The sequence below is a fragment of the Mytilus galloprovincialis genome, chromosome 3, assembly GCF_965363235.1.
Source record: "Mytilus galloprovincialis chromosome 3, xbMytGall1.hap1.1, whole genome shotgun sequence".
NCBI lineage: Eukaryota > Metazoa > Mollusca > Bivalvia > Mytilida > Mytilidae > Mytilus > Mytilus galloprovincialis.
In genome coordinates, this window is record NC_134840.1 from 15847484 (window position 1) to 15991662 (window position 144179).

The following is a 144179-nucleotide window of genomic DNA, read 5'->3' on the forward strand; positions in this document are numbered from 1 at the left end:
TATGCTGGGAAATTGAACATTTATTCGTTCAACCAACACGACTGTCGTACAAGTGAGAGGTTTGGCGCTATAAAACCAGGTTCGATCCACCATTTTTTCATTTGAAAATGCCTGTATCAAGTCAGGAATATGACAGTTGTTGTCCATTCTTTTGATGTGTTTTGTCATTTCATTTAGCTATGTGATAAGAGACTTTCCGTTTGAATTTTCCCCGGAGTTCAGTATTTTTGTAATATTACCCTTTCCCAATCATGCCAATGTTAATATATAATCAATGATGACAAAATGAGGTCTACTCCAATATTTGCCATTTAAGAAGATATGGTCCCTGCCTTATTGGAAATAATGGCAGTTTAAGTCTGGACATGGAAACACAGAATGTGTTACACAAAATAAGCACGAATACGTTATAATAAGAATATTTTAATTGCACTCGTACTATCATCACTTTTTGACAGCACATTTCTAGATTGTCGTGATTTGAATTACTGTCAGTTTATTTTGAGGTTTGAGTTCCGCTATGTTTTGCTTTGTGGTTTGTGTTCTGTTGCTTATCTTGTTTCTTTTTTAATTCGTTTTTGTTTTGTTTTGTCACTTACAGTTATTGCTTGCCAGTATGTACCTTCTCTACTATTTCGTTGTTAATATTGTAACATATGCTATCCTTATTACAACTATAGGTCACAAAATTCTTTATAGTAATTTTGAAAATGCAGGATTTGATAAAACCGTCTGTTTAGTTTTATGTTCATGAAAGAGTTATCAAAGGTAACAGGATTAAAATTTAATACGCCAGACGGGTGTTTCGTCTGCACAAGACTCATCAGTGGCGCTCAGATCAAAATAGTTATACAGTCAAGCAAGAACTTAGTTGAAGAGCATTGAGGTTCCAAAATTCCAAAAGGTTGTGCTAAATACAGCTACGGCAATATATTCCTGGGATACGAAAATCCTTAGTTTTTCGAAAAATTCAAAGTTTTTAACAGGAAATTTATGAAAATGACCATATAGTTGATATTCATGTCAACACCGAAGTGCTGACTACTGGGCTATGTTGATATAGGACAAAGCATCAGTAGTTCTGATATATTTATATTATGGCATCACTAGTTTTATAACGTATTTTCACTAGGGCCATTTTATGTGAGAAGAACAAAAGCATGCAGTGGTGAAGTGCAGGAAGGAGATCAAGTTGTTATTGAGTTTGGGATATATGGAATTGCCCGTATACACAACGTACAAATAAGGCATCGTGAAAAATTTCTGGATTTTGAAGATGTAAAATATACTGTGACTGAAAAAAATGAATATTTTTGCCATACTTTCACAATTAGAATGAATGATGTAGTACTGGATGACATAGGAACGTACGAATGCATTGTTTCAACTTTGGCGACAAGATTAGGTTGCAAATACAAATTTACCGGAAAATATTATTTATCGTGTAAACAATGTAAGTACTAAAATATTTATGTGACGAATGGTAACATAATACGGAAGCGTATTAGCGCCACACAAATTTTGTTTTAACATTTCTGCCTATGTTTGTGTTATACGTATTACCAAAGAGGAAAGGAACGTAAAAAGAATAGCCAAAATCATCATTATTTCTTAATTTATCAAAAGGATAGCTCATTCGTTATGATGTACATCGTAAAACCTTTCTCTTTCCATAGTGTATAACATCAATGGTCTATAATTTCCTAGATAAAATGCTAACTATATTAATGTATGTACACTGTAGCATAACTGGCACTCAAGGCAAACATATATGAATACTACAAATCTTGAACAAACTTTACGAGGTTGAGATAACTATAAAAGGACAAAAGCCGACCCCCCCAAGAAAAAAAGAAAACCGGACAAGGAATTCATTCTTTACAAAACATATTGATCAGTTTGATATCTTTAAATTAAAAAAATAATGATATCTATATTTTGATGCAAGAACAACATTTAAAGAACATATATAAAGTATATCTTAACTTCATTAAATAGATCCTGGAGCAATGGTAGTGAGTGAGTATTGATTTGTTTAATCACATTAGAGCTAAGAATCAAGGTTTAAGACAAATCTAGGAACGCAATGTCAACAAAAGATGTTTAGAGGGGGATACATTTTATTCTGCTCCGCCGACAGTTGAAAAACTTATCCCAATAATCAAATATAATATATTTTTTACCAAAAAAAATACAATTCGGTGAACGTTTAAAAATCCTGCAGACGTTTTTTTCGATTCTGCAACTAATTATTAAGTTATTCAATCTGTCATCCCTGTAGCCTTCGATTGTGAACAATCGTAGATAACTACTGAATAACATGCCCCTGATTTGGATAAGCACATTAATAATGTGACTTGGTTAAATATATTTGTTAGCGATCACCACCGATCCATTGGGACAGAAATGTAACAGCACAACTTTAGAACAAAAAGTAAAGATCATTTGAAAATAGTTTGCATCATCAGATTTGCACGAAACACAAAATCAACTAACTAAAAAAAACCACACACATTTATGTCTGGTCACAGATACTGAACACTAATTTCAAAGCTAATTACAGCTTATAATTACATCATGTTTTCTTGTTCTCAATTATCAATCAGTAAAATTCAAACGGAATTAGTGTTATGATTTTATAAACAACCCTGTAAAAGTGTAACCTAGTGCAATGCAAAATACATAAAAAAGTGCATAGTAACAAAAGATTATAGGACCAATAGTTTCATATCTGTACAGCAATATATTTTGAGATTTGTTCTAATTTATCAAATATCACCAATAGTAGTTTAACTTGGACATCAAATAGGCTGCCATCCAGAATCAGATTTTTGAAATGATGAATGAGTTGACATTGATCGTATTTAAATTTAAGAACTACATAACCAACATCACCGTAAGAATACAAATGTTAAATTCCGTTTTTTTTAAGAATACAGTAACCTTTATATTTTGCTGATAGTTAGTAGAATTTTGGTAATAGTTCTCACTCAGTAAAGTTACAATTAAAAAGTATTTTGGTTACGTCAAGAAAATCCCTTCCTGATCATATGTGACACAGATATTTCAAAACGGTCACCCAAATCATAATAACGGCCGTAAGCTTTTCGAAAACTCAAACTCAAAGTCGTGCAATTATGAAAACAAAACTAAAATTATCTCAATTGTCATGACAGTTTGTTCTCAGACGACCATGCAGCTATTTGTCAATTTCTAGATTAAGACCAGATAAGTGGACAACTTATTTTCACTCTTCCTGAGAATCTTGTTTAGGAATTTGTCTCGGGGAACAATTCAACAAGAAGAAGAGCAGAGTTGGTGCTTATATAAATACATATTTTCTGTTGAAAAATCAATCATTCAATCATTCAAATGTGACAAGACCATAAAACTTTAATGCAAACATTATGATGTCAGAAAGAGGTATGGTGAAACATGTTGCAGACTCTGCAACAAAACATTGTTTGTACTTTGACCATCCAGAGCAGGGATTAGCGTTCTTCTATATTGTTAATGAAATTGAAAGAAATTAAGTAAAAATTTGGATTTCCTGTTTGTAAAGTGTCGTAGGAGTATATTTTGTGTTTAAAATATAATAGTCAATTATCAAGCAGTTTATTTGATATGCCTTAAAAACAAACACGATGACGATATGACATTTGTATTTAAAGTAAAAAATGGAACTGAGATGAACAATTGCAAACGTTTTCCTTTAAAGACTTCAGGTTTCTTTTGTCTTGCAGAAAGCATTAAAGAACAGATAAAAATTCACAGACAAGACGATTCATATTTTAGAACATCTTTAGTTGAAAATGCTTTAGAAATACTTGATTCATACAATACATTAATAATAGTTGGACTTGAAGGATCTGGAAAATCAAAGATGTGTCTTGAAATTGCAGCTTATTACCGAGATAAAGAATTTACAGTTTTGATAATTACAACAAGTGATACGCGAAACGCAGTTCATTTTATTCGCCCGGACAAAAACGATTTGTATTTCTTTGATGTCAATTTACAATCTGACCAAAATGACGACTTGTTGAAGATATGCAAAAACTTTTCCAAATATCCTAACTTAAAGTTCATAATTACGAAATCATCAGATTTTAAAAGGGGAAAGTTGTATGTAGATAAATTCGAAGACAAACATCATATCAGATTAGATGAATTGTGTCGAGAAGACAAAATTGGTATATCAAAAAAGCATATGATCCAAAACAGAGTAAACATTTGTGATAATTCCTATGAATCAAACTATGAGGATCCAAATGTGATACAAAATTCTGAAAAGCCTGTTCAAATGTACAAGAAAGTATTTGAAAAAATTATTGATACACATGCTTTTACTGGTTTCCCTTTAGCCTGTCAGAAATTTTTTAGCGATCGAACCCTGTTACACCTTGAACACCGTTATTTCAATACGCCTCCACGTTCTGTCATTCGTGAAATAAATACCCTACGTAACAAAAAGGAAGTCTTTGACAAGCTAAAATATGCAGTGTTGGTGTATATAATGATGAATGAACGTACAAGTGTGAAAGATATCCAACGAGATGACAAACTATTGACCACTGTTTGTGAAAATATAGATTTGTCCTCTTGCAAATCTTTCCAAATAAAAGACGCAATTGAACAATTAGAAGGAACATTTCTTAAACGGTCACGCAATATTTTTGAATTTAGTCATGAGATAATGGCAAAAGCTGTTTGGATGTCTTATATAGATATCGATGCACAGTTGTGTGTCTCAACTTGTAAATGGAGTTATATCGAGGATTATATTCGACCTCATACATGGCCTGTTCATGAATACGACGTATGTGTACCAGTAGACAATTCATTAATAATCACAAGGCTAGTAAAGGAACTTTCAGGTGGAAGTTCGTGGTCCGTTGGTCAATATCTTTTAAAATGTTATCAATCTTGCTTCCAGTTCATAAACGATTTTTGCCAGCATTATATGGAAAAAGAAAATGTTAAAATTGATGTGCTTTTGACACTTTGTAGCGCATTTTCAAAAGTTGGAACTAGTTTTGAAGTGTTCAAAACATGTTTAGTTGCCAAAAATAAGCTGTTTTCCTCTAATATAGATCAATTCGGTAACTGCTTATGGCATTATTGTGTGTTACAAGACTATGAGGGAATGATTTCTGATATACCAGACAATGACTTAGACAAGATTTTTAATATCGTGAATACGAAAGGTTATTCAGCTTGTCATTTTGAATTTTATCTCGGTAGATATGGGATGATAGAAAAACATATTGGTCATATTCCACGAACGTTTGAATATTACTCTCAGCTGAAAAAACTTTACCATATAGGCGAAAGAAATTCTGGAAGAATAATTAAAACGAAGCATCTTAAAGTTATTGGCCAGATGGATCTTCTATCAGACGTTTTGAAGGAGACGAAATTTGGTAGTAAACAAGACTTTTCGTCGATCAGGGAAAAGTTATTTAAAATAAAAAATGAAATTATGATAATGGTAAGAATAAAACAGCTTCCATCTAAAGTTGAGGACAAAGAAATAGAAAAGGTTTTGGAAACTTCATATGGATGTAAAATCATCAAACAGTATCGTGAGCGATATAGACAGAATAAAAAAATTACAAACCTTGAAACTGGTGATCGAATAGTCATTTGTAAGCCATTAAAATTTTCACTCCCAAGGCAAATATATATAGCTCAGTTCAAAGTGAACATATATCATGACGATCAAACCAGGAAGGAGTGATTTAAAAGTGAGGGAAGATTTAGACAAATAAGTGCGTTGGTATTATTTGAAAATTGTTTTGAATTTATAGATATTTTTTCTGCATCTTGGCACTAGGAGCCATATATGACATTTTATCTAACATATTACAAGCTGTCGTCGTTGCTTATTAATGTCGAATTCTTAACGTTTTCCATTAATCGTCTTTATAATCATGGACCTTTTAAATAGTATATAGTGTATGTTTGCATTATTTTAGTTCTTATAAAAGTTACCGCTATATTGATTGTGAAAATAGTTTACAAATTTTATTATAAATATTTTGTTTAGACTCAAATAAATGTGACTGCAAATATAGTTCCTTTCGTTGTGCATGAGAGTTCGAATATGTATCTGTATCCAAGAGACTGATATAATATTTAAACTCTTTCTATCTGTTTGTCCGTAATTTTTCGATTTTCTGGTCAACAGGGGAAAAGTGTGAATTTTTTCTACATTTGAAAATGCCTTTACCAAGTCAGAAATAGAACAGTTTTTGTCCATTCGTTTTTAATGTGTTTTGTCATTTGATTTTGCCATGTGATTATAGACTTTCCGATTAGATATTCGTGAGTTCAGTATTTTAGTTATTTTACTTTTTAGACAATAGTTTTAAGTTGACTGAATGCAGACATGTACATTAACTGATGCTCATTAGCTAGTAGATATGTACATTTGTTTTTTAAAATACCACTGGCATAAAGAGATCGTAATGGTGTTATGTAGATAAATTTACCGGTTTCAAAAAGCTAAATTGGCAGCACGTCATCCCTACAATGGCTTCCATTTGACGATTGTAAAAATGAACTGGCGTAATATGGAGATAATGTTGACGAAGTAGAATCCTGGCTGAAGATAAATAAATCTAATGAATATTCCTTTGTTAAAATAAATGATGATGGAAGCAATATTATTTGTTTACTTTTTATTAAACTATTAATATAAATATAAGTGCACATTTCACAAATGGGTAAATGTCACACCCCTTGTTTTGTTTTTAAGAGGTTAGTGTTGCTCTTTACTTTATTATAAGTTGTTCTAATTGTTATTTTTTTACTGTTTCTTTGTATTTGTTTATAAAAAATGCCCTATTATTTGTCATGAAAACTTTTCAATTGTGCAAATATTCTCATTCTTGCAAGTCTCAGGATTAGACAATTTACATGATCGTTAATATTGTACGAAGGTTGTAATGTCTTAGGGTAAAAGAGAGATAAAAGAGACCAGAGGGACAGTCAAGGGTGAGAGAGGGTCTACAAAACTTTTTAGAGCATAAACATATTATAATGCAGCCTCCCTGCTGTTAGAGTCGGCCACCAGATTACAGGTTAAAAAGAAAAGGGATTTATCAACTGGTATGATTTATTATTGTAAAATGTAAGGTCTAATTGGAATACCGTCGAACCATCACATTTTACAGCTTTATTTAACCTAGACACTAGAGGTCTATCTATTTTATATATGATTTAGAAATAAAGACAGAGCATATAACAGTTTTGATTATTTATTTGACAATTTAAAGGGCGGTGAGAATGGCTGTACAGGCTCTGTTACTGGTTTGGTTTGGTTCCCGGCATGGTTGGTCTATCTTATTCAATATATATATAACAATCCAGAGTCACCACTCTGTTAACTCCAACTAGTTTAAACACCACCGTTAGCGTATAGCTCATTCAGGCTTACAAAGGTGTCTCAATCAAAGAACACCTATAAAAGTATGTAGTCTCAAATCAACTTCTTACTATTGTCAACAAGACATCTATTTTATTAATACTTAAAATATTGGTACAATTTAAACCCTTTGCACCCAAATCACCGAGATTTGCTCCTAACTTGTCACCGAGATCTGCTCCCAACTTGTCACCTAGATTAGCTCTCAATGTCACCGAGGTTGTCTCTGTGCACGAGTCTGATCATAGGTACAGCACTACATGTGACTAAAAATCTGTCAATTTCTATTTGTTCCATATGTTATTTTCTGGATAACAGTTTATGGCAATAAAGATTAGTAACCAAGGAATCTGATAATACCAAAGATGGGAGATATACTTCTTCTACTTTTTTTTATTTGAACATTTTGTCCAAAAAAATGGTTAAATTTCGAACAGGAAACATTACATTCCACCATCGTAGATATATGCAAGGCTATGTATTAAATATGCTTAGTGAATAATGAACAGCGCTTTATGAAAATGAATAAAACTGATACATGAATGGCCATTTCTTGTACAACAGACATATTCTATCATTGAGTTAAGTCAGAAAATATCGTCAAAAAAACTAATCATGTTCATAACAGAGGTTTCCAAAAAAACGAGAGAGCTACAACTAAATAAAATTAATTGAATATTATCAAGCAAGCAGTTGAATTTAAGCACGTAGTCTTCAAAGAACAATGATCATGGACCAAATTGTCGATCAGGTTTTCGAGGTGTCCAGTTGTTATGAACTTAAAAATACGTTATAAATTCGTTGTTATCAATACAATGTGCTCCACCAAAATATGGAATGGAACATTCCAGTACACACAAGGTTATGACATAGTCATCATATCGATGTGACTACACACAGAGATGTGACCACCTAAACAACGTCGGTGTCCGTCCATAGAAGGCGTAAGTTATGAACGCTCGAAAAGATAGAGTAGCTAGTTTTAATGAATTTTCAATATTTTCGTGAACAGTATCAGTGTCAAATGAACTTTATATCAAAGTAAAGTAGCTATTAAATAAAAGTAATGTAATTGTCAGGGTTATAGTCTTTGCAGTTTGCAAAAATTCAGTTTTATATACCGTCTTGGCGGAAAGGGGCATTGTTTCCATAGTTTTGAACAAGACATATATTAATATTCAAACTTGAAATGAAACTTGTTCATTTTTTTAAGAGCCAGTCTGCCATAAAACCATGCAAAATCTCAAATTTCGTCCAAATTGGTAGTTATAACTGGGCAACATTATATATATTTCCAAAATCTTTGGGTATTTAGGAGTTAAGATAAAAAAATTTTTTTTGTAAATTCACACTATTTTTCATTTAACAGCCTTATTTGCATATTTGTGAATTATTAAAAAAAAAAATGCAAGAAAAATCACCATATTTAGGTACTTTTTAAAGGTCTGGATAATTGATATATCTCTTAAATATAGCATTATCTTGTTATATTTTGCAAAGAACATTATAAAAAAAAAAGAAAAAATGCATTTTGACATTTTTTTTACCTTTTGGCAGGTTGCCAGAGAGGTTCGTGCAACAGATGTATTAGATAACTTGCATGTAGTACATGTACTCAGTAGGTGTTTTCTCTCAAGATCATATTTATTTTTTTCAACTTTTAGGATTTTTTTAAAGGTGCATATCAGTTCTAAGACAAGTAAAAAAATTTAGCCTGGCAAATTTTGGGAAATTGGTAAAAAAATGCTCCCAAATATCTATAAAATGCACTAATTGTAATAGTTTTTGCCCCTTAATATTTTAACTAAAACTGATCAAAGTAGACTTATATTCCGGACAATAACTTTACTTTAAGTGTATAGATCTTTATGATTTTTTTCAGAGGGTTCAATACCACAAAAGGAAGGTTTGGATCGATTTTGGGGATGATGGTCCCAACCGTTTAGGAATTAAGGGCCAAGAAGGGGCCCAAAACAAGCATTTTATAGTTTAAGGATAATAATTTGTTTATAAGTATTTCAATTGCTCTGATATTGTATCATAATGTTTGAAACCACACGTAGAAGGTTTGGATTCATTTAAATGGGTCATGGGTTCAAAGTTAGGAATTAAGGGCCAAAAAGGGGCCAAAAAACAAGCATTTTTCTAGTTTCAAGACAATAACTTGTGTGTAATTGTATGGATCTCTCTCAAATTGTACCACAAAGCTCCATATAACAAAGAGGAGGCTGGGATTTAGTTTTGGAATAATTGTCCAAAATATGTAGGAATAAGGGGCCAAAAAAGGGCCAAAAAGAAGCATGTTTCTAGTTTCCAAAGAATAACTTGGGTTTAAGTATATGGATCTCTCTGTAATTGTACTACAAGGTTCTATACTTAAAAGGAAAGGATGGGATTGTGTTGTTTAAGGGTTATTCCTTAAAGGGGGTTTCAATAAATGGGGAGGGGATTTGTAAACAATTTTTTAAGGGATTTTTTTTTTTCAAAATTTTTCAAATTTCATATTTTAAAATTTTTCAAGAAGAAATCTTCAATTGCACAGTATTGTGCAATAGATTTGTTGATCTTTGACCACATTTAATTTGTAACAAAAACCTTTATTTTGTCAAAAATGCAATCACAATCCAAATTCAGACAGCATCAAGCTTGAATATTGTGACCAACTTTAATTTGCCCCAACTGTTCAGGGTCCAACCACTGCGGTTGTATAAAGATGCGCCCTGCGGAGCACCTGATTTTCACATACTTTCAATTGAGGACAGTCTTTTAAAAAGCTTGTTATATGAAACAGAGTTGTGAACATACTTATACTTCAACAAATCTTCCTCTTTGAAACTTTTGATTGGAATGCAACCAAGTATAGGGGCAATCACTCATTGAGTGTCTAGATTCGAAATAGGGCGTATGTAAAAAATGTAGCCATTTTTTTTCATCTACGAAAAAAGTTTATATGTGCATATATAATGTGCCATATAAAAGTTTTTGATTTACATCTCAGATTAAATAAAGATAAAAGAAAGACATTTGAGGTGACCCTACTTCTTCGAAAAATCGAAAGCTTTTCCAAAATTATCTTGAATGTTCCCTCTCCAAAGAACATCTCTTTCCTGTTTGTTGATACTTTGAGATTTTGATTTTAAGTCCCCTAACGGCTAACGTCTAAGTGGACTTAGGTTTGCACTGCGTTTGTCTGTCTGTCACACTGTCTATCTGTCATTTCGGCAAATCAAGACTTTTTGTGCTTGTAGATTTTGATTTGATATTTGGTTTATTGATTTATCATGACAAGTTACAGGTCGAATTCATTATTCACGCTTTAAGCTTTTCTCTTTGTTCAGTTGAAGCCCTTTCTCTAGAATTAAATTTTTGATGAAATACTTATTCATTAGAAGATTTCTGTTCAAACGAAAATAACTCATTTTTTTAAAGACAAAATGACATTTTGAATGTTTTTCCTTTTCTTTGGTATTTAGTGATTCAGTTTTGTTCCAGTCTGATATTTGTGTGCCGAGTTGCGGTCTTTGGACATAGGAAATTCACTTAGATAGTCAGAATTCAACAAGTTTGTTTTTGTTTTGCTTGAAGATTTTGTCTCGATATTTTTATGTAGTTTACACCATGACAAATTATAGATCAAGTTAAAATTTTGTTCCATTACAATGAATTTGTAACGGGTTGGGGACTATGTATTGTCATGTATTACTCACAGAATGCTTGTTTTTATCCAAAAAAATTATGATGCTGCAAAATTGTTTAATATTTAGTTAAAATAGATATTGATGACTTTATTACGTTAAATTTTTTCAGATCTATCAAACTTTTACTTTTTTTGCTAATACCTTCATCATGTTCATTCATGACTAAAAACTTGTATTTATACCATTTTGCACGTTTTTCTTTACGGTAGACCACCATAATATTACATGTATATCAACAGTAAAATTTTACCATTTTAATGACAATATAAAAAAGAAGATGTGGTATGATTGCCAATGAGACAACTGTCCACAAGAGACCAAAATGACACAGACATTAACAACTAAAGGTCACCGTACGGCCTTAAACAATGAGCAAAGCCCATACCGCATAGTCAGCTATAAAAGGCCCCTATAAGACAATGTAAAACAATTCAAATGAGAAAACTAAAGGCCTTATGTATATAAAAAATGAATGAAAAACAAATATGTTACACATAAACAAACGACTACCACTGAATTACAGGCTCCTGACTTGGGACAGGCACTTACATAAATAATGTAGCGGGGTTAAACATGTTAGCGGGGGATCCCAACCCTCCCCTAACCTAGGACAGTGGTATAACAGTAAAACATAAGAACGAATTATACAAATCAGTTGAAAAAGGCTTAACTCATCAGATAGACAAAAATACAAGTGGACGTGGTCGGGTAATTGTATGTCTGCTCAACAGTTTAACCATTTATCTGTGTATATTTGTTTTTAAACAACCGCAAAAAATGAAAAAATTTTGGTCGTATATTGGTATGACGTTGCCGTTGACATCGTCGTCGTCATCTAAAGATATTTGGTTTTCGCACTATAACTTTAGTATAAGTAAATAGAAATCTCTGAAATTTAAAGACAAGGTTTATGACCATAAAAGAAATGTTGGGATTGATTTTGGGAGTTTTGGTCCCAACAGTTTAGGAATTAGGGGCCAAAAAGGGTCCAAAATTAAACTGTTTCATTTCATCAAAAAATGAGTTATTGGGGTTCTTTGATATGCCAAATCTAATAGTGAATTTAGATTCTTAATTTTTTGTCCTGTTTTCAAATTGGTTTACATTAAGGTCCAGAGGACTTATTTTGATTTTAACAAAAATTCTTGGGGTTCTTTGATAATGCTGAATCTAAAAATGTACTAAGATTTTTTATTATGGGCCCAGTTTTCAAGTTGGTCCAAATCGGGGTCCAAAATTAAACTTTGTTTGATTTCAACAAAATTGAATAAATGGGGTTCTTCAATATGCTGAATCTAACCATGTATTTAGATTTTTAATATTTGTGCCCGGTTATCAAATTGGTCCACATTGAAGTCTAATGGGGTCTAAAATTGAACATTATTTGATTGCATCAAAAATTGAATTCTTGGGGTTCTATGATATGCTGAATCTAACCATGTATTTAGATTTTGGATATTGGACCACAATAGGTAAATGTCAAATTAAATTTTTTTAAGTTTTAAGTTTAAGTTCTTAGACCACACTCATTCTGTTGTGTCAACTATTTAATCACAATCCAAATTCAGAGCTATATCAAGCTTAAATGTTGTGTCCATACTTTGCCCCAATTGTTCAGGGTTCGACCTCTGCGGTCGTATAAAGCTGCACCCTGCGGAGTATCTGGTTATTACATGTGGTTATGAAATAAATTTTATTGCAATTTGAAATATTTGTGTTTGTCTCAGCTGGTAGTAATAGGCCATCTGTATTTTACATGTCTTATTCCCAAGCCTCAAATTGCTAGAGATTACATTCCAGGAGGAAACTTAACATTACTGTTATGTCCACTGTTCTCCCAGAATTGACATAGGGATAACGAACTGGTTCATGTCAGCGTCACAAAATTTCAGTTCCAGTTTTATCAGGAACTACTAGGAGTAGTCTCTTTATATTGGACATAAAGCTTTATCACAATATACAAAATATAGCACTTTTCTAGGTAAGAGGCACAATTCTGTGAAATTCACAAAACTATTAAATCTTCCTCTTTTCTGGAAATAGATAACATGGATGTACAAGGCTGCGCAGTTTGTACAATTTTGTCTGCATTTTCATACTATTTTAGAAAAGAAAATACCCCGATTTCATCTGAAGGAGACGTGCTTAGAATTTTTAGTACTTTTATGATAGTATTTTTGTCTAAATTGCAAGGGGTTGCATTCATGTTGAGTCTCTATCTCTTATATGTTAAACAGTTTTATGAATCATTATCAAATACAACATGTTTTAAAAATTTAAGACTGAACTCAATTGTGGCCACTTTGAATTTAGACAAAAAAGCGTCTAAAAACTAGACTATTATATAATGCTAAAATTGTGAAGAACTCATGATGATATTACCTGATGAGTGTGCATAGTATTGTAAATAAAACAGCCCATTTTAAGTTACTAAAGTAATTTACTCTTGAATAAGTTAAGATATTAAACATATGGTAAAAATGCTCAATTTAGGGGCAAAAAATGCAAAAAAGTGGTTTTCCCAGGTTTACTCCTTTAGTATATTTTATAATTTAAACTAAGTTAAACTTTGTTTATTCAATTAATATAACCAGTAAACATTAGTTCAGTCATTATTTTTCTTATATTTTGACTATTACATACTTTTAAAAAGTTTCTAATGAAACAGATCAAAAAATCAAAAAATAGGCAAAATGGCCATCATGCCTATCTTTAATTATTATTTTCTCGTAAGAAAGTATCATTTGCCGAGCACCATTTTCTTGCATTTTGTAGATAAATATATAAGCTTCCTGAAATATTACATTTTATTGAAAATAAAACATGATCTTACAAGATTCAAGCCTTTAAAAATATACAAATTTTGCTGAATCGGCACTTTTTCAAAACCATGCAATTTCAACCTGTTAGTAGGGGTATTGAGAAATCTCACAACTTTTTGAATTATCATAATTTCCTTTCATTTTAAGTTGTTAGTTAAGATGTTTGTTGTCATTAAGCTGTATTTTTTCTATAAAACAAAAAAAAATCAGGTCAAAATACCCTAAAATAGGCTTGAAATGGCCATTTTTCAGTACAGAAATAGACAATTATCGAATGTTCGGCATACACAAATAATGGCTGAATATTTTTTCAAAATATTTTGCACAAATAGTTATTACATATAAGGTATCTAAAATACAAAATATCAGTCTGATTGGAATATTTTGGATTTGGACCATTTTGCATGGTTTTATCACAGACTGGCTCTTAAGTCTCCATAACATTTTAATGTCAAACTTGTAAATCTGGGGTATACAATACACTGTAAATAGAGTGAATTATGTCGTTCATAACTCTTACACTAACATACAGTATTGGTGTTATGAACAAATGTTATAAATCTGTTTTTTTGATAAATGAAATGTATTACTGGTGCTCCTTTTAAAAATAATTGAAAACATTTGATGTGTGATTTTATTTTATCATGTCACACATTTAGAACTTTTGGCGTGAAGATTAATTTTTGATATCAGCATTGTTAATGATTTGAAGACACACATTTTTTGTGTATGTTGTTATGAACGATTATTATTTAATCATTTTCATATGATTTCGAGCAATTAATGATAAATTAGGTATATTTTCAAGATATTTCATGTTGTTTTTAAAAAGGAGTTGTTGAAATTGTTAGCAATTTGCGACTTTCATTTAAATTTGGGAAAAATATGTTTTGTTCATTACCATGATCACGACAGAAGCACAGTTTTGAAATATGCTATGAACGTAATAAAAATGTCTATAGTTATAGTTATATTAACTTTTTGTTTAGTCCTTAAGCTGTTATATGGTATTGTTTAATTCAATAACTTCACCTATGAAGCGATTTTAATAATTGTTTATTCACACAAGAAACATAATGATAGATTTGAGAGCCATATTTCTGTTCATAACGGTGTCCAAAAATTTTATGTATTTCATTTATTAACGTTCGCTAAAAAAAAATGACAAAGTGGATAATAGTGTGTTACAATTGTTCTTGTAAACAGTATACACACCAATTATTCTATTCAATTTGACCTCTTATCGGTATTTTGAAGCAAAAAAGGACACTGGTTATGAGCAACAAAAATTTTCTCCATTAAATAAAAGTAAGGTACAGATAAAATTGGATTTTCTACAGCTCTATAAATTTGGAAACAATTACTTTGGATATTGGGCTAAATACATAGCCCATAATATTGGTGATTGAATGACTTTTATTTTCCAGATATTCTGTTACATAATGTGACCCAGGATCAGATTCGTGCACCTCTTTACTTGTCACCTGGATTTGTACCAAATATGTCTCCAAGATTTGCTCCCAACCTGTCACCTAGATTTGCTCCCAAAGTCACCAATATTTACTCTCAGATTTCAAATTTGGCGTTTCATAACTTTCCGTTCCAAACCACAACAATCACTGCTTTCCGTAATTGATCATTTCAGTTTTATTAGACTGTCAGTCAATCACAGACTCTTTTACATATGTTTGACCAATAAGCAGCCATCTCTCTGTTTAGGGAAATTCACGAAATGACAATTCGAAATGTAAACACTGGACGTTTTATGTAAACAAAGATGTTTTCCAGCTTACAAGACATATTCATTCATCATGAAGGTTATTACACTTACCGGATAACAAATAACACATGAACAAGGTTAATATCTCAAATAAACAACATAATTAAAGGTACCGGCACGCCGGGAACAAATTTTGTCACCGCGAGTAAATTCAATTCATCACTTAAAACACAATAGAATTAAATCAATGTTAGTACAATTAGCATATTAAATAGACTCATTTGCAAAGCAGATCAGCTCACAAACATCTCCGTATTATTATGTGTACTAAATAACACAGCACATTCAAAAAGGGGGGATAGACGCGCACTACAAACCATCAAAGTCTGAAATGGCCTATATCTGTACTCGACTGTACTGATTTTTACTCGACCAGTCTGAATTGGTCTGACTTTTACCTGACATTACTCGACCCCAGTCTGAACCATACTTGACTGTACTGAATCGTACTTGACCCTTATCATTGCCGTTGAAAATAGTCTGAACTATTACTCGACCAGTCTGAAACAGTCTTAACCCATTCTCGACATGTTCTCGACCTATTTTTCCAGTCTAAACCATACTTAACCAAAGGTCTGAACAATACTCGACCAGTCTGAACCAGACCAAAAACCCTTTACTTTTTTAACTGTTAAAATAAATTTCTTTTTAACTGACATATAAAACAACAGCCAACAAAATTTATAAAAGATTTTAACCTTTTAAAAGAAATATATCTCTGATTATATTTAGAATAAAAAATTTATATTATATATAACTTATATAAAAAAAGGATAAAATTAAATAAATAAATAAAATTATTTTTCTGATTAGTGGTGAAATATAAAGTATAACCTCTGCTTGGGGCAAACTCATAAATAAGATCACACCTGGTCAGAGGTATTAAATTCTAATTAACATTGATTCAAAATTGCAACATCCTGTTTAAATTAAATAACAAGGCCTTTCGAATATACATGTATGTACTAGATAAGTAATACACGAATTTAAGAAAATAGGGCTTTCTTTTTACCTGTAAAACACACATGTACTGAGTTATTTAGAACATATTAAAATGCTTTATAAATGCCATGTTAATTTGACAAAAAAATACTTAAAATTAATTTTAAAAATGTTTTTTACTGTTACTTTGGAATACATTTCCTTTTTTAAAAAGGTTATCAAGGATTGCTATGGATATTCTATTATAATGATTATATTAAATTCTTGGTTTAATAAAGCAAAACAATTAAGCTCTCATTTTTCAAAAATTTATTAAGTTGTTTTATATACTATTTTATATATATATCTTCATAAAAAAACATTCACTGCATTATTACCTGAACTCAACTAACACCATAAATCTATACTAGGCTTAAGTTAATGGTGAAAATAGTCCGGTTACCATAAAATACTTCCCAAATATTCATAAAATTTTGAATACTATTGAAAATATTAGTCACAATTCATTTTTTTAGATTATTTGATCAGCTTGTTTTATTTATATAAATTTTAAAAGTTGATATATATTATTATGTAAGTGTTGATTAATATTGAGTTGAAGTTATATTATGATTGATTATTGTGAAATTTTAATTTCAATACATTTTTAATTTCAAGTTGTTGTTCAAATTTCATTTTTATTAAAAAAAATCCTAAATTGATAAAATTCAGTTGGTAGATGCAAAGAATATGTCTAGTTTGGTTAAGACTTTGTCGAGTATGGTTCAGACTAGGTCGAGTATGGTTCAGACTAGGTCGAGTACGGGTTAGACTAGGTCGAGTACGGTTCAGACTAGGTCGAGTACAGTTCAGACTCGTATAAAACGGTTAAGTACTGGTCAAGTACACATTCAGACTACAGTCGAGTATTATCAAGTAAATCTCAGACGAATTCAGACTGGTCGAGTAAAAATCAGTACAGTCGAGTACAGATATAGGCCATTTCAGACTTTTAATGGTTTGTAGTGACGGCATTACAATATTTTATACAATTCAAATAAACACAACAATTCTTGTATAATTCAAAAAGTTAAAAAATTACGCATGCGAGCTTCAATTATGGCGGCTCATATCTGCCCATACTTGTTATTTAAGTCGTCTTAATTAGCTAAATAAGCCAACTTGTCAGTTAAGTAAGTCTTCTTGTCAGATAATGAAATGCAACTTTTATGTGGAAAATAAAAACACCTTGTAGTGTTTTTGCCCATTTCATAACACGTAAAAATGGTCATGAAATGGGCAAAAACGCTCAAAGATGTTTTTATTTTCTACGGAACAGTTTCATTTTATTATCTGACAGGTATACTTCACTAAGTGACATGTAGACTAAATTTCCTAAATTTCACCGTGGGTATCACCATCCCAGTGGTAAGCACTTCTGTGTTGACTTGAGTTATCATTGGTATCTGCTGTTGTCTGCTGTATGGTCGGGTTGTTGTCTCTTTGGCACATTCCCCATTTCCATTCTCAATTTTATCATAAATATAAATTAACTGTTAACAAAACTTTGAATATTTGAAATACCTCAGGAATAGATTACCTTAGATGTATTTGGAAAAACTCTTAGGAATTTTCGGTCCTCAAAGCTCTTCAATTTCGTACTTTATTTGGCCTTTTTAAAAAACATTATTCGAACGTCACTGATGAGTCTTTTGTAGACGAAACGCGCGTCTGGCGTAAATATGAAATTCCAATCCTGGTATGTATGATGAGTTTATTTACAACCACTGGGTCAATGCCACTGCTGGTGGATATTTATTTCCCCGAGGGTATCGTCAGCCCAGTAGTCAAAAACGCTCAAAGATGTTTTTATTTTCTACGGAACAGTTTCATTTTATTATCTGACAGGTATACTTCACTAAGTATACTAAATTTCCTAAATTTCACCGTGGGTATCACCAGCCCAGTAGTCAGTACCTCTAATTTGACTTGAGTTATCATTGATATGTCTTTGTTAAAAATCAACTGTTAACAAAACCTTTTTTTGAAATACTAAGGCTTTTCTAACTTCGTTCTTTATCTGGCCTTTTTAACCATTTTTTAATTCGAGCGTTACTGATGAGTCTTTTGTAGACGAAACGCGCGTATGACGTAAATATGAAATTTCTGTCCTTGTATCTATGATGGATTTATTTAAGTGACAAATCGACTTATAATTATGACTACTTAACTAAGTCCCAAGTAGGTCAGATATATGCCACCTTTTAGAATCCACCATTTTCTAAGTAAGTGCCTGTACCAAGTCAGAAATATGACAGTTATTTAATATTCGTTTAATGTGTTTGAGCTTTTGATAATGCCATTGTAGGATTTTCCTATTTGAAATTTCCTCGAAGTTCACTATTTTTGTGATTTTACTTTTTAGGTATTTATAACAGAGACTGTATAGATATTCTACTAACAAAAATAGTAATGGGCTATATGAATAGGTGCATTTCTAAAATTTCAGCAGTTTAATAAAGATTAGAATTTTTTTTTTTATAATTTTGAAACAGGTAAAGAAATGATAATTGAACGTGCCGGCGTACATATACATCCCAAATAGTAGCACCTTGTGATTTTAACTAGTGCCAAAAGAAAAAAAAGAATTGCAACAGAGACAGCGTAGATATATAAAAAATATTACCAAAATGAATAGCAATTACATTTGGTCATTTTTATAAATTTCCTGTAAACAAAACTTTTGAATTTTTCGAAAAACTAAGGCATTTCCTATCCCAGGCATAAATTATCTTAGCCGTATTTGGCAGAATTTTTTGGAATTTTGAATCCTCAATGCTCTTCAACTTTGTACTTGTTTGGCTTTATAACTATTGTGATATGAGCGTCACTGATGAGTCTTATGTAGACGAAACGCGCGTCTGGCGTACTAAATTATAATCCTGGTACCTTTGATAACTATTTACACCACTGGGTCGATGCCACTGCTGGTCGACGTTTCGTCCCCGAGGGTATCCCTAGCCTGGTAGTCAACACTTCAGTGTTGACATGAATATCCATTATGTGGTCATTTTTATAAATTTCCTGTTAACAAAACTTTGATTTTTTCGAAAAACTAAGGAATTTCTTTTCCCAGACATAGATTACCTTAGCCGTATTTGGCACAATGTTTTGGAATTTTGAATCCTCAATGCTTTTCAACTTTGTACTTCATTGGCTTTATAAATATTTTGATATGAGCGTCACTGATGAGTCTTATGTAGACGAAACGCGCGTTTGGCGTACTAAATTATAATCCTGGTACCTTTGAAAACTATTTACACCACTGGGTCGATGCCACTGCTGGTGGACGTTTCGTCCCTGAGGGTATCAACAGCCCAGTAGTCAACACTTCAGTGTTGACATGAATATCAATAATGTGGTCATTTTTATAAATTTCCTGTTAACAAAACTTTGATTTTTTCGAAAAACTAAGGAATTTCTTATCCCAGGCATATATTACCTTAAGCCCCAGTCCCACTAGACCACGATCGCACCACGCTCACCGCGATCTAAAATAAATTTAGATCGTGGTGAGGTCGCGGTATGAGCGGCATGAAAATGTTAATTTTCGTTGCTTTCACGATGCTACTACGTCCTGATTACGCTTCTACAACGATCCCGCTACGATTAAACCACGTTCTCACCGCGCTTATTCTGCGACCTCACTACGCTTATAAAGATCGTTCTACGCTCTTCACGTTCTCACCACGACCATACCACGAGTTATCCGATTGCAACACGATCTTACTTCGATTATAGCACGTTCTTACCACTATTATACTACGTTCATACCGCGATCTTACTACGTTCTCAGCAATACCGTCAATATCGTGTTTCATATCAATTTAGTCCCATTCCTTCTATTTCTGATTAAAACGAAGATTTCTCGGAAACAATACAGGCATGCCACCAAAATCTACTAGAACACGTGGGCGTGGTGGTAGGGGTTGATGTAGAGGCAGAGGGAGCAAAGTATGAACGCCATACTAAACTCCAAATAGTACACAAGAAACTAAAATTAATAAACAGCTGCGCCATGAGCGCATGATACGCCCGACGTCTGGTGTGGAAGTTTTATGCAATAATCATAAATAGTTTCTGAGAAAGTTTTAAGCAATAACCATATACTGTTTTTGAGACACGGCGGGGACATGTGAAATCCAGAACCCTGTTTTTTTTTTTTACAAAAAACTAAATTTCACTAAAATAAAATTTTGAATCAAAACCAAAAAGTATACAGATCTTTAGATTAATATAACAAAGAAGTGTGTAAAGTTTTAAGCAATAATCAAAAATTATTTTTGAGATACGGCGCGACATGTAAAAAAAAAAACCTCCCCTGTTTAACAAAATACTCAATAACTCCAAAATAAAGTTTTGAATCATCACCAAAAAGTATACAGATCTTAAGATTAATATAACAAAGAAGTGTGTAAAGTTTTAAGCAATAATCATAAATGGTTTTTGAGATACGGCACAACATGTAAAAAAAACCCTCCCCCTTTTTTACAAAATACTCAATAACTCAAAAATGAAATTTTGAATCATCACCAAAAAGAATACAGATCTTCAGATTAATATAACAAAGACATGTGTAAAGTTTTAAGCAATAATCATAAATCGTTTTCGAGATATGGTGCGACATGTAAAAAAACCCTCCCCCTTTTTTACAAAATACTCAATAACTCAAAAATAAAATTTTGAATCATCACCAAAAAGTATACAGATATTAAGATTAATATAACTAAGAAGTATTTAAAGTTTTAAGCCATAATTAAGAATCGTTTTTGAGATACGGTGCGACATGTGAAAAAAAACACCCCCCTGTTTTAGTTACAAAGTGCCGTAACTCAAAAAGTTTTAATCTTATTTTCACCAAAAAGTATACAGATCATATGACCATCATAAGAAACAACTATGTTAAGTTTCATGAAATTTGGATAAGTCGTTCTCAAGTTACGGTGCGACATGTTTACGCCGGACAGACAGACGGACGGACACCGGACATTTGTATACCATAATACGTCACGTCAAAATTTTGACGGGCGTATAAAAATAGTACAAGACTAACAAAGGCCAGAGGCTCCTGACTTGGGACAGGCGCAAAAATAGTGGGGTTAAGCATGTTTGTGAGATCACAACCCTCCCCTATACCTCTAGCCAATGAAGAAAAGTAAACGCATAATAATACGCACATTAAAATTCAGTTAAAGAGAAGTCCGAGTCTGATGTTAGAAGATGTGACTAAAGAAAACAAACAAAATGACAATAATACTCCAGACCCTTTTATTTTCCACATAATTAATATTGCCAATAATTAACAAGTTCCGGGTCGAATCCGATACCGATACCAATAGTATATTCACCTGTTAGCTATTACCTTAGCTGTACGTTCCGCATTTGACAGGCGCACCACCAAACGGTGTATTTAGGATTTTGCTATATACACGGGTCATAATCAAAGGGCTGACACTACTAAATTCAATCATTGTCAAATTGTTCCCTATTGTAGTTTTATTCAGCAATCAGCAAGACTTTCTATGATAACTAATATAGGACAATGCTGTTGATTAAAAAATACTCCATTCCTGGATAGCCAGGACCTTTTGTTTTCCAAATAATTAATATTACCAATAATTGATAAGTTCCAGGTCGACGGGTTCAAACAGAAAGATTTGAAAGCAGAGAAAACTATGTATCTTATAATCGAGATGACTTTATCAGATGACAATACCAATTACTAAAACAAGGCTTAGGCATAGTTATATACTTTACCCAGTCACGGACCCGCGATATCACAGGTGAGTACTTGTATTATTTATAATTGGAAGTATTGTATTAAGTTTACATTAGTATATTCCAGACAATGCCTCCAAAAAGACAATCCTCGTATGGAGTGGCAGGTGCCATTAAGAAAATAAAAAAATGAAGACTGCTGCCCAGAGGAAGAAAACTTCAACCGCTATACCAAGTGGGCCTTCAATCCCCCCAAATAATGCAACAGTTATATCACCAGATGTCATGGAGGAGTTGACCAATAAGGTAACAGAAAGGATAGCTAGTCGTATGGAAAGAAGGATGGAGGAAATTTTTGACCAGATAGCTTAAAAAAATAATGGCAATTCAGATGTTCAGGCGGCTGAGGTCAAAAGTCATGTGGACAATCTGAACAGAAACATCCAAGATAATGGAGAGCAAAACAATGAGAGTAACTATGTAGTTGTCAGCCAAGATGTTCTGGCTATACAACCAAATGTTGATATACGAATTGTTGGGGGACAATCAGCCTTTGCTAGTTGCTCACTCAAACCAGGGGAAACTTCAGTACGCCCAGAGAGTTTGTAAGCGCGAACTCTAATCACCGATTTTCGAGTGTAGCGGTGTGACACCGCGAATCACGGATTATACTCCCAATTTCCTCCAAAGATTCTCTCCCAACACCGCGTGGCTGTTAATTGGTTTATTGCCCATCGGATGTACTGAAAATTAATGACGCGTGACAACATAATCGGATTAGCCAGATTTATTACCTTTCTACATTTAATCGATCTTGATTGCACCTGTGTGCTTTAAAATACGTTATTTAAATGTCCTTTCTTTGTCATGTTTGTCAGATAAAAGTGTGACATTTTCATTTAAAATAATATAATTATTCTGGTATGTATATGCCCATGTCATTGTCATATGAAATAAAACGTACAAACGTATAAAAATACGAATAAAACACTTATTTTGTATTTTCATTATAGTCCGATCAGGTCATAATTTTTTTTTCTCACAAAGACGATTTTACCACAATTAGAACCTTTTTTGACCTAACTCAGTGAGCAATTTCCGGTTAATTAATTGTTCAATATTATATAATTAATATCAACTGGCTTAAAACAAAATGCCAGTTTTTCCGATAATTTGTTCAATCTAAACCCAAGAGTTAATTTATCGGATCAACAAGTAAACTCTGTTACTTTCAATTTATTTTGAAATTTAAAATATTATGTTTCACTACCTCGGTAGATTATCGACTTGAAATATTTGAATTTAAAAAAGAAACTGTAAAGTGACAAATCGTTTTGTATGCAATGTGGCAGCCCTATATTCATAAATACTAAGAGACATTCCCCGCCCAGACACAACACAATAATCACAACTCATGTGTTGTGTATCTGTTATGACCTGTTATTGAACTTTCATTATTTAAAATAAAATTGGATTGGCGCAATCCGTATTTTACTGCTCGTTAAAAGTCCTCGGCGAAGTAAAAAAAAAGTATTTCAATAATTGTTACTATAGAATATTAAAATGAAATTATATCGTGTTTTACAAGAAAGAAATATGTAAAAAAAAATGTGGATAGGATTTTTACGATCGACACATTTTCACAAAGGATCTCTACCAACGCCCATCAGTAACTGAACGATATGCATCCTGTTTCCATCTACCATTAATGTATAGTGTTGACTATGGACGTATAAATAATGTTCAGGTTTATGTCCTTTGTTGACTGAGAAACGTAAAAATAAATGGCTGGTGTCCGTTTATTTAGAAAAGGATTATATTTCAGATTCCGGTTAATCAATTGTAAAAGGACCTTCTAGAGCCTCAATCTTAACGCACACAAATGTCAATCATTACAAAGCAAGTTTACAATATATAAAACAACAATATCTAAATACAAAATCCTCTTTAAAATATGAAGATCACATTTCTGACTATTTTGACATTACTAGAGGTGTGAAACAAGGGGACTCATTAAGTCCTACTTTGTTCAATATTTTTATAAATGATATCACTAAAGGTTTGGAAGATGACAACTCAAGTCCATTGCAGCTCATAAATAGTAAACTAGGCTCCCTCCTGTTTGCTGATGATCTGCTTTTACTATCAGAATCTAAGGAGGGTCTCCAAAATAGTCTAAATAAAGTTTCCATGTTTTGTGAAAACTGGCAGCTTTCTCTAAACATAAATAAAACAAAAAGTATGGTCTTTTCAACAACAAAGCAAAAGCCTGAAACATCTATACTTGTATATAAAAACAAAAAAATAGAGAATGTTATGGAATATCCTTACTTGGGTCTGCTAATTAAATCAAATGGTAATCTCAGTCATAGTACAGCTGAATTAACAAAAAAAGGCAAAAAAGGTTTTGTTTTCTATTAAAACATATACTAATTCTCTTGGCAGCCTTCCTATCAGAGTGTCAAATAACTTATTTGTTTGACACCTTAGTGAGACCTATATTAACTTATAATTCTGAGATAACATATTTGGACTCATATATATAACATATTTCAAAGCTAAAAAAAGAGCTTTGGTTTCTGGAAAAATTGTGGACCCATTTAATTTTATTGACAAGACTCCAATAGAAAACTTGCATCTTAGTTATTGCAAGTTTACACTTGGCACTAACAAGAGTGCCTCAAATTTTGGTACAAGGAACGAATTAGGAAGACTGCCTATTGAATGTCATATAAAAACCCAAACTATTATGTATTTAGCAAGGCTTTTCGCCTCAAATTTGAATCCCTTATTACATGAATCTTTTCAATTAACTAAAACTTTGGATTCTAGTGGCTCCTATTCATGGTTCACTTTTGCAAAAGATATTCTTTCTGAATCTAACATTGATATAGATAGACTAAAAACCTGTAATAATTTAAAACAATTAAAAAATATTAAAAGCTATATTAAACCCCAAATAAACTCATATTACAACAACCTGTTGATGGATAAGTTGAAATCTATTGATGATAAAAGTAAATTAAATTTTTATGAAGGACTTGAGCCAAATCTATTGATCAAACCTTACCTCTCTAACCCAAACTTTGAATTTAGAAAATTAATTACAAAACTTAGAATCAGTGACCATTCATTATTAATTGAAAAAGGAAGGCATTTTAAAATTCCTCGCGAAGAGAGACTTTGCAAAAAATGCAAAGTACTAGATGATGAGAAACATTTCTTAATAAATTGTTCTCATAATTCAAATATCAGATTAACATATTTTAATTGCATTAACAGAGAAAGTAATTCATTTGCTAATCTCACTGACAATGTTAAAGTTATATATATACTTAACCCATCAACACCAACACAAATGAATAAACTAGGATCCTTTATAAAAAAGTCAATGGAACTGAGGACAGGGGACCCTTTAATATTTACCTGAATTTGTGTATATATATTGAGTTACTTAGTTTATATATTGTCTTTATTTGTTTTTGTTGTTGTTTAATATGTCACAAACTGTATAGTTTATATGGCAATAAAACTTTGAATTGAAAAAATTGAATTGAAATATAAACCTTGAATGAATTTTCCCACGGTTATCCAGAAAGGTCACATGGGTTTACTGTTACGTGATACTAATTCCCGCCAAATAAAAATCTCGTGGACAAAATTGATGTCACTATTTTTAGCATTCAACATTGTGAGCGAAGTCAATCAAGTTCAACCACGCACTGTTGATCACTGAGATGCGTATCGTCTTCCCACGGCAATTAATTGATTTAAAAATATTCAAAGATCACTGTTCTAAATACAACACACAAGTTTACATTCATTGTGCGTAAATAAATATTATGCAACGACGAATTGATGCAGCTATAGAAGTATTCCTGTTGTAGCCGAAATGTATTATTGATCCTAAAGTAATGCTAACAAATCGTGAAGAGAAAATGCCGTAGACTTATTAAGCATAACGAATGATGAAAAGTATTTTCTTTTTTACTTGCATATACAAGTTTTAAGACACGTTTTTTTTAAAACTCACTGCTCACATTTTATATTCAGCGTTAGTTTCTGTTTATTTTCACGCAAGTATGTCTCTTTTCGTAAGTTATATAAATAACCGATAAAAAACCGAGGTCATAATCAAGTATATTTTTTTTTATATAAAACTTTAATGCAATTGCAAGAATTAACAACAACCTTTTGCTTTTTAAAACTTTTATTTGTTTCAAGCAATTATGTAATCGTAAAATGGAAATGGCGTGTAGACTTATTAGCAAAACAGAAAGTGAATAATATTTTCTTTTTTACTTGTATAAAAAACTTTGAGACGTGTAATTTTTCTTTAAACTGCCCTCATCTAGCGTTAGTCTCCGTTTATTGTTACACAATTTTACCTCTTTTAGTAAATTAAATATTTATTTACTGATAAAAAAACGGAAGTCAAAATAAATTATAGTTGTTTTTTAAAACTTGATTTAAATATTTAGTGTAATTGAAAGAATTAACAACAACGTTTTGCTTTTTATTTTAATCTTTCATTTGTTTCAAGCAATCAGATATTACCTGATAATCAATAGACAGGAAATACAATTGTTTAATTACATTAGAAATCTCGCATACCTCGACTGTCGCTTGCCGGCATAGATCAGAAGGATTAGGGCAATTAATTACCTGGTGTGACACTGCGTCACACCAGACTGGGAGAGATGTCGCTAATACAATAAACAAAAGGTAGCGGAGTTACGCGGAAGTCGGAGAGAATACTCCCAAATTTCTCCGAGAATTTTAGGAGTGATGTCGGAGTTTCCTGGTGTCACACCAGGAAAAAACTTGGTGTTTGGAGTTTGGGATGGCTTTCGCGAAAATCGTACTGACATAACCGATAACATAAAACAACAGATCTGGGCCGGACAGTATATTAACTTCAAATCCCTATTGGAAAATGATGAGACAAAATACAGATTACAAATAGTTCATGGGGCAGACAACCCCGAATTTTCCATTAGAGAAGAACGAAACAAGAAAACATTAACTCTAAACCTATGGCTATCAGCCTGGCATACATTTTCATCAATAATTTGCACTAAAACCCCTGAATTAGGGTCTGTAATTCCCCACCATATGGAAATTATCATGGAAATGTCACGAGATTGGGGGGGGGGGGGGGACTGGCAATTTTATGATATTGAATTTAGGAAATTAATAGAAAGAGGAGAAGCGCAATGGAGGAGTACACACCTAAAACTGTATTTAAGAGCAAAATTGAAAAGGAAAGGTTATAACTGGGAATTACAATTACAAAAGTGGAAATACTCGCGTGCCAAGTGGAGTATGTTTTTCTTTTCATAAGGGTTTAGAATGTAAGTTTGGCGGTAAATGCAAGTTTCAACATAGATGTTCAACTGCGGTTTCAACCACTCATTTTCAACTTGCAAAAAACCAGTTCAGCTCCCTTATAAGTTCACACAAATCAGTAATTAATAATTGGCCTGATCCAACTGATTCATTCATTATCAATAAGGTACTGAAATCAGTGCACAAGGGAAGAAATCAAGATATGAGACTTCCAATCACTAGTACAATTTTGAATCAATTAATAGATGCATTGAAACAGACCATATCTAATAGGAATGATCAACTTGTATTCAAAGCAATGTTCACCCTAGCATAACATGCTCTTTTAAGAATTGGTGAGATGACAGTCAACAACAAAATCTACAATTTTCTGACCTTCAGTCATGTTTATTTGTCTCACAACTGATCATGTAATGACATATTTTTAAAATGAATTACTGCCGTTTATTTTTTTTATGTTTTGTACAGGGCATGTTTGTCACAGCTCATTATATATCTCATAAAGAATAACAGTTCATATTATATGGAAACAGTGGACAAATGGGAAAGGTGAATTATGACGCTCATTAAAGCTGATACAAGGACAACCTAACACCAGGAATTCATGCGTTTATCATTGAGATGACCAAATATTACTCTGAGAAAGTTGACAGAAGCCATCTTGCCAGGACTGTTATCTTAAAATTTCCCATTTGCATTCAGTTATATGAGACAATTAAATTATAAGAATATATTTGGAAATACAGTTATTTGTGAAACAATTTCTGTAAATTGTTCTCTTTATTATATGTTGGTTTGTATTAAGGAGATACACTGTTCGTGTTGTTAGATCACACTGTCTGTACATTGTGTCTTTTTATTATTTTTTAACTTGTGTCAAGAAGATGCATAAATAAGACACAGTTGTCTGTTAATTGTGTATTTTAGTATATTTTTGTTTTGTATCGAGTTGATACGTTGATAGGACACAATGTCTGTAAATTGTGTCTTTTAAGGATAATTTAGTTGAAATCAAGTAGATACAGTGATAGAACACAATGTCTGTAAATTGTGTCTTTTTAGTATATTTAGTTTGTATCAAGTAGATATATTGATAGGACACAGTGTCCGTAAATTGTGTCTTTCTAGGATAATTTAGTTGTATCAAGTAGATAAATGGATAGGACACAGTGTCTGTAAATTGTGTCTTTTTAGTATACATTGATAGGACACAATATCTGTAAATTGTGTCTTTTTAGGATAATTAAGGTGGTATCAAGTAGATACATTGATAGGAAAAAACAACATTGCAACAATACTTGTTAACAAGAAACTTGTTAAAAATAGGTATCACAATTTTCCGATAATAAGGTAAAGTTAAACTGATTGAATTATGAAAAAGACAAAAATTGAACTAATAGTCAATAAAGAAAAATATTGTTCACAGAATGTTATTTAATAAAATTATCTCACTTCCTTTGCGACAACTGCCATTGACGATTACCAAATAAATTGATCATAAGATGCAACAAAATTGATCTTTATATGAATTTATTACCAAACAGAAAACCATAAACTTGCGGCAAAGATGTTATACTACAAACACGAGGTGCAAAATTAATGCACCATATCCGGATTTCGACAATTGATGTCTCTTCAGTTATGTTAGGGATCCGTTATATGGCCTTCCAAATACCGTTCCGATGATCGAAACGGTATTTGGAAGGCCATATAATTTACCTCAATTTAGGATAGACTCTGGAAGTTTAAAGAGTAGACTTATATTAAATATTTAATATATATAAACCGGAGGGAAAATATAATACAAGCCCAAACGAAAAACTATAAACAAGTCAAAATTGAAAACAAAATTCAAGCCTATGATTGCATTGGAAAATACGGCATATTTTATACGTGTGCCTGGAAAACAAATTTCGTGGTAGAGGGGTCTAAATACAACACACACAACATATTCCAAAAGACCAAAAATATATAAAATTTATTTCAAAACAGCAATTTACGCACGTTTTCATATTGGAGATATTTTAATGACATCTGGGGAATATGGGAACATGGTTTAAATGAATAAAAAAAAAAAAGGTCCAATAATTTACATCTTCAAATTAAAACAGAAATGCGTTACTCAACTGAAAAAATCGAATTCCTTGATGTATTTGAACACATAGAAAAGAGATAACTTCAAACAGATCCTAAAACAACATCAACAGATAAACACCAGTACCTACATGTTTCGTCAAGTCATCCAAATACTGTTAAAAAATGTGATCGGTATTCGTGTCATTTGCTAAAGAGAAGAAAATTACAAAATAAGAAGAAAAGAAATTAAAACGCACCTGAAAAAACGTGGATAAAATAATTCGTCAACTGAAGTTCAATAAAAATTAAAAAAAATCGAAATTTTAAACCGAGACGATCTATTACAGTACAAACCAAAGAAAGAAAAAGACAGAGTATCCTTGTTAATTACTTTTTCCAAAGCGCTTACAAACATACATTCAATTATAAGAAAAAAATCTTAAAATTCTCTATCAATCTAAAAGACTTAAGAAAATATTCCCTGATCCGCCTATCGTAGCATTTAAACGCGATAACAACATAAAAGACATCTTAAAACACAAGAAGCACAAATTACTATTTTATAAAGAAAATGATGGTTGTGGAACATGCGGTAAACATTGTGCATTATGCTCACACATAAATGAAACCAAGGTATTTTGTGACAACACTGGGAAAGCATATACAATTCAGGGACAGCTATATATATATATAAACAAGTCTCAATAGGAAACCACGTCCAAACCTATGGTTGCGTTGGAGAAAAACTGCAATTTTTAAACGTGTGCATATAAAACAAATTTCTTGGTAGGTGTCTAAATACAGCACAAACAACATTTTCAAAAAGAAACAAAAAAAGTGAAAAGAAAATTTTCCAAAAACATCAAATTGTTCAAAAATGTTCTTCATAGTATATTTCTTTTTCTATTTGTGTACAACGTGGACAAACTTTCAACTTTTCAATGTACGGATAAGTAATTATGAACCAGTGACGACTCTTCAATAGATTTTATCCATTGCATCATCAGCAGTGATAGTGATACAAGGCTGACAATACAATCTGTATATATAAACTAGCATTACATGGGCTGGTACAAGTAAAGCTTTTGATACTGCTTAAATTAAGGCATTACTATACAAACTTGAAAAATATGGTATAAACGGAGATTTGCTGTGTTGGTTAAAAATCTACCTATGTAGACGATCTAAGGAAGTTGTCTTAAAAGATTCACTTTCAAAATTTGGAATAGAAACGCCGGTTTGCTTCAGGGTTCGGTATTAGGACCGTTATTGTTTTTGATATATATTAATGATAAAGCTGGTGTTTTTGTTTGGATTTGAGAGGCTTTTTGCTGATGACACTTCAATAGGTCATACTGCTCCTAATGAATCCATTTTTAAATATTTATTCAGCACAGATCTGGTTTTTATTTTAGTGCTAGGTCAAAAGATGACTTGTGAAGTTGAACCCCCCAAAAAACCAGATATAATCATGATACTCAGTATGAAAACTGTACAAAGTCATTTTTCTTTTGATTTTAATGGCGTTAAATTAGAGCCAGTTCAAACGCATACACATCTTGGTGTCATATTTAGTAGTAATTGTAAATCGAGTAAGCATGTTAATAACCTGATAGAAAAAAACTTCGAAGCAGTTTAATGTTTTACGATAACTATAATTTAAACTTAACAGGGAATATTTGGGGAAATAATATATGACTTTTCTTCAGCCAATTTTTGAGTATTCATCTGAAGTATGGGATAACTGTGGACAAGTTAATTCTGATCGTTTCGAAAATATCCAAATAGAGGCTGCTCGAATAGTTACAGGATTAACAAGTTACGCTGGGGAAAATTAAGCGTCAGAGGGTGAGGTTAAAAAAATATCAATATTTTATAAGATTATTAATAACCAAGCGCCATATTATTTACACGATTTGGTTGCGGATTTGGTATCAGTTATTAGTAACTATAATTTGGGTAACAGTTAAAATATTACTTTCCCCGTTAATCGTTTATCTGCTTATTAACAGTCTTATTATCCGACATCTATTGCATTGTGGAATTCTGTAGACTTAAAAGTATAAGACATATTTCTACATTTTCCTTTTTAAATTAAATTTGCATAAACTATACTATAGAAATAATAAATTTTGATATATAGTTCTTTAGTAGATCATTTGTATTCTGTTTTACAACAAGGCTGCGTAAAAGATGTAGCACACTGCATGCTGACTTGTTCAAAGCAAACATGTCAAAAGTTTGTCCCTAACATTTTATTAACTGTGTATTTGCATTCAGGTATCGCTGATCAAATTTATTCGTTCATAGTGTGTTAATTTACGTTTTTTGATTGAGTGAAGCCTTCCAATTAATATTTTATCGTGTGGTTTTCTATATTGTGATGTTATGCTATTGTTTAAGATAAAGGGAGAAGGTTTGGTACCATTAAAACGTTTAATCCTGCTGCAAATGTTTGCACCTGTCCTAAATTTGGAATCTGATGTACAGTAGTTGTCGTTTGTTTATGTAATTTATACGTGTTTCTCGTTTTTTTATATAGATTAGACCGTTTGTTTTCCCGTTTGAATGGTTTTATAATAGTAATTTTTTGGCCCTTTATAGCTTTTTGTTCGGTATGAGCTAAGGCTCCGTGTTGAAGGCCGTACATTGACCTATAATGGTTTACTTTTATACATTGTTATTTGGATGGAGAGTTGTCTCATTGGCACTCACACCACATCTTCCTATATCTATTGATACAAAATGCATATTGTTTATGTGGTTTTATCAATGAAAATTTGGAACACTATTTACTATATTGTATTCATTTTTCAACTCAGAGATAGAAATCTGATGAAAAACGAAATTTATGTTTTAATGTCAATATTACTATTGACTTATTATTATTTGGTGATGATGCTTTAATACTGAAGAAAATGATAATATTTGTTTATCTGTCCAAAAGTATATAAAAAATACCAAACGTTTTTCTCTGCATTGACAACCTTAATTCTATTTACAACACATGTGATTAAAGATATATCCATATTCATGTAATGGCAATAATCGAATGATCTTGATGAATAACTACTGTTATGTTATGTTATCAATAACAATTCAATGGATTTTAACGAAAGAGTACAAGACAAGTTTCAAATCTATACTTACCATTGCGTAGCTGACGTCCTTTTGTTAAACTTCCATAACATATAAAGATCCCACACATTATTATTAGAAACACATAGACACATATTAAAGTTATATCTACACAAACAAGGATTTGCGCATAGGTAATTCCACTAGCAATTCGGTGTGTTTGTGTTTTATTTATTCTGTAAAAAGATGCACTTGATTAAAATCCATTGGTTCGCTTCAACAAGCTTCCTTTTGTTTTCATATCTTTATTCCTAAATTATTTGTTAGTATGAACATTAATATTTGATGTGTTCATCAATTAATGTGTATATTTTGTTGTTTTGGAGAAGACGTTACTAAGTTGTAAAACTAGTGTCTTAACCATTTGTCATTTTGAACAATAAAATATGTTGAAGGATTATGTACCCTTGTGTTGATTCAAAGCTAAACATATGAAAATTGTATAGAAAATCCACAGCCTTTATCGTTGTACTCTCATATTTAGCAATTTGATGACTGATAGATATGGGATTATTGCATGTAGTGCTAGCATTCATTTGTTTTACTTAAAACCAGTTTATTAAGGTAGTTATTGGTTAAGGCTTATAACCCATTCTGTAGCCATTTTTGTACGAACTTTTCAAACTTCAATTGTGTCAAAACTACAGATATAATGAATAATAGAGATAGGCCATTTTATACATATACCAAAGGGAAACTTGATGCCAGGCATGATTATTTACTGTTTCATTGCATTTAATAGAAAAGGAGAACTTTTTGGCAAATAAACAAAGATTTTTATAGAAAATCTACTGCCTTTAATACAGAGATGTTTATTATAAAATTTGAAACAAAGATTACTCACATGCTTTTGTATGATGTGAAAGTGTTTATTTTTTTACAAAAAGTTGTAACCAACCTGTAAATACCAAAATACCTCGTGCTGAGTCACCTAAAGTTACCAATAACGTTTAAAATTTTACAGGAAATAGTAACTTGTTTGCAATGTGGATTTTTCAATCAGGATTATATGGATTTAACATTTCAAACAGCGTGTGTTCTAGCATTTAAAGGTTTCCTGAGATGCAATGAGTTTACATGTAGAACTATGTTTGATCCAGATTCAAATTTATGCGTTTCTGACATAAATTTCGTTTCAGAATGCGAAGTAACTGTTAATTTAAAAGCTACAAAGACAGATATATTCCGACAAGGTATTATAATTTCCTTGTTCAAGATAGAGGGCGTCGTTTGTCCGTATAAATTGCTATCCCAGCTAATGAGTGTAAGATTAAACCTAAACGCAAAGCAGAATGATTAGTTTTTCGTTGAAGAAACCGGAAAACCACTTTCCCGGAACTATTTTATAAGCAAGCTGAAAACAATACTCATAGCATTAGGATATAGTGACAAGGATTACAGCGGACATTCTTTTCGATCAGTTGCGGCGACAAGTGCTAGTTCTCAAGGTATTGAGGACAGCATGATACTAACACTGGGACGTTGGAAATCAGATTGTTTTAAACGTTACATTAGAACTTCTAAATTGGATATTAAATCCGCGCTGGAAAAGATTAAATGACAAGATACAATGCAGAAAACGTTTTTTACAATCGGTTATAACTTTGTAACTTGTCCTCCATCCTAGCCTTGTGTCTTTTCTTCTCACGTTGATCTCAATATTGTATTGAAGGAATTTTATATTGACATTAATTTTTCTCTAGATCAACTTTAAGTTTAACAAGACACAAGGCTTCATCAGGCACAACATCTTCAATTTTTTGGGGTTACTCAATATGCAACGTGGGCAGGCAACATAACGTTACATATTTCGTTTTAGGCTATGATATTTTATTTTGGCCAAATATAATATCGTTTCCCCAAAACATTTCTGAGTAGTTAGGGTGCCTACGTGCCTTAACGAGGAATAGTCTCATCTTGATTGCTCAACAGCTCTATTTCACGTCGGTCTATGCCCACAAAGATTTACTCTTATGCGGTACCACGTGGAAAATCAAGTAAGGCTATACCGCTCGGGAACGGCTTGCTAAAGAACTCTGTGACAAGTAGACTGGTAGTCGTACACACACGTGTATGCAAATACCCCTATGGTGACGCATTTCTGTCAAAGATATGTGGCTAGCTCAGGCACAGTATTTTAGCGGCAAATTCTCCTTAATTATCTGAGAACATACTATCATTTTATGTACATACTGTGTGTTTTGTGTCAACTGCAGGTAGCATGTAATTTGTTTTGTTCTTGATTTACAATATGACAGAACTGAGTGAATTACATGATACTAGAGAAAAAATATCCTCAAGCATTCACACAGTGTGCCGCGCACACTGCTCGGATAGTTAAGTATAATGTTGGCGTCAGTTAGTTTACATTCATCGCTTTTTATTCACTGACGCCAAGGTAGTTTTCTGTAACATAACGTGTTGCCCTTAAGCCCAAATATTTGTATAATAAAAATAATTATTTTATTATGTTTTATATTTTTTCAGTACTCAAACAAATCAGACTGGACGTTTACAGGCTTTATATCAACAATAACTACTTTAGTAATTATGGTATATTGTCTGTGATCGTTCTTATAGACGGTCATTAAAAGCTATCAATTATCTCGGTCAAGGTTAATTTATATTCATTTGTACATCTCTAATCATTGTTCACGCCTGTAATTCTTTTATCAAAGGTCTATTAAGGTCAACGCGTTGAGGTTTTATTAGTTAATTGGCTTTGGTCTGCTGTGTCGGTATTAACTTTGGATCATACGCTTGATGTGTATTTATTATGTTTGAAACATGTTGTATAAACTAAATCTTTGTGTACCAACATATCATTGTAATGGTAAAAATAAATTGAATTAAATAAAAAATGTTGCATTTTGTTGTGTGTACCTATTTATTCCTGAAATTTTAGAAATATTTCAAAATGTATGATTTGGAAGCAAGCTTCACACAGTTTACATCAATCATATTGTTTTTTATAAGTACCTGTATCCCTGTGATGAGAGTTGTAACTGGGAACTTTATCAATGGAAATCTAAAACTGAATAGATTTTTCAGTCCAAAATTTCTTTAAAAAAACCTTTACAAATAGAGTTCTGTTTTAAAAAATGGAAAATGGCCCTAGCCTGCAGTTCAGTGGTACACAATTAAGATTTCCAAAAATATTGTAGTTGTTGTTAAATGACTGAATTCAGTTGAATTTTAGATAATTAACTATCAACTTTAATCGAATGTTTAGATTTAGAAGATGCAGATCTCTTCCATTCGTTCAAATTGAATCCTAAACTAAGGAAAGGAAATGATATTAAACAGCAATTGATTTCGATATCGTCAACCTTTCTACATGTTCTAGCGGTTCTTTTTAAAAAGATACCCTCCCCCCCAAAAAAAAAATTAAAATAAATAAAAATTGAATAAAAACAAGGGCCGTCTTTCCCCTCAGAGCTATTCAGCTCTTTGATTAAAAAAGTAAATAATGTGATTAAATTGATTATCTCAATAAAAAGAACTTGCATTCTGATTTGATACTATGAAATTATATCTGATATCAGAATAATAAAAATCTCATTGTTGTCCATTCTTCAAAAAATTTCTGAACATACTGTAGTTAAGTCAGTTTTGTTTTTGACCACTATAACATGGGGTGACCAATATCTATGTTATACATTGTAGTAGTCTCAGGTTATTGTTTTTGAAGTTCAATGGACAATGCATTTTGAGCAGGTAAATATGAATTTGGATTAAATTTGAAGTTGATTCAGTATATTTTATGACATAATACCACTATTTTATTTCATCTAAGCATTTTCAAACTTTATATACTGGTCAGCTTAGCTTATAATTCAATCAATAATTTAATTGAAAGAACTCAACAATTGGTTGCAGGACTTATGAATTCAAATATAAGAAGAAGAAAAAAAAAATAAAGCAAAACTTGAAATAATACATATAATAGGAATTATGAGAACTACATGACATCAGAGTGCAATACTGCTTTTGTTCAGTTATCCTTGTGTTGATTTTTATGTTTTGAATCCCTTTCTGGTTCTTTGGATGTTTAGATTTTTTCTCTTGGTTAAGGCAAGCAACAGAACTTGTACATCTTATATAGTTTCTTATCTCAGGGGGAATCCAGAAAATTTTAAACATGGGTGGTGGTATTCTCAACCAAGGATAAAAAGGAGGGTTCCAACTATATGATCCAATTCAAATGCATTAATCTTCCATAAAAAGAGGAGGTTCCAATCACCAGACCCCCTGGGATCCGCCACTGTATTTTAATGCAGGTATAATAACAAAAATTGTACATGTACTTCTGTCCACTGCAAATTGATTTTATTTTCATTCAATGGCAATGTTCAAAATTTTGAAGACTATATATCTTTTTTCAATACTTTTGTTTTAATGAAATGAAAAGTTCAATAATGATTCTATGAAAACACAAGTTCTGCTGACAAATGACTGATAAACCCCTCTTGTGTTCTTCTATCTACCAAAAGAGTGTTTGAGAATATACAATAAGTCCAAGTTTCAGAGAAAAGTCAGTTAAATATATAATTTTCTTCTTTTGACGTGTTCAATAACCTGAAATTACTTGAAAAAAATGTCATCTTCAACCTTTCCATGACTATTTAAATGTTACAACAGTAGAGGAACATGTAATATTGAAAAGTTATTCAAGAAATCGTCGAAATATATCTGCAATCAATAATTTTACTCGAATTTACTGTTGTGAACTTGCAATATCATACGATGCGCGTACCGAGTTATCTTTCTTTGATCTCCGCTTTGCAACGAATAAGCTGACACAATTGCGTATCCGGGGTTTTTGTGATCTCATAGAGTAATATAAGAACCAAACAATCGTTTTACTTCATATTTTATACCCCTCAACACGTTACCAAACCTATTTAAGGAATTATTAAGGATTTTCCGTGGACCTACGCAAATTTTCAGAAAAAAAGTTTCACTTCACTCGTGAATTTATAACATTTTAACAACACTTTTTAATAATAATTATATAAAACAAGGAAGCTAATTCAATCTTGAATTGAATACTTTGGTTTTTATTAAAGTACGAGTACAAATAAGGCAATACGAGTCCAAAAACCACGAGGTATGCACGTTTACCAAAATATCGTAAACTCTGACCTTTTATCAGGTGACTAATGTCTTGACCTTAGAAGCCATTAAATCGTTTGCCGTCCAACTGATTACGGAAAATATACAATCTATTGTCCGATATTGTTTATAGTTAAATCGTTGTGCTTAACCTTGTTCAAAATATTTCACGTTAAAGTTGTGACTATCGGATGATTAAAGAATACCACATATATTGATGATGAGAGCTGATCTCAGCTAAGTATTTCCATTGGTGAGTTTTGGAAATATTTCCATTGCTTTATAATATATAAAAGAATCATAAATTATTCTAAAATATCAAAGATTTTTTCCGATCAGTAAACAGTACAGGGTCAATGTTCACTACGTATGTTGTGCAGGTAAAGATTGATTATTTATTACATTTAAACACACACATGAAACTTAAAATTTCGCAGTTGTTGACATTTCATATAAGTTATTCTACGTGATATGTTTAATAATACTGGAGAAAAAAAGAACATGTACAATATAAACATGGTTATTATATATTTTCATAAACATCATTAAAAAATCTACTTGTTTGTTTTTATCAAGAAGTTTCTTACTTTCAAAGTTTTGTTTAAATTCTAACTAAACTATTCTATAGATATCAACTTTAGGTTAATATAAAGTAATTATTTGCCTTGGCGACTATTTTAAAACTTACCCTTCTCATTCATTTACCCTAGTTTTAAGGAGGAATTTGTCTTTTGACTTACAGAGTATCATACCTGGGTGTTGTTCAGTGCCAAAAAAAAAAACCACAACATATGGTGCCGCAGCTTTTCTTACTTAAAACTTTGGTTCTTAACAACTACCGTCTGTCTTGCACCTAATGTTTGTGTCAAAAATTGGGACGTACACAGATAGTTTAAGAAAATTATTACTGATTCAATAAAAGTATTTAAATGCAAACATAATGTTGCATAAATACATACCTTTCTTCCATCATTTCTTTAAATATCATACATGTTTCTAAAAAAATAATATATTTACCTCTTGGCTTTTTGTTGGATGTAAAAAAACAAGGTGGCGCACATACCTGTATATACGTCCTTCTAACCATTATGTTGTTTATACTCTGATGCATATGTAGATTTCGGAATAGAGAACATTAATACAGTTAGAAACAGATTGGTGTTTTATCATATATTTTGTAGCCAATTATTAGATTTTTGAAGGTAAGTATCTGTGTCCCCTTTTTTTATTTTATCAAGGAGTACTTTGACCTTTTTCCAAAGAGATTAAAAGTATATGCATGTGATGAAAAAATGTTCATAGTTTTCTAATTGACTGCAAATATTGCACTGGTCATCGCTTTTCAGTGTCCAGATATACAATAGTTGTTTACAAGGAAGGACATAGTGAAGTAACTTCCATCTGAATATTTTTAATTTTTTAACGTGAAGCTATAAAATATAAAGTTAAGCATTCCATATAAATCGCTTGACGAATCCAATTTAAAGTGTGTCTTCAATTTTAGGAAACCAATTTGTGTTTTTTCGTCTAAATTACATAAAGTAATGCGTTTATATATTTTGTTAATGAAAGAATTTCAATGCAGATCAATTTTGTACTATTTTGTGTTTTTAAATATAGTTTGTTTTATCTGTTTTAACTTGAATATAGCACGATTTATCTGATTTTATTTCCATTTGCCACTTTTGTTTGGTATTGCATTTTTTACCTTAGATGGTTCTGATATCCAGTTAGATTTAATGGTTAATTTATCTAATATTATCTTTTGTGAAATATTTCCTGCTTTGTCAATTATATCATTAATAAATAATATCACATTTGTTATCAAATGTAAACATATTGAGCATTTGTTTTGAAATTTTATATGTTTATTACCCCAAATGAATTGTTGTTTTATATTATTAACAAAAGTTGTACTGTTATTTTTGTTTGAGATATTTTTTATTGTAAACCAACTTTTAACTATTTCTCAGTAGAAAAGAGGGAGTGATGTACTAAGGTTTTGGATTGCTTTTATGCTTCCTGGATTCATGTTGAGTTAAGAACTCCAAATGTACTAAAAAAAAGGGGAATAACTTTCCAGTTTGCAAAGTGTTCTGTTGTAATGGACCCAGAAAAATTGTATTGCTGATAGAAAATTGTCAATATCAATCATGTTTTGAAAGGATTTCTTCCAAGTAATTTTTACATAAAGTGATCCGTTTAAACTTTCTTTTTTATTACCCCAAATGAAGTTGTAAATCAGTTTTTTAAATTCATTCAAAAATTCTTTAGATAAAGTTGTAACTGATGCCAAGAAAGTTAAATTTGGTAGTGTTATAGATTTAATTTTTGTTTTAACGATAACAAATATTTTATTCAATCATTTCCTGATATATAAATACGTAAGTAGCCCAGGTCGCATACTTAGGAACCCCTGTAGCCTCACTTGACCAGGGGGGGATCAAATGAGTTTATACATACAATAGTTGAACATACATAATACGGTCGTATATCCGGTTCACTGTACAAACATATGTGTTAATTTAAACTTGAAAAACTATATATTTAATCGAGAAAAATAAGTTATAGTTTGATTGGAAATTATTGATGTGATTAAACAAAAATTTAAATTATTCTGTAATATACATAAGGATTATAAAAAGGATAAAGCACATGTGGTGAATACTATTGTATTACGAAGCATCATATATGTGGTAATTTACTAATATACATAATATGTATAGACATAAATTCAAATACTGATTACAATAAAGCTATTGGTTTTCCTTCTGTAAACATAGCATTTTGTTCACTACTTTATTCCTTAGATACAATAAGATTAATATAAATGAAATCGATTACACCTTTCGTTTAGATTATTATAAAAAAGTATAGATCCCTATATTTTTTTCGATAAAGAGTTTAATTATCGATCTGCATATACACTTTATATCCGAGCGTAGCAAGAGTAGTTTTAATTCGTTTTTCATGTGCAGTTTAGACGTGTTTTGTCGAGTTTGTATTTAGTACGTATTTTCAAAATAACCCATACAAGATAAAGTAGTATGGCATTAACAACAGTATAATTCGATATATATGTACAAAGTCCTAATAAGATATCTCTTTCAAAGAGTAGCTCGTTATTTTATAAGGTTACACAGTTGTTAATTTCTAACAACCGTTTACATGGTTTAACATTGTTCAATTGATAAAATAAATGCTCTAGAGTTTCAATATTAATGTTTTCATCACATAAGTGACATTTTCCATTTGACATATGCATTATTTGCAGTCGTTTTTTGTATATATAATCCTGTGTATAAATTTCCATTGAAATTCTGTAACTTTTCTATAAATATCAATTTTACTTAGATTTTTGTCAAATTGTTTCCTAATTCATACACTCGCTATACAAATTTTTCTCATTTTGTTTGACACTTAAGGGTCTTAGTTATGTTAATTTTTAATTGAAGATATTTTAATGTCAAATCTATGATTGTATTGATTTCATTATATGGATTTAGAAATTCAAGGTTTTCAGAGATTTTGATTTTGTGGCTTTTTAAAGCAGTTAGATCATCGTTATTTCTAAAAATCTGCATGAATGTGTGTGGTATGGAACTTGGAATCGTGAATATTCTGAAATACAATTACGTTTATCTATCAATATTCGATATATCTCTTTGCACGATTTAAACTCTTTGTTATTATCGTCCCATATATTACCAATAGTTTTTATCTGACTTTTTGAAAACCATGGTACTCGATATCTTATTTGGGCACCTTTTTTCAATACGTGAGGATTCTTGAAAAATGGGGAGATAGTATTCTGAAGTTACCAAACCCGTTTTCAAAGTGTAACATTTCATTTAATGTTTTAGTTGGCAGAACTACACTTTTTTGTGGTTGAGTGAAATCAGCTGCTAAATTAGGATTATAACACAATATTAACTGCTGAATCCCTATTTAGAACACTTTACCTATTATATCAGTTTGTTTGGTTCATACATTGCTGTAAATATAATGGAATATTAGGCTCCTGTCATACATGAGAAGTATAGTTAGCTATAATACCGGGTTTACTCCACTATTTTCTACAAAGGGAAATGCCCATACCAATTCAAGAACACTACAAACTAGTAAAAGTCTGAAATGTTTATATTTGTACTCGACTGTACTGATTTTTACTGGACCAGACTGAATTGGTCTGAATTTTACTTGATATTACTCGACTCTGTACTAACCATTCTCGACTGTAGTGCTTTGTACGCTATTAAAAAAGTCTGAACTATCAATCGACCTGCTTCCGAAACAGTTCTTACCCATTCTCGACCTGTACCCAACCAGTTCTTGATCTATATTTTTAGTATGAACCATACTCGACCAAAGGTCTGAACAATTCTCGACCCAAGGTCTGAACAATACTCGACCAGTCTGAACCATACATGACCAAATAACCTCTACTGTTGTATTCAGCCATGCTAGATCTATGAGTTCACTCTGTATTTTGAGATGGTGCAGAATGCTATGTTGAAGATATATCTTGACACTAACTAAGTATTTTTATGACTTGCAGAAACTTTCTACACAATTTTAAGCATCAACCGAACAACCATTTTATTTTTAGATATACACTCGCATATAGTTCCTTTGTGAATCAAAATTTATGTAATGATTTACTATTTATTTATGAATTAATTAGAAAAAAATATTTGTACATCAATTGCATCAACTGATAAGAATTTTGAAAGAAGGGTATTAGTATCTTATTCTTCCGTAAATTATTGTTAAACGAAATTTAGGTCAACATGTTATTAATCATTATATCTAAGTTATACTCCTTCATTTTTTTGAAATTGTAATACTTCAATTATTTCCATAGGCAAGTAAGGGTCAGTATGATTATCAACTTTCATGATTTTCATATAATTACACTCAAAGGTGAAAGTATTATTTGGAAACAACCAAGTCTTACTTCGCCACAGTTGATATATCTTGACATGATACATAAACAGATAGACACAATTTATTACAAACCTAAATAAAAACACTCATGTGAACCTCAATAATAAACCTAAAAATGTATTGTTTATTTGTATCTACACTACATTAGAATTTTCTTTTAATTTTGTTCGCTAGCTGAATAATTAATCAGATGTTGGTTAAAAAAAGAAAAAAACATCGAAAAAACATGTATACAAATACTAGCAAATATTTTTTCACTTGTAAATAAGTATCACTATCACATGATATAAGTCAATAACCAACTTCTAATAATTTTATCAGAAATTGGGTTGAAAGAATAACAAAATTGCATAACTCCTACCTGAACATATTCTGATTTGTTTGTTCTTCATTTGCATTGTATATTACTATATAATATTGACAGTTATTGGAAATATCCAAGCATTAGGTATTTGTACATTTGGATTTAAATACAGGAAATGTTTTTTTTTTCTTCGTGAAGAATGATCACAAATTAAGATAAAAATAGGTTTTTTCTTCAATTTTTGTTGATGAGAAAGAACATTCCCAATGACACTTTCTTGAAATTATTAAGCCAGTAACTATAAATGGCCTATACAAAATATATATAGATATAGGAAGATATGGTGTGAGTGCCAATGAGACAACTCTCCATCCAAATAACAATTTATAAAAGTAAATCATTATAGGCCAATGTGCGACCTTCAACACGGAGCCTTGGCTCACACCGAACAAAAAGCTATTGAGGGCCCCAAAATTACAAGTGTAAAACCATTCAAACGGGAAAACCAACGGTCTTATCTTTACAAAAAACGAGAAACCAGAAACTCGTTTAAATTACACAAACAAACGACAACTACTGTACATCAGATTCCTGACTTGGGACAGGTGCAAACATTTGCAGCGGGATTAAACGTTGTAATGGTACCAAACCTTCTCCCTTTATCTGAAACAATAGCATAACATCACAACATAGAAAAACACACGATAAAATATCAATTGGAAGGCTTAACTCAATCAAAAAACGTAAATTAACACACTATGAACGAATAAATTTGATCAGCGATACCTGAATACAAATGCACATTTGACTTGTTAGAAGATTTCCTATTCCATTCTTGTTAAAACCATTTGATTGCAAATATTTATATAAGAAAAATAATCTGACAGAGTCTCAAATGTCTATCAATATATCTGACAATATTAGCATTAATATTACGAGCTTCCCTCCCTTTGAAAATTAACATAGAAATTTTTAAATTAAATAATGAAAAGAGAAAAAAATATTGAGAGAAGTATGGTCAGAAAAGATATGACTAGCTATAAATATGGCTGGATCACAACATCAACGATGCATTGATTTAATTTTGACTGTTGGAATAACATTCTTTTATCTGTTATGACAAAAGCCCCAATTGAATAAAGATATATGTGAAACAGATGTTTACAGCCTTACGTGATTCTCAAATTTATCCAATCGAGATAGTTAAATTATCTAGTATTAAGGTAGCTGGGGTCTAGATTAAAATCAATAGAATTTGTAAATAATTGTGAAAATGTAGTTTCTGTCATACTTTTTTTCGAAAATATATTGATAAGTATGGGTCAATGTGCTTATTTTTGCGCTACAGACTGTGCAAAATTGTCAAATTCTGTATAGATAATGCATGGAAACTCCAATTTTGTGTGATAAAACGAAAACTACACCATAGAAATTTGAAATAAGATATAAGAAGATAGCTCTAATAATAAGCTTTCACATAAGTAAAAAAAAAAATTGGGTCACGGAACTCATTTTCTTGCTTTAAAATAAATTCGGTTAATTCCTTACACATTCTATTGTATAAGTAACTGTATCTAAATTGTATCCCCTTTAGTTGTCTATCCTTATGTTGCAAAGTTTAAAAAAAAAGGAATCAAACATAAATTTTCTTTTTTTTTGTAAAATGCATCCGTTAATATGATAAAACCGGTCATTTTTTGTATTATCATGAAAAGTCTTATATATGTATCACATTTGACTCTAGAAATTTGCACATTTTATTGAAGATCTAGACCGAGTATATTCTGGGTTTCAAAATCCAAGATAGAGGAAGACACCTGAGCTTACTTAAAATTTAAATCTTAATAAAAGACTTTCTCTTCCTGAAAATCAAACCAATACTGTGGATAATAAAACCTTTACAAAGCTACATTTTTATATATATTTTTTTATTTTTAAACAAAATTTTCCATAATTCCCTAAAAACAATAGATAGATTTTATGAAAACATACAATAGTTATATAACTGTCTTTTTCATGAGGTATCAAATGTCAATTGAATCGCTGAAATTGTATAACATTGTATCAGAAATATATCTATTCTTATAATTTACAAAATATATATATAACTGAAAAGGAATAAAAATAAAATAAAAATATGAGCCAAATTGTTGTTCTTCTGATTGATTAGGGGTAAACTTTAAAGTTATACATGCTGCTTCGGGCACACTCATTGAAAAGATATATCACTCACAGTCAGAGATTGATAAATTTTAAATAATATTCTTCAAAATTACAATATTCGGTAAATACTTTTTTTTAGGCTTTTTGGATTTAACTAGATAAGTAATACACCTCTAATACACACCTACACTAAGGTTATTAAACTATAGTAATGTGTTTCTTGAATGCAATGTCTCTAACTTTGACAAACAATTTTAAATTTAATTTAGTTACTGCAACTTTGGAATACACTTCCTTTTTTAAAAGATTATCAAGGATTACTATTAAAGTTTAATATCACAATTATATTGAATTATTGGTTTGACAAAACAAAGGTTAATTAAGTTGCTTTATATACTATTTTAAATATATTTTGACAAAAAAATGTTCACTCCATTATTAAATAATCTCGACATATACCATAACTTTAAACTAGGCTTAAATTAGTGTTAAAAATTGTCCAGTAACCATAATTATATATCTGAAACATTCATAATTTTTGACGTACATAAACAATGTGAACATGATATTATGTAATTACAAAATCATTTAACGAAAATTTATTTTTTATTTTTTTCATGATATTGTTTTTATCCAAGCAGAAATTTATTCCTTTGATCACTTTGTTTAATTTTTACTTTAGAGGTGATATACATGGTATATATTCATTGTTTTCGATTTAGACTCTTGTTTATATTTTTTTGCATTTGGGCTTGTATTATATTTTACCTCGGGTTTATTTGATCCGTTCATCCTATTACGACTCTTTAAAGTTTAAGAGTCTATCCTAGATTGCGGTAAGTTATATGGTCTATTAAATACAGTTTCGACCCCTAACATCACTGAAGAGACATTAATCGTCAAAATCCGGATATGGTGTACAAATTTTTGCACCACTTCTCTGGTATACCCTCTTCTCAACAAGTTTATTGTTTTCTGTTTGGTATCAAATTTATAATTAAGATCTATGCTACATCTTGTGATCAATTATTTGGCAATCGTCAATGGGAGCCAGCAGGGTTTAAGAACATCAGTTGTTTGACCTGTAAGTCAAATGCGTTTTGTTAAAATATACTTTTCACTTTTTTGGTCTTTTGGAAACCGTTGTTTGTGCTGTATTTAGCAATGCTCAAGTGTTTTTTTTGGTGCTATTTATAAGCAATTTGAATTAACATTCCACTAGTTCAGAGTCTATCTGATATAAAACAGCAATAAACACAAGAGAATTGGTGATAAAACAAAATTTTATCCATATTTTAAGATTTTCAAAATTTCAGTCAAATTATCTAACCTGAAATATTTCCCACAAAAAGCGTCAACCATGAATATTTTTAAAAATAAATAGTTTTTGGCTTATTTTTTATTTCCAAATTTACTTAACTGGTTTAATTAAAATACAAATATACTTTTAAATAAGATGTGTAGCATATAAAAATACAATTTTGCAAAAAATATAAAATATACAAAAATTTGTAAAGCAAATTATCTCCCTTTTGTATTTTTTTTCTTTTCTAAATGAACGATTAATAGCATGGCAAATCATCAAAAATTAAATAGAAATGAACATAGTTTTATTATGGGATGAATACACTGCTATAAAACTTCAAAATTATAACATATCTACTGTCATTTTTGCAAAAAAGACTTGGCTCTGGATACTTTTTTTTCTGTATTAAACTGTTTTTCGTTTTAAACCTCACTCACTACTCTTGTATAAAATCTCACTGACTGCTCTTGTATAAACCTCACTGCTCTTCTAAAAATCTAACTTCTCTTCTAAAACCCTCACTGCTCTTCTAAACCTGCAAAAACATATATATATATATATATATTAATTAAACTTAATTAATTGGATTTAAAAATTTATACCAATAATAATCATATTCAATGTTAACATGTTCTTTGATATTGTCTATAAACATTTTCTCACAAATTAAAATGACAGAGACAAAGCTTCAACCACAATAGTTTTAAGGTATGATTTGTGAGTACAAAGTTAAAATATATTAAAAATTAAAATTTACATGCTACTATTTTTTTAACAACCAAAAGTATTGTACTTCCTTTATATATATATATCAAAATATTTTTCCAAAAAAATCTTGAGAAGAATGTCCTTGTTCATTGTTGTTATCAGTATATCTTTACATGTCTGCTTACTATCATATTACTGTAAGTAGATTCTGTACATTCAACAGAATCAACAAAAAGCAACAAAAACAAAAGCAGCAATAAAACAAAAGCAGCAATAAAGTGAAAATGGATGTCGCATTAGGGACGACATCAAGAAATCAATGTAGGATAAAAAACTTATTAGTTTATCATCCTACATTGAACTTTTGATGTTGTCCCTTAAACTCTGAAACATAGATGAACTAAAAATAGCAATAACATACAAGTCTTACAAAGGCCAGAGGCTCCAGACTTGGAACAAAAGAACAACCAAAGAACAATCTAACATTTGAACAAAGCCAACATGAGACTGATTAAACCTTGTGAAGGTGACATGGCCAACATCTGGAGGTCGCCAGCTGCATAATCTTCGTGAAGTTTAAAAACATACACTGCTGAATCACCTTCATACTTAACATTGTACCATTCAACAAACCCAGGAACAACAGACAATACTTTTCCTTTATACCATATATTGTTTGCAAATTTATGCTCAATCCATTTTCCTACTAAAAGTGGTTTATTTACAGTCATTCTTTCGTTTGTACATGTACTTGTTTTTGATTCCGAAATTAAAGTGTTTAAATTTGCTTCCAATTGAGCAACAGTAAACTTCTTTTTATCGGCGGAAAATGCAAACAAGCATTTGTCACTGGGAACCTGTTTTAGAACATTTTTTCTAAAATTTAGTTGTGCCTTTACAGCTGTTATTTTTTCAGTATTTTTCGAAATTTCCATTAAGTGTTGACTAACTTGTTCATGACTTTGCCATTATCCAAAGTACATGATGTCATTTGTCATATTTTGTTTTTTCTGTAGCTGTTTTATCTTTTTGAGTCTAATCTCCTCTTCTTTCTTCCTTAACTTTATTAATCTTTCTGATTCAATTTGTTGTAATCTTTGTTTAAATTGATGTCGTATTTTTCTACCTTCTTTTCTACTGTCCTCGATCAACTGGTTTCTTTCCGATACAGGAAGGTTATTAAGCCATTCATCTGTTTTATTATGCGAAAAAAGAAGATAAGCTTCATTGCAAAGTGTTGTAGCATTTGGTCTGTACTTCATGAGGAAATCAAGTTGTCCGAAGAAAAACTCCGGTAACTTGTTGTGTTTGAGACAACTACTTGTCTGTTCTCTGGTTAGCTGAGTAGGTGTTGAAAACTTCCCACCTGGTAGATGGTCACCTGCTTGCCGCTTTAATAAAATAATCATTACACCAAACAGAGATTGAAGTATTTGAACAGTGAGTTCATCAGAATCATCTGGTTTAAGAAGTTCATTTAAAATTTCATCATTATCATTGATTTGATCAGGAAATGGCTTCAAATTTCCTGATAAAATTATAGAACTGTCTTCTTTGCCTATCTCCAAAAAATCCAACAATACAGACAAAAGTTCATTTAAATTAAAAACATGACTACTATACTCAATTTTTCTCCACAATGGTCCACATACAAGTTTGGATATTAACCCCAAAGCTCTTGAACCAGCAATATATAATGGTTCCTTAATATCTGCTAAAACAGATGACAAAAGTCTATTTGTACATCCATGAATAGATTCGAGAAATGTTTTAATATTGTTCCTATGGTGATAGGTGGTGTGCCCAAGTTGGAAAAACACATTAAACCTGTTGTGTTTATACCTTATAAAATTTACCTTGTCACCGATTGATTTCATATAAGTTTTAAAACCCCCATGTACCCCATTTCTCTCATCGACACCTTTAGCAAATGATTTGCTGCATGTTCGAATGAGCCTTATTGTTCCACATTCGGCATTTTTAACCTCTGAGTCATCACTGTCTGCCTCAAGTGTCTCTGCACCTAACGATTTATTGAAAAGTTTTTCAAATTTTCCTAACGCTACTGAGCATACATCCGCAAAATTAACCAACAGATGCAGAGAACAGAAAAAATTGTTCATTTTTGAGCATACATCCCTTTCATCAGCACTCAACTCATCCCAGTTCTGTACAAAATCTGGTAAAATATCAATCCTAAAACTTTCAAGCAATGTATGAAACTTTTTCTCGGTAGCTGCCCGATCGGACATTGTATTTCTTATATTAGATAGAAGTCTATAGCCTACATTTCTTTCCTTATCATTATTTTCTTTTTCCTCGCACAAGTCAGTTATGTCTTGCAAAATAGTTTTTAATGTATCTAAAACCGTTTCTGCACTCTTAGATGACATTTCACGCAAGCCTAGTAAATAGCTATTTTGGTTTTCGTCAGTTGCAGCAAATACTTCAAAACATCGTCCATATTTGGAGGTTTCATCTGAATACAATGTTAGGTTATTTTTTTTTGATAAAGATTCTGTCTGTTTTAAGGCCAAAGAAAGTCTTTGGTCATTCATCCTATCAATTGTTTGTCTACTAGGAAGCCTTTTTGGAACTTTTCCACACATCTTGCACACTTCTTTAACTACATCTGAAACATGTCTAGCTGAGATGTTAAGATCAAGCAATTTCATAATACATTTAGTTAGTTCGGGCTTAAAAGTTTGTTTTTCTTCGTTCCAGGTTTCAATCACCATCTCATCATCATCATGCAAAAGTGCAGTCAAATAGTCATTGTCCACTTTTAAATCATTGTTTTCACTAACAGTATCATCTAATGTATTCTTTGCTTCTTCAATTGTCTCTATACTATCGTTTAATACGTCTAACATGTCACTATTTTCATTTTTAAGTTCTAAACATTCTAATTCCTTATTTTTCAAATTACTTTTCATTTCATTGCACATTTCAACATACTGTGTTTTCAAAGACTTAAGTTTTTCAACTGAGGCCCTTAAGCTGTTACATTCTTTAAGGAGACTGTCTTTAACAACAGATAGCTTTGAACATTCATTCTTAAATTTCTTATTGTTTTCCGATTTATTCAAAGCACGCTCAAGTTTTCGTTTCAATAACAAGCGCTCCTTTTTAACATTCAAATATTTTTCTTTCACTATTTCCGCTTTATTGTTTTCATTTTCAAGAAATTCATTTTCTTCCTTTAGTTCCTTAATAACTGACATTTGTGATACTTGTACAATTCTCTTGAATTTTGCACTCTGAGTATTATTTGACAAACTCTGAACAGGTATGTAAAATTGTTCATTATTGAATGTTTTAAGTCCCTTTCCTCCTTTTTTTTTTTGCATGCTAGAATTTTATACATTTTTGATCGCAAAGTAGCTAAATTAATCATGTTCAATTCGATTTTGCACATTTTTGATAATATTTTAGCCACTCGACATTCCGGTTGAATTGTATTTACACTATGTACAGTTTTAGAAAATATAAAAAGTTCAATCACTAATCCATTATTAATCAGTGATTGATGTATATTTGGGACAAGTTCTTCATTTCCATCTTCTAATGTTTTAGAATTTATATACAAAAGGTCAGCAAATGGTCCTAATGATGCCATATTTTTAAAACTAAATATATATATACGTATATATATATTTAAATTAAAAATATTACCGTTTAATGTTTATTCATTTTTTTCTTGAAAGTTGCTATTTGCTCACTGAGCACTTTCATATCTGTTTTCATTTTATCGTGCCACATTTGCTGCTTTTTGAAGTCTTTGTTTTTTTGTTCCAAATCTTTGTTTTTTTGTTCCAAATCTTTGTTTTTTTGTTCCAAATCTTTGTTATTTTGTTCAAACTCTTTGAGATTTTCTTCCAAATTTTTGTTTATTTTCACTATATCTTTATTTCTTACCACTAAGTCCTTGTTTTCTGATCTTAAGTTGATGTTTTCTATCCTTAGTTCCTCATTCTTTTGCATATATCTAAGGGCAAATGGATCTTTTATCTGGAAAAAAAATAAAAAATTTGACTTGCAAACTAATAATTGGTTTGTTGGTATGATTATTTATATAATATTTTATTTTGAGTAAATGGGCCAGCCATGTTTGAAAGCTGATCAACAAGACCGGTGTCACATGTTGAGCAGGATCTGTTTACCCTTTCCGAGTACCCGAGATTGCACCAAGTTCTAGGTGGGGTTTTTGTTGTTCAGTCTTGTGTTTTGTGTACTATTATTTGTTGTTTGTTGTCTTGTATTTTTTATGCCAGGAGTTGTGAAACATCATTCCAAGTGAGGACCATGGCGTTGTCAGTTTTTCTTTCTTTAAATGAATATAAACTCAAACTTCTCAAAATAACACGAAGACATGTCATGTTTAACATAATTGTAGTGTACTTTACTCTAGTCTTTTAAATGTTTGTATAAAAATTAAAAACAGACTCTAAACATACTATTTTAACTTCAGGTTTTTCTCTCTTAACTATAATTGTTTTGAATTTTTTCTCAGGAGTGTTGAAAACTAAGTCTAACTCCTCATCAGATGAACTTGGACACTGAAAAAAAATATATAAATACATGAATCTCATTGACATAACAAAAGCAGAAACATAAATTTAATATATGCTAAATGTATTAAATTAACTGAAAGTGCTAGCATACATGTAGAATCAGTAATAAAATACTCCAAATCTGGGTATTCCCCTAACATGTTTAACCCCGCCACATTATTTATGTATGTGCCTGTCCCAAGTCAGGAGCCTGTAATTCAGTGGTTGTCGTTTGTTAATGTGTCACATATTTGTTTTTCGTTCATTTTTTTACATAAATAAGGCTGTTAGTTTTCTCGTTTGAATTGTTTTACATTGTCTTATCGGGCGTATTATAGCTGACTATGCGGTATGGGCTTTGCTCATTGTTGAAGGCCGTACGGTGACCTATAGTTGTTAATGTCTGTGTCATTTTGGTCTTTTGTGGATAGTTGTCTCATTGGCAATCATACCACATCTTCTTTTTTATACATCCTTAAACGTACATTATTGTAGATTTGATTTTGTTTAGATGATAACAATCAATATACTGCTGCACTAGTTCAGTATGGTGGTCTATTATATAATAGTTATAAAATGCATGTAACACATTTATCCCTTGAAAAATACTGCTGGCGCTGCAAGTTAGTGTGTCAATTAAATGAAAGCTACAATGTATGATATAAATTGTAAACATGTATTTTAACATGACAAAATTGACTTATTTAAAAAAAAATATTTTGCAATGTTCTAACAGTATATATTATAAGTACCTCCACTCGCTTTCTTTTAAGATCTTTTGACATTGGATTGAATGTAATGATACCATAAATTCTGATAATGATAAACAAACTGTGTAAAATGTATAGAATATATTATGTTATTGCACCACGGGTAAATATCACATTTTGATTGGTTTATAGCTGTCATGTGGTGACCCCTTATGGATGTGTAGGGGTTAGTAAATAGGGGGTTCATGACGTCAAGTTTACTGCTTATGGTAGAGTCATCTATTAATGATGCTACTGATGTACAATTGTTTGGCCTATGTGATATGGAGATATGAATAGTGAACCGGCTATGGACGATTGGACTGTGTAATATATAAAGTTAACTTCGTTTACATGGTGATGGATTAGTCCGCATGCTGTATATATGTTACTTTTATTAATATATAATACTTAAGTATACTGATTTTATGAGTGCCCCGTGTGTAAGGGTTAGGGTGCAAATAAGACGTACGCTATAGAAGCGAAGCTCCTGCTAGAGGAGGAAGATAAAGACTAGGTAACAGGTGTTGCTTTCTTTCATTGTTTATTTTTCCACAAAACACAGCAGGGAAGGAACAGTGTGCAATAAATTCATTATAGGGTTAACTACTGACCCCCCTAAGGAGGTGAATAAAATTCCTATTCTTATTATTATTAACTATTGTTGTCATTTTTTATAAGAATTTAGATTTCTCTTCCGTCCACTCAGACAGTCTTTTTCATTTAAAACATTGTAATTTACAGTCAAAACTTTAAATTTTATACTTTGACTATGAGTTAATGATGATTTATTGATGACCAGTTAACTTTGCAAAAAGTGTGAGTAGACTGTACAATTTGTCTAGCATTACTAGCATTCGATGTCCATGATTGGTCTAATTTTGTCCCCCCTTTTTTATGTACCTTACAACCAACTCGACTATTGGACCTAGAGCACTTATTTGAAATCATGAGATGACTGAACAACTATTCATCTTCAATATTCATTACGATCTACAAACTTTTTGGACACTGTTAAATTGCTGTTGTGAAAAGTTTGCTGTATTTTCTGTGAATAGGAAAACCGGAAGTGAAGAAAACATGAGCAGATAACTGTAGTTTGCATTTTTACCTTAGTCATTGAGGAACATCATATCAAAGATTATCTCTATTTTTAAGCTAAGAACGGAAAATGTATGTATGTGCAATAGAATATATCAACTCAGTATGAAATATGCTTCAAAATGAACAGAAATATAAAGGGGGACTATAGTTATTAAATAATATCCTTCATTTTTATTGCTTCATTGTTAACATGCCGCCTTACCATAGAAATTGTATGGGAAAATACCTTTGGTATTTATAGATCATTACCTCATTCTTCAAACAAAGTCATCTGAGTGTTTGAAACAAACGTGAGGTATGAGTACACAAGCGTCCTTTTGAAGCTGTGAACTGGGTACGTGTTTGGAATGTGGTAAATATTGAGCAGTGAGTTATTTCCCCTTTGCATTGAGCATTGCTACTGTATTATTTACATATTTATTCTATAAAATATAACCAATTCAGAATGGTCGAGTAAAAATCTGTCCATGCGAGTACAGATATAGGCCATTTCAGACTTTAACTGGTTTGTAGTGGAATATGACAGTTGTTTACCATCCGTGTGATGTGTTTGAGCTTTTGATTTTCACATTTGATTAAGGACTTTCCAATTTGAATTTTCGTTAGAGTTAGTTTACATTTCTGACCTCTGAATTATATAAAGGAGTTATATATATCATATGAATAAAACATATCAATTAAATTGAAATCAATCTCACAAAATAAATGCCCATCCGCAATGTCGATGAGGGTTTGAGTAATATCTCTACAGATTTGATACAAAAAATAAAAAACAACTACATACTAGATCCCTAAAAAACAAACTGTGGACTTCAAAAGTCACAACTAATCATTTTGCATATACACAGTCTTGCAATCATATCTTGAACGTGTTTATTAGTAAAAAACCCCAACTCTCCATGCTGTTAACGTCAAGAAAAAATCTAATCGACGAAATCCTCTAAATTAGCATATGATGTTATGAAATATAAATAATTAATGAAATATAATAGAATAGCTTTGTTGTTGTATTGTAGATCTTACACTTTGGAAAAATGGGATTATTTTTGCCACATGTAAGTGTATAAAAACATTCTAGTTCAATTTTTTCAATCTATTTCTTTTTCTTTTTTTTTTTTTTTTTTTTTTTTTTTTTTTTTTTTTAAAGTTTACAGATTATAGGCTTCCTCTGCAGTTCAGAAATATAAAATGGTTGAATGAATATTGACGACACCGTTGACATTTTCGACATTATAAGTTTTATTGCACAAGACGTGAATTTTGAATAAGAATGATCTCTTTTTATTAATTTGATTTTTTTTTAGTATCGATCTTTTTCACCTGTAATCGCACAAAGATAAAAATTGACAGTAACTGCTGAAAATATGAGAATAACACAGCGATGATGTTGACGATGGAGTACCATCCAATCACATTTTAACATGTTTGGTATGTTTATGAATTTGCATTTATTTAAGATAAATGAAGTCATGACATTTACCTTATACTATTTTGCAGTCATTTGTGCTTTTCGTGCTCGTTCAAGTGCACATATCTGTTGAGTTATTCTTGGATAGCTGTCCAGCCAAACCGATGTGGAACTTAAGAGGGAAGAATCTTTGTGGTGAAAAAGATAAATACATGTGTCTGTATGATAGAAATAAACGCAAATTTAGAGAACTTTGTAAAGATAAACCCGAATTCCATAGATCAGGTATGAGTACAACAATAACTACGATTGCAAATAAAAGCAATATCGAATGTGATTTTTCAATTGATATTGTTACAGCAGTCACATGTCTATCAAATTTCATGGCGTTTAGAACAGTCTTCAGTTGTTCACAATTTTTGTTGTTTCAGTTGCAACAGTTGCTGTGTTCAAAATGCCCGTTTTTGTTTTTGTGAAGTATAATCGAGTTGTTATAGTTCGTTTTTGTGTGTGTTGCATTGGCGTTTGTTTTATGCTGCACTTCAGTGTTTTTGTTGTCTTGTTGTGTTCCTCTTTTAGTTGATGTGTTTTCCTTGGTTGTAGTTTGTAACCCGTATTTGTTTTCTCTCAATCGATTTATGACTTTAGAACAGCAGTATACTTATGTTGCCTTTTATTTATCTATATTATTTGATTGTATATTTGTAATTTTAACAGAAGCCAGTATGTCAATTGTCAAAATCATTTCACATCTGTACACGTTTGTAATCGTAATAGTGAATTCTTGTTAAGTTTAATACAATATCCTCCGGGAATTTAGTTGGAAAAAAAGTGTGACAAAATGATAAAAACAACTAGGTTTGCAAGAAATTGCGGGTTTCACCCCGTCCTTGGAGTTAATTTTAATGCTGAAAAGCATCACATATGAATATTTTGTAAAAAATATTGTTTACAAAGTTCATGATTCGACGGCGGACACATTAAAACATTATACAAATGAAAAGCTCATCTCAGTTTGACATTTAATTATGTTGTATAAGATATACAAAATGTGGTGAACTATACAAATATAGTTACAAAAACTGTCTGTAAACACCGTTCTCACGGGCGTAGAATAAATCGCAATCAAAGACAATTTCGTACCAGCAATACAAATATTTAGAATCCAATTTCTATTTATGAAAATCACGCAAACATCATCTTTTATCTTACCTCCTATACATTTCTATGAATATGATTGGTTAAAAGCAACCGCGTTGAAACCATGTATATTCCATATTAGGGTAGTAGGGAGGCGGGGCTTATTTCAATACACGATTAGTAGTGGTGTTACGTCCCTTTATAAAACAACACGGTTTTGTGTGTAAAGATTCAAATATCAGTGACAATACCCTTACGTCATGAAATTTGCAGTAATTCCAAATACATGTCTGGCCCGTGTTCCATGTCTTAAAAGGAGACCTTATCATCGTTCGTGACCGAGATTTGAAATCGTTCAACAGTGAGGACCTAATTATCGTCCCCTTCAATTATAAACTTGAATGAGTGTCGTGCAATCATGCAAGACTCCCTCCGCTCAAAATTAATAAAACGTGATAAAACCTGACAAGAAATCCTTAGATTTTTTGTTTGATTAAGTAATGAACATAGTTGATATGCGTTAACAACATTTTAAAGAATATTTTACTCCTTACAAAATTGACAACCCTATTTCTCATATCAAACATAAGCTTAAAGAACTCGACAAAGAATTACTACCTTTGGTACAATCAAAAGCTTGGGAATAAATCGTTTAAAGAAGGCCTTTGAAAATAGTGGAGTTAATTACTTTTGGTCAAAAACGTGCTTGGAGTATTTGATCAATTGCATGCTTAAAATGGTGATTTCGAATCTGTCAAAGTCTACTGGTAGGGTGCCCAATCAACAAATTTTATCGATTTGCCTTGACGGAATAACACTCGGCTTCATGTTATATCACTGGAAAGGGGAGAACAAACCTCATCGAAATATCGTTGTCGTCGTTGTCTGCCGTGGTCACGTTTTATTTAAATCAGGGTCAAAGGTCAAAGCAAAAATTTCAGAAAAATGCACAGTCACTTTTAGATAGCTGGTTTCTTCTACATATATGCGTTTGGAGCAAAATGAAAACAAATAATTTATAGAAATATATCTTTTGTATCTACATTTAAAACTTATTTTATATTTTTATCCCCAAAAATGACTGTAGATTGACTTTTTTGCATATAGGGTGCAAATTTGAAATTTTCAAAGAGCTGTTAAATAACAGTGAATTTGACCTATTTCAAATTCTAAATTTGAAATTTTTGTATTTAATTCATTGCAGGTAACATCAAAAGATGTTTTTTTAGATCTTAACTTTAATAATTTGTCAAAAACAAAATGTGTTTCACGACTTTTGATAGTCAGGTCTTCGTCAATTTCTAGGTAAATACCAAACTTCTGTTATTGGTTGTGAAAGAGTATATATAAATGATTTGTTTTGAAATTTGTGTAAAATTAACGTCAAACTTGTTTGATTATGAAGCTCTGTGTATAGCTTTGCTTTACAGAAGTAAAAATTAATGCAAACAGAGACAAAGGGGGGTTAAAGTTATAAAAACAAAACGTCTATTAGAAGTAGGTAAAACACCCCATCCTACATATACAGATGACTAAATGAGCATCAATTGGCTTACAAGTATTCCAAAAATAAAATAAGGGAGAGGGTTATGTATAGCACAGATGTACTTAACAAACAATTGTAAACAAAAAAGGCTTGAGAAACCAAAGGGACATTATAAAATAAAGACAAGCTGACATCACCATTGCAAAAACACGAAAAAAAGAACAAATGCAAATAGAAAATTATGATTGAAGCTGATATTACCTACTACGTTGAATGGATCCTGTAGTTTAAGCTCACCAACCACGGCAAGGTCAGAAACCAGTTTTTTTTTTACATATCTTTCCCCATTAGATAGATTATTATTATATTTCCAACGATTTCAAAATCTGGAGTGCAGCTCTTATTACATATTGTTTAAAAGTAAATTTACAAGGATGAAGTTTGACAAGGGAGAAATTATAAATTGTAAAATTGACAATGGAAATGGGGAATGTACCAAAGAGACCACAACCCGACCATAGAACAGACTATTTTAGCCAATATTACACTCAATTTGTTTAGGTCACAATTATCTATTTTGATTTTTGACTTGAGATCATTCAGCGTAACAACAAGATCTCGAGCTGCGTCCATAGATTCATCGATGTCACAATAAGAACAAAACTTTACGACAAAAGAGATGATTTCAGCTTTCCAATTGTGAACTTTCCATTTCTAAGTAGCAACATTCCAGCAGCACCTGCATACGGGGTATATATCTCCCAATTGATACGATATTCCCGTGCTTGCATTTCCTATCATGATTTTCTTGATAGAGGTTTGCTGCTCACAAGGAAGCTATTAAACCAAGAGTTCCAAATGGTGAAGTTGAAATCATCCCTTCGTAAATTTTACGGACGCCATCACGAGTTGGTTGACCGTTATGGAATAACCGTTTCACAAATGATATCGGATATGTTCCTTACGTCGTAACTACAATCCCCTTCCCTTTCATGAATATGACCTACCGAATTAGACTATTTACCGGATTTGTAATCACTTAAGCAACACGACGGGTGCCACATGTGGAGCAGGATCTGCTTTCCCTTCCGGAGCACCTGAGATCACCCCTAGTTTTTGGTGGGGTTCGTGTTGTTTATTCTTTAGTTTTCTATGTTGTGTCATGTGTACTATTGTTTTTCTGTTTGTCTTTTTTATTTTTAGCCATGGCGTTGTCAGTTTGTTTTAGATTTATGAGTTTGACTGTCCCTTTGGTATCTTTCGTCCCTCTTTTTTTGACAAATCGGAAAAATCATCGGGGTTTTCCTTTAAGACTAAAAAAACAGCGCTTACCGATCCTAAACAGGGATGACGTTGTATCGCATCATGTAAAAAGATGTGCCACTGGTAGAATGTTACAGATGGCAAACCCGAGACTTTTATATATTTCGTGGACAGGCATATAGCTTCGAAAATCTTTTGTGCAAGTTATAGTGCCTGTTTGAAAACACAGCTCATGCGTATGCTGCATGGACGGGAAGTAATGAACGCATAAGATCAGAACATCTGTATCTTGTGACTTTATTATTATCCTACCCTATATGCCTTTTACACCGAACTCTTTATCTACATGAATAGCATGTAAAATCATGCGGGTATCTACTTCATCGGGCGTACAAAATGATTCTCAAAACCTGAATACTCCTTCTGAGCAGGATTGGGTCATTGGAAGTGCTAGTTAGATAAATGACGCTTGAAATATACTAAAATATACATGATCTTTCCGTGTTCCAAGACCCTCGATAAAGCTTTTGTTTGTGCTTATTTCTCGCATATCAATAAGCAATTCAGTTATTAAGAAACCTGACATATAACACACGTATTTCATTCCTACTTTTTTGAGGGCTTGATGGGCATAGTTTAACAGGACTGTGTGCCGTATTCCGGGTCTTAAACGTGACCGAAGGATTTGATTTGTATATTACAATTATAACAAAAAATCAATTCAAAAAATAACTCGACTATTCAAAACATACATATCGACCATACAACAAGTAAAAAGAGAAATGAAGTAAGTGACAATTGTTCTAGTTAATGACCTGATAGTGTAAGCTACAAAACGATTAACGACACGAGAAAAGGCGTGTTTGAATCAAGGCACTAAATTTGTGTTTTAGATTGTTATTTTCTTCTCAACTATTATCATTACACGAAATATATTTGACACACATATGAACCATGTCTTATGAGTATAAATCTTGTGAAAGTTACACGCAATAAATTTTCTTTCGTTCAAAATGTGACAAATTAATTTCAGCTAAAAAATAGTCTTACTAAAATCATGAAATACTTGCACTTAAATTATATAAATCTAGTCAGCTTTTGGTATATGATAAATTTAATTTTTAAGCTAGATGATCATTTGAACAAATAACACAAAAAGCAATTATTTTATTTTACGTATTGACGATGGCCTGTATGAGTAGGTATGTTTGGGTACCCTTAGAAAGCACAAAATTTTGAAAACGTGACCACGGTGGCTTACGACGACATTCATTATTGGAAAATATAATGATTTTCCAATAGTTTGTATATAAATATAGTCGTGTGTTATCCGTTAACTTAAACTCGTTAACTAGGCGTCTTTTTCGATACCGGACACCCTACTATACCCTATATACGACTTTTCCTCATGATCGTTTTAAGATAAATTCTCACACTTAATACAATGGATATTTTTAAAGTCAGAATGCTAATATACATATTCAAACTCTTTTGAGTATTTTTTTGTGTGCATCAAACAAAGGACTATATCAATTTGATCTGCTGTGATACGATAACTGCCTTTGAAGTTTTTCTCGATAACATTTTTGTTCGCTATGGTGTTTGCATATATCGTCGAGGAACTGTCTGTGGCCTATCATCATCTGATACAAAATGACACTTTTAGATATTTGAAAGATATATTAGCTCTCAAGAATGACGACATCAGTATACATACTTAAGTGATTGATCCGGCTCAACTGACTTCAAATACATCTAGCACTAACAATATGAAGACTGCCCTTTCTTAGGTCTTGATATCTATATCTTTAACGGGATCCTAAAAACCAAAACTTATGATAAAAGAGATGATTTTTCATTGCCTATTGTTAATTACTTCATTTTAGATGGTGATGTTTCCTTGTCACAATCCAATGATCTTTATATATCTCAACTTGTTCGATTCACTCGTGTATCATGTGTGTGTAACAATGTAGTTTTAACGAAAGAATTATATGTATTACTGTAAATGATGACACCAGGGGTTTCGACATTACAAACAAGTCAATACATTTACTTATTTGTTTTATCGACACAAGGACATAATTCGTAAATATAATTAAGCATGTAAATATCTTGTACGTTCAAGTATTTCACATCCAATCTTTTATGGTGAAATCACTTACAAGGCACAAAAAGGTCGGTATTCAACTCAGAAGCTAATCAATCGTTTAAACAGACTTATTCAGAAGAGATATAGTTACGATACTGTTGTCAGGTAATCAAATATGGCATATTTAGGTATTAATATTGCTTTACTCATAGGGTCTTAGCATCGGAAATAAACACTATTATTCTAAGTCCAGTTTTGGCATGATACAGGCTATGTTTTTCATGTATATTGCATGATGGTATGATTATAAACCCCTAACGGGAGGACTTGTGCTTGAATTTCATAAGATAAAGACATAATCTTTATATCGGTTTTGAGCTGTTATGTCAATAACTGCAAGTAATCCTTTGTTATTCTTTGTCTTGATGTCAATTTGCTTTTATTTGTTACCCATTATTACATCGGACTAGAACTTCTTTCATACTGAGCGTATTGATGTGTGTTTGTTTTTCTACATTTACCAAAAATACAGAGGGAGTGATGAGATCTTAATTAACATGTTTAACCCATTCGCAATGTTTCGCCTGTCCCATGTAAGGAGCCTCTGCCTTTTGTTACTTGTATGATTTTTAATTTAATTCAATTTTTATGTTTTTGAGTTTAGTATGACGTCCATTTTTACTGAAAAAGTACACGCTGAAATGAAGACCCTTCGGTGACCTTCGACTGTTTTGCTGTATGGTCAGATTGTTGTCTCTTTGACACATTCCCAATTTCCATTCTCAATTCTATAAAGATTCTTGTTATTCTCAAATTCTATACAGATTTATCGAATCATCTCATTCCAAAAAAAATAAGCAAAACCAGACCAAAAGTGCGGAAGAATAGAAATAAAAATAAAGGAACCTACAATAATCATTTCGATATGTCGTTGGAGGTGTCATGATTAGAAATGAAATTGGAAGCAATAGCCGATATCACCCCTAAGTCTGTTTTCTTTATAAGATCTGCAAAGGATTGAGCAACAGGTACAGCATATAATGTGACCGTGACTGAGAAAATGTGTCCAGATGAGATTTATAATCCCCTTCCCTTTCATGAATGTGACCTACCGAATTAGACTATTTACCGGATTTGTAATCACATAAGCAACACGACGGGTGCAACATGTGGAGCAGGATCTGCTTCCCCTTCCGGAGCACCTGAGATCACCCCTAGTTTTTGGTGGGGTTCGTGTTGTTTATTCTTTAGTTTTCTATGTTGTGTCATGTGTACTATTGTTTTTCTGTTTGTCTTTTTCATTTTTAGCCATGGCGTTGTCAGTTTGTTTTAGATTTATGAGTTTGACTGTCCCTTTGGTATCTTTCGTCCCTCTTTTATACATATTTTCAATATTTGCATTTTTTCAATGCTACTAATGTGCTTACCATGAATACAAAATGTTATGCTGATATCGTAACTGGTTTCGAAAATACAGCACATTCTAATAATGAATGCATTTGGGTACATAAATAAAAAAAAAAAAAAAAAAAAAAACCAACAAAAAAATCTGACTCTTTATTTTCCTTGGCACTTTGAATGTACTAAATGAGTCCAACCTCAAAATTGCCATGCTAAGTAAATATGTGGTTTCTATGGAAACAAAAAAAATATATGATTTTTCAGTTTTATAGCTTTTGTCTTATATTTCACAAAAGTCATACTGTTTTGTGTGTTGTTTCTATGGCATTGTACTATTTCATATCATTACCCCACATCTGTTATTAAATAAATGAAAATGTTGTGTGTTGCCTTCCCAAGGCTAGAGCTAGTAGTGCAGTGGTTGACGTTGGTACATGTTTGTTATATTTTATTTTTGTAAAATGTTTTTCTTCAAATGATGTCTTTAGTTTTCTCGATTGAATTGATTGATATTTTTTATATTGGGTCCTTTTAGCCAACTATGCAGTATGGAGTTCTGTTATTGTTGAGGACTGTACAATTGACAATGCTTAAAAATCCACAGCATTTGTACTTGCTGAAATCCGCAACATTTGACCTTTGATGGGTAGTTGGCAATCATACCACAGCTCTTATCGTTATATTGTTGACGATATTCATAATTTTGATATTGTTATTAAATGAGAAAAGAAGACAACAATCTATTTGTGTGTATTTTTATTAAGTAGATTCTGCTTCCTTGATGGGCATTTGTGTTTATTGGTATCCACATCACTGGTCAAGTCAACCTCACTTTTGCCAATTGTTGGCTTTCGACAAATGACATCTTTATAAGCCTCGCTATAACAATATTCCCTGATTTGTTCATACAAATACCACTGTCTGGCTGCATCTAATCCTTATGATGTTAAAGTGTTTGGCATAGTAAATTTGAAATTCTAGTGTTCTTTGTGATTAAATTGATGGTTATAGGTAAAGAGTCACATGACTCTTTAAAAACAACATATCCTGGTTTGGTTGAATCAACTATGAAGTGGTGATAAGTGCTAAAATATTTAAGTGTTTTAAAATACTGCTGAAGGTATTTCTTCCAATAATAAAATATGACCGGTTTCTTCATATCATTAACTAACTGGGAAATATTATGACCATTCCTGCTGGATTTGTTCATACTTTCTGCAATCTGCAAGATATAACAACATTTTTGCTATTACACAATCAACATGTAGTGTGCATGTAGTTTGATTTAAATGTATTTAGAAGAGACAATAAATACAAAATGGGTGTGACATGACTTTTTTTCCTGCAATGGATATACTAGAAATGTTGACATGCATACATGTACCTATACTATTAAACGAGAAGACCTCATTTTGTCTCTTTTTTCCACAACCATTAATCATGATGCCTCTGTGTCCTATAGGTACAATGCATAGTCGCATTTGTCATTCATTCATATGAATATTCAGATTGAGTTATTTTGGGAGAAAAACGAGATAAAAGGTGTTCGGCTAAAGTGTCTGTCATAGGGCAAAATTTTCAGTCAGGTAATACTTCAGGTTTGTGTTTTCTGTATACCTTGAACATAAATATACTTCGAATAAAGTGTATTTTCTATCTGATATAATAATTGTTTGGATCATTATGTAAAAAAACAATGAATAATAATTGCAACTTACCCATCAATGCAATTTCAAATTTAATATGATAAGAGTTTAGAGGTGATTCATGTTTTTTGTTCATTTAAATAGAACTATAAATGTATTGTTAATGCTCTAAAGTGATGTTACGTTTTTTGTATAAAATCACGACATCAGTATCATATATTCGACCTTGATAAATGTAAATTACATGTGTTTATTGACAAACTTAATAATTGTTTTGGTCACAATTTAGAACGTTAGCAGGGGACATATTTTCACATTTAATTTGAAATATGAATTCGGTGTTTTATTAATAGAAGGTGCATCTTTGTTAAAAAATTCTCAGATTAAGAATGGTCATGGTATAACAGAATCAGACGTATTTTCAATTCATGCTCTGTATCAGCATTGTATTACCCTTCCAAATCAAAATAAAAAAATCCAAACAAAACAAAAATAAACCAAAAATAAACCAAAAATCGTCTTTATCTTTAAACGGAATGCGCAAATCATCAAAAAGAAAACAACAACGATACAATGTATATATCAAAAAGGGACCTTACTGCTATTATTTTGTGGTTACATGTAGTAGCGACTTTTATGTTACTCATTTGTTCGTTTCACAGAAATGTGTGTTCTTGTGTTTGTCATGTTTGTTTGTGCTGTATTTCTGTCATGTAACGTTGTCATTTTAGCGATGTTTTTTTAATATTGCTATATACGCAGTTTATTTAGCTAACCATTAATCCTGATTCAACCCACCATGTTTTTCTTTGAATATCCTGTCGTTTGCACTTTTTTGTTGCACTACAGTGTTTCTGTTGTTCCTTTATTTTTTCTCTTATAGTTGATGTGTTTCCCTCGGTTTTAGATTGTCATCCGAATTTGTTTTCTCTCAATCGATTTATGATTTTTGAACAGTAGTATACTACTGTTGCCTTTATCTAACAATAAATATTCCTTTACACCTTGAGTAAAAATATACAACTATGTAAAAATGCTTCCCTTCTCAGTGACTATGAAGACAATTTTAATCAAATGTAAAAGGTGTTCTGCTGTATTCACTGCATGCGCTGCTTATCCATGTCATCCTAGATAACTCTGAAAATACAATACCCAACATATTTGAAACAGTTACCTTAATGTTTTCATTTGGAACGTAGCATAATATATTTATTATTAATTCAAAAATCATAAATCAAATACCTTATGCTTTAATAAAAAAAACCCATGTTTCTTGGATAATGTACACCAAGCATGTTAACGACCGCCATAGGAGAGCGAAGAGTGCGAGACTAAACCCACTTTGATAGTTGTTTCACCTTGAATCGTACCACATCTCTTTGTGTACATACTTGAATCATTAAATTTAAAGACTGAGATAGTTCATTCTTTTTTGTTAGGGACAATGCATTTACAGAGCATGAATTGCAAATAAGTGTGATTTATTTTTACCCATTACCAGTCTGAATATGAGAAGGTTATTTAGGCTAACTGTTTCATTTAACAAAGATGTAATTTAACAGAACACGGGATTTCTATTTTAAGTTAAATGTGAAAATATGTCAGCTATGCTAATGTTCTAAATTCTGATTGAAATATTATTAAATGCGTCATTTCATACAACACATCTGCAAACTATTTACCAAGGACGAATATATTATACTGATCATGCTGATGGTGTGATTATATACAAAAACATACATGTAATATCACTTTACAACATTAACAATACAATATATTTATAGTTTCTCTAAATTGACATAAATCATCATCAACCTTAAAATGTCAAATCATTAACTTTTATAAGCTTAGCAAAATATAAAACTGCAAATCGTCTTTAGGTAGCTTAGATGTCTTCGTCCATTTTAAATTTTAAAATAAAAGATACCAATCGGTCCAAATCTTATAAAGTAATTGATATTAAATGCTTTTTATTCTTATTAAGAACATAAAAAATATTCCTTTTTTTCGACTTTGTCAGTATTAGGAGAAAACTCAGATAAAGTAACTTTCATTATATAATGTGTTGTGTGATATTAATTATTTTATTATATAGCGAGAAAACGAGTCCGGTGACCCCATTTTGTTTATTTTTTTTTTAAACTGAAAGCATGTTAAAAGAGATATATTTTCATAGTTTATCAAACTTATATGGTGTAGTTTTCTTTTTATCAACAAAAGTAGGTTTTCCAAGTATATTGTATACAAAATCAAAGTAATTTTGCACAACCTATATCTTAATAAAAAAAACGGTGATCCATACTATTTAATAACTCGTTTGTATGTATGTTGGCATTTGTTTTTGTAGAAGTTCAGTGTTTCTGTTGTTCCGTTGTTACTCTTATAATTGATGTATTCCCATCAGTATTTGGTTTGTTATCCGGATTTGTTTCAGTTAAATCGATTTATGACCATTGAACAGCGGTATACTACTGTTGCCTTTATACAATACATTTTGACACAAATTATTTTAAAGGTCTACGGAATTTAATTAATACCCCCGTGTTATCTTAATGTTGTAAGTTTCCGAATTTTAAATAGTTATAGAGACATTATGTTCTTATTACATGTATGTTACATTTGTAAGTGTTTTGATTTGGGTTGGTTGCATATATTATCCTTTGAGAAAAGAGAGGTATACGATCTGTTGTTCAATATGCAAGACAGTTTAATTGAGTTTTCCTCTTCTTTGAAAGCGTTTTATGATATATTATTATCTATTAGCTATTTCCTTATGGAATTCCTTTTTTTCCTTTTTTCTTTTGTTCTTTTTTCTTTACTTCCATATTAGTATGTGACAATATATCTTACTGGTTAATTGCTTAACTCGCAGACACGTTGTTTGAATTATGAAGAAGAAGGAAAGACCCGAGGCAGAGATAGGTCTTGAAGATACATGTAACTAGTTAACACTTAACATAACATACACTGACTCCGTCATCATCGCTTAGATTTTCACTTTGGGAACTTTCTATTTGGGCAAAATACAATTCGTTGACAATATGTAGCTCTTCAATAAACTCATCGTCTTGATTGTCTGTTATTTCCGATGGAATACTTGAGCAAAACGATACAAATCTATCTTGACTCATGACGATGACATTTCACTTCCACTTTCGATTTCGGAAAGGGAAGTAATTATTTGGGATAATGCTAAAATACGGAATCAGGTTAAAAATTGATATTGCGGTTTTAATTTAAGTAGATAATATTATAACGATAATCGCACAGGTGGTAAGCATCTATCACGATATAATAAGTAAAGCTACATTGTTTTTAGTCAGCAATAAATTAATTCGCAGGTGCTCGTCGACGTTAACTTTGCAACGTCATAGCCAAAATTACGTTTTACCGAATCTGGGCCCATGTCGTCACATATAAGCTCTCTCCATATTACATGTACAAGGTATACATAAAATATTAAACTGTATTTTAAATAATAGAGTATAGGGGAACATGCATGTTGCTTATGAGCATACACAACGAAATAATATGTTTACAGTGTTAATTGCTAAATTCAAAGTATATTTAAGTATATAGGCAACTAATCATCATTTATTCAATTACTTTGAAACATGTAAGTATCTGTATAAGTCATTAGAAATATATATATTGGCAGATAAACTAAGCTTGCAGTTTCTAAGGTACGATGAAACAATACATAAATGACGAAAAATTTACTTCCGGTTCCAAAATGGCGACAAAACCGTTGTCTTCATACAAAATCAAAGCGAGCATCTGCATATAGACTACTCGAAACCCTTAGCGTAATACCAGATCCAAAAAATTTCCGTCTAGCACCAGCACACTGCCTTATCTCGGTCCAGCCTTTAAATTAATAATTTAGCAAACATCAAATACAATGTATACTCTTAATACTTATCGGTACAAGATTTTATGTAAGGCAATATGACATCATTTGCATTATCATCACATATGTTTGCACGTGGTGGCCTGGAATAAACTATTTCTGGCCCACCAACGCATTTATTTAGCGTCAGAATTTGAATTAGTTGATGTTGCAAGTTTATCAATTTGAAGAGATCTATTAACACTGTTTAAAGTGACATCCTTAGACAAAACAGAGGAGTAATTTGGTTTTCGTGGATAAAGAAATCTTCTCTGTCAAACTGTCTACTTCGACAATAAATGAAAAGTCTAGAAAAGAGATTGCAATCACTTTTCATGGTCTTTAGCTTCGTGTTTTGACAAAGACATTTACAGTTTCATTATACGGCTATAATAGGAAATAGTTCTTTTTTATCTGGCTATAAAAAGCAGATTCTCCGTCGTTTTGCATTTGCTTCAAAAGATCTCAGTATTGTTCGGACCCAATATCTTTGAGTTTATAAACATATCTCACCTGCCTCCGAGTCAACAATTTTCTTTAAAGATTCAACAAATCTGACGACTGTTCTAGAAAAAGAAAAAAATGGATTTCCAAACTCGTTCATCACTTAATAAGCCTTTGATACTTTTCACAGAAATCCTTTTGTGTTTCGTAGAGTCTTAATGATGTCGTTCATCTGTTTTTAAATGACTCAAACCACTAGATCTTTCAAAACATCTACCAGTCTACTGATTTCCTTCCATCTATCGTCTCAAAAGGATCTTCGGTGGCACCAATATCGCCCTTCACAGTTGCATTATTCTGTTTTTGTGCCCGATCAATTGTGATATAAGACTACAAATTGCTGGTCTTACGTACTGTGCATTTACCATTTGCAGATTCCATTGCCATCTTGTGAGTGATGTTCGTGAAGGGAAGCCATATCTCGGAGATGGATCAGAGACCCTCGAGCATAATTAATACGATCTGAACCAAAAAAATACGATATCATGCTTGATATGTACTGATTTTGAGGTACGATATCTCACTCATTAAATGCGTGTACGACCGACAGCACAAGAAATTCATAATTGAACGTCAAAAATTAAACTATGGGCGAGATGACTTTCTTTCCTTACACCAGTCTATCAAATAATCTAACGAGACAGAGTCATGAGCTATATTTTCTGCGTTTAGACATTAATGATTCGCGCATGTCTAGTCCTAGGTACATTTGAATATACAAGAAAATCATATGACGTTTTTTTCTAAAACAAGCCATCTGAATGAACTATCCACCAAACATAACAATAAACATATCTTCTCCGTACAAATCTGGCCATTCCCAATTAATTTGCTTAGCCAATACCAAAAGTGGATGATCTACAGCTATAATTGCACGTTGCTTGGATTTTGAAAATTAACCACTTTTTCACATTATCCATCAAATGCTTGATCAATTCAACTGAATGGACGTGTTTATAATCCTGGTACCTTGGATAACTATTTCAAACAGTGGCATCATAGTAGTTGCACTTACTTGAATAGAAGGTCATAGATTTTTAGAGGAATTAAATGACGACCAAGATATGTTTACAAAATTCAAATCCTCGTCTGTTAGATTAACTACGATTTACATCATTGTTATCTGGTGCAAATCCTTCTGTATGTCTATAAATAGATTGCCCATGCTCAAAATTTATGAACGCATTTGTTTCATAGCCTTAAAAACCAATTCATAATATCATTAAAAATCCAAAAGCACGAATGAATAGTAAATATTTCAAATGTTAATGTGTGAATTTTTTACATTTTTGGGCATGCGCAAACCCTGAAGAGTCAAATTCTTATTTCTATTTTATACGCAAGCGTAATTTTAGTTAAAGATAGCATGTTCTATTGTCATTGTCAATTTGATGATAAAATAGAGCTGATCTTCGTGTATGATTAAGTTCATTCAACATAGAATTTGATAGTATTCCTGAAAATGTTAGGACCCTCAGATACAACTGTTTTTCAGTTTAAGTAAATCAGCTATCAAAATTTTTGAATCTTGACACATTTCACCTCTTATTCCTCAAATATAAAACTGCATTTACATGTGTCACATATTTTTGCCCTCTTATACTCTATAGAGTCCTAATCTTGAATTGAGAGAAGAATATTTTACTTCAAAATTTCGTTCCCTTATTAAGAAAGATACACAAAAGCACAACAAAAGAAAGCAAAGTCCACTATTTCTTCGAAATTAAAATTTGATAAAGCAAAAAAACATGTTCTATTGTTATCATAAATGTGTAGTTTCAGTTTCAACCATGGTTCTCTATTTAGACTTCACTTTCCCCAAAATTTGGGGACGTAAGTATAGAAGACACCTTTTGTTTTCTACACCTGACTGAATAAAGGTTGAAAACATAGAGTTTAATGATACAGTTTTTTCTTATTGTATAAAACTATAAAGGTTTTTTCTGACGAGAGAGCCTGTACAACTAAATGGTTAGTTTCTGTAATGTGTAATATTTTGTTGTTGTCTATTGTTATCATAAATGTGTAGTTTCAGTTTCAACCATGGTTCTCTATTTAGACTTCACTTTCCCCAAAATTTGGGGACGTAAGTATAGAAGACACCTTTTGTTTTCTACAGCTGACTGAATAAAGGTTGAAAACATAGAGTTGAATGATACAGTTTTTTCTTATTGTATAAAACTATAAAGGATTTTTCTGACGAGAGAGCCTGTACAACTAAATGGTTAGTTTCTGTAATGTGTAATATTTTGTTGTTGTCTTTGTTCTTCTACTTGTAAATGATGCACTAGTGGTTGAATATTCCCTTGGTATCTTCTGACTTTTTATATGAATATAAGCAGTCGTAAAAGTTCAATTGCATAAAAAAACATTTAAGGCCTAGTTCAAAAGACGAAAAAAGTTTTATGATCCGTTATGTTTCCCTTCATTTGCGACTCTGTATTATTGACCTCCTTGTTTTCTTTTGTAATTTTTTCTATTTTGTCTCTTTGAAGATTCAATCATGGAAATGTATAAAAGATCAAAAGATTAAATGAATACAAATAGGTGTATATCTGCTGTTAAGCAACGATGCATACATCCTGATCAGGATCTTCTAAGTTCTTGCATATTACATGTGATTTTAAAACGCTTCAATGAAAAAGGCTATTGGTAAGAGTTATCATTTCTTATGTGTTCTGTTGCCCCTTAAGTTTCGTATACATTACTGAAAATGTGTAAATATTGTTTAGAATAATACGAGAAATAAAATAAACAAAATTATTCAAAGGAAATAATGTATGTTTTATGCTTTTTTTTAGGGTATATTTTTGTTATAAGTGGAAATTTACAATATTTTGATGGAAGACCCTGTAAAAGCAACAAATACCAACCACATATATGGTGGACAAACGGCAGCAGTGGTTGTCAGTATCTCAAGTCAATATGTAATGGAGAGGGTCAGGTACCTTATGACAATGGAAATATAACAAGTGATAGAAAATGTCGCTGTGACTATACTCATTACTACACATTTCTCAATAGTACAAGGCATAGATGTTACTGTGATCCTGAGGAAGAAGACTGTTCATGTTACAGGAAAAAATGTGATGTAGACGAAGTTCTTACACCAGGTATATTGTTCTACATGCAATCATAATCATGACATTTTGGTTTCAAATTTTTTGAATTAGCTGAAAAATACTTTTTGAACTTTTACTCTTTTTGTAATCTTTACTTTTTTTATAAAATATAAAAAGTCATGTTAAATATTCATAACCAATCGAAACAAGTATAAAGGTTTTTTCTGACGAGAGAGCCGTGGTGTAGTGGTAAGTGCATCGGACTACTTTTTAACCATAAAGTCAAAAGTTTGCCATTGCCATAATATTTGACATTGACATTAAATAAAAAATTAAAAAAAATAATTAAAAAAATAGATATAAAAATATAGCTATAACGTCTAAATAAAAATGTGATAAAGTTAAAACAACAAAATATCGACTATAAAATTGAGAATGGAAATGGGGAATGTGCCAAAGAGACAACAATCCGACCATAGAGCAGACAACAGCAGAAGGTCACCGACAGGTTTTCAATGCAACGAGAAATTCTCGCACCCGGAGGCGTCCTTCAGCTGGCCCCTAAACAAATATATACTAGTTCAGTGATAATGAACGCCATACTCAACTCCAAATTGTACACAAGAAACTAAAAGTTGAAATAATACAAGATTAACAAAGGCCAGAGGCTCTTGACTTGGGACAGGCGCAAAAATGTGGCGGGGTTAAACATGTTTATGAGATCTCAACCCTCCCCTTATACCTCTAGCCAATGCAGAAAAGTAAACGCATAACAATAAGCACATTAAAATTCAGTTCAAGAGAAGTCCGAGTCTGATGTCAGAAGATGTAACCAAAGAAAATAAACAAAATGACAATAATACATAAATAACATCAGACTACTAGCAGTTAACTGACATGCCAGCCCCAGACTTAAATTAAACTGATATAAAAATTATGTCTTCATCATATGAATAGCAGGCACAATCTTCCCCGTGAGGGGTTTAGTATCATACCATCATAACATATAATTTCAGTTCTCAGCCAAAGTATCAATTACAAGAATTTATTTAATATGTTACTCTTGGTGGGTTGTTGTTTAATGTACGTTTACATTTATCAAACACCAGTTATATTTTGGTATGATAGGTTAATGTGACCATAAATTAAAAAGTTGTAATTGATAATAAATTTAACAAAGATGCAAACATACATTTTTATTATTTCATATTTGATAAGTTATTTTAATTTTTAAGAAAGCACTGCATTTGGTCCCACTTTTCCTTTACAGTACATTCTTTGCCTCCTCCTCAGAAAGAATTTGAAAACAAGACTTACATTAATGATCATGTTTACTGACATGAAATGCCAAGAATCTGTTTGTAACTCTTCTGATAACAAATTGAAATAATTTCAAATTACTATGAAATGTAAAGTCTTGTAGTTAATCATCTATCTTTAAAAGTTTACAATTTTTGTCTCAAATGGCCAATGAAGAATTCTTCTCACAATAATATTGTCTTCACTATATATCTAATATGATTTTGTAGTTACTTGACTATAAAGCCATGTTTGTAAAAATTGTATGTATGAAATTTCTGATATATGAATTTACTTAACGTTTCATAGAACTGATCACTGAATTTGTTTTTGTGCATACATTCAAGGCTCAGGTATTGTCTTGTTAACAAAAGACCGTTATAATAATAAAAGTATAGCCTTTACAGGCTAAATTATCGGTTTGGCATTTTTCTCTGTTTTTTGTCACTGGGGTCTCCAATTTGAAAAGTATTCTGTTGTGTGTCTGAATTTGGAATATGTAGTACATTTTCTTATAGAATAGAACACAATATTGTTAGCTTTATTGAGGTATTTTGTATCTCTAACTTGTATTTTTTCATGCCAAGGTCCCAATAAACCACCTTTGAGTGTTACAGTGTGAGTTAAGGTTTATGACAATACAAAAACATTTGAGTTTAAATGATGAGTAAAAATAGGCACTGTTTAACAATTTAAATTACAAATGAGCATATATTATGTATTTACATTGCATACAGGGCTTTTTAGTAAATTATGCATATTGTAAACTGTGAATTTATGATGAGTCATCATAGTAACGGTCAAAGACTTCTTAATATTCATTAATATTAATAAAATTATATATTTGAGTTAATTTCATTGTAAATCTGAAGATAAAACGATTTTTGAGAAATTCTGCATGATCCCTTTTCTTATTTAAAACAATGCAATTTGTATGACATTGACCTCACATTTATTTTTATGAACTCAGAATCTAAATTGCACATACCTTAGGTCTTACCGTTCATGTGATACATTGACATATCACTTAAGTCAAATTTAAAAGGGGAAACAACTGTCATATAGTGTACGAATGGATTAGGTTAAATATGACAAATCATCTTTAGGAGGGGCCTCGGTGGCCGAGTGGTCTAAGTAGTTACTACTGTAATCTTTTGCCGGTCAACACTGAGGTTGTGAGTTCGAACCCCGCTCGAGCGGGTGCACTCGACTCCAATCTTAATTGACTAGGACTGCCAGTTTTCCTATCGAAGGTCAGTGGTTTTCACCGGGCACTCCGGCTTCCTCCACCAATAAAAACTAGCCGCCACGAAATAGCCTATATGCGGTGCTTAAAAGTGGCGTTAAAACACCAAAAATCAAATCATCTTTAGGACATAACGAGCAACTTAATACAATACATTTGTCGCTTTTTATTGCTACGGAGGAGAGATCTGAACAATGAAAAATCGAAATTTAGAATATGACCTTGACCTTTGACCTTGAACTCAAATTTTATTTTATGAATCCAGGACCTCTAATACACATTCATTAGGTCTGTTTTACTTTCCATTCATGGGCTACATTAACATATCACTTATGTCAAATTGAAAAATGGAAATAAATGTCATGTGGAATCTACAAATTGATTCGGTTACAATTTAACAAATCATCCTGAGGATATAACGAGCAATTTAGTAAAATAAATGTGTCGCTTTCTTTCACGGTTACAGAGGAGATATCACCACAAAGAAAACAATGTTTGGGGAGTTAATAACATTAACGGTACCAATTTTCCTGCACCAGATGCGCATTTCGACAATACATGCCTCTTCAGTGATGCTCGTGGCCAAAATATTTGAAATCCAAAGCTTATATAAAAGATGAAGAGCTATTATCCAAAAGGTCCAAAAGGTATAGCCACTCTTACAATAAAAAGTCTTTGACTAAACATGGTCAGTCTCAAAAGCGCAATAACTGCTCGATATTATATATGCAAAAAATCAGAGCAACATCCTGACAAACCACAAAACAAGTTTTGAAAGAAGAAAAAAATTAATTAATCAGAACAATAACAATAGGCCTTTCCACAAAATAGTGGGAAGACCTAACAAACAGATTTTAGTATATATACAAGACATTCAACAATTTTTAAAACTGATATTTTGTTTAGGATTTTTTTTTAGATATGGTTTTAAATGGCTACTTTCTTTCGTCCATGTTTTTTTACTTCTTGAAATTGCATCCTAAAATACATATAGTCTGAAAATATTAGAAAAAAAAACTCTCTTTACAAAGTTTAGAGATAAATGATTGTAAAATATACCGGGTCATTACCACCCATGCGAGGAATCCAAGAACTGCTCTGAGAATGTTTAAGAACTGTTCTAGGACATAGTTCTTGAAAAAGTTCGTAAACTGTTCGTGAACATTAAAGGGCTTAGAACTAATTGGAGAACTGTTTTTAATTTAAATTTCAAGAATTATTTCGAACTAATTCAAGAACTATTTTGAAATAATTCAAGAACTTTTTTGAACTAATTTAAATATTATTTTGAATTAATTCAAGACCTTTCTGATACTAGTTCAAGAGCTCTTCAAAATTGTTCTAGAACTTGCTATAAATTATTTTCCTGTCTTGGTCAGCAAGGTGTTCTACCATGTTTAAATTTGAATGATAAAGGAACATGTATGTTAACTTTTCTTCTTTTCTTTGTCTATTTTTTGGTATCAGGATATCAACTTTAGATCCTGAAATATGATAGTTCTGCATGAAACCGTGCAAAGGTATCCTGGCAGATCTTTTAATCAATTGCAGATCCCCCCTGCAAGATCAATAAATAGTCCTTAGTATAATGATGTAAGACAGATCCTTCTTGATTCCATTTACTCCAGTGTTGATAATGTTGACATAAATATTGAATTACTACTTTTTGAAACAGATTATTTTCATATGATATGAATATTGCTATTTTTTTAAATCCGTACAGAAATATATCAGTGACACTCAACGTTTTGTTTGAAACTTACTTAATTTTTGTTTCATCTAGTTTTATTTTTTATTGTTTTCTACACTCAAACATTAATTCATTTATATCACTAAGCTTAGTGTCTCTTTCAAGCAATAAATATATTTCTAATGACTTATAAAGGATATTTGCATGTTTCAAGGTACTTTAAATAACTGATGTTTAATTGCATATATATTTAAATATACTTTGCATTTAGTAAGTAACACTGTTAACATATATTTGCTCGTGTGTGCTCACAAGTAGCATGCATGTTCCACTATATTGCATTATTTTAAATACAGTTGTTGTAATTGAATTATACCTTGTACATGTAATATGGAGAGAGCTTTTATAGGATGTGCCTGTTGCTCAATCCATTTCATATCTTAATGAATAAAATATTTTTAAAATCAAAAATCAAATCAATAAATAGTCCACAAATAATCAATAGTTTCAGATATTTTGTAAAAAATAACAGATGAGGATGATGTAAAACAACTTCACTATCTTTAAGGGTTTTACAATTCTGTCAGCCCTTTTGTTTAAAATTTTAGGAAATTACACATTTATCATAATGTGCAAGTGCATTAGTAAAAGTTATGATTATCTAAAATAATTAGTAAAATTCTTTATTTTGCATGTTCAAAACATGTAGTTTGTACCATAAATTTAACATTCTTATTTCATATTGTACTCAATATTTTTTTTCTCTTATATTCCATCATAGATTATATTTTAGAAGTACACTTATTTAAAAAGCTAAAACAGTGGAAACACTCAAAAAGTATTTTCACACGAATGCGAAAAAAAACCCGATTATTTACGACCGGAGGCTGGGGCAATAGACTTTAATTAACAGTTTGATAGACACACAAGCTGTGAATTGAAACCAGGTGTTCTCCGCCGAATAGCTGGTCAAAATCGCATGGAATAATGACACATATCGATATAAGTTTGGGGTCAACAAGGGAATTGACGGTGACAGAATTGTCGAAAGATTTAAATTCTTAAAAGGAGATGAACGGAAGAGAGCTTAAAAATCGATGTGACATCGCCGGATTAATCCCATGTACGTTTTAATAAGCATGCTGTCAGACATAAGCAGATAAGACCACCACTCCCTGCTGTTTATTTGCTAAAATGAAAGCTCTTTGGTATTATTCGTCAACAAACTCTCACTTGATTTAAAAAGGTTTAAAAAAATTTCTTATATAACTTTCTGATATTAAATATGTATTAGCAGACTACAGAATTCTTTGCCTAGATACGGTACTTCAAATCCTACATTTGTTTTTATAAGCGCGTATTTACATTTGCTGAAGTAACTTTCGTTTTTAATTTTCTAAAAAAATCAGATTGATACAATAACAGACGGATATAAGTTAACCTGCATTCTGTAAAAAATACCAAATCATTTACCTTCAATGTCGGATATTGATGAATATTAGCAGTACTAGTGAGTTTACACTTAAGAAAATATTGTTGTACATCAAAACGTGACTAACACTCCAGCAGAAATGTTCTTATTGTCAATCAAACCATTATGGTTTGGGTTCATGCTTTTCCCTCTGATGTTTTTTCGTTACAATGATTTGTATTTTCCTAATTGATTTCAGAGTCTTGAACAACAATAAACCACTGTCACCCTTGTAAATGTTTTTTTCCAGTTACTTGTTAAATTCTTAGCATCAAGAATCTTTAAGCGCACTTGTTCGTTATAATTCCACACAACGTCTAGCTTTTGGATAGCCATATATCGAAGCTGTCATATTTTTTTTATCTTCCTGCAAATTGTTATGACTTAAAAATATTTCGTAAAATAAGCCATTACTTTGTTGAGGCCTAAAGTATAAGTTATGAAAAATAACTGTAGTTTATAAGCAACATGGGCTTGACTTGACCAAATCGCATTTTAAAGGTAGAGAGGACTAATTAGTGAACACATATCGTTGTGTATTACATTAACATCAGTATTTTTTTTATCAACTAAAGGTAGATTTAAAAATTTTGATTATCATCTACAACGGAAAATTCAGGGAAAAAAAACCAAAAATGAAATTCAACGATTGAACAATTCGAGAACCTGTTATGTATGAACTTACATTTTATTATGGACTTAAGGTAGCACAATACAAAGATTTTTTCACTCCCAATCAGACAAATTTAAACTGATGTAATTCATTTCATTCTTCTTTATATTTTATAAATGAAGTACCAAAAGAAAGAAGAAAGATTAATCTTTCAAATTGTGATAATTTCATTATGACATAATTATTACATAACTAATTATTATGTAATTAGTTACTATATTGTGATGTCCACACTTGCATAAATTTAGCGTCTTTGTTCTTCATAGCATCCCAAAATATTTTATAGATTCTAGTACAACACATCTTGACCTCCCAAACTGTGTCTCAGATTTCTAAAAACATCAATAGAACAAATGTCATACCCAATTGAATTTAGTGGTCTCTTATGAATTGATGTTGCAAACTTCATTGAAGATTTATGAGAGGATGAAATACAATAGGAAAAATCTGAGACACAGTTTTGGAGGTCAAACTGTGTTGTGCAAGAATCTATAAAATATATGTGGATGCTATGAATAAAAAAGAAGCTAAATTCATTCAAGTATGGACATCACAATATGGCAACTAATTGAAGTGATCACAGTTTGAAAGCTTAATCCTTCTTCTTTCTTTTGGTACCTCATTTATAAAATTTAAAGAAAGATGAGTGGAATTACATCAGTTTAAAGGTGTCTGATTAGGGATGAAAAATCTTTGTATTGTGCTACCTTAACTTTGAAGAAATTTATTGAAGAATCAGGCTTCTTATTTTCAATTTTTAATTAGAAGTTAAATTGACTTGTTGGCATATTTTGTAGTGCATTTTTGTTATTCACTTTTTGTTGGTTTGTTTTGTGTTATTTCGTCTCTCTATTTATTTATATGCACTATATTAGATAATTGTTTAGTATTACCAAAATAAATCACTTCTGTTCTCGTACTTTGAACTACAAAAATATTTCGTTAAAATATTTACGTACTTCTAACAACAAAATTAATACATTTGAATTTAATTGTTGTCATAGATGAAATCTATTCGTTCAGTATATATGTTCAATTATTTTTTGTTAATATTTCCTTTTGATCGAGTTCAGCCATTTCAATTGATATTTTTTTTTTAAATGTTTTCAATGTTTTACTACTGTTTCAGGTTAGGGTGAAGATTTGCGCCTGTTTAAACGTTTAACCACGCGACATTCTATATATGACTGTCCCAAGTCAGAAGCCTTAAACTCAGTGTCAAATATTTGTTATATTTGCTGTTGATCGTATGTCTTGTTTGTTTGTTTATAGTTTTGTTCTGTTTTTGAACTGTTGCACAACTGATAATGGATTAGAAAGAGGATTGGGCACCATCTAAAATGTTTCATCTCACTGCATTTGTGTACACCTGTCCTAAGTCAAGAACCTGTTGTTCAGTGGTTGTCGTTTGTTTATGTGTTACATATCTATTTTTCGTTCATTTTATGTACATAAATAAGGCCGTTAGTTTTCTCGTTTGAATTGTTTTACATTGTCATTTCGGGGCGTTTTATAGCTGACTATGCGGTATGGGCTTTGTTCATTGTTGAAGATCGTACGGTGCGCTATAGTTGGTAATTTGTGTGTCATTTTGGTCTCTTGTGGAGAGTTGTCTCATTTGCAATCATATCACATCTTCTTTTTTTTTAATATATTTTATAGATTTTAACCGTGGGGTTTCCTGAATTGTTTTATACTTCTCATTTTGGGGTCCTTCATTGCTTGCTGTGCGGTGTGAGCCAAACCACCGTGTTGACGGCTGTATTTCTTCCTATAATGATTTACTTTTTAAAAGTTGTGACTTGAATGGAATGTTGGTTAATTGGCACTCATACAAAAAGTCCCTAATCACATGGCAAAATCAAATACCAAAACACATAAAAAAGAATGGCAACAACTGTCATTTTCCCTACTTGGTACAGGCATTTTCAAATGTAAAAAATGGTGGTGGTAGAAAATGGTCGATAAAACCTGGTTTAATAGCGATAACCCTCTCACTTTGTACGATAGTCGCATCAAATTCCGTTATATTTACAACTGATTGTCTCTTAAAATCGGTTGACACTAATAACAGTTCGACTTTATTCAGGACACTTCTACAATAATGAGTTTGACTGTCCCTCTGGTATCTTTCGTCCCTCTTCTACAAAGTGTTATATACAACAGTTTCTTATTCAAACAAAAGTCGAAAAAAAAACGGATTCCAAATTCATTTGATGAAACTCATTTTAGCCTGTTTTTGATAACAAAGCTTAATTTTGTAGATATTCTCACTGGAACTTTTATAAATTCATTATAAGTAGTAATAATCTTTTTCATCAGAGACCAGATGATATTTAGAATTTATTTTTATTCGTTGTGTTGTAAATTTTTATCAATTCTTTTAAGTTATTTCTGTAAAATAGGATTTTTGCATTGCACTTGTATTCAACGTGTTTATTTTAACTGCACAGGTTGATTATACCCAATTGATGAAATTGAGTTAAATAACTGAATGATAAACATATGAGAAATGCTTTAATGATGTATGAACAACATAATACGAAAAATACATTCTTTTTGTTTTGTTTTTTTATTTGAAGAAACTAGTGGTCAAAATTGAACACTTATCTGACAATTTAGAATATCATTTTCATGTCGCTTAGTTTCATTTGTTACCTATTCCGTCATCGAACTGAGTTTTACTGTGGGTATTGCTTTGTGTTTCTTTATTTTTCTATTACTAGAGGTATAGGGGGAGAGTTGAGATCTCATAAAACATGTTAAACCCCGCCGCATTTTTGCACTTGGAATCACTTGCTTTTAGTCTTGTATGTTTTTTTTAATTATAGTTCAATTATATGTTTAAGAGTTAAGTGTGACGGCCATTGTCACTGAACTAGAACACAATCAAATTCAGGGGCCAGGTGAGGATCCCCTTACGGGTGCGGGATTTTCTCGCTTAGTTGAAGACCCATTGGTGGTCTTCAGAAGTTATATTCTGTTTAGTCGGGTTGAAGTCTCTTTGACAATATATTCACCATTTTCATCCTCAATTTTATATCAGATGAATCAAAATAGTTTTCAATTCATTGGATGTGTTTGAGCTTTTGATTTTGCCATTTAATAAAAGACTATTCGATTTGAATTTCCATCAGAGTTCTTATGTTTGTTATTTTACTGTTTAATGTGACATCCATTGTGAAAAATACTCGTGTTAAATTTCCGGTTTTGTTTTATTTCAGATTATGACTGCGTTGGCACTCATGAATGGACTGGCCAGTTTGTTTGCCCTGAATATAAACCATCAAAGTAAGAATTTATGATTCCCTATTTTAAATTTTAATTTGGATGAATTAACGTAAAATTCGGATATAACAGCTCTAACTTTTAGTTGAAAATATTCCAGTTCGCGATATTTCTAAGCTATGAAATGACAGAAGATTGATCGAAATGACGAAAATATAGAACCTGTACCTGTAAAAACAAGCCTTAAATTCCACCCCTGAGAGTAAAAATTGCTGATTCAGCAAATTTTGGCTGATGTGTAGGTAATAATGTAAAAATTTACCTAGAAAGCAGAACTTCATTATTTTTATGTAACTTGCAAAATATTTTTAATTATAAATGCTCGCTTTAACTTTTCGCAGTGTCTGACACATGTGCAACCACTGAAATTTGAGACGCGACATTCTTCGGTTGCATGTACATCCTATTATTTTCACCGAAATAAATAAATTGCATAATTTCTTATTTTTTGCAAGACAAGTACAGCTATACTAGTTTTCTTGAGGTTTAATTTGTAGTTCTAATGTAAAATGACACCAGAAGGAGCTTTTGGGGAACCAGTTAGTGGTTAAGGGGTTCTTACTTAGTCATTTATCTCTCACTGGTCTGAAAAAGAGATAGAAATAGGGGTTTCTGTACATTAACTAGACATTATTTTTGACAAAGAATGTATTTATGATGCTATATCAGTAGATTAAATGGTTTATTCATTTTCCATGCAAATACCATTAGTTGTTAATATTTTCTGAGAGTGAAAAGCACAATAAAGGCAAATTGATTATGTAAGGGGACATAATTTAACTTAATGCATACATGAGAAATAGACAAACAGTCAACTTAGAGATGTATTCTAGTACATGTATTGTCAAACAGATTTTGGAATAATAGTTAACTGCAATCTAAAGACTCTTGTTGTATTGCCCTCATAATCTGGAAATGTTTAAAGTAATATAAGGCATGCTGTAAAATGTGGAATGGACTTTAATATCAGTTTTCATGATTTGGTGCTTAAACTGTTTCTTTTAGTCAGATTGACCATAAACATAGTTGGCAATCCAATAATTCCTCCTGAATCACCATGTTTGATTGCTGTGTTGATTTGAAACATAATATATTTGGGTTTTGTTCACTCCTTAAGTAAAAATGGTAAAATGAAAAAAAAGTGAAAATCTGCCAGATGGGGTAGGGATGTAATGTTTCATTTTTTTTTGGTAAGAAATGAGTGCAGACTAGTTTTCTTTATTGTAATATGTTCCAAAGTAAGAAGTCTATGAATCATAGGTGTCATGACTGGTTTCAAGTTTGTTATGTCTTGGTTAAGGTGGCACGGTAGTATTTGCATTCCAGAATTTAAGTTGCTCTTTTGTGTACCCTACTCAGGTAAATGTATCTAAACAGTGTGATTGGACAAAAAATACAGTATCAACTGAACATACTTTCCCAAACTGAGGGATGAATCAGGTGTAGAAAAATATGAAATAATTTTACATACAGATTTAAATGAATTTTTGAGAATTTTTGAGAATTTTGTATTCACTGCACCATAAAATACCTAAAAGTACTAGTGGCCTTAGGTTTTTAAAAATAGCAAAAAAAGTAAACGGTCATGATACATATTCAAATTCATTTCTGAATAGTAAAATGAAAGTACTTCAGTTAACTGCGAACGTAGAATTTTTTGCAGTGTTAGAAAGTGGTGAAAATTCTAAAAAGGCTATCATTATCCCTTATGGGCCAGGAAATACTACCGTGCCACCTTAAGCATCGCATATGCATGTGAGTTATGTTAATTATGATAAGATACTTGCATGGTTTTGTAATAAAACTGATAAAAAAATGCGGTCATGTTTATTTTCAATTAATGTAGAAAATCAGGGTAAATAATCACTGGTTAATCATAATTCTGTCAAATAACAGATTACTTAAAATACTGGACTCTTTATAAATGTAACTGAAATTTCCGTTAATTTCATACCTTTTTGAAATTGATATATATGTCGTAACTTTACATGTATCATAATAAATCTCTAGAGTTATATCGAAAATAATGTTTATGAAATCGTCTTGTCTGATTTTCAAAAGGCTAAACCATTACCTTCCAAAAATGCCAATTGTGCATCAGAAAATGACTCCCAAATATACATTTTCCTTTAACATATAACAATAGTATCTCGGCAAAACATGTTAAGTCACGACAGCGTATAACATTCGGAGCGGTGGCGGACCACTTACAAACAGGGAAAAGGAAGGATTTCTATTGTTAGGCCTTTAGGGTTATCTCCCCAAACCTTTTTTCCCCGAAAGATAACGACCAAATTGCTCGTTATATCATCAGGTTGTTGCGAATAGTTCAATATTAGTTTGAAGTACGTCCAAATGCAAAGGTATACGCTTGGTGAACTCTTCAACTCCAGGAAATTTGTATGCAGCATAAACATTTTCATCCAGCTCAAGCGTTTTTCTAGCGTGTACCTGTACGCTACACGCACGTAATACACACACTAAAAGCGCGTTTAAACGCTACAAGTCAGTTTGAAACGCGTTGTGAGCACGTTGTTTGCGATTCAAGATCATTCGACTTTAACTAAAAACGTATGCAGGAATTTTGATAACAAATACCCCATAATGAAACGTCCCAGACACGTCGAAAGCACGGATTATCCGAGATACGACCAGGCTGCGTCTCATTTACGTTCAAAAGACTTTTTTTTCCCTTCGTAGCGTGCATTCCATCTACGTTACACAAACACCAGGAATATGCCAATATACGTTTCTTGAACGCCCGATTAACATTAAGCAAGGTACGTTTCTCGGTTCGCCCAAAACACGCTGAACGCTCTTTGTGCACACGATACAGATATGATTGACAGTTTGAATGCATCTGTGGTGACTTAAGTATACTAATAGATATATATAACTTACCCAAGAGTGTCGCTGAGTACTCTTAGGCTGAGAGTTACACGGATCTGTGTACAACACCGAATTCCAGGCTCCTACGATCATGGAACATGTCTGTCAGTTTGGCATTCTATATTAACTCTGAGGGAAATCCCCACCATTCGGAACTCTCTTGACTAATGGTGTTTGATTGTATGTAACCGGTGTACTCCACATAATGGCACATGTCTCTCCCTTGTATTTGATAGGATTCCGTTACCGTTCAAGTTTTCAGAATTAAGAGTTGTCTAAAGTTCTTCTGAAAATCCAAGACAGATATTATCAAACATTTAAAATCTTAGGTTAACTAAAGCCGTTAAAACATGAAAACACAAACATATATATATACAGGTACGCACACGTGACAAATGTTTTTATCCCACACATATAAAGAACACATAAAAGTTAAAGGAATATCTACTAAACAAAGCTTTATGCAGTTTTAAAATCACATGAATCCATGAACTACCACTTTATGTTATACAACTTCAGAGCGTTTGAAGTTGTAAAACAGGCCACCTCCATGAGAGATACATTAAATAAGTTGGACAATTTTCGAGCTATGTCATAAGTCATAGATGGACATCCTGTTCTTCCTCCTTTGTTACTTAGGTAAGGAGCATTTGTCTCAATGATAATATCGTTGATATCCATGTAATACGGAGTTCACACATTGCCGAGTATTGCTCTCGTTTGAGATCAGACAGCGATACGACACGAAAAATGAAAAAGTCGGATTACTATCCTCAATTATCTGGAATGTCCTATCATTGTCTGAACGCAATCGTTTGATTTCGTTACAGACTCCTACGGGTCGGGAAGGGTCCGAATAGTTCGGCAAAGCACCCCGATAGTTAGGTGCGTCCCGTAACAATCGGGGAAACTCAGCCGATTTTGTCTAGTCGGATTACAATTGTGCATATGTCGTGACAGATTCTGCTGTATTGGATCAAAATCCTAACAATGTTCTGTGTATTCTGGACGGTGTCCTGTGGAACGGGAATGATCTGGAAAAATTTTTCATTGCTGTTTTTCTGCCGATTGAGTTCAGATTGCATCCAGATCTTGTCGATTGCGAACCGTTTTCTGCCGAAATCGTTCCGGAACAGTCCCGTTATTAATACGAAATTCGTCAATGATACCCACGTCAGAGTCCCGACATTTACTGAATACAATACGACTGAGACCGGACAAAATCGTTTGCAATGCGATAGAGCGGACCGTGATATGATTACGTTCCGACAGTACCTGATCATCCCGAGTATGCTGACAGTTTTCGAACGGATAAATTCCGTGAGCGTCGGTTCACTGTCTGGTCATTGTCTGATCTCTGTCGGATTACATTCGGTAGAATCGGGACGCAGTTGTGACAGACTCGGTCGAAATTTTACCAGGCGAAGGTATACAAATTGGATAAGAAGCGGATTGAGAACAGGATTATCGGGATAAATTCGCTTGGAAACGGTTGAATATCGACGCTTCCTGAACAATATCTGATTGTTGTCGTGATTAAATAATTTGGTTAACAAATTTTTATGAAAGTTTAAATTTCCATCCACGATTTACAGGATCTTGATCAGACTTTTGACAAATTTTAATCGGGAATGGTCCTGTCAAGGACGGTAGTAAAAATTGTGAATGTGTGACCCCAGCTTTACATACTGTCGATCATATATCAGGATAATTCTCTTCCATCAACAAAAAAGGGGAAATCCCAAATTTACAATTCGGAAAGTAACTTTTCCATTTCCAATACATACCGATGTTACCCCCGTATGTATATGATGGTCCTTTTCCAATACTTTCCTCATAACTCCTAAGCATTTGTCGTCTGTACTATCTTCTCCAGACAATCCCCTACAGTGGATTACTACTGGCAGCTTTTTTACCTTAGCCAACTGTAGCTAGCTATCCAAAACCTCCATTTGCCTGCTAATATCCCGCTCTAATGCTTGTTCAGCGTCTGACCCACATTCCCCAATTGCGCATACCTTCTTCGCTTTGACCAAAACTTTCAGGTCCGACAACCAGCTTTCAATTTGTCGTTTTGTTTCCCTCGATACCATCCTTGGGTGTATACCAAAAGTGAACTGCAATCTGTTATCTTTTCTCAGCTGATGTCGGTTTTTGCTTGATGGCCAATTACGCGGAAAGAAATAGTTGGAAATCAGGAACTGAATTTCCACGTGTCTGTCTGTTTCATCCCATGTTAATGACGGTAGACCAGAATGTCTGGTCTCTTTTAAATATAAATCCAGATGAAAATCTACAAGTGAGACTAAATGTTTTGTTCTTTGAGTAGGATACAATTGTAGTTCTTTTTCGAAAGTGATTAAATTTTCTCCCGATTCTGTATGGGATATCAGAAGTGCAAGGATTTTCCAGTGAAGTAATGAATGGGGATCTGTAGGTGGGTAGACTGAATGTAAAAGATGCGACAGCTTGTATATGTTTACCTCATTAAATAGCTTTAATAATGGCATATCTGACCAATGGTGTACCCCGCCGGAACAAATAGAAAAGTCTGGATGCTTTTGAACAAATTTGATTAAACCTTCAAATTTAACTGGTTTACGTTTAGCAATGTCATCCAATAAACCGTTCATTAGGTATATATTTTCCCATGCTGTACAGTATCAAATGTATGTGGTTCCTCCTGGCTGTTGTGTATGTTTACCATATGAACCTGTACCAACTTTCTTGTGCCAACTGTAGTTAACAGGTCCATCATGCTGTGAGTGGCGAGGTATACCAAGGGAGATGGGAACAAATAACATGTCTCCTAACATTAGTAAATCTGCCTGGGCAAACTGGACAAAACTGCACTTACTCTTACGTTTGGAAATGCCTCTAATTGTCGACCGAGGTTCCGGAATTTCATCCTCTATTGGTTCATAGTCTGGTTCAAAATCGTCCATCATCTATAATAGACTATATATAAAGATAAATATGATTATATATTATATATTGAATCTATACGTAAACATAAAAACGCAAACAAACACACACACATACACAAAAAGACTACTCAAAAAATGAAATCAAACCGTGTACAAGACCAGACAAACATCTAGTACAGATAGGACGCACAAAAACAATACAAATGAACATGACGAATTATACATGACGGATACGTATACTGCAATATTTATTGAACAACACAGTATAATTACAAAACAGAAAACATTACTATATACATTTATTCAAATAAAACAATATCTTGTCTGTACATTATGCAACATAGTCGCACAAATAAGCGGGCTTCTTAACTTTCCGCTTTGTTCTTGACCCTTCTGTTGAATATTTTTGTATATTAACATCCCGTTCGCCGTTTTCAAAATCGTAGATAACTGTATCATCTATCTCCGGAATAATATCAATATCATTCAAATGTTAATGACGATTCTGTGGCCATCTTCCGACATATTTTGGAGATAAAGCGATTGTTTTAATCGAGAAGCGTCATTCGCTGCAGTGTCATCCGAGGAACATCCGATGTGTCAACTGACGCGTCACGGTACTTGGGAAATTCCGATGTGATAAGACTCGTTTCATCAAATAATGGCTCCAGATTCATATCTGTCTCTCTATCTTCAGGGGTTGTTGTATCTGTTTCTTGAACCTTTTTACATAGGTCAGAACTTTTCCGTTGTAGCCACACCGGAAGTTCACCGTCCGTACATATTTTTAATCGATTATAGTGTACGATCCAGTCTTTCTTTCTGTCGCTTATTTGAAACAAAACAGGATTTATCACTTTAGTGACTATATAGGGTCCTTTCCATGGAGATTTCAGTTTTTTGGACTGTCCGATTTAAGTAACTGAATCACGTTTGTAAACAGCGTCCCCTAGTTTACAGACAAAAGTCCAAAAGATAAATCAATAGGTGAATTAACCTCTCTACCAAACATTAAAAAGTTTGCCCAAAAACCTGTCTGTCTGCTCGGTGTTGCTCTGATTCCCTCTGCAAGCAGTTGCAAATATGTGTCCCATCTATTCTGCTGTTTCTTAATAAAGCATCTGATAGCGTGTAAAATGATGCTATTGTTCCGTTCGATTTGTCCGTTAGAGGAAGGTTGGTATGGTGTTGTCCTGGTCTTTTTTATTTGTAGTAGATCACATAGTTTTCTGATCATAACGCCATCCATACGTTTTCTTGGTCAGTATGTAATTCCAACGGACAAACAAACTTAGAGATAAATCCATCAACCAGGGCTTTCGCAACAGTATCTGCAGTTTGATTTGGCAAGGGATAACACTCAATCCACTTGGTAAATGGATCAATTACCATTAACATATACCTGTTTTTTTGTTCTGTCAGTGGTAAAGGACCAAGTATCTCCATGTGTACTCTTTCTAATGGTATTCTAGAGTGATATTAGCTTTACCCTAGAATGTTCTCTTGCTCTCTTGTTTTTGTTGCATATTCCACAGGATTTTACATACATCTTGGAATCAGCCGACATTCCATGCCAAAGAGCGTACTATTTCAGCTTCATGAATGTTTTAGTCAGTCCCATATGACCTGACAACGGCAAATTATGGCACTACTCTAATACCTGCCTTCTCATATTTTTTGGAACCATCAACAGCATCCTTGGTTTAACAGGGTCTTCCCATTCATAATAAAGCACCTCGTTTACCATTCTCAATTGGATGCGGCAGGTTCAAAAGTGTCTAACTAATGGACTGCTTAATTGTAGTTCTAAGATGGTTGGTTGGTGATTTCTTTCAAACCATTCAATGAGGCATTTTAAATCTTTATCCCTATTCTGTTCCTCACTGATTTTCTTTGAAGTATGACCCTCTATCCAACTACATCCTCCATCTTCGGGCGATATACGTCGAACTGCTATAGTCTGCGCATTGTCAACTTCTTCTTCGAACAGTTTCCATTGATTCCTGGCCCTTGTGCAAAAATCACATCCGCCGCAAGGAAGCTGGTTCAATTCAATGATGGGTTGATATTCAGGACAGGCTTGTCAAATAAAAGGTTCTTTCAGTCTTACAACCTCATGGAGGGGTAGTGCTATACTTGAATATTTAGGTATGTGATCCCGATGATAATTCATAAAACCTAAATAGGACTCTACATGTTTTTATTCTTTGGAATGGGCCAATTTCTAACGACTTCGACATTTTCTGGATTGACTTTTACCCCTTTAGCACTGACAATCTTTCCCAAGAATTTAATCTCTTGCTGAAATAAATTACACATTTTTGGCTTCAACTTCAAGTTATATTTCCTGAATCTGTCCAATACCTGTTTAAAGTTTTCCAAATGAACTAAAACATCATCAAGATAAGCCAAACACTCTTTCCATGCCAGTCCTTGCAAGACGAGCTGTATCACTCTACTAAAAGTAGGTGGGCTATTAAACCGACCAAAGGCTAATTTTACATGTTCAAACTGACCATACTTTGTAATAAAGGCTGTCTTGTGTCTATCCCTTTCGTCAACCTGCAACTGCCAATACCATGCGGCCATGTCCAGCAATGACATATATACATTTCCACCAAGTGTATCTGAGCAGGATTCGATGTTCGGAATCGGAAATGCGACTTTTATAGTTATTTTATTTAAAGAACGATAATCAACACAGTACCGCAAGCTGCCATCCTTCTTCCTTACTAATACCGGAGTAGCTGCCCACTCAGAGTTTGATACCTGTATAACATTCTTCTCCAACATATGTTTAAGATGCTATTCTTCCTCTTTTTCAAAGTGGAGTGGCGTTTTACAAAGCTTTTGCCTAATTGGTTTTGCATCTCTTGTATCTATTCTGTGCTTCACATCTCCATTAAACAAACCTATATCAAAGTCATCTTTGGAAAAGAAAACACATCTTAATATTCTAACAACCAATTTCTAACTCTAACCGCTTCACATTCGTTAAGTTTTCGTATGGGCCGTTTGTACAGGTCAGTTAAATGGTCTGGCAGTTGTTTGCTTCTTGTGTGTGTTGTATTTACCTTTCTGATCTTTGCTGAATATTTTTCACATCTTTCTTAACCAAATAACATCTGTACTTCAATTCCTGATCCAAATAACTGTTTTTTCTTTAAAGTTGCCTCTTTGTCTGTTGAATTCCTAACTAAGAGAAATATGTCTGCCTCTGGTTTACACAAGGACTTTGGTGATAAAACTTTTCCAAGATTTGGTAATGGCTGTATCACAATATCGCCTTCTGGTTTGGTATCAAGTTTCACTTGGACGAATTGTGAACTGTATGGTGGCAAGACAGTCGTTTCCACTACTACTGCTCTATACACTTTAACGTCCCCTATTTCAGTACTTGACATCTCTGTCGCCGATATTATTTCTTTATTCAATGTTATTGTATATTGTCCATGGTCAACAATATCTCTGTTAGTTTCTAAGAAATCCAAACCAAAAATTAGCTCATCTTCTATATCTGCTACTAGCATGTTACATTCTATCTTTGATCTACCTATTTGTAGAGCGACCTTTTCAGCAACTTCTACTTGAATTGTTCCTGCTGTACTGATACCTTTAAAAACAACAGTATCCGACAGCTTTGGCTTGGTTTGTAGTTTTCTAAATAGCTCTGTATTAAGTATTGACACTTGAGCATCACTATCAATTACTCCATGACTCTTTTGTTTTTCTTCTGATTATTTTTTTTTCTTCTGCCGTCTGAGATGCTTTTTTGTCTTAAAACATATCGAATGGATTTTTTGGCCAATGATGTTGTACAGTAATGGGGGTTTCGAAACTCACCCTGTGTGACCGAACACTTATTCTTATAGGAGTTATCTCCTGCGTCCCCTTTTTCTTGTTATCGCTATATCTCTAAAATCGTGAAAGATTTTAGCAAACTATTTTCACCAAATTGTTCGTCTACTCTTGAGAATGATTTGGTTTATTTTGACTTTAGTGATCGGAAGACATCTTATGGGAGTTATTTCCCTTTGAAAATTTAACATAGGCGATTTGTTGGATCAATTCATACGTTATAAGTCGTAGAGGCCTACAGTCTTTTGATATGAAGTCATTGGTCCATTTGAAGGAAATTGAGGTCAAGGTCATGTTCTAAATTTTGAATTTTGCTTGTTATCGTTATACCACAGAAACTAAGACTATTTCAGTCAAAGTGTTTTGGTTAACCCTTATAAGAGTTTTCTCCCCTTATGTATTTCAAATAAGTATTTCTCCACAACCATATAAGTGATTGACCTCCGGTCTTCCGTTTTGTGTTCAATGACCTATGACCTTGAAATTGAGATCAAGGTCAAAGGTCAAGGTCATGTTATAAATTTTGAATTTTGCTTGTTATCGTTATTCAAAAGAAACTGTTACAGTAAATGATATGATTTATTTGCCAAATTGCTGTTTACAAAAAGGCGCAACTTCAATCTATTTCAGTCGAAGTGTTTTGGTTAACCCTTATAGGAGTGTTCTCCCCTTATGTATTTGAAATCAGTATTTCTCCACAATCATACAAATTATTGACCTGGGGTCTTTTGATTTGAAATCCCTGACCTATGACCTTGAAATTGAGGTGAAGGTCAAAGGTCAATTTGACATTCTAGATTTTGACCTTTGCTAAAAATAATTTCAAGTCTTCTGCATATACCTTAGTTAGTCTTAATTTTTATATCAATTTGAAGAACCAAATAACATCAACAAGGAGTGACATTTTCTAACATCGTTTTTTAAATTTCATTCTTATTATCGAGGTGGAAAGACCTTCAATTGTTCTCTGAAGAATTGGTTTTTAATTTTATTTGTTATCGTTTTTTTTTGTGTGTATCATTGACGTATAAGACAACCTGAATCTTCTTTATTCAAATTTAAAACATAAGAGATGGCAATTATGACACAAAATAACTAAATTAAACTTACAGCAGAAGAAAGATAATGAACATCGCTTTTATAGTCTTCTAAATATCGAAGACGCGTGGTCTTTTTAAAAATGATGTAAATTTATAAAGGAAACAACAAACAAAATAGTTCGAATATTGATATTGGAAAAAGTAACGGTGTATAAATCATAACAATTATTTTATTTCAATGAAAATCAAACTGTTGAATTTTTTCCGCTGCGAGAAAATTTTTAATTTTGGTCGCATTTTGAAAATCAATAAATCTTGTATTCTTGTTGGAAGCTGCACTGTGTAGTTTATACCCGTTTTTTCAATGCCACACAAATCCAACACAGACAAAAAAAATGGTAGGTTCAAGAAATAATAATGCAAACTATACTTTATTGTAGTTTTAACATGGGTAGGCATTATATTCGGGATTATTTTTGCCCGAACGATATCGAAAAACTATTATAAAAAGTGTCCTAGTTCAGTGAAAATGTACGTCATACTTATTTCCTAAACAAATAAATAAACAAACATTAATTAACATACAACACTACCAAAGGCCAGAGACTCCTTACTTGTATGATTTTGTAAACAAATGCATCTTTTTAAAACAGTCGAAAACAAAATTGTCTGTCCAATGGAAAAGTCGAAGCCCAAAAAAGATGAACAGTGCATTATAGAAACATAGAAGCTGGTTGTAATTCAATTTTCATTCTTATCATAGATATAACTGCATGTTAAAATAAGAATATGAAGTGTGATAGGCAATCAGACACATTCTTTCCAGGGACCAACAGGCGTTATCAAGCTATAGGTCCCCGTATGGCCTTCGACCATTAGCAAAATACACACTTTATAGAATGAAAGCTCCAAGAGGTCTTGGGATGAAAAAAAATAAACATAAAAGATGAGCGAGAAAAAAAAATAGGGATACCGCATGGAAATTGGAAAATGGTCCGCAACATTAATTTAGTCAACTCACTTAGTTGAAATTAAAGACCTGGCGAATTTTAGCCTTTTGCAATGGATGTGATGTATGTTTAAAAAAAATCATGGTTTGTTTGGACATTTTTATAAATCATGTCTTGTTTTTAAATTATTTGCAAGTAAGTTTTAAGTCATGAACAAATAATCACTCACAGAAAGACGTCAAATCCATCAACAAAAGAAAAAAATTAATAGACGACCGACAACGCACAGAATCTCATGTATGTGTTCCGGACCATATGAGTATTTGGACCATACGCATATATCATGACCATAAGGGTATACTAATATGGTCCAACCATACACGTATGGTCCAAATACTCATAAGGTCCGGAACATATTTTATTTGCGATCACAAATGCACGAAGACGTCCATTTCTATGTAAATTGGGTCGATTTTTTTATATAGATAAGATGAATGCGTTTCTGTTGCCAAGTGTTTTTCACAAGTATAGTAGCAGTATAGCAGAACGGTTTAAGTTTCCTATATACACCAAATGATACATTTTGCCAATACAATAACGTAAATGCATGCAAATTTCACAAGGTTTAATCCAAATAGCTTTCTTACTATCCAATAACTTTCAAGTACGAAAAAGACAGGGCAGAAGTATATTTTGTCTTTATGTTTCGTATTTGCACAACTTTTGAAAGTGGATTATGCATTCGTTCTAAAATAAAATTAGAACAGATAAAAGTTAAAAGATTACATAACTCGATAATCGCAATTGTTAAATCCGAAAAAGATAATCAATCAATACATGCATTCAGTAAGTCATTCTTTTTTCTGAAAGAACATGGCTTTGCGATATCTTATTATGAAAATTGATTGTCGAAACATAACAAAAACACAAGTAAAGGACGTTTAATTAATCAATATAAATCAAAACACAAATTCCTGACTAGTATTTCGAATTATTTTATATAGGCGTTGAGAACCTTTGGTGACCCCACGGTTTAAATGTTTATATTAAGGACGTCGTGAGCAATGGGCGTTAATGGACCTAATCTGTCCCAGTCAATGGGATATTAAAGTGCGCCAATCAATGTCCATAGCCACACTGTTATGAATTCGATACTATCTTTAATTATTGTTCTGGTCTCTTCTAACCCTTCGTCTGTCTTTTTCAGTGGTCCAAATTGACAATGGATGGGTTATTCTCTCGATCAGCAAATTTCACATTTCTTATGCAAAGGTCTAATTTTGCTGGAATTTCTTCTTTTTCGTCATCAAATGTGACCCTTTTCATCTCGACTCTTTTAGCTCCAAGAATAATTCTTTGGTTTGTTATGGCACTTTTCACATACTGCATTGACTCATCTAATGCAGTTGGAGTCTTGTCCATTGCTGTGAGGGCTGCCTTTATGTCTATACAACCTTTCAGGAATGTATCTATGGCTGCAATTTCTACAAATGCCTCTGGTGTATCAGGATACCCATCTATTGCCATTTCTTGTGTTCTTTCTGTGTATTCCTCAAGTGTCCTGTTTCAAGTCCTGCAACTGTCACCTTACGTTCATTCAACTTGTTGCAGCGTTTATCATAATCTTACTGTACTCCTTTGGCTTTCACGCTGTAGAATTCAGTGCCTTATCCCTCAAACATTCTATCAATTTATCAAGCTTGTGTTGTGGTGTCCATTTGTATCTGTTGGCAATGTGACTAAACTGTAGAGAATAAGGTCGCCAATCTGTTTTTCCATCATAAGTTGCCAACTTTGGAGCAGATGGACCTTCAACTCTCTTTTCACTCATGTCCTGTAAATTACCTTTTCGAGTATATCCGGGCTTGACTTCAATGTAGTTATTAATGGTTTCCTGTCCTCTTGTTAACTGTAAATTCCGGACGGAAATAGCTTCTCAATCCTCTCAGTGATAAGTCTCATTTCATCTGCTTGTTTCATTTTGTTGTCTCTAATCCTGATTTCTTTACGTATCTCATTTTCTCTTTTCTCAAAGTCTACTGACAGTGCGTCTGTATTTTCTTTATGGTCATGTTCCATTTGCTTAATGCATTTCTGAAACTTTGCATTTTGTTCAGTAAATCTTTTTTTAAACTCATCTTGCATAATTTGCATTTGGTGTTGCATACCTTGTAGTGCTACCTGCTTTTCTTGCATTCGTTGTTTCATTATGGCATTCTCCTCTAATTCACGAACTCTTTGCTTTGGATCTATGTCTTTTTTGGTATGTTCCAGTGGTTCCACAACAATTGCTCCTTCATCAACCAAAGGGTCCCATATGGTGTTAGGAATACCTTCAAGTAATTTCAAATCTTCTATGGTAAGTTGTCCTCTCTGCTCTCTAGAAGCTGTAATGATCCCAGCTCTCTTTGGGCCAATACTTTTAATACTTTTGAGTTCTTCAACTGTAGCAGTGTTGATATTTACTGGCTGTGACATTTTGTAGTATTCTGTTGTGCAGACACCAAAATATATATACGCAAAAATTCACGATCCAAAAAAAAAATGGGATTTCTCAAAATCTCAAAATCAAAAAGTATGCGAGTGAAAATAATGTCACGTAATGATCAAAATAAGTCAACGAGCAAAAATGGTATACGCTATTTGAAAATGCTGAAGTACGTACTACGAATCGAAATGTGGCGTATTATTCAAAATAATATCACGACAAAATAATTTCACAAATGTGTGGGAAAAAAAAACAAAACAAAAAAAGGGGTCAAGGAAATAGAATATGTCAATACGCAAACATAAGAACATCTGATGTACCCTAACAGGGAATACATAAAGGTAAAGGATATAAGTACTATATCAAAACGGAAACATCAGAACATTTGATGTATCTTAGCAAACTATAGTAACTGGGGAAAAAGGGGGGGGGTGGTCTCAATGTCTCTGGACTACTGAAAAAAAATGTATTAAATATAATGTATGAGTTCTACACACAGTACAAAGTGAATAATACTTCTTACTTTTATCATATATCTCTTTATGTAAAAGAGAAAACAATTTCTTCCCTTTCCAAAATTTGACAAATTTGCCGCCAGATAATGTAAACAAACAGTGAGCTCGTCAAACAACTTCTGAAACCAATTGTGGTGACTTAAGTATACTAATAGATATATATAACTTACCCAAGAGAGTCGCTGAGTACTCTTAGGCTGAGAGTTACACAGATCTGTGTACAGCACCGAATTCCAGGCTCCTACGATCAGAGAACACGTCTGTCAGTTTGGCCGTCTATATTGACTCTAAGGGAAACCCCGACCATTCGGAACTCTCTTGACTAATGGTGTGTGATTGTATATAACCGGCGTACTCCACAGATCCAACATTACTGGCGTTTTTGGAGCGTATATGCATTTTTACAACGCCCGGCGTACGTCGAAGCTATACGCTGATGTGTGACACCGGTTAAGCACATCTTATGGCATTTAATGTCTCCTTATGACATTCTAGTTTGTCATATTTTATACATGGGGAAAATCTCGGTTTTTTTTTAAATTGGAAAACCATTTTTTATCAATAAAGATTAGACAGTACTTCCCAAATAAAGGTACAACTCATGTAACGTAGTGGACATTTTGAGTTTCGTAGTTGACAAAATAGTTTCGTAGTGGACACAAAGTTTCGTAGTTGACATCAACCCTGTTCTATGTTGATAAAAATATATTGAAAATTAACGAATCTAACCCTCGTGTTTTGTTTTCCACGAATATAATTGAAAAAAGAGTAAAACACGTCTGTCAGTTTGGCCGTCTATATTGACTCTAAGGGAAATCCCAACCATTCGGAACTCTCTTGACTTATGGTGTTTGATTGTATATAACCGGCGTACTCCACAGATCCAACATTACTGGCGTATTGGGAGCGTATATGCATTTTTACAACGCCCGGCGTACGTCGAAGCTATACGCTGATGTGTGACACCGGTTAAGCACATCTTATGGCATTTAATGTCTCCTTATGACATTCTAGTTTGTCATATTTTATACATGGGGAAAATCTCATTTTTTTTTAAATTGGAAAACCATTTTTTATCAATAAAGATTAGACAGTACTTCCCAAATAAAGGTACAACTCATGTAACGTAGTGGACATTTTGAGTTTCGTAGTTGACAAAATAGTTTCGTAGTGGACACAAAGTTTCGTTGTTGACATCAACCCTGTTCTATGTTGATAAAAATATATTGAAAATTAACGAATCTAACCCTCGTGTTTTGTTTTCCACGAATATAATTGAAAAAAGAGTAAAACACGTCTGTCAGTTTGGCCGTCTATATTGACTCTAAGGGAAATCCCAACCATTTGGAACTCTCTTGACTAATGGTGTTTGATTGTATATAACCGGCGTACTCCACAGATCCAACATTACTGGCGTATTGGGAGCGTATATGATTTTTTACAACGCCCGGCGTACGTCGAAGCTATACGCTGATGAGTGACGCACGTTACGCACATCTTATGGCATTTTAATGTCTCTTGATGACATTCTAGTTTGTAATATTTTATACATGGGGAAGATTTCATTAAAAAAAATAATATTGGAAAACCATTTTTTATCGATAAAGATTAGACAGTACTTCTCAAATAAAGGTACACCTCATGTAACGTAGTGGACATTTCGAGTTTCGTAGTTGACAAAAATAGTTTCGTAGTTACAAAAATAGTTTCGTAGTGGACACAAAGTTTCGTTGTTGACATCAACCCTATTCTATGTTGATAAAAATATATTGAAAATTAATGAAACTTATCCTCGTTTTTTGTTCTCCACGAAAATATTGAAAAAAAAGAGTAAAACACGACTGTATGGTAGTGGTTGTGTCAACTACGAAACGTTTTTCTCCCATACATGTTTCATAGTTGACTGTTATGTAGTGGACATAATCAAATGTTTTATTTTTTTTCTACAATTCATTTATTACAATAGTAACAAAAATGATTCTTTTCATCAAAGCACATGATTAAGCTGTACTCTGAGATTTTTTCATAATTATAAAATCAGATACTGAAGGATTTTTGACCCATTTCGTAGTGGACATAAGAAAAAATATGGTATCACTCTGGTCCATTTGATGTGCTCAATACTTTTCCAACAATATGACTGCCGTTATAAAAGCATCACTTCTATTGTAAGACCCCTATGTTTATATATCTTGCAACATTGATTATTTTAAACTCTTTATTAGCAAAACTTAATGACTTTGTTTCGTTTTGGACATTTTGTCAGGAATGTCAGGGACACACCTTCTAAAATAAAAAATCCTATGTCAAAAACTGTTTATTAAAATATGTTGGCTCTCAACATACTGTTAAATAATTAAAAAAACTTGGTAAAATAACATTTATTTCTACCTTTTTTTACAATATTTTAAATAAAATTGAGAATGGAAATGGGGAATGTGCCAAAGAGACAACAACCCGACCATAGAAAAAAAAAACCAACAGCAGTAGGTCACCAACAGGTCTTCAATGTAGCGAGAAATTCCCGCACCCGGAGGCGTCCTTCAACTTAAAGTATGAATGTTGAAACAGAGGTCTTGGGACATGACATTTTGATTATTTTGAACCAGTCAGGAATCAATATCTTATTAATCCGTATTAAAATAGTATGCCTCTTTGCTTCAAATGTTAAATCTAATTTAATGTACTGACTGCACAAATAATTACTTGTAAAGATCAAACGCATTTTTTAAAAAGTGACTCGGACAATAAATCACGTTTTTTTGTAAAAACGCCCATGAGAGTTATTTCCATTTTATGTATTCGACCAAGTGAAATTTAAAGTAACTCATCAACCATAAGTGACAGAGACCTAAGGTATTTTGCTTTGAGTTCCAGTGTCAAAATCATGTTTTGTTTAACCCCGCCGCATTTTTGCGCCTGTCCCAAGTCAGGAGCCTCTGGCCTTTGTTAGTCTTGTATTTTTTAAAATTTTAGTTTCTTGTGTATAATTTGGAGTTTGGTATGGCGTTCATTATTACTGAACTAGTATATATGTTTATGTAGGGGTCAGCTGAGGGACGCCTCCGGGTGTGGGAATTTCTCGGTGCATTGAAAACCTATTGGTGACCTTCTGTTGTTGTCTGTTCTATGGTCGGGTTGTTGTCTCTTTGACACATTCACGATTTCCATTCTCAATTTTATTTAATTTGTTGCCATTCTTGTTCATGCTTTTCTAAGAAACTGTTATTTAACGGCAAATGTGTTTCTTCTCATATCCAACTATAGCAGTCATCACGTGACTTTGACGACGTCACACATCACCCGTATTAAGCCCAAGTAAAATGTATAGAAATGCACAGGGGCTTTCAAGAATCGATAAAATAAAGTTCTTTAAGTTCATGATACAAAAATTGTGTGGGAATATATAGTAATTCCTCATATATTTAGAAATATATTTATGCCATTTGAAAAATTTTAAATTTTGGTCTTCTCCCTTCCAAATGCTTTTGAAAATTTGTCTTGTTGCCTTGATAAGTTCACACTGTTAATCATCCAACTCCGATAAATATTGGATTTTCTGTCGTGTTAAACCTAAAATTGCGATTTAAACAAAACAGATCGAATAATTGTGCGAATATATGCTTATTACTATATTCATAAATATTTGAAATATCGTATATGCAATAGTTTAATTTTTTATTATGTCCCTTCCAAATTGATTTGAAAATCAGTCATTTTCATAAATCTGGTATTATTTTTCAAGATGGCGACCTCATTGACATCGTGGGACGACTTGGTAAAAATATATTTTGTTAGATTGTTACATTGAAAATCAAATAACTGTTGGATGCTCGCGTCTTCATTCATTGTCTTACCTTAAAGCAGCATAGAATCAAACATTGGTTCCTTTTGATTAAGCTGTTACATGCTGTTTATTTTATATAATTTTGAGAGAAAAAAATGGCGACCAAATAATTTTCAAACGTGGACGATGTTCGACACTTATTTTGTACATGCACTTAATCCAATTTTATTTCACTGTTTACATTGCAATTAAATATGACATGTTATAGTCACTATAATGATAGCCAAGGGCATAGCTAGATCATTAAGTCATAACATCAACGTGATCAAAGATCGAAAATAAAAAAAACATGACACCTAATCACGATGTAAGTTCTGACAATACCTATATAATAAATAATAATAATACCAATGTAGATTAGTGTTCTCGATGAAATTCATAACGGTATTGTTTTATATTTATAAAAGAAGACCTCGAATGGATATTAAATAACCGAGGTGAAATAAATGTATTGTTTAATTTTCTTTAAATCATTCGTCGGGTAACCAGTAAATTTTACATAATCCTAATTAAACCAGTAACATGCAGAGTTATCGAACGTAATTATGACTGGTATAGTTGCATATGTGAACTGTAGGTTTCAATCTGTCCTAACATGAAATTTTTCTTAGAAGCAGTTCATTCAAATTAACTACGAGTTTTCTCTTCATTGAATGTAAAAAAATAAATGTATGGTACTGTAGAGTATTACATAATAGAGATTTAAGTTCTTTTGATATGAGATCCTTAATTAATGACCGTTAGTTTAAAAAAAAATATGAAATGGGTGCAGACAAAAAGTAAATTGACGAAGGTTCAGAGAAATGAAAATAATCCACAAGTCAGGAAAAGGAGAAATCGGTTAAGAAATACATTGTATATATAATGTAACAGGAGAGGTCAAAATCTAGAATGACAATTTAGTGTGGTTCGTTTGATCTCAGTTCTCTATTGGTTAAAATCCGATTTTGACGTTAAGTTTTCTTGCTTTCCTCTGAATTTCCTATTGTGACGGCATGTAAAAAGGCGACCATGTCTGATGGCGTCACATAGAAAGAACACATGTTTTTGCAGATCATTCGAAAGGAAGGAATAAGTTTGCCTGCAAATTGTTTAAAGTCATTGAAGAAACAGATTCCACCACCAAAGCTCGTGCAATACGATATTTATCCACTCTCGACAGTTTTTGAAATATTCAACACAGTCGGCGAGCCTCGGATTCTAAATTTGAACATAAACTGTCTCGAGCGGTATCAAACTCGATGCAGCGGGATATCCTATATCTATATATGTATATATACATATAGATGTTATTCGTCTAATCATCAACCCAACAATGTGAGACCTGTAAATCTGCTTTCGCAAATATATTTTTCCCTCGCCGGTATTCAAACTCATGCTACGTAGAGATCGTGACACCAAATCGCCTGCACATGCGCTTTAATACCAAAAAGAAAACAATAAACTTGTGGCAAAGATGGTAAACCACAAAAATGAGGTGCTAAAATTTGTACACCATTTTCGGATTTCGACAATTAATGTCTCTTCAGTTATGTTAGGGATCAAAAGTATTTGGAACGCTATTTAATATGCATCAATTTAGGATAGACTCTTGAAGTTAAAGAGTTGAACTAGGATGAACAGATTTTATAAACCGGAGGGAAAATATATTATAAGCCCAAACGAAATAAATACAAACAAGTATAAATTGAAAACAACGTTTAAACCGATAATTGTGTTGGATAAATACCGCAATGTCTATACGTGTGCATGTAAAACAAATTTCGTAGAAGATAGGTATAAATACAGCACAAACAACATTTTCCAAAAGACCGAAAAAAGTGAAAAAGAATATTTCAACAAAACGCATTTGATTAGCGGGTCGAACAAATGATGTTTTTAAACCTTGATGACTGCAATTGATGATTGCCAAATAAATTGATCATAAGATATAACAAAGTGGCTCTTTATATTGATTTAATACCAAACAGAAAGCAAAACCTTGCGGCAAAGATTGTAAACCACAAAAATGAGGTGCAAAAGTTTGTACACCACATTCGAATGTCGACAATTAATGTCCCATCCGCGATAATAGGGATCGAAAAGTATCTAGAAGGCCATTTAATTTAACTGAATTTAGGATAGACTCTTCAATTTTAAAGAGTCGAAATAGGATGAAAATAAACTCATCATAGATCGGATTATATAAACCGGTGCGAAAATATAATACAAGCTCCAAAAAATATAAAATATAAACAAGTCTTAATTGAAAACAACGTTCAAACCTGTATTTGCTTGAAGCTTGGTTTACACTGCCGATCAGACCAACTCGATCAATCTCGATCAAGAAACATTAAGCGATCGGGAGACTGGTCTTTCTCAATCGAAAATAATGTTTTGGTGGTCTACCTTGGTCGTCATCGATCTGACTTTCTACCCGAGAGTTTTTGACATGTCAAAAACATTCGAGTAAGGATCGAGAATCCAGTCACTCGAGAAGAGATCGACAATTCGTCGAGTAGCGATCGAATTGATCGGGAAAAGATCGTGTAGAGATCGAGTTTGATCGGAATACAAATAGTTTACCGATCAGTAACGATCATTTCGATCTTTGCTCGACTAATATCCGATCATTTCCCGATCAAAGACAAGTCTGTACTTTTGCAAGAAGGTGTAAAATTTTAAAAAAGAGAACACAGATACCAAAAGAACAATCAAACCCAAAGGTCAAACTGACACAGCCATAGCGAAAAACAAAACCCGACGAGAAGACAAACAGAAGTCTACATAACACAGCATAAACAAAACTAAAAACGTAGCAAAACGAAACCCAATAAAGCCTGAGATGATCTCAGGTGTTTCGGAAGGGAAGTAGATTTTGCATTTTTTTCCCAGAGGATTTTCCAAATATGAAAGTAATTGTGCTTTTACATTCATTATTAGACAGCTGATGATTAGTTTAGCCTTTAAAGTTAGTTTTTAAGAACATCAATATTATATTTTAGATGTTTAATGGGCTATTTTTGTTTGACTGTCCGTATTTTCCATATGTCCAGAAATTCTGTAGTATAAAAATAAGAAGATGTGGTATCATTGCCAATGAGACAACTCTCCATAGGACACCAAATGACACAGAAAACAACAACTTTAAGTCACCGTTCGATCGAATGTTAACAAACATTTTTTTCATACGCTTTTTGAGACAATTTATTGAAAAAAAAATGAGACGAAACACAAATGATCTTTATATGAATTCATGATAGATAGATGTAAATAATTTAATTTTGGATGTAACGTGTCTTCTGATTGGCTGACGTTATTTTGTTATCAGCTCATAGACATAATTTAGTCTTGTGACCGTGACGTCATCAAAATTTTTCATGGTTTTCTACGGTTTAAAATGGAATTAAGAATTAAATTATAAGAAATGACTGTAATATTTTTTTCTGTCTATTCGAAATAACATAAAAAAATGTGGAACACACTGTTAAATAACCCGCTACGCGCGTTATTCAGTCTGCACCAAATTGTTTATGTTATTTTTTCAAAGACAGAAAAAATATTACAGTCATACCTTCAATAGTTTCAGAAAAGGTATCCTCAATGGGATTTAAATTCTATTTTTGGCCAAATTTTGGGAAAATATGTGACATCTTTACCCCCATTTTGGAATATTATCATTAAAAATGGCAGGTTGTTGCCATGGATACACCAAAAAGAGAAATCTTAAATCATTCAACTACATGGTACAAGATCTATGAAAAATACTGATTACATACATATGCACATATATGACACAGTAAGCTTAATTTGTAAGAAATCAAAGAAAAGGGGATGGCAATATTCATGTATATTGCTATCTAACATCAGTACTAATCCTTTGACAAATCTCATTTTGAAGAAAAGAGCATTAAAACTTCCATAACAAATCAGCGTCCTACTTTATATACTTTCAGAAAGTTTTTATAACCATTGGGGTCCTCTTTGTTCAGCTCCTGCAAGTCTCTCATACTTTTGATTTTGCTATTTCAGTAGAGACTTTGCGTTTTAAATTTTCTTAGGAGTTCAGTATTTTTGTGATTACTATTTATACTACCCACACAGTGGTTGCCTTGTCAGCCACTGCATCATCTAGATTTTTCGGCAACCTTTGCTGTCTAACCCTTTTTGTTTGTTTTCTATGCTCTCTTCAAGCTCCGTCACAGCTATAACCTGTCTATCCGAGCTCTAACCACCTTGCAACACAATCCAACTGCTTTAATTCCATGTAGATATTTTAAATATATAATTTTACTCAGACCTTCTGTGAACTACTGAATCTAACCAAATATACCGGGAACGTGTCCATTGAACACAGATAATGGCCCAGCTTGCATATAACGTTATAAAGAGTCTTTACACAAGAACGGCAAAAGTGACACCAACCAAATTCGCATTTGACTTGTGTTTTAAGTTATTGCGTTTCATAAAATTTGGTTGAGACAAAGTAAAATTAGAGAACGGAAACTAAGTGTTGGGACGTACATATGCGCACTTACGGACAAACAAGGGTAACACTTCATGCCTCCTCCCTTGCAGCGGGTGAAATAAAAAAAAATCAGATGTTTTTATTCTGAGATTGTACATACCCGACCAATACCTGACTATCACTACGACCCCTATACGATCAAGTCGATCTGGTCTGGCCGAGATCAGACTAAGATCGAGTATAGTTGATTTGGTCTAGCTAGTCGAGTAAAGATCGTGTAGAGATCGTGAATTGGTCGGAATTACTGAATATGTATTCAATTAGTGGTCGGGTTTGAGTCGTGAATGGTCGGGTTAAGGTCGTGTACAGTCGGATAGCAATCGGGTAGAAGTAATAAACAGGCCCGATCAAGAATTGTTCTCACTTGGTCGTGGAAACTTGGACAATCGGGATCATCGAGTTGATCTGATCGGCAGTGTAAACCTAGCTTTAGATAAAAACCGCATTTTTTAGATGTGTGCATGTAAAAAAAAATTCTTTGTAGAGGGGTCTAAAAAAAAGCACAGACAACATTTTCCGGAAGACCAAAAAAAGTGTAAAAGTATATTTCAATAAAACCATTTGACTAACAAGTCGAACAACTGATGTTATTAAACCCTGCTAACTGCCATTAACGATTGCCAAATAAATTGATTACAAGATGTCACACAGTGGATCTTTATATTGATTTAATACCAACATGAAAGCAAAAATGTGTAAACCATATCCGGTTTTCAACAGTTAATGACTCTTCAGTGATGTTAGGGATCGAAAAGTATTTGGAAGGCTATTTAATTTACCTCAATTTAGGATAGGCTCTTGAAATTCAAAAAGTCGAAATAGTGTGAACAGATTATATAAACCGGAGGGAAAATATAATACAAGCCCACTTGAAATAAGTATAAACAAGTCTAAATTGAAAACAACGTTCAGACATATGATTGCAATGGATAAAAACCGCAATTTTCAAGCGTGTGCATGTAAAACAAATTTCGTTGTCGAGGGGTCTAGATACAGCACACTTATAAATATAATATTGAACATCATTTAGTTATACATGTAGATTTAGATTTATTCACAATATATTGTTCAAATAAAAAAGAACAAAAACAATTTTGTATATATTTGTATATATAGAATACCAGACGAAGGAGAAGCAGGAACAGCAACATGTCCAACAATACGAAAAGGTAATTAAATCTACGCATACCACTGATTAAAGGGGTAAAAAAAATATAGGAACCTTAAATTCATTTTACAAGAATTTGTTCAGTCACATTAACAATTATCACACACTTATTTCTTAATTGATTATTATCTAATGAATGTTGTTTTGAATGGTACAATTTCCCCTCTAATGTATATAACAATGTTGATTTGTATTTCAAAGGAGGGGATACATAGTTATTATAATCAGTATCTTGAAGCCAAAGAATAAATAACATAATGTTTTGGTAGTATTTGGCCACAGCTTTATCTTGAAAAAAATATATTATATACGATATTAAATATGAATTTAAAAGAGAGGCAAAAGATACCAAAGGGTAATTCAAACTCATATGTCGAAAATATACTGACACCATCATTAATAAAAAGAAACAGACCAAAGGACAAACGATACTGCACGAAACCTTAAACATGAGCAACATGAACACCAGCAAAACTTATTACCTCAGATGCTCTGGAAGAGTAAGCAAGTCCTTTATAAAAGAGGGACGACAGATACCAAAGGGACAGTCAAACTCATAAATCGAAAATAAACTGACAACGCCATGGCTAAAAATTAAAAAGACAAACATACAAACAATCCGGAAGGGTATGCAGATCCTGCTCCACATGTGGCTATAAGTTATTAAATGGGAGAACGTCATGTATATAACGGAAAGTAAAGTGAGAGGATACAACCAAATTTTTTTTCTTTCTTCATAAGAAGTTCCTGTATGAATTCCATCTCATTGGAACAAAAGGAACAAGTCGACAAGAAAATTTACACTGTTGATTCCCATGGTAATGCCGATTGTTTTTTGTATAAAAAACGTCATCGAAACAACAAATATGTTGTCAATCAAGAGATGAAGCATCTTGGTGTTGTCAGTTTCAGCGCATTGTTTGTTTGGATCGGAGTTATTTGTTACGAAATAGGAATTATACTTCTGAGAAAACATTCTCATGTCCAAGTTGGCCATTTTTTTTTGTAATCAAAGTAGGACAACCTCTTTTCATTCGACTTATAATTGGAATGGAGAATACTTGTATACTATTACAAGATAAAATAGATTTTTCTCGCTGTGTTGAAGACCAATTTGTGGCCTTATATAGTTTCTGCTCTTGGTCTGCATGGTTGTCTCTTGGACATATTCCCCGTTTTCATTCTCAAATTTATTTGATTGTATTGATTTATATATACTCTAAAATTTTTGATTATTTTTGTATCAAGTCAGATCTAATGCACGCCACTTCTAGAATATGTGGTTTAAAAATTGCTCTGAAACCCCGTTTTGATAGGTGATAAGATTGATAGGTTAATAGTTTAGAAAGAGGTTTCGTGGAACACTTGGAAGACCCAACTGTAAGGACATTTATGTAGTTTAGATATCCAATACAGTGATTAAAGATCCAGTTCTTCATATTTGGTTAAAATTCAAAAGGAACTACAATTATCCGGGATTTACTAATTGGTAAGTGGCGTTGTATTTTTTTTTTGTTTTTTTTTTTATCAAAGACTAATTGACGTACTGTATAGTTAAGTATTCAAGTTTACTGCTCCTGGCAGCGTTGCATACCATTCCTTTTACATGAACACCATGTGACTATTTTGAATAGACAGGTGCGTAAATTACTTGATAACATCGCGAAACAAACACTCTGTGTAATCTAAACTTTATTAAACTACGATAGAGCATATTTGGTTGGCTCTTACACTAAATGCGACTGTCTATTTTGTGATTACATTTTGTTGTTGTTAAAAATACATATAAATGCGAGTGAGAAACCCGGTTCTCTGAAATTATTTTAAAGACATTTACTAGAAAAACTGAGATTGGACTTTTGTCACTGTACGATCCATTCTTTTTGTAGTTTGTTTATTTTGTTTAGTACCATTCGTTGTACATTATTGTACTTTTCGTTGTGCAAAGGTCTATAAATATATAAAGGCAACAGTAGTATACCGATGTTCAAAACTCATAAATCGATAGAAAAAACCAAATCCGGGTCACAAACCAAACCCGAGGGAAACGCATTAAATATAAAAGGAGAATGTTTTGTAAAATGAATCAAAATAAACACTTTAAGAATTCATAAAGCAAATATTACATTAAACATGACTTTGCAGACAATCCTTTGAAGGGAAAGCCTTTTGATTGTAGAATTATTCCTCTTTTTCCTGAATTAAAAACTACAAACTACAAGTCATGAAGGTGTCATATATTATATTTTGCATTTATCTATTGTAGACTCCTCTGGAACAAGACAACAATCTTTTTATTTAGCAAACACGGTGATTTTCATTGTAATTGTGATTTTAGGTTTGTATACTCAATTACAAAAGATATAGTAGAAAAATACCCCATCACCAGAACTACTGGATAAAAAATGTTAATCTATAATAGATTAAAAAAAATTATGACCGGGGCTCAGAAAGAGTATATATTATATAGTAATATATAATGTATTCTATAATGATTGTGCGGCGTTCTTAACTAGATTTCATTTTCTTCTAATCTAGAAAAGCTGGGATGTAAAATAATTATCCCATACGAAGTTGGAATGTCAGTGTAAGACCACCCTTATACTCTCGACCATCAGAATGATCTTATACTGACACACCGCGTTCTCATTACTACTACAAAAAACTTGCAAATCAGAACATTTGGAGGTCTACTAATACATAACATGAACTGCATGATATATTTCAAACAGTTCAGGTAAATTGAAATTATTCTACTTACATTCAAAATATAAAACTATATTCAAAACATATCTAAAAAAGAAGCATACTACCATGCCTGGTCATATTCTTGTTGTCGCCATTTGCTTTTAATATCGTTTGAAATCGCCCTCATAATTTCAACAGCTTGTAGTACACCAGTGCATTTCAATTTTGATCAGACAAATATACTTCCGATTTAAAGTACAATCAATTAAGGACATACACTACAGTTTTGATTTCACGGTGAATTTTTATCGAAACCTCAAATTTAAGACGGCACGACATAGTGATAATGATATTGCGGCCATGGCGGTGTTATCAGACTACCTTAATGATAATATTTCAGAAGGTAGGAAACCTGGATGTTTCATACTTTGTATATAGATGTCTTATGTTATGAAGCGTTTTGAAACGGTATCTTCTCTCTTAATATGATCAATAGAATACCTTTGTCTAGTATGTACATGCCTTGTACTTCCATTAGGCTTGTCAGACAGTTTTCACCTGACCTCGACTTCATTTCATGTATGAGTGAGCAAGGTTATGTGTTCGTCCATACACCAGATACTTTTAGCAAACAGGTCTACTATATGTGGTGTATGGAATGATTGTAAGGTGTACATGTATAACTCGCAGTCGCCATCTCACCTTGGATTATTTTCATTGTTCAGTAGTTGAAGTTACGTTTTCGTTATTTGGTCTATTATTCAAATAGTTTAGCTATATTGGGTGTATGTATATATTTTATGATGTACATGGCTATGTGGAAGGTTTATTTGACTTTGACCCCATTTTCACAGTTCATTGCTCAATATGAAGTATTTGTGTTTTGGTCTTTTTTCTTAAACTAACAGCAATTATGATTAGTTTATGGACTGATACTAATGTTTTGTTGGCTGTATGGCAGGTATCAGCTGACAATGACGTCCTTTTCAAAGTCCCTTTGCTTTATCCTTTTGCTCTTTGGTGAAGCATAGGCCACTATCGATATTTCTCCTTCGTGTTCTTTTTTTTGCAACCCTCTTCAGATCATAACACTTGTACCCATCTTTCTCCATCTCAGCTTAACCTTCCTTCGCCAGGTGTGTATTGGTCTGGCCCTCTATCCTTTCTTGTGGATTCCACTGTAAGACGTGCCTTGTAATGGAATTCTTTGGCTTCCTTCGTGAGTGTCCTACTCATCGCCACTTGTCTCTTTTTCAATTCTAGATCAACTGGGGAAGTCGGTCTTTTCCCACAGGTCTTGGTTTGATATCTTCTAATGCCGTCTGAAGCGTGTTTTTTGTTACTTTCCAAGTGTATGCTCCATATTAAATTATGGTTTTTACATTGGAATTAAACAAGCGTATTGAGGTTTTTAAGTGACGTGTTCTGCTGTCCAAAATTGATCCCATTATATTAAACATCCCATTATATTAAACGCAGTTTTCGTTTAACCCATTATCAATCTTTATCTGAGACGCCTCCTAGGTATGTGAAGGATCCACTATTCCTAAAGCCAGGGTGTTCACCATCAGACCCGCATTTCCCCTGTAACTGATAGAAGCATTCTTCTTCACAAATGAGTTCCTTTTCTTGGAAGCTTTCCCATGTGTCCTTCTCTACTGTCTACTGGGACTTTTTCTTCTTCCCATATATTTTCAAATAAATCATATAGCATTTGAGTTGATGTTACAATGTTTGCTTTCAGTGCTTCTGCAGGTATGTTATCAAGAAATGGAACTTAGCTGTTTTTCAGTATTTTTATGGATTTTTTTATCTGTTTTTGTGGTCCTTTACAGTCAACTGCCAAAATTTCACCCGAAGGTGAAATGTTAGCTTTATTTACAGGTGGGTCTTGGATAAGCACATTCTTGAAACGCTTTAACATCGTTTCATGTATACTTGGTAGCTATAGTGTACGTGAGGCTGATTGATTTGCTGTTGTTAATTATTATTTTTCTTTTTCTTTTAATATATCTTTTTATATTATTTCCTTTCTTCAACTTTTACAAGTGTTTCTGTCGATCTATACTTGGTGTTTCATATTTTTTTAAAACCAACTGAAGTTTTGCAATCTGTAAAGAAAACATTGCAATGTTGAGAAGTGATTTTTTTACACTCTACTTGGAACTTTGACCTCTTTAATTTGTAGTCCAACATTGATATGTTTTTAAAAAAATCGCTTACCTGTTGATTCAATGTTTTGGTGTTTCTTAAACTTCAGTTTGCCACAATAAGGTCAGTGGCAATGTCAGCTCCCCTTTAACTCGGATAACTTGTAAACTTCTCCTAAACTTCTTTGAAATGCAGTCATGGTCTATTTGATATGTAATGTTCATGTCTAGAGAGTATAGTTTTGATTGTTTTTGATCATTCTATCCTGCTTCTGCTATTCCTTGTATTGTTATTTCATATGGTTTCATCTCATTTGCAATGGTTTGCACTTTTCCTGATATATACAAAGTTCGCACATTCCATATATGTCCACTTTTTTGCGGATGTAGTGTTATAGCTATAGGACGTCTGAGTGTTGTAGCTTTCGTTCGGATTTGGTCATTCAACGTTATTCTACTTCTATCATGTATTTAAAATTCTTTATTCTATTTTATTCGTTAACTTTCGTATAGTTTTTCTGTAATCCGCTTTAACCTCTAAGCGCGGAATTCACTTATCTACCTGTCAGTCACCGTTACTGTTTTCCCTCTTATGTCATTTGCCGTTGTTGCTTCACATATTTTTCCGCCGGAGCAGTGATTCTCCACCATCTGGCAAGTAGCTGAAGTGGTTGTCTTGAAGTAATAACGATTACCACAAACCGAGATTTGAAATACGAATTTTCCTTCTCCTAAATAGGCTGTATTCCTAGGCCCACTAGACCAATATTCCCGTCGGTCTGGTAGTTTGGACTAAGGCCTTTTGGTGCATTGTATTTATCTGTTACCATGTTGGTACTACATAGACATTGATGTGGAGAGGTTATGTACTAGCAGAGAGAGACTAACTAACTTCTACACTTATAACATTTCTGCTACTGAAAGTGAGATGTGATAAGCATACCAACCATAACATAGCACACTAGACGCCACATACAACATTTAAGGTTGTTCCTTTGTCAATGATAGCTTTTTGCGATTACATTTTTTTATGCAATATTTGATCCACGGAATGATTTTAAATTTTACTAGACTGTCTGGAAGGATTTATCTTTGATCGCATATTCCAGATTCAAAGCTCAAAAGTGTGCTTGGTTTGGTCTGTTTCTTGCTTACTATAAGCAAAAGGTCAACTATATTCAATGTATGGAATGGTTATAGGGTGAACTTGTGGGATTTCAAAAAAAATACGGTTTCTAAGTATAGATTTGCAAACGAAGAACACTACCGGGGTTTCCTTAAAACGTCTGAATTGTTTTTTTTACATAGGTTTGTTTAAAGTAGAATAAAACGATTTTTTGGATACAATTTATTTTTATCAAATTTACATGATTTTAGAAAAACTGGCATGTTTTCTGTATATTTATCTAATCAAAACAATTTCGTCATTTATTTGTTCATAAAAAAAAAGAATCTTCAAAAATTATCAAGTCAAATGTCAAGAGCTACCCATATACTCCGTTGCAAACTGTTGCTTCTCTTCATAAAGTTTAAGAATAAAATCAGTAGAAAAAAGCATATGTTACGGATAAGTCACAATTAAACGTAGAGAAAGATGACATGTTATTTTAGAAACGTCATTACTTCCCCTGTATCTGTATCGTATGCCCATAAAGTGATAGCATCTCTAAATCAGGAAGGGAATACGACTAAACATAATTTGTTCAATGAATTATTGTTTTTTTCTGTTTATTTGCAGGTCTGATGATAACGACAGTTTTCTTCTTCCAAAATTCATGTAATTTGTTTTTACTTTTTGTTTTTCGTTTCTATGTTATTTTTCTAACATATGTATGTCGTATCTATATTGTTAAAAAAACCAATATAGGAACAGTATGATGTTTATCTTTTCAGGTAAGTAACAACTTTTTAAAAGTATCACGGTGTTTTCATATCACAACTCGTTCGCTATCTCCATGTATGTAGTTACATTTTAGAATTTAGGTGAACGAAATTTATGTTTTACTGGGGTGGTGTTCTCGAAGCTATCTTAGGATAAGAATGTGTCCTAAGACTATCTTATGACAATTCATTGTCCTAAGTCGTGTTCTCGAAGCTCTCTTAACTTATGATATATCACATGTTTCGTCCTAACTTTAGGACACCTAATTAGGTGTCTAAGATCATCATATCTTCATCCTAACTTTGAGCAGGCTTTTTTCTCATTTTTTTAAGTTAAGATAAACGTGAAAAGAAACGCACCATCGGTTATCAACTCATATAAAGAAATTGTGCATGCTTTTAAACTTTGAACTTCGTGTTTTTACGATACGATGACACTACGAATTCAATTTTCTCATTTCAAAACGAATTGTTCAACAGTTTATATCAAAATCCTATTTGATATTATTTTATAATTACATTTGAAATCATGAATTTAATTAAATACATGTTATTACAAAATGTTGTAAACAATTTTATTAATTGGTTTCGTCTCAAATAATTTTATTATCAAACAATTACTTAACTATTTAGAATTTCGCACATAGGATATGTTTAGGACGTCCTTACATAAGATGCGTCAGAAATAGCCTCGAGACGCAACTTAAGAGTGTCCTAAGTCGATCCTAAGTCCATCCTAAAATCGGTCTTATCTATGACTTAGGACGAATCTTAGGATACCTTCGAGAACACAGCCCTATGTTTTGACCTTTGAAAAAAAAAAGGTGCATATCAACTTTCATTTCTAGGATATATATTTTTTACGAAACCTCATTGCAAAATTGACATAGTTTTATGCACAAAGGGATTTCCAATGGGAAATTGAATTGTCTATGTTTTCAGAAAAGCAACCCGAACAGAGTGTGATATGAATGAATTACATAAAAAGAAATCATTGATTTTAAGTATTTCATCAAGGTAAATATATAGTTTACCATACGAAAAAATAGAAATAACACTTGCGAAAATTATATATCGCTTATATCAACTGTTGTCATTAAATTTCGATAATGAAAAAAAAAATTACAAAAGGTTTTTTTCATTTTTTTTTAAAATATAACGGAAGGGTTTACTAATTGAAATTTTATTATTTCAGTTTCTTATTCTTGTGATTAATGTCTTTTTTTTATTTTGAACTTTACAGCGCAGAAACGGTCGGAAAAGATGAAAGAATTGACAACTATATTAGGTTTGTTTCTATCTACCTAACTGTTATTCTAAATAAATGATTAGTGACTTTGTAAAAAATTATAGTACTGCCTGTATTATAGGATTAAACACATTTTTTCTAGGGGTTATTGATGTGTAAACCGGGGCGATTAACTCACAAACTAAATAAAAGTCCGATGAAGAACTTTTATGTAAAGTTTTATGAGTAAGAAACAACTGTTATACATTTGTTTTTTAATCTCAATTTGCTGAAAATCCCAGTATCCCTGCAATAATGTGTATCGCGCTTGAATAGATTACGAAAGAAGTTTCGGAAACATGGTTTATCGCAGTGTAAACCAAGAGAAAATTTCGTATTTACCAATCCAATTCAAGTATTTACAGATATGCAAATCATATAAGAATTATATATGTTATATTTACAGTATTTAAATATTTGATTAAAAATGTGAAAAAGCTAATGATGATAATATAATCATTATTCGGTAACTAAAATAGAACACAGTTTAAGGTTTCTGAAAGTCTATATCTAGTTACAGGAAAAATTTCAGATTGAACAGCATACATCAACATATCACTTAAATCAAAAGTAAACTTACAAGACAAAATGTTTCTGGTTCTGAAAATAGAAAGTCCCTTTTCAAAGGTTTTATACATTTTATCTATATACGTTTACCATTTCAGACAGTGATTTTGATACAATAATTTTAATATCGCAAACAGATTAACACAATTGATCTCGCAAACATATTTTGATTATTTGGTAGCCCCATGACCCATGAGAAAAACATACGATATTAATCTTTCGCATTTTATTTCATTATCTTCGAATTTGTTTTCAAGTCATACAACTTGACTACAGAACTGCATTTTTAATTGCTCAAAAATATGCAGACAATTAAAGTAAAACGGAGACTATTATTTTCAATATTGTCATTGAAAAGTATTACCAATGTCCCTGTGCAATATTTAAGTAAAAATTTAAGCAAACAATAATAATTGATTATGATTTATGATTTTCAGTGAAAGAAATCATCAAAAGTAAAATTCCAGAAAGAGGTTAGTTCTTATGCACTTACTTTATTGACAAGAATGTGATGTTTTCATAGCAGAAACATAAGTTGAAGATTCGGGACACATTTTTGTTACCGATTGTAATAATAGTTGAAAAGTTTTTAAAACCAACACGTAAATGCCACCATAAACTAAACCATAATTGAAAAAGAAGAAACTAATACGTCTAGTATATTACAAAAAATGTTCAGTATGTCCACTGTTTATCGAAAATCAAGCTGACTTCCGTCTATGTATTTTAAATCGTCAGAAGAACACACATATATACGGAAAGATACCGAGTCGCTCGGTAAGAACATAAACTTACAATCTTAAAAAAAAGAAGTAATTGTAACAGGATGCTGTTACGAAGTCTCCCAAACAAAGCTCCCATAACTAGCCATTCATATGGTTCCATATTTTTTGTCCCATATAAGAATATATATGGCTTACGAGTAGGGATCTCCACCATTTACAAGTATTCAAACAGGAGGGGGTGGCGGTGACCCCCAGGGAATTTACCTACATTTCATTTGATTTGTTTTATTGTCCCCTACAAGAATGTATATGGTTTAAGGGTGGGAATCTGGACCGTTTACAAGATAATAGCACATTCTCAAATTGAACGGGGTGGGGCGACCCCTAGGAACTGTCCTTTTATTTGATTAGATTTATTGTCCCATACAAGAATATATATGGTTTAGGGGTTGGGATGTTGACCGTTTACAAGTTTTCAAACAGGATGGGTGGGGTGACCCCCTTGAGACTTCCCTCTTATTTCATTTCATTTGTTTTATTGTCCCCTACAAGAATATATATGGTTTAGGGATGGGGATGTTGACCGTTTACAAGTTTTCAAACAAAAGGGGGTGGGGTAACCCCCTCCGGACTGCCCTTTTATTTCATTTCATTTGTTTTATTGTTCCCTACAAGAATATATATGGTTTAGGGGTGGGGATGTTGACCGTTTACAAGTTTTCAAACAAGAGGGGGTGGGGTGACCCCCTAGGGACTTCCCTTTAATTTTATTTCATTTGTTTTATTGTTCCCTACAAGAATATATATGGTTTAGGGGTGGGGATGTTGTCCGTGTACAAGTTTTGAAACAGGAGGGGGTTGGGTGAAAAATTTCACATTTCTGCTGTTTCCATGGCAACGGCAGCCATTTTGAAAATTTCAAAGTCAAAAGTCTGATCTCTACTTGCCAGTTAACAATAATATCAAGTTTCATTAAGTTCAAAGCATTTTGAGAATTTTGACATTTTTGCAGTTTCCATGGCAACGGTGGCCATTTTGGAAATTCAAATGTAAAAAGTCTCATCCAGACTTGCCAGTCAACAATAATATTAAGTTTCATCAATTTTGGAGCATTTTGAAATTTTTGAAATATTTGATCCTGTATCCATGGTAACGTAGTAGTTGCAATGATTGTCAAAGTCATTGAAAACCTGTATATAGTGGAGAACTATATTGTATAAAAATTTGATGATTTTAAGTTCAAGCATACCAAAGTTATTCACCAAACCCGATAGTTTTTGGAGCATTTTGACCTTTTTGCATTGTTTCCATGGAAACGGAAGACATTTTGGAAATTCCAACGCCAAATTCCACATCTAACAAAGTTGCTCATCGTAATGCTAAAGTTTCAAAAAATTTGGAGCATTTTCATATTTTTGAAGTTTTTGGTGTAGTTTCCATGGCAACATAGTAGTTCCAATGATTGCCAATATCATCAAAAACCAGTATATGGCTGGCACCTACATTGTATCAATATATGATGATTCTGGGTTTAAGCATCTCCAAATTATTCACCAAAACCAAAAACTGGAATTTTTCACAATTGTTCCGTTTCCATGGAAACGGCAGCCATTTTTTATGGTCTAAGACCCTACTGCAACCCGAAATTTTTGTGTTCCTCATTATAGTTTTAAACTATCATTAAGATTGGTTCCATTTCACTCCAAAAAACCTGTCGGACAAAAAAAGGTGGAAGAATAATAATAATAACAAAGAAACATAAGAAAAGCAATATGTCATCCGACATTGTCGATCGGGTGACATAATAAAAATAATAAGAACTGAGCAAAAACAATAAGTCTCCAAACTTTGTTTGGGAGACTTAATAATTATAGTTTATTATCATCGATGAAACTGTGTCCAGAATAGTATATTTAAGGCGTTATTGTCATGTCAAGATCAACTAAATTCTCCATTATCACACGCTCTAATATGTAGCTTTTACGATCGGCACACTGAATGTGAAATCTGTTTGAAAATTGTCATGCAATATACTCAATATGTCGTTACTATAATGGGAATAAAGTATCATCTATCAGTAGTTGATTTTTTTGTTTATCAGATATTTCCAATAAAATGACAAACTTACGTCTTCTGTTCAACTGAAATTGATGTGCAGAATTCCATGACCCTGACCTTTGACATTTTTAGGTTTTAAGTTTATTTTATTTTCTGAGTCATATTTTCTTTTATAGATAATATATATCATTAATGTTCAGTATATACTTTTTTCTCGATGTATCTAACAATTGTTGTGTTTCAAGTCATATAATCATGAGACAAAGGTTTAAGTTATTTAACATGTTTGTTCTAAATTAAACTTGATGCACATAAATGTTTTCGTAGTGACGACGTAAAACTTGCCACTAATTATTAATAATCAGACTGAAACGACCAAATCGAACTCAGTTTATACAGTTCAATTTTCAGATCACAGTCCTTGCTGTTATGTATATCAGTATATCAGTTGAGTCTGTTTAAGTCTCACTCACCTACACGAGTTGGTATAAAAAAAATTAACCACAAGGACTGTAATTTGAAAAATGGACAAAAAAGGTTTTTAAATATTGACAATTTTATCTTTTAAGAACGAAATTTAAACAAATCTTGCATGACTTTATTGTGCAACCGTAGGAACATCTTGTTCTTCGTCAGGATCATTTATAAATCCAGCCTTTCTCTTTGCAAGTCAACCACATAACTCAACTTCACACGACGTTTAACCTTTACACTTGTCAACCTGTCGACCTATGCATTTATCGAGTTTTAAACATGTCGACCTGTCAACTGGTCGACCTTAACACTTGTCAACATTGTGGACCTTTTTAGAGTCAACCTGTCAACCTTTCTAGTGTCAACCAGCTGTCGGTCTGTTACTTTGTCCACTTATGAACTGTAACATATAAACCGATTTACTTCCTAAGTTAAACCAATTAGTCCTCCGATTCCCCGATGGAACTACAGTATTGTTTATCTTACTTGACCTGACATTATGAGGTATAGTCAGATAGTTGAACAGCTTCCTGCACAGTTCGAATCAGACCTATACATTTTGTATAGTGAGGTCGATAATTCCCTCAGTCCCTAGAAAAAGGAAGACAGATAAAAAAGAATGGAAAATATTGACTTTCAAAAACAAAGAATACCAAAAAACTATGTGATAAACCTTTTTTCTGTAAATGTGTTATATTCTTACTTTTGTACACATGTCCATGTTTTTGATAAGGAAGCAATCCTTTTATTTTTGGGGGAGGGGGTACATGGATAAATTTGTTTTATTTCTGACATTTTTGGAGAAATTTCGATTGAGCCTATTTTGTCATTGCTTGCTTGCGTGATTTTTTCTATATTCCAAACAACATGTTTTGCAGCCATTTTTATTTTGTTAATCGATCATTTAATTTTTCGGGGGAAAGGGGGGGGGGGGGGGGGAGATATTGATTCGGAAATTTTGTTTTGAAAATTATCTAATGGGCAGAAATATCTTCTTTTTAAATTCACAGCACGACCCCCTCCCCCTTACATCGAACGGTCCTTGCTTCGTTCATAAATGTTATTTAGAATTAAAAGAATAATATCCGATTGAAAATTGACATGCTGAAACCGGCGAAGGGAGACAACCACAAAATAAGTTATGTCTTATAAGGAGAGGCATCAGTCAGCGTACAGACTATACGGTAATAAACAATTTTTGAAATTTGATTATTTTACCGCATTAGTTACTTGAACATTGCTTGACTTCATTCTACTATGCAAAATATCTCATTGAAAACTGTATAATACACAGGAATTAATTTCTGGAGCCTACCCCTGTTTAAAAATTGGTAAACAATTACACTGATTTTTACAGACATTACGGTACTGTTTGTTGCAGATGTAATATTTTGTCTCTTTGTTAGTATTGCCTTTTCGAAGTAGTCATGTGCTTCTGATATTAATCAACAGAAAATTAAATTTGAGTGACGCTGTGCCGAAAACCAAATTAAAAACTCGGACCAGTTCAATATGAAATAAATTCACTATTTTGAAACGAACTTTAGCTTTATAAATCGGATACATGTGCACACTTTAGCTTCTTTTCGTAAAAAACAGCTTCTGGTGGTCTATATTAGCTATACAAGTAGTCTGGTAAATGTTTTGAATGATGCGAAATCGTTTAGCGTATGCATATACCCTTGGAGCCGTTTTTACCAAAAAAGGGGAGGGTTAAATCCGAAGGTTTTTGTGTCATGTGATGTGACAAGATCTAACAAGTATCGCCAAAAGTTAGGCCTATATATGGCTATCAAGCCTGGTAGACAAATTTTGGATAAAAACAGAAAAGACTCATCAAGGCGATGTAATCCTGTACTTACCCGTATTTTGAATGCAAATAAGAAACAGACTATAGCATGAAAACGGAATTATTCACACATATCACAACACTAGTAAAGCGTTTTTGATTTCTAAATCTTTCTTTAAATACAATTTTTGACATATTTTGAGACCATTATAGGATATTAAGTACTAAATGGTGGCCCCATTCTCGGCAATGCTATTTTTAGCAATTATCTCCTTAAAAGGCGCTTTTAATAAACTTATTATGGAAAAAATGCTGTTGTATAATTGAAGCTCGATATCTATTTGTGATTTTACCGTACTCAAATATATATGGTCCTTTGGCTTTTCTTGGTGAATTTTGGGGTTTTTCACGATACCTGACGATTTCGCAGAAAAATTTCCCTAATTTTGAGCAACATAAAAAAAATATTTCCGGCCCTTCATACTATACATTTAAGGACAAATTTGTGCTTGTATGCTTTCCAGAAGAAAAATATATAAAAGATATAACAACCAATCACAGAGAGCCATCTATTTTTATCTCTATGTCATGTTCCCTTCATAAAATGGCTGCGCCCATGTAATTTTATTTGGTACATTGTAACCATCAGCATACCCGTCCACTAGTATACCGAAAGATATCATTGTACCGGAAATTATTATCAAAGTGAAACCAGAATTTTTTTTAGATAACAGTGATCTGATCTATATTTAACTTGTAAACAAATAAATAACAAACCGTTACGGCTTTCATTGTAATATTAATTAAAATTCATTCAGTTTATATTTTACGTCTACTTTATTATGTCGCAACTTCTTCTTCTATATGTTTAACCTTCCAATTATGGAACCGTGTATGTAAGCTGACTGATACTGGTGCTTATAAGTCCGTATAATTGTAAGCCTAAGTCACTTGCGTTTACGTACGTAAGTTTCGTTTGAAACGTAAAATTCTCTAGTGGCAACCACAGTACGTCTCTTAATCTTTATATATCTAAAAATATCTTCGCTATAAGTGTTGCTTTTTTTAAAGTGTCGTCAGTGGCAATGCATCTGAGATGAATGGAAACCCGTAGCTTACATTTCAAATTTACTTGATTGTTTGATTGTAAGAAGACATCTTTTTTAAATCATTTAACCATGTTAACATGATATAATCGTTTTCAGTACATTGTAAAAGCATTAATTACATTAATGTTTGACATCACTAATTGCAAATTAGATTGTTTTATTTCGTTGCACGATTTTTCCCCATAGCCTAATCTAAGACAGTTCTTTCTAATCAACCTTTGTTGAAAATGGACGCTCCCTAGGTCCAATATTAAGTATAATGTTTTTTCTTATATAACTGTTTTGTAAAGCATGCTTCATTTCTTTTGTTATTTTTTGTAATCCATTTCGTTCTGCATAATATAATGCAGTTTTTCCACATTTGTCTTTATAAAAACACTCCTTCATTCAACAGAAAACGCGCAAAAGACAGATTTTTTTCGTTTTCGCAAGTTGATGTTCGGCACAATTTAGTTAGTAATGATTCTCCATAACAACTTATTGAAATATATCAAATCCATGATTTATCAATATTTTTTCCAGCATGAAGCATCCTTCCGCAATTGCATTGAATATTTCTTGATGCTGCAAACTTTCTGCCCGATTCCTTGATGCATTGATGCATTATTCTTTTTTGAAACTCTCATTTTTTTTGCGAAAATATTTTAGGAAAGGCATTTAGTTAGTATCTTGTTTTCAAAAATGAAACAATCTAAGAGTCTCCTTATTATACTGAGTAGTTATGACTTACAATTAACACATCCTACATGTTCCAAGGTAAATATACAGTGATCAAAGATCCATTGGCGACCTTCAGTTTATTTGTTCATTAATTTAATATATTAACACTCTTTGGAGTGAAATTTACGATCGAACTTAACCAGACAAAACACAAAGTTACATGGATATTAAGATATATAAACATACACAATCCTTAAATTGTTCTCCTCAATTTTTCTTTCTAGTTTCTATTTTTCTGATAAGACAAGCTGCGAGCGTGAAATTTATTTGCAATTCGAACTTTACCAATAAAATATAGTTTTTATCTTTAAGGTTTATGACCCCTTCTGTGGCGTGTGAATTATGAACTTTTAAAACTGCAATAGAATCAAAACAGCAAAGATAACGAATGATAGAGATGAGCCATTTTGTACATATACCCAGGGGAAACTTCGTGCAAAGCATAATTATTTATAGCGTTATTGCATTTAATAAAAAACAGGAATTTGGTGAAAATAGAATCAAGAATTTTGTAGAAAATCTTCAGACTTTAATACAGAGACTTTTGTTATAAAATTTTAAACATAGTTTACTCACTTGTTTTTTATGATCAGCTAGCTTTTTTGTTTACAAAATGTCCTTAAAACCTATAAATTTTAAAACACCTCGTGCTGAGTCACTAAAGTCAAGAGCACCCTAGAAGATGTACTTGAATTGGTCCATATTTATATTTAATTTAACCAATATCGAAATTTTTAAACTTGCTTTCAGGAAATCATTTCTAGCACTGCATGCAATAATCCTCTATCTATCAAGTACCGAATTGCCAAATATGAGAATAAACGAGGAAAAAAAGAAAGGCTGTGGATTTTCTATAAATTTTCCATAGGTTAGCATTGAAGCAACACAAGGTTACATAATCCTTAAGAAAGAAATGGGTTATGGAGCAGTTTTCGTCAGGCAACAGGCTTTGTGGAATAGCCAGATGTTGTAAAGATGACACATGTAAAAACACTTTTAAAACCCATATTTATATTAAGAAATAAAATATAAGATATTAAACGACAGCTCTTTAGAACGAAAAGACAAATTATTCTTGGAACATATATTTCGGTTTTTTTGAGTAGCATCCATTAATCTCATTCCGGCCACTTTTTTGTCGATTGTGAGATGAACGAATGTGATTGTTCACAAGATCTGTATCAATGCATGTTTTGGTGAGGTTTGACTACAATAAAATGGAGAATGGAAATGGGGAATGTGTCAAAGAGACAACAACCCGATCAATAGAGCAATCTTTGTTTTAAGGTTGTTAATTAGGGGTAGAGAAAAAAAGATTACAAAATTTTCTTATATTTTACCAAAACAAAGATTTTACTATGCTTTTATTTTTGAATGATAAAAAGTATGGGTCACAGAGCTTTTTTCAAGGTACGAGTCGTTCAAAATTACAAAACTTTGCTTAGATTGTTCATGAAAAAACACATTTTTGTGCATAAAAAGAAATCCATGAGATAGAATTTTTAAATAAAATATGAGAAGACAGTTTTTCTAATATATATTAAGAAAAGAAAATGATAAAATTGTGTCACCGAACTTGTTTTCTTGCTACATGTACAAGTAAGAAAATGAAAATTCACCTATTTGTCCAGTATATATTTTGTATTAAAAAAAACAGTCTCCCCTTAAATGGCTTATTTGAACAAGAGGCTCTCAAGAACCTGAATCGCTCACCAAATATTTTTTTGCCTAAATCTTTCAGCAATGATTATTTTTCGCTTTTAAACATATATTAATAAGTAAAAGTGTTCATTGTATCTGTCATATTTTCTTCAAAAGCAAATACATGCATTTTACCCATATGTTCCATTTTAGCCATAGTGTTTATGTTTCTTGACGTACAAGGAAATAAAATAAAAATGTATACCAAATTTATTTGAGAAGATTTTTAAAGTTGAAAAACAAAAACAACTTGTGTAAAGTTGTCCTTAAAAGGGCAATAACTCCTTAAAGGGTCAATTGACAATTTTGTTCAATACACGTTTTTGTAGATCTTTCTTTGATGAACATTTTTGCTGTTTATACAGTTCTTCTTTATCTTCAATAATATTCAAGAAAATAACTCAAAAGTGCAAAATTTCCTTAAAATAACCAATCTAGTTGCAACAACCCATCAATGGGTTGTTCGGTTCGTCTGAAAATTTCAGGGCTGATAGGTCTTGTCCCTTTGAACTTTTCAACCTCTTTTCAGATATGCTCTAAATGCTTAAGATTCTGAAATATGAGCCAAAAACTGCATTTGACCCCTATGTTCTATTTTAAGCCATGGAGACCATGTTTGTTTATGAATCAACAATTCGGATACAATTCATAAACTAAATTTCTAAAGGAACATTAATTCAAAGTTAAGTAGTATAAGCCACAACAGTTTCAGAGAAGAAGATTTTGAAATATGAACTTGATGAACAAATTGTGTAAAATTGTCTTGAAAGGGAAATAACTCCTTAAAGGGTCTTAACTGTTTTGTAGATCTTACTTTGCTGAACATAATTGCTGTTTACAGTTTATATCTATCTATAATAATATTCAAGATAATAACAACCAACTGCAAAATTTCCTTAAAACTACCAATTTAGTGGCAACAACCTAACAAAGGGTTGCTCTTATCGTTTTAATTTAGGGCTGATAGATCTTGACCTATTGAACAATTGTACCCTTTGTCATATTTCCACTTAAAGCTTTAATTTTTGAGATATAAGCCAAAAACTGCAGTTGACACCTATGTTCTATTTTTAGTTATGGAGGCCATGTTTGTCGATGGATCAAAACTTCGGATATAATTTATAAACTAGATACCCCAAGGAATATTTAACGGTTAAAGTTTGAAGATATTGGGCCGAGTAATTTCAGAAGAGAAGAATTTTTTAATAGTTTACAACGACAGACGACCACGGACGACAGACTACGACAGACGACAGACGACGACAGACGCCAAGTGATGGCATAAGCTCACATGGAGCCCTTTCTGATACCGATGAGCTAAAAATTAATTCTAAAAACACAAATATTTTTGTGAAAACAATTTCTATAATGCAATAAACAACTAAGTTTTCTTTATATAAACAGTATAACCAATAAATTGCAAAGATGTCTCCAAATTTGCAGATTTAGGCAAAACACTACACATACTATTTACTTTGATTGTACAATTGAGGATGGCGGTATTCTCTTTAACTACTCTATACACCTTTACGAATTTTCGTCGTTTGTCGTTTTTTGCCATAAGTTTCTAAGTTTTTTAAATATATATATTACACAGAAATAAACTGCAGTACTTAGTTTTATTATTAATCAAAAAGTCATTATCCTTTTCGCCTACAAAGTTGTATCTTTGGCCAAGTTTGAATAGAAGGCCGACCTTGTCAAATAGAACTATGATGACAGATTTATCACCAGTTAGTGTTTTGATTGGCTCAGCATTATCAGTTGAAAATGACAAATTACCCTAAATATATTTTTACTTCACTGATAGGTTTAGAAGAGATTGACTCGTTAATTAGAAAATATTTATAGTCAGTCTAGACTTACTGAAAAAAAACAATGCCAAGATAATTAGCACTACATGTGATTCTTTTAAAAACCACAAAAATGACTTTCTTATCAAGGATAAGGCAAAAGGTGGACACATTCTGATATATCACTCTACTGTACTGTGAGGAATTTATCAGTCACTAAACTCAAAGGGTAATTACGTAAAATAGCGCTTAAAATATAAGGGCTAAAGCCCCATTCACACTGTCACGTTTCAAGAATGAAAGCGTAGCGAAACGGGAGTATACGTAACGAAGCGTATCGAAACGCAGTAGAAACGTAAACAAGAGGCTCTTAAGAGCCTGTATCGCTCACCTGACTCTACTTGGGTTTTAAATTCATATAAAAAAAGAAAAAATTTGGCTACAAAGTAACAACATTTGGTCAGCACCAGATAAGAAACATTCATGCTATGTTTGGTTTCATTCCATTATGTTGTTCTCTAAAAGAAGACATTTGTATGTATTTCCCGTAGGGTCCTATGTTAAACTAAGTCCCCCGCTGGCAGCCTTCTTGGATGATGGATCGGCTACAAAGTAACAACACTTGGTCAGCACCCCATAAGGAATATTCATGCCATGTTTGGTTGCATTCGATTCGGTGGTTCTCTAAAAGAAGTCATTTGTATGCATTTCCCAAAGGGTCCGATGTTAAACTAAGTCCCCCGCTGAAGACCATCTTGAATGATGGATAGGCTACAAAGTAACAACACTTGGTCAGCACCTCATAAGGAATATTCATGCGATGTTTGGTTGAATTCCTTTCATTGGTTCTCTAACAGAAGTCATTTGTATGCATTTCCCATAGGGTCCTACGTTAAACCAAGTCCCCCGCTGGCGTCTATCTTAGATGATGGATTGGCTACAAAGTAACAGCACTTGGTCAGCACCTCATAAGGAACATTCATGCGATGTTTGGTTTAATTCCATTTATTGGTTCTCTAAAAGAAGTCATTTGTATGCATTTTCCATAGGGTCCTATATTAAACTAAGTCCCCCGCTGGCGGCCATCTTGGATAATGGAACGGATAAAAAGTAACAACACTTGGTCAGCACCTCATGAGGAACATTCATACCATGTTTTATTTCATTCCATTCAGTGGTTCTCTAGAAGAAGTTCAAAATATAAAATGTTAAAGACGACGACGACGGACGACGACGGACGACGGACGACAAGTGATTAGAAAAGCTCACTTGTGAGCTAAAAAACGTAGTGATCCTCTGTTAAAAACTTGAATTCAACAACAAACGTATCGAAAATTTAAACGAAGTTGAAACCTAGTAAATACGTATCAAAGCTTAGCGGAACGTAACAAAATGTGCTTACTACGTAGCGAAACGTATCAATGCTTGGTAGAAACTTGGGTCTTCTCGTACTTATATGTAGGAAAACGTGATAAGAACGTGGTACACACCTAGTAAAACCTAACTATCAAAATAACGGGACATGTTTATTCAAAACGTAGTTGAAACGTAGCATTATCAAACGTAGTAAAACTTGACAGTGTGACTGGAGCTTTACACATGTACTTCAGCACACTTTGTGTCAATTAGTCAAAATGCTGCACACATAAAAGGTATAGCTTATAGTGTTGCATGCATTTCATATATTGACATTTTCTTGATCTCTACTTGAACTTTGAGGATTATCAAATATTGATATAGTTACTTTAAGATTTAAACAAACATAGTGATAGGTATCTGTCAAGGACCAAAATAGTTAATAAATACATTTTTCCAAATTAATTTTATAATTTTTTCAGTTCAACTATTCCATGTATACGTACATTCAGTAGACATATATAGAAGTAAAGATTATAAAATATCCAAATTCGATAAGGTATTCACAACTGTTTACGTGATGTAAATTATGTATTTATGATATAAGCTTTTGTGGTCAACTCGTGTTCATTTACCAGTATAAAAAGGTAAAATATCTAAATATAGGATGAATATATTACTAAAATAATTGTCGGCAGTATATTAAGAAATTTCTTGATTTTTCAAGGAAAAATTCACCAAGATGAAAGTAAGATTTTATCAATCAATTAAGATTTAGTCGACTGATCTTCACTGTGTTTAGCAATAAACTGCGATTTATGACAATACAGGAACAAGTCTGCAATAGAAATGATGCAATATGTGCCTATTGGAATACCTCAATCATTCATGGTATAGATTATATTGCCAAAACATAAATGTTGTCAAGTAGAAAATAAACTCATCATAGATACCAGGACTAAATGTTATATATACGCCAGGACAAAATACAGTTTTAATCATCTCATACCATCTCCAGTAGGTATAGATTTTCATTCGAGAGGATTATTGTGCACTTAATAACTACATGGCAAGTTTATCAACCTGTTTGATAGACTAACACAGCTTGTTACAATGTGTTCCATTTACATTCACATTTTATCATTTACTGTGTTTTGACCCTGAATTGAGCCGGAGAGGAAATTAATAACTTGTCTTTCTACAGTTATATTTTTGAAATAACTTCATTGACAAAGTAGCCGAAAACAATGTATACAGTTTTTACGAATTGGCCAAATTGTCAAAGAAGCCGTGGATTAATATCTGTCTAGAGGACAGAAATATGCATCTGAAAATTTGCAAGTGCCACATTCATAGGGTAAGGTTTAGACGAAGTATGCATAAGTTATCATGTTACTAGCCTTGCATACACCTGGATTCTTTGATAGACATCGTGTGTCAGAAAGTTGTCACGCATTCGCATACTTGCATAACACGGACTGCTAATTGTAATTTACAGATCTAGCATTATGTTAGGGCAACTTTTCAGTATATCAGTCATTTCAAAATAAAGTACAAATTCGGAATCATAAAAAACATAAAAAACAGTTGAAATAAAAGCAAATTAATTTAAAAACCAATACCATATTGCTTTGTTAATATTTTTTAAAAACTAAAAAATATGCAATCTTACCAACACCCGAGAATTTTTTTAAATGGTGAGCCAGCTGGTGTTTAATATTGTCCATCCTGTTACATTTTTAATCTGATAACAAAAGTGATAAGAGAAAAGAAATTATCCAGTAAAAAGTGTGGCCCACACTTGCATAGCAGTGTTCATTGAAATCACATTTACATTTATCATTTATGTAGATTACCCAAAAAAATATGCAGATAGTCTACGTTCAGAAAATCACATTTCTTATTTTTTAAACGCTCTTAAAAGAAAATTGTGGAGACAGTGGCAGCAAAAATTTACTATTATGTCCCTTTTCAATGATACTGACTTCAAAAGATCAGTTATGTTAATTGTCAAAATTATTTTACACATGTTTTGGGGTAACAGGAACGAACAAAGGCAGTAACAGGGTGGACAAGGTGGTAACAGTACAGACAAAACATAAGTTAGGTCACAAAAATCAATAACAAAAATTTTGAATTTCCTAGGGATACAAAACGAGAGATAAAAGTATTTAAACATTATACACGAACCATTTATATGTGTATCATCCCTGTCCGGGTAAAAAAACCAAAATAAAATAACAACAAAATGAAAAATTGGCATTGCTGTTTTTTTCGCTAAGAAATAATGCGTATTCTATATGACACGCTTGAATAATAGCTGTACAGTAATATTGGCAACTGAATTCTATATAACAGTTGCACAGTTAATAATTTTGTTCATCCTGTTACCAATCAAGGTATTTCAAGAACATATACCTCAATACAAATGTACATTTTATGAACTAATGTACCGTTCGGTAATAAATAGCTGTAACAATTTATCTGCGATAATGTAAGAGGCATTTTGAGTTTTCTTACAAAGTATGTCTATCCTGTTACTATTTTTGTCCCTCCTGTTACCATTGTTTTTGTAACAGTAAGGACAGTAACAGGATGGAAAAATTAGTACATAACCCAAATTGGTTTTAAAATAGTACTTGATGTAGTGTTTTTATACTTCCGGCCAATGCCTAAGGTACGGTAACAAACGTTTCATTAGTTTTTTGCAATTAAAAATTATCTATCAACTGGTAACATTAAAGACATTATAAAAATGCACGCATGGATCAGTACTTACCGATCTTTTGATTCTGATTTTAAAGCGCCAAAAAAGAAGAATTTAATTTCCAGTATTGGAAAAACTAGAAGTCTATGTATAGCTTATCAATACGCACATCCTACCCTATTTCTTTTTTTGATATTGTATATGTACATGTACTAATTGAAAGTTATTATTGAAATTTCAAAAATAAACGGCGGTATGAAATATTTCTGTTTGCATTCATATTGGCAATCTATTTGACCTATTTCAAGGCGTTTTGCTACCAATGTTGGGTCACTTTAACAAAAAACATGATGAAAGTATTTCTTTCTGTTAGAAAGTCGTGTTTTGTTTTTATAAACATTGTCAAAGTATTTAAGCACGAAATGTTTGCAGCATACAAATTTCAAACAAAAACAAAAATCCGAAAAAACGCCACGAAAGTGCACGTGTATTGTTCCGTGTATATTTCGAGAATGCATATCAAAATTGGCTTTGTGTCAAGTATTATATAAAAATCATCAAAAGGTCTTTTCTATATCATATGCTCTTGCGGCAATTGATTATAGAATGTTTTTCACACCATCATACGTCAACCACGCTATGGTTGGTAACTTTTCCTTTTAATTATTTGCTTTGTAATGGGAAATTGAAACGGAAAGTAATTTAAAGCAACCATAACTTTAATGTTTTATGTGAATTATATATATGGAAATGCAACTCATGATTAACCAAAAATACATTCTTGTTCTTCTTTCTAAATAGTTACTCCTGAATATATGCTGCTCGAAAGGGTAAAAAAATTCTATTCGTCTCCGTTATTCTAAAACGGACACACATTCAAATGTTTAGGTAAGGATATTTATTCACTATTAACGACTGATTCATTTCAGACTTTCGCATTACTTTTTGCACTTCATGCTGTTTGGTGTAAGCGAAAGCTCCGTGTTGAAACCTTACTTTGACTTATAACGGTTTATTTTTATAAAATTTGACTTGGATGGAGAGTTGTTTCATTGTCACTCATACCCCATCTTCTTATATCTTTTTACATTACAGAATAAATAAATAAGTTACATAAAAAGTATATTTTTAAGGATATTATATTTATCACATTGTTCATATACAAAATAAAAACCCTGTCATTTACAGTCTTTTTACTCTTTGGTTTTGATTGTTGTTGTCCCTTACAGCCATGAAATCAACTATAATTGACTACTACTTATGTGAAGATATATTTGTGGGCGAAAACCAAAATACTTAAAACCAGGATGTATAAATATGTCTGATGTCACATTCAATCCCGATTAAAGACCTATGCTCCTGATTGTTTTTAGTAAAGCATGTTTGAAAGTGGATAGTTGTCTCATTGGCAATCACATCACATCTCTTTATCTTTATATTTCTAAAGCTATCATTACTATGAGTGATGTCTATTATAAGTTTGGTCAGTGGCAATGCATATGAAATATACTGAAGCTCATAGCCTACAATTTACCTTATTGTTTTTTTTTAAGAAAAACATCTACAATTTGAATATTAATCATGTTATATGACATAATAGTTTATGAACTATGTACAATCATTAAGTTCATTTATGTTCAACGTCACTAGTCAAATTGCTTTATCCTTTTGCTCGATGTTTTTCCAATAGCATAAGTTAAGACAGTTCTTTTGATACAAGAAATCTGACTCCCCTTTTTTTTCAATATTAAGTATAATAAAAAAAATTCATGCAACTGTTCTGTAAAGCATACTTTATTTCTTTTGCAATCTTCTGTAATCCATTTCGTTCAGAATAATATAACAGTTCTTCCAAATTTGTCTTTATAAGGAAAAGACGCTCCTTCATGAATCAACAGTAGCTATGACCGAGAAATACATTTAAATATGCGTTAAACTTTAAATAGGGTTTATATCTCCATAACCTTATTGAGTTATGGAGCTTTTTTTTTCGGGCAACAGGCAGTGTAAAATAGTCAGTTGTTATAAGATTGCTACATGTAATAAACAACTTTTGTGTGAAAAGGATAAATAAAGGCAACAGTAGTATACCGCTGTTCAAAACTCATCAATCCATGGACAAAAAACAAAATCGAGGTAACAAACTAAAACCGAGGGAAACGCATTAAATATAAGAGGAGAACAACGACACAACAATAAAATGTAACACACACAGAAACGGACCAAGCATCAGACAAAATCTCACGAGAATAACAAATATAACATCAAAACCAAATACATGAATTTGGGATAGACAAGTACCGTGACACGTCTTATCGCAATGTGAATTTACACTCAAAAATAAGAGAAAACAAACGACGCAACGTTAAAATGTAACACACACAGAAACGAACAATAATATAACATATTTATGACTTGGTACAGGACATTTTTAAAGGAAAAAATGGTGGGTTGAACCTGGTTTTGTGGCATGCCAAACCTCGCACTTTAATGGCAATGTTAAATATAACATTGAAATGACAACATAATATTACAGGACTACAATACAAATAAATAGGAGAACGTATTAGACAAAGAAACACATGATTAATAGATACAGGTTTAAAATTCAATACGCCAAAAACGCACCTTGTCCACACAAGACTCACCAGTGACGCCCAGATATAAAAGATCGAAAGTGAAAAAAAAGTACAAAGTTGTACAGAACTGAAGATCAAAAGTTGTAATGCTTGGGATAAGAACATCCTTATTATTTAGAACAATTAATGCTATTGCAAACAGTAAATCTTATCAAATGAATATAAAAAATATACATAATGAAACTGAAGTATTAACTAATTACAGAAAACAAAAAACAAAACCCTAATACATAATTCAAAGACCAACACAGAATAGACACACCCGACTCAGCCCAGACCTCAACGCAATAAATCATAAAAATGACGTCACATACGATGGTGAAAAGGCACAAATATACGTCACATTTGAATTTATGAAATTTCTGAAACAGCCCAAAAATTACATCACATATGAAAAACTATATTTCAAAAGTAAGATAGAATTAGAATTGATTTAAGATTATAATAGAACTAAATACTGATATTACATTTAAACACAATGTATATTGCAATACTTATTAATAGCAATTAACTATAATATATATATATATATATGTCCAGTTTGTTATGAATCCAAACGTAAATTATCGTACAGATTACGTTGAACAAAATTAAATTTAATAAATGAAGGCGGTGATTAATTTTTCTTTCCATTACACATAAATATAATAGAAAAGACGTCAACACATTTGACAAAATCAGATGAGAATTACAAATATAACATTAAACATTTAAACTAAATACATGAATTTGGGATAGAAAAGTACCGTTATTGAAAAAATGAAATATTAGAAGGCAGTTATTTCAATCAGCTTTCAAAAATTAAAACGAGACACGTAACATTTACATGTATTTCGGCTTCTTGAGTAATGTCAAATTTTGTTTCACGATAATACACAGTACGAGTTTTAAATGATTCCTTAATATCTTTCGTTTTTTTCCTCTCTCATCTATGCTGTGAAAATAATATAAATGTTACACAGGAATTATCTTAAATACTTGGTTTTATTAGTCATTAAAAGGTCATTATTCTCATCGCCCACAAAAAATATTGTTGACCACGTTTAAATTCCAACCTCTTCATAAAGAACTATGTTGATAGAAGTATCATTAGTAAGTGTTTTGATTTGATAAGCATTATCAGTTGAAAATGAAATTACATAGAAAACATCTCTTACCTCATTGATAGGTTATGTAGGTTTAATGTTAAAATGGTGATAAAACAAGAATTCCAAAAAGATTTCACTTTTTGATTAGAAAATATTTATAGTCAGTCTAGACTTATTGAGCCTGGCAATGACAAGCTTATAAGCACTACATATGCATTTTTAAAGATTTCAGAACTACGAATTTGCCACGATATAAAAGAAGCAATTGCACATTACCTGCTTTGAGAACAGAAATATGGTTCTGCAAATTTGTAGTTCTAATATTTATGTGCTACATGTGAGTCAAATAGATAGGCAGTTCTTTCAATCAGCTTTCAAACATTAAAACGAGACCCGTAACATATACATGTATTTCGGCTCCTTGAGTAATGTCAAATTTTGTTTCACGATAATACACAGTACGAGTTTTATATGATTCCTTAATATCTTTCGTTTTTTTTTCTCTCTCATATACTATGCTGTGAAAATAATATAAATGTTACAATGGAATTATTTGAAATACTTGGTTTAATCATTCATTAAAGAGTCATTATTGCCATCACCCACACAAACATATTATTGACAACGTTTTAATTCAAGGCTACTAGCCTCTTTATGAAGAACTATAACGACAGATTAATCATCAGTATGTGATTTGATTGGATCAGCATTAGCAGTTGAAAATGACAAATTACACTGAAAACATTCATTTCGTCACTAATAGATTAAGTAGGTGATTAAAATGTTAAAATGGTGATATAACAAGAGATGAAAAAAGATTCGATTTGTTGATTAGGAATATAATAAAAATCAGTCTATACTTATTGAGCCTGGCAATGACAAGCTAATTAGCACTACGTATGGTTCTTTCAAAGACTGGAAAACTACGAAAAGCCACGATAAAAAAAAAAACATTGCTCATTACCTGGTTTGAGGACATAAATAAGCTTTTGCATATTTGCAGTTTAAATATTTATGGGCTAAATATTAGACGAATAATGTATAAGTTAGCAAGTAAGCCTTGTATAGACCTAGATTTTCTGTTAGAAACTGTCTTTCGTAACGTTGTCACACCTTTGCATATTTGCATAACACGGACTGCTTATTGTAATTTGCAGATCTAGCATTACATTTGGCCAACTTCTCATTATTTCTCATGCAATTTAAAGTGCTACACCTACACACTGTTCATCATCCTTAACTATAGTCATAAACAGGTTCAATTCTGAGTGTTGCTTATATTTATAGTAAATCATGCGTTTAGTTTCTGATTGACAATCACATTTGATCTCGTTATTGTCATACTTAAAAAAATCCTTGCTCTTAAAAATTGCTTTTGACAATGTTTTTCTATGGTTATGCATTTTAGATTTAAGCCCATTATCAGCTGAGGCTCAATTACATAAACTAAACTATTTGTATAAAAAGCCTTCTTTAAATACAGCCTTTTTAGCCGAGTTATACCCATGTCACAGAAGCATGGGTTCAAATTCAGCATTGAACACACTAGAAATTAGTTCTGCTAATGTTCAGTTCTAACTCCGATGGGTTAATTAAAACCTGATCATCGAAAGTCAGTGATGTATAAATACGTAGCAACGTAAGGTGCAACATTATATAAAGGGACTAAAGAGTTTAGGTTCTGAGTATTGTTTACATCTATAGTAAATCATGCGTATTTGGTCCGATTCTTAGATGTATTATTCTTTTTAAGGCTCTCATTTTTGAAGAAACAAAAATCGTGGAAAACCCAGGTCTTGTATGCACAACTATCTAAGAAATGGTAGATCATCTAACTATAATTCAAACGAAACAATCTCTTGACAATTTGTAAATTAAACCATAATATTAACCTTACGAAAAACTACTATGGTATTTTGTGTACCTCCAAATTATACACGCATGAAATTATTGATAGAAAAGCAACTATGTTATAGTGCATACCTAGTCAGTAAGTGTTTTATTATATCGAAAAAACAAAAGATAATAAATGGCGGGGATAAATCAACTGTCGTAATATAAGAAGCAGAAACCCAACCATACTGTTTAGCGTTTACTGTCCAGCATTAATATTCTGAAATGCTGAGACTATGTTCTGCACTGAGGCCAACCCTAGATACAATAGGTTAAACGCGACGTCGTAACTCCCGCGGGATTTTTCAAATTCCTCCAATCCCGTAGCTGCATTTGAAATTCCGGGAAATATAATGACACTTGCGGTGAAATAGATTCAGCGAGGTCCAATAGTTGGAACCAATTGACCGGCCCAATAGTTAAACGCTTGCAATTTGAATAAAAGTCAAAATATTATGTACTTATTTTATATAGAAAATGATAACTGAGGTATAATAAAATGTTATTATGATAGAGGTATGTGACAAAAACTATACATTTCTACATTGAATGATTGCAACCCAATGTAGTCAAAGGAAAACATTCTGTATAACATTGATTTAGTTGACATATACTTTTGTCTGCTTTTTAAGATTCAAGCATTTAACAATATTATAAAAAAAATATTTATATTGTTCATTTGGTATCTTATTTATTGATGTACTTCTGTTTTAAACTTGTTTCTTGCTGTGCTTTAAACAATTTCTTGTGTGTTAAATAATACCCAATTATTATCTAGTTCTATCAATATATAATGATGGCGAATTTCGGTAATACTAGGATTTTGATTAGAAATAGAGCAGTCTTGACAATAAAAATAATGAAATTTACAAAGTATAAAAATGTATTCAAATATTCTAATGTTTATCAAGAAGGGTTATTACAATGCTCAGAAGAAAGTCTCAAGAAAGTTAGTTGTCATAACAAGAATAATTCAAAGTTACTGCATACGGGCATACAATGCAGTTGCATGAACAAATAATCATGCATACAAATCGCCTTGTTTTTACAACGTTGCTAATGATAGGCATCTTTATTTCGCTGAAAAGTCACCATGTCAATAAAACCGGTTACGTGAATATTATTATGCTCTATCGTCAAAGAGTGGTGATAGATACTATAGGCCCATTCAAATTCATAGATCGAAAATTTACATATAACGGTTATTCGTAACTACACGACGATGTTGCATTTAAAATATACTCTGCGATGTTTTTAAGTGTCAAAAAAAAAAGAAGAATATAATTTCCAGTATTGGAAGAAAGTAGGTTTCTATTTAAAGTTAATCAATACGCACATTATCCCCTATTTTAGTTTTTTTGCTGTTGACTATGTACATATACTACTTCAAAGATGTTATCGAAATTGCAAGAAAAAAACAGTAGTAGAAATATCTCTGTTTGCATTCATTTAGGCAATATATTTGGTCTGCTTAAAGGCCGTTTGCTACCAAAAGTATGATTATATGAAATGTCATTGTGTTGGCCTTCTTGATAACAAAAACATGATGAAAGTATTTCATTGGCAAAGTATTTAAGCATAAAATGTTTGAAGCAGACAAATTTCAAACAAAAAAATCAAAAAAGAACGTTACGAAGGTGCACGTGTAATGTTCCATGTATAGTTCAAGAATGTAGATCAAAATTGGCTTTGTGTCAATTATTATATAAAAATCATCGAAAGGTCTTTTCTATTTCATATCCTGTTGAGGTAATTGATCATATAATGTTTTTTACACCATCATACGCCAACCTCGCTTAACCAAATATGCATTTTTGTTCTTCTTTCTAAATAATTTCTTCTTAATATATGATGTACTTAAGGGTAAAATTAGGAAAATATTATTCGTCTCCGTTATTCTAAAACGGACACACTTTCAAATGTTGAGGTAAGGATATGTATCCACTGTCAAATAGTTACCTTTGATAACTATTTAAACCACTGGGTCAATGCCACTGCTAGTGGACGTTTCGTCCCCGAGGGTATCACCAGTCCAGTAGTCAGCGCTTCGGTGTGGACATCAATATCAATTATATGGTCATTGTTATACATTTTCTGTTTACAGAACTCTGATTTTTTAAAACGTAAGGATTTTCTTATCCCAGGAATAGATAACCTTAGCCGTATTTGGCACAATGTTTTGGAATTTTGGGTCCTCAATGCTCTTCAACTTTTTTTATCTGAGCGTCACTGATGAGTCTTATATAGACGAAACGCGCGTCTGGCGTAATAAATTATAATCCTGGTACCTTTGATTAATTAACTAATTAACGACTAATTGATTTCAGACTTTTCTATCATATTTCGCATTTTGAAGATCGTACTTCGACCTATTAACGGTTTACTTTTATAAAATTATGACTTGGATTGAGAGTTGTCTCATTGGCACTCATACCACATCTTGTTACATTACAGAATAAATAAATCAGTTACATAAAAAGATTAATTGAAGGGTATTATATTTATCACATTGTTCATATACACAAAAAACCTTTCGTTTACAGCTACGAAATCAAATGTAATTGACTACTGCTTATGTGAAGATATATTTGAGCACGAAAACCTAAATACTTGAAATGTATAAAAACGTTTGTTGTCACATTCCATCCCGATGTAAGACCTATGCTCCTGATTTTTGTTTATACTTTTAGTAAAGCATGCTTAAAAGTGTATAGTTGTCTCATTGGCAATCACATCACGTCACTTTGTCTGCATACATGCATTTTTAAAACTCATCGCTATGAGTGATGCTTATGATGAGTTTGGTCACTGGCTATGAATATGAAATATACTTAAGCCCATGGCCTACATTTCAAATGTACCTTATTGTTTTGATTGAAAGAAAAACGTCTGCAGTTTTGAAAATAAATCATTTAATATAACATAATATTTAAAAACTGTGTACAATCATTGTTTTCACTCATGTTCAACGTCACTGGTTTCTGATTAAGTTGTTTTATTTGTTTTGCACGATTTTCCGCAAATAGCATAATTTAAGACAGTTCTTTTGAAACATCTTTTGAAGAAAACTGACGCTCCTTTTTTGAATATTAATTATAATATTTTTATTTATACAACTGTTTTGTAAAACTTGCTTTTTTTCTTTTGTTATCTTCTGTAATCCATTTCTTTCAGCATAATACAATGCAGTTTTTCCAAATTTGTCTTAATAAAGAACACACGCGCTCCTTCGTTTAATAGAAAACGCGCAAAAGCCAAGTTTTCTTCGTTTTCAAAAGATGATGTTCGGCACAAGGTAGTAAGTAATGATTCTCCATAGCTACTTATCGAGTTAATATCAAATCCATGATTTATCAATATAGGCATAAAACATCCCTCTGCAACTGCATTGAATATGTCTTGATGCTGAAAACTTTCTGCCCGATTCCTCGATACATTACTCCTTTTTAAAAGCTCTCATTTTTTGGCGAAAATATTTTAGTAAAGGCATTTTGTTAGAAGCTTTTTTTCAAAAGAAATAATCTTAGAGTCTTCCTTTTATACTAAGTAGTAATGACTTACAATTAAACATCCTGCATGTTTCAAGGTGAATATACAGTGGTCAAAGCTTAATTGTCGACCTTCAGTTTATTTGTTCATTAATCTAATATATTAACACATTTTGAGAAAAAAATCTACAATTGAACTTAACGAGACAACACAAGAAGTTATATGGTTATTAACATTAACAAACTTGAAATTGTTCTCCTCAGTGTGTCTTCCTTTTTTTTTTTTTTGAATAGCAGTAAAAAGAATAAATAATTCAAAAATTGGAAACATTAGAATGCAGTTCTTTCAATGAACTTTGAAAGTTAAAACGAGACGCGTAACATAAACATATATTACGGCTTCTTGAGTTATGTCAAATTTTGTTTCATGATAATGCACAATATAAGTTAAAGTGTTTCCTTGATATCTGACGGTTCTTTTATTTTTTCATATACTTTGCTGTGAAAACAATTAAATGATACACAGGAATTTTTTTAATTACTTGGTTTTATTATTCATTAAAAAGTCATTATTCCCATCGCCCACAAAAAATATTATTGACCACATTTGAACTTAAGTCAAACCTCTTCATAAAGAACTATTATGATAGATTTATCATCAGTTAGTGTTTTAATTGGGTAAGCATTATCACTTGAAAATGACAAGTTACACTGAAAATATTCCTTCCCTCTCTGATAGATTACATAGGTTATTGTTATGTTAAAATGGTGATATAACAAGAGATGAAAACATATTTAACTTTCTGTTGAGAAAATATTTAGAGTCAGTCTAGACTTATTGAGCCTGGCAATGACAAGCTAATTAGCACAATATATGGTTCTTTTAAAGACTTCAGAATTATGAAGTTTCCTAGATATAAGAGGAGCCATTGCTCAATACCTGCTATTAGGATAGAAATAGGTTTTTACAAATTTTTACAAATTTGCAGTTCCAATATTTATGGGCTAAATTTATGTATAAGTTATCTTTGAAGCCTTGCGTAATAGAGGATTGTCTGTTACAAACAGTCTGTTGTCACACATTCGCATGCTTGTATACGACGGACTGTTAACTATAATTTGCAGATCTAGCATTATGTTTGGCCAACATTTCAGTCTATGTAATCTATATGTTCTACCTACGCACAGTTCATAATCCTTTACTATAGACAAAAACATCTGCAAGGCTTTCTATCTTCATGTTACAATGCATCAGTTAATGTAACGCAACTCCATATAAAGCTGGTTACAATGCATTAGTTTCTGTAACGCAAATCCATATGAAGCTGGTTACAATGCATGAGTTAATGTAACGCAACCCCATATAATGCTGGTTACAATGCATTAGTTACTGTAACACAACCCCATATAATGCTGGTTACAATGCATTAGTTACTGTAACGCAACCCCATAAAAAGCTGGTTACAATGTATTAGTTGCTGTAACATAACCCCATATAAAGCTGGTTACAATGCATAAGTTACTGTAACGCAACCCAATATAAAGCTGGTTACAATGCATAAGTTACTGTAACGCAACCCCACTTAAAGCTAGTTACAATGCATTAGTTTCTGTAACGGAACCCCATATAAAGCTGGTTACAATGCATTAGATACTGTAACGCAACCCCATATAAAGCTGGTTACAATGCATTAGTTACTATAACGCAACCCCATATAAAGCTGGTTACAATGCATTAGTTACTGTAACGCAACCTCATATAAAGGTCGTGAAATTGTGACATATCGGGAACAGATGCATACTCGACTGATTTTTAACTTTCAATCTAATTTCACTTTAAAATAAGTTTATGAACCCTTTTTATCAAATGACATTTAATTTGATTACGTAAAATAATTATTTATACCAATTTTCACGAAAAAATCAACAATGCAATTTTTTTTTTAAATTTGATCAATTTACAGCAAAAAAATACTTTTTTTTTAATTTCTGAATATTTGATAAATATCAGTTATTTTTTTTAAATCTATGCATAATTTATAGGATACTTATATATAATAGAAATTACAAATGATTAAACAAAAACAGCTTGTGTTTAAATTTCAAAACAAACAAAAAATATGCATTCCTGTTGTCAAGAAAAATACGTCCATTAATCCGATTTTTGAACACAATATCGAAAATATCAACCTCATGTTAAACAAAAAGTATGATATATGTTTTTCTTATTTGATTTTAAGGTAAAAAAAAAGCCTTTGTGCAAATGTTAATCAACATTTCATCAAAGGCTCAAAACTGTAGCGTGAGTGTTTTTTTTGTTGTTGTTTTTTTTTTTTTTCATCTATAGAAAATTATGCGTATAGTTTCTGATTGGCAATCACATTTCATCTCTTTATTTTCCTACTACAAAAAAAAACAATATTTTTGCTTTGAAAAATGTCTTTTGACAGGTTTTGCCTATGGCATAGCCTTTGGAATACAGAAAAGCCATTATATCACATTTTTGTACGAAGACATCTTAATTCTATAATGTTTACTCATTTAATATGCTATTATTATTACTCTAAGGACATTTGGAGTCAACAACCATGGTTTCTAATTCAAGTGTAGTAGTACAGCTATTTTCATCTACAGCATAATTTAATGGGAGCTATTTCAAATCTACCTTCGTGGAAAATGAAAACTATGTTCCAATTGAATGTAATTTAATTTCAACCGCTCTTCAAAAGTAATAAATCGATTAAGCGAAAAACAAATCCGAGTTACAAACTAAAACCGGAGGAAACACATCAACTATATATTTTTGATTTGCGCCAATTGCAGTTTCCAAAACATATCACTTGCGCCACTCTCTATAATGAGTTCATTTTTGGCACAAAAAGATAACGCCCGATTACAACAAACTGTCACCAAAACAAACACCAAACGAACTTACTTTAACTAAATCTAACATAAACAGCAGCAGTTGTCCTTTTCTAGATTTAGACTTTCAATTTCAAACGGGAAACTTCACACTAAAATTTACGACAAAAGAGACGATTTTTCATTTCCTATTGTTAATTTTCCTTTTTTAGACGGCGATGTGCCTTTGGCTCCATCATACGGTGTTTATATATCGCAACCCGTTCGGTTTGCCCGTGTGTATTCTGATGTCATAGATTTTAACGAACGTAATCAATGCATCACTGGTAAATTGTTGTGTCAGGGATTTCGATACCATAAATTACTTAAAACTTTTACTAAATTCTTTCATAGATACAAAGATTTGATTAGTAAATTTGGCTATACCTGTAGAAAGCTTATTAAAAATGGTATTTCACATCCTAAATTTTATGGTAATATTGTACTTAAAGCGAGGAAATCACTATGTGATCCTTGTAAACTCATCGAACCTTTAAACAAACTTATAAGTAAGGGTTATCGTACCAATATTGTAATAAGATCTCTGAATATAGTTCACATTGGCACTAATATTGATATTGTCATTAGCAAATTAAAACATAACTAAATTTCATTATCTTTTGAGGCGAGATGTATAGAGACACAGACACGTTAACTTTTATTTCTATAGAAGTCGCTCTTCACTATACTACTACCTGTCGATACATTTATTTTTGGCATTGCACAAGTCTTGTCTTCTTTGACTATTAATGACGTTAAAATACTAAATCCCTGTGATGTGTTTTAGTCGATTTTAGTCTCTGATGCATGATTTTTTATTATTAATTGGTTTTGGCTTTTAACTAGCTGTCAGTAACTTCGAGTACTCTCAAATCGTATTTTCTTGTTAATTCGACCTGTTGATACTGTTTATAATGCTTTTTTGTTATTTTTTATTTATATGGATCTTGTCTGTACACCAGCTTTGATTATTTGTAATATCTTCAATTTTTCACTTATTCTTACAACATTTGTATAAACTTCAAGATTATAAAAAAACCGGTTTTTTTCTAAAGTGAACATTGATTGGTTAAATATTTCTCAGTCATGTCCTGTGTTTGAATTTGTTTGTTAGCTTTTTGGTCATGAATGTTTGTCTCTAATATTTAATTAACTGTGCATTTGTATTCAGATATCGCAGATCAAATTTATTCGTTTATTGTTTAATCATACGTTTTTTGATTGAGTTAAGTCTGCCAATTGATATTTTATCGTATGTTTTTCTTTGTTGTGATGTTATGCTATTGTTTCAGAAAAAGGGAGAAGGTTTGGATCCATTAAAACGTTTAATCCCGCTGCAAATGTTTGCACCTGTCCTAAGTCAGGAATCTGATGTACAGTAGTTGTCGTTTGTTTATGTAATATATAAGTGTTTCTCGTTTCTCGTTTTGTTTATATAGATAAGACCGTTGGTTTTCCCGTTTGAATGGTTTTACACTAGTAATTTTGGGGCCCTTTATAGCTTGTTGTTCGGTGTGAGCCAAGGCTCCGTGTTGAAGGCCGTACTTTAACCTATAATGGTTTACTTTTTAAATTGTTATTTATGGAGAGTTGTCTCATTGGCACTCACACCACATCTTCCTATATCTACCAACATACATAAAAACATTTTCTCTCGATACCTATTTACATTATTCTGATTTGAAGCTATCATTTTTTGCGAAAACTTGTCGTGGCCAGCCCAGGACTTATATTTACAGCTATCAAAGAAGTGGTATATCATCTTATTATAATTCAGACAAATAAAAACCCCAATTAAGTCATAATCAACACCTCACAAGAAACTGACTACTATGGTATTTTGTGTATACCCAAATTTTATTTGCATAAAAATATTTATAAAAAAGCAACTATCGATATCATGTTATAATGATGGAGTTACGTGACAAAAACTATATACTTTCTACATTGAAAGATTTGCAATCAAATGTTTTCAGAGGGAAGGAAATCTGAATCATATTTATTTAGTTGATATATACATGTGTTTGTTATTTAGATTCAAACACTTAACCATACTTATATTAAGTTATATTGTTTATTTGGTATCTTATTTCTTGATGTACTTCCGTTTTAAAATTGTTTCTTTCTTTGATTTGAAAAAAAAATCTTGCTGTGTTTCTAAATCTCAACATAATCTAGTTCCATTATCAATACTGATGGTAAATTTCGGTAATACTAGAATTTTGATTAGAAATGGAACCGTCTTGACAATTTAAAAAATGAAATCAACAAATATCTAGTTACTGTTTATTAAGAAGGTTTAATGAGATGCTCAAGAAACAAAATTAGTTGTTATAATGAGAATAATTCAAAGTATGCATACGAGCTTACAATGCAGTCGCAAGACAGATAGACATGTATATTAAATCACGCGAAATCTACTTAGAGGGTATCAGATGTGTAGCAATTGATAAATTCATATATAGCAGCAAGCACTACAAAAGTCTAAAAGTCTGAAAAGACCAGTTTTTGTCTTAATTTACATGAACTTTTACTCTACATTCTAAAAAAGTATGACTTGTGTCTTAATTTTTCTTGACAAATTCTCATTTATATTAAATTTGTATTAAATTTACTCGACATATTCTCGACATTCTGAATATTGTCTTAAAATGTCTTGACAAATTCTTGACATTTGAATACCGTCTTGAAGTTTCTCGACATATTCTTGACATTCTTATTTTGTTTCAGTAGAGCTTGACATATTCTGAACATTTTAAATTGTGTCATAAATTTACTTGACAGTTCTGAGCTCTACAAATCATAACCAATATACATGATATAACTTTATCTTTATTTCTCTTTATATGATGAACTGTTGTTTCAAGTTACACTTCTTACAACAAAAAACAAAGTTGGGCATGTAAAATAATTAAAAATTTGGATATATAAATATTTTTACAAATGCAAATATGGCTATGAAATCTAAAGTATGAAATAATTCAAATGTGGGTTTTTAAATAATTACAAATTTTGATTCCTAAATCTTATAAATTAAATGATTAAAACCAATCATACTGTGGACATATTTCATTAAACATTACTCAATGTTTATATGGAAAATAACTATTGAACCAAAATGTGGTTTTGCAAATTACGATGATATACAAATCATTCATTTAATAAAAGAACAACTTGTGTAATGTCACCTGTTGGAATACACATGGACAGAATGTTCCCCATAAAATTAAGGTATTCCACACCCCAGAGTACTCTGTCAAATAGAAATTACTGATTTACCTGTAATCAGCCATACAACTTATAAGTTGACTGACCATGCCAATACAGTTTAAAAAGTTTGTTGATAGATGAAAATGAAAATCATCATTTCGATGATGAAAAATTTAATTAGAATGAATTTTCTTCATCAAAATTATGAAGTTATTTATTTTAACATAAAAACAAATTGAATAATTCCCAAAGATTAAAAATTAATTA

The 144179-nt window shown here is 32.1% G+C and overlaps 1 protein-coding gene, 1 long non-coding RNA gene and 1 pseudogene across 2 annotated transcripts in view; 2 read left to right on the forward strand and 1 right to left on the reverse strand.

The window, feature by feature from the left end:
* The window catches only part of LOC143067264 (uncharacterized), a 15515-nt gene extending 9328 nt beyond the window's left edge, over nucleotides 1–6187 (forward strand). The window contains exons 8-10 of the long non-coding RNA XR_012975897.1: nucleotides 1133–1453; nucleotides 1999–2019; nucleotides 3744–6187. This is a non-coding gene — a long non-coding RNA (uncharacterized LOC143067264). The remainder of the gene's footprint in view (nucleotides 1–1132; nucleotides 1454–1998; nucleotides 2020–3743) is intronic.
* Nucleotides 6188–54960: 48773 nt separating this feature from the next.
* Nucleotides 54961–108054, forward strand: LOC143066219 (uncharacterized). The gene is made up of 6 exons (XM_076239217.1): nucleotides 54961–54995; nucleotides 55438–55633; nucleotides 71571–71882; nucleotides 81435–81501; nucleotides 105636–105688; nucleotides 107954–108054. The coding sequence occupies exons 1-6, from the start codon at nucleotides 54975–54977 to the stop codon at nucleotides 108052–108054; spliced, it is 750 nt and encodes a 249-aa protein (XP_076095332.1). The 5' UTR covers nucleotides 54961–54974.
* On the reverse strand, nucleotides 63470–67523 carry LOC143066334 (uncharacterized; annotated as a pseudogene).
* Nucleotides 108055–144179: the final 36125 nt, after the last annotated feature.

Bases quoted from the DNA above. Each gene is read 5' to 3' on its own strand.
- LOC143066219 (XM_076239217.1), top strand. From the start codon at position 54,975: ATGGGATTATTTTTGCCACAT. The intron at 71,883-81,434 runs GTATATTGTTCT...GTTTTATTTCAG, and splicing joins AGACGAAGTTCTTACACCAG to ATTATGACTGCGTTGGCACT. The intron at 105,689-107,953 runs GTAATTAAATCT...TATCTATTGTAG, and splicing joins ATGTCCAACAATACGAAAAG to ACTCCTCTGGAACAAGACAA.